This window comes from Gorilla gorilla, chromosome 2, assembly GCF_029281585.2.
Source record: "Gorilla gorilla gorilla isolate KB3781 chromosome 2, NHGRI_mGorGor1-v2.1_pri, whole genome shotgun sequence".
Classification (NCBI taxonomy): Eukaryota; Metazoa; Chordata; class Mammalia; order Primates; family Hominidae; genus Gorilla; species Gorilla gorilla.
Genome location: NC_086017.1, coordinates 161356791 through 161500969, shown reverse-complemented (window position 1 = coordinate 161500969; position 144179 = coordinate 161356791). Strand labels below are relative to the sequence as shown.

Here is a 144179-nt window from a genome sequence, read left to right as displayed (position 1 = left end):
ACAAGCCAGAAGAGAGCCCTCAGAGAAACGACTCTGTTGGATCTTGATCTGATGCTTCTAGCTTCCAGAACTGTGAAAAAGCTTTCTGTTGTTTAAGCCACCCAGTCTATGATATTTTATTTTATTATGGCAGCCTGAGCTGACTAGTATATCCTTGTATAAGGGGTTCTTTGTATTTCTCCTATGGGTTGGTCTTTTGTTTCACTCTCTTTATTAGTATATGTTTCTTATCACTTCTTCCAGCTTATAGGTAGCTTGAAGGCAAGTCTTTCCTTATACTTACGTTAGCATTCCCTGTGGTGCCCTGCACAAGGTTTTGCCCAAAGGAGATGTTCAATAAACATTTGATGACTTCAAGATAATGCAGTAATTTCTGTGAAGAAGGTCACAGATAATAAGCTTACGGCAGGAGACTAGGCAGCATTCAAGACTTGGGCTCAGGTAGAAACGGAGAAGATATAGGATTTCAATGTGAAATTTGGAGATTAGCAAGGACAGAGGTTCTCAACAATGATCAGTGAGAAGAGTGAAATGGCCAACATGTCTCCAAGTAAGGCATATTCTTTTTTGAGTATTTTGCACTATGCAAGCCATTATGTAAAATTATGTTTTGGCTTGGCTGCTTCAAATTAACTTTGAAAAAAAATATTGTTTTTGAGTTACAGTTTGTCTAAAGCAAATGAGTTTAAAGGCTAAAATCGAGAATGGGTCATATCCTTAATAATTTTATGTAGTAAAAGATATTTTTAAAAGAACTACCAATCAACTGAAAAACCCAAAAATCCAACAATGGCAGCCACTGCCCCCCAAAGAAATGAAATGAAACAAAACAAGCAAAACAAAAAATATTTTGTTTATTGCACTTCAAACTCTAGTTTATTGGGAACCACTTAAAATTGACATAATGTTCTTAAGTGGAGATTCAGGGGTGATGCTGTGATTCTGTGTATTTTCTGCGGGATGCCAAGTGTGTTCTGGGGATCATGGTAGAAAACAGAGAGGGACTTTGCCACAAATGTCTCAAGATATCCCTCTGTGAGGATAGAAGAAGTGGGGGAGATTTATTTATTTATTTTCTTTGGAGCATCCTTCATTGGCATCTTGCTAATCTCCTGAGTGCTACTGGAAACAAGGACTTTCTAGTATCATCAGCGCTGAAGCCCAACAGTACATGTGATGAAAATGGAGTAAAGTTGACTCTACCAGCCTATCCACCTAAGGGAAACCAGCACGTGGATGAATGGATGTCACAGCCTGGAGCAAACTCTTAGACTTGTGTTCTCCGATAGGTGAGCCACTAGAGCCACAATTGGCTATGAGCACTCAAAAGTTGGTCAGTCCAAATTGAGATTGAGATGTGAGTGTAAAATATGCACTAGATTTCAAAAACAGTTAAAAGAATGTAAAATAACTCATTAATATTTGCTTATTAATTACATGTTGAAATAATATTTTGTATATATTAAGCTAAAATATGTTATTAAAATATATTTACTTGTTCCTTTTTTAATTTGGTAACTTGAAAATTTAAGATTACATATGTGAGTTATGTTATATTTCTGCTGGACAGAGTCTAAGGCTTAACACCACCAATGGACAGATGTATATCCTGGTCTTGACAGAACGCGGAGCTTACAGGAATTTGTTTCTTTTCGAATGAATCATGCCAAGTGGTGTATAAATGCATTTTTATTGTTTGTGTAATAGCCCTCTGCACATCCAGAGAGTCTTTTTATCTGAAGATCTCAAACATTAATTAATTCTCACTGAATAGCTGAGGAAGGCCACTGTGTGCTCGCGTGGCCTTTCCTTGGTGTATGTGCAAGTAAAGAGAGTAGTGTCTCTTCTTATAAGGGCAGTAATCCCATAGGACCAGGGGCCCCCTCTCAAGACCTCATTTAACCCTCATTACCTCCCAAAGTTCTATTTTACAGATGAGAAAACTGAGGCATTGGGGAGATTTAAATAATTTGCTTAGGGCTAACTAGAGTAGGGTGGCAGAGCTCAGAATAGAGAATATGAGTAATATGAGTCATTGTAAATAATCACACATCTACCAGCAAATAATACCTTTTTTCTCCAATCAGGTGAACTCCATCAAGGTATGAACCATGCTTTTAAAATACTATTAATATTTCCAACTAGTAAAATACTGAATGTGCAGTGAATATTACAAAATAGTACAGTAATAGTCATTGTTATCAGATCTAATACCTTTTGGCATTAACTATTAGATAAAGTACAAAAGTGGTAAATACATGGTCTTTTTAATTGTATGCAATTTTTCAAATGCCGTCTGAGGGAAGAAATCATTATTATCTGTTAGTTTGAAAGCAGACAAGTAAATCCCACCTTTGATTAGTTCACTTGTTTTTAAAATTTCATTTCCTACTCTGAAGAGAAGACATTGCAAGCAAAAGCATGTTGCTCTAGATTTGGATTCCAGACTGGCAGAGGAAGGACGAAGCTTTGAAACTCTGGTGCTCTTAGTAACATTCTTCTGTCATCTTCCACTTGTGATATAGCTCTCCTTTTATAAGCTCGGGCATTAGAGCTTTGGTGAGTGAATTTTCTCAGAAGAGGCCATCTTTATCCAAGTTAAATAGGGGAGGGAAGGCCATAAGAAACACACATCAGGCTTCCTGGACAAAAGCTACATGAAGCAGTTTTTTCCCCAGTCTTCACATTATTTTTTTCTTGCACTGTGTAAGAAAGAAAGGGAGAATAAAATCTACTACTACTATGATTACATTTCCTTTGATTGAGCCTGATTGTCAATGTTACTCTAAAATACTGGGCCACTAAAGTGTACAAGTTTAGGAGTAGAAATGGGGAGTTATAGAAACCATTTATTCATTTACTCAACAATGTGTATGTATCCTGTATTATGTATTCAAAAAATATTGATCACAAATGCATGAGTGAAAGATTTCTACATCTCCCTAATTCTGCTCCTTCTAAAAATCATTTGAATAAAGTATATTTTCCAAGAATGGTTGAAGGATGTTAATTTTTGCCAATACACAATTGTATATACATGGGAGTATGTTCATATAATGCCCTGTTTACTTTCATTGCTGGTACAGTTAAGCCTGATCAGTTCTCAGTGTATCATCTTGTCCTTGTGACAGGAAATATGACTAGAGTGCTGAAAGGTTTTTAATTATACTCAAGGTTACCTCAAATAATGATAGTCTACTTGTGGGCACATGTCTTAGAGGAGAATCATAGTCTGTGCTTTGTGCATGAGACAGATTCCTTCATTTCCTTTGCTTTTTGCTTGAACCGGAAAAATGGTTCAGAGAAATTCATGCATACTTCCCTGCCATCCCCACCCAGCAATGGTGAGGCTGACGCATGACGTATAAGTTAGTGTGAGGAGAGTTTCAATACCTTTGGTATCTTTGATACTCCAGGCTCAGAATGGAATAGGGGTTGGGGAGGCAGGAGTGAGTAAATGACCCCCCAAGGAAAATGCTGCAGACTCCATCTTAGAAAATCCTCTGCAATGCCAGGTGTGGTGGTTCACGCCTGTAATCCCAGGACTTTGGGAGTATCACCTGAGGTCAGGGGTTCGAGACCAACCTGGCCAACATAATGAAACCCTGTCTCTACTAAAAATACAAAAATTAGCTGGGCGTGGTGGCACACACCTGTAATCCCAGCTACTCAGGAGGCTGAGACAGGAGAATCACTTGAACCCAGGAGGCGGAGGTTGCAGTGAGCTGAGTTTGTGCAATTGCACTCCAGCCTGGGTGACAGAGCGAGACTCTGTCTCAAAAAAAAAAAAAAAGGAAATCCTTTGCACTGGATATTTTTATTCCTTCAATTCTACTGAATTCCACTTTTGCGGTGTGAGGGCAGGGGGAATAGGAAGGGTGAGGTAGGGGAGATGATATATGCATGTTGAGTCCTTTAAAAACTTCCCCCCAAGTGGTCTCTGCAAATCTCATTGGTCACCATTTCCTGCCATTCAGTTTGCCCAGATGTTTTTATTTTCTGTTGGTGCAAAGCCATTCAGCACCCCACCACCAGAACAGGGTAATATTGGTTCTAGCACATCTCTGTTGGCAGAGAAATCAGGAAGACTTTGAAAAACAGTGATCGTTTAACTTTGCAGTGTAATGGATGGTTTTGTAGGCCTTTTTAGCTGACTTTGAAGTTGAGATCTTTTACACAATTAAATCTAGTTGTTATGGGTTCATGCCAGTGAGAAAGCACGAAGAGTTGTGTTTTTCAATACCTGGAGGAAAGAGGCAGTCATTGCATGGATTGATGCCTCAGAGCCCTATAGTCTACAAAAAGGTCTATAAAATCCGACTATCTTCATTCTTTCAGTAACTATGCTAAATCTGTAGTAGCTAATCTGCCAGGAAGTATTGTCTGAATGACAAGTGAACAGACAGTGGGGATAATCATTCCAACTTAGATACGTATTTAATAAAGCTTATGCAAAATATAAAAAATTTAAAATGATACATTGAAGTCATGAGAATACAATCGCCTTTGAGCAGAGTTAATGAATTGATGCCATTTCACAGCAGGAGAAGTGGGGAAGGTAGGGGGAAAATAATAGACTAATGGAATTTCAGGGTGTTTGGAATTCAAGAAGCAAATGTTTCCACTTCTGATGAGCCCTCTAAGGACAATTCCTGGAACATGGCCTGCAGAAATTCTGTACAACCACAGCCCTCTCACTTCTCCAGCAGCAAGACACCGCCGGGCAAGACCATGGTGCTTTCTGCCCAGGCTCTAATTCATGCCTGCAGAATACCAATCTGCTCTTGGTGCAGCAAGCACAATGCAAGCCCTCTAAGCTGCCACTCATGCAGAGCCTGCTAACACTCCCGGCCCTTGTTTCTGATTCTTGGCATTGTTGGCGAAGGGAGTGTGGGGAGAGTCACACACTTCCATGCTGGGAAAGGCAGGGCCCCTGGTGGCCCAGCAAGTCATCAGACAGCCTGGGCAAGAGCAGCAGCCAGATGAGCTAGAGGGCAGCTTGAACCTCTTGGCAAACTTGCCAAACATTGAGGAATCTGGGGATTGTGGTTCCAAAAAGTCTGGTTTCTTTTGGAACCAGACTGAAGCATGAATTTGAGTTGGGGACAAGGGATCCCCCAAATCAAAAAAAAAATCCACCTCATTAAAAATTCCTTTGGCATGGCATATTGCTACAGAGTCTGATTGTAGTGCCAATGTCTTTCTAACACCCTTCAAATAACAGTGCTGACAAATTCCCAAGCAGCCGTCAAATTACATGATCTTGACCTGGTTGGATAAAAAGTGATGCTAGCACAAAGGTGATTGATTGAGGATTACGACAGTCAGACAGATGACACAGTGAATATTGGAAGTATTAATAGCAAGCTTATTCCTAATCTTTACACTGTAGGCAAAAGAAGTAACATGTCAAAAACATCACAGAATATTTTTATTATGGGAGGAGGCAAAACGTTCTTAAGCTTATAATGTAGTGGCACCTTACAGGTAAGACTTAAAGCCTCAAAGCTTTGTTTTAAAGCAACGATTGGTGTTGATTCTCAGTCAATTTAAAGGATGAAAAGGGCTGTAAAACTATTTTACGGTAGGAATGATCGCTACCACTTTTTGAGCACTATGTTACAGGGATTTTAAATATATTAGCTAATTTAAGCCTAATGGCAGCCTTATCAGGTAGGTACCTTTGTCCCCAATTTATATACAATTGCAAATTCTGAGACGAAGGATAGTTAGACAGTTCTGCCTGATCCCAAAGCCAGTGCTCTTCAATTCACTGCAGTAAGCCACCTCTCTGGAGCTGAAAGGAGACATGAAACTAGGGACATGAGATAAATTGATTTTTTTTCTCTAAAGAATTGCCATTTTTCTTGATCTTGGATGGAGCTTTATCTTGAGAAATAACCACGGTTGCTCTTCACAGACAAGATACAGCAACATCTAATATTGAGAAAAACTGTGAGCATTTCCACTTCCGATTAATGAATCAAAACTGAACCAATAAAGTCTAGCCTTTGTGACAGTTCTTTGTCTCCTCCTTGGCCAATAATTTCTGCACACACTGACTCAGAGTGTCAGCACTCTCTTAACTTGGCACAAAACTTGACATGAGTCACCAGAAGGATTTGAAACTTAGGGTTGGAAAAAGCCACTGCTGTTAAGTTGGTACAGACAAAAATATTTGGGCGTCAACTCTTGTGTTCCTGGATATAGCTTGTTCGTTCATCTATGTGTTGATTCATTCAATAAATATTCTAATGTACCCAATAAAATACAAAATACTGGGTAAAAAGTTTAATTAGTAAAAAAAAAAAAAAAAAAGAAAAGAAACAGTGAAAAGCAAGTGTCTCACCTCAACCCCTAGTTTCTCTGTTGAGGGACAATCACTGCTAGCAGTTTCTTGGAGGATCCTCCTAGAGATATTCTAGGCATATTATGTGCCTTTCCCTTGGTTTACATAAGTGTTATTGCACCCCTGCAATAGCCTGGGCACTGATTTATGTAAAGTGATGATCAAGACTTGGGCCCTGTCCCTGAGGAGGAAATAGAACATAAACCAACTTCCACTTTATGATTGATAGGTTCCCTGATTGGAGGTACTTATAGGAGTGGTGGTGATCTGAGTTAATCAGGATTGAAATATCAATGTGTCTTATCAGCTGTCACAAGTAAATTGTTGTTATTAATAGTGAAGTGCCAGCATTTGAAAATTATTTTTTAAAATAGGATAACATGTATTCCTGTGATAATTTCAACCTCACTTGCATCCTAATTTGCTTGTGAGACAGAAAGGTGTGGAGATTAAGCTGTTTCACTGAGAATTGTGCGTGACGCTGGACACACCCATGGTAGGTTCTCTTGTGAATGTGATCTGGTGCATATCCCAGGGAGCTGAACATTTCATACAATCAGGGTACAAGAAGAGCATAATTTCTTCATTTTCTGGGGGACAATTAGAAAGTTTTCCCTAAATAGTATATGCTCCCATTTAGTAGGGTATGGTTTTCCTAGTTGCCTGGTTTCAAAACATTCATCCTTACAATGGAAGGGAAGTCAGGAAGTGACAAAACCTCCCATCTGGATTGAATACAGTTTGGGACAGTAGTTTGTGCACGGTGAGGCAGATAACACTTTGCAGATTTAGGAGACAGCTGAATCTGATGCATGTGGATGCAAGCTACTGGTAGAAGGCTTGGAGCAAATCCTTTCAATGCAGCTTGGATTTATGGGAGATTTTCAGGCGCCTGTAGGCTTTGAAGAGGGGTGTACAGTAGTATTTGGTTCACAAAGAGTTCACGTTTACTTCGGTTCACCTGGATTCTCACTCCCAATTGAATTTTATTTCCAGTATGCTTGTAAACCAACTCCAGACTCGGATGCAAACTCGGCTCAATGTCTGATAGGGAGTTAAAGAGAGAAAATAAAAAATGGCATAAATGAGTTTCACATGATTTCCAATCCAAGCTATGAGCTGGCTCTGGCTCGCTCAATCAGCCAGGAGCAGAAAAAGTTTTGCAAACTTCAGTGACCCTTGCAAAAAACCTGGTCTACATCCTGCCTTCAGGAGAAAACCCAGAACCGGTTAGATGTGCCCTGTTTTGGTTTCTATTACAACTTGCCTTGCAGCCGTCCTAGGAGAGACTGTGGCCCAAGTACATTCTCCTCTTGATCTTCTAAATGTGCCCCTCTAAGGGGCAAGAAGGTTTGCTTTTATTATGGCATGTAAGGCAAAAATGTGTCTTGGAATGAAGCACAGCTGAATTGCTGAGGGCAGGACTATAAAATACAATCTTTCCCAAGGATTTTCTTCCTTAGGAGCTCAGATGGCAGCCTAGCTTGACAGCAGGGGCTCTATGCTGACTTAAGTTTTTATATCATGTCAGAAAAATATAAATATAATTATCTTCCTTCGTTAAAGAACCCATAACCCAAATTTGTACAGTTAGTCAAATTTCAGTTTAAAAAATACTGAAATATGTTATTATCCTTTTAAAAGTCATCTGTACAACACTATGATATAGGGCATAAGGTTCGAGAGGGATTTTTTCTTCCTTCCTTCCTTTTTTTCCTTTCTAAGTCATATGAAGCAGAACTAGATCTGAGTGAAATCTTGCCTTTTCACCTAGTTTTTTTCCCTAGCTAAGTTAAATAAAGCACAAAAAGAGTGCATTTCCCAAGTACCTTATGAGATCCTGTCAATTTGTTTCTTCCCCTTGCTTTGAAAACCACCCCTAAAGAGATAAAATTACTTGCATCGATTCTTACAGAAAAGCAGCCAAGGTTTTATTAAAAACATTGTCCTTCGTACTCTTGCATATTTTCTTTTTCTCCCTAACATGGAAGGACATCAAATATAAAAGAAACACAAATGTACACTACTGCCTCTTTCATCTTTGCTCAATTTCCAAAATCTTCCAACCCATCGCTTTACTTTTCTTTATTAAATTTTAAAGCCGAGCAAGTGGAATGCTGCATTTGAATTGTGAGGCTGTGGGGGACGTTGGTGAGAGACTATCTGCATTGTTTCACTCATTCAATTCTCATAAACTCTTCTCACCCTGTATTGGGATTGGCGAAATACTTTTATACCTTGGGGAAGATGTTCAAACTAATTGGTTTCCTATAGAACTCAGGATTCTGGAAGCTCATGATCCTTGATGTGACTGGATTCTTTAGTAATTAAAAAAAAAAAGATGAAAAAGTGTCATTGATACCTGGTTGAATATACAAACTTTAAAAACAAGTTCAGAGTTTTCTCTCAAATGCATACAGTGTATTACAGAGTATTTCTTGGAAGAGCAATCCTCTGAAATACACATGAAAAATAATTTGATGATTAAAAAATAATGAAAAAATGTGTGATGATCTGGATTTCTTGCTTTTTAAAATTTCCAGCTTGATAGTGTTCACTAAAACATGTCCTTTTGAAAAGCGATCTCTAAAAGCCATAGTCGTGAAGCAGACTCTGGCAAAATAAAGGCAAAATATCTGTGATAAGTTAAATGAAAAAAATTCAAAATTTTATCTTTTTTTAAAAAGACTAAAAGGAAACACATCAAAAGAATAGCCTAGAATTACTTGTCATATTTTTCTTTTTTCTATTTTCATTCTTTCTGCAATTTGGAATAATTACCTTTCTAACAACAATAATACAAAGATCAGCTATAGTCCTTATATTTTTAGTGGGTCTGATTTATCCTGGACTGCCCTGTGCTTGGAGATGCAGACCTCTGATTTTTTAAAAATATGTGCTTTAAACACAGAATAGCTTATCAGAAACTGTAATTGTGTTAGATAAAATCTCAGCCCTAAAAGAAAACAGTACTGTACGTGCCAGGATAAGCATTTTGAAACCAAATGAATAACTGAGGTTATTAGTTCAACGATGAGCACACCTGAGTTTTGAGACATATGACCCAATAGCATATGGTGAAATCCTGGATCCACAGAGAGTGTCTCATATTCACTAAACTCATCAGAATGAGCATTTAGTTCCTCTAAAGCAAGGTGCAATAAATCAGGGGAAAGCTGCAGATCCTGTCAGACCTGCTTGCATTCCTTTCCCCTCAGTGATTCCTTAGTTCAAGAGGGTTCATCCTTTGGGAATGTTTTAACACCCTTTGAAAACAGTGCCAAAGTCCAGGGCTTTGATGGCTTGATAAAACCTTATTTTAGGCCAAGTGCGGTGGCTCACGCCTGTAATCCCAACACTTTAGGAGACCGAGGCGGGCGGATCACCCGAGGTCAGGAGTTCGAGACCAGCCTGACCACCATGGTGAAACCCCGTCTCTACTAAAAATACAAAATTAGCCAGGCATGGTGGCGCATGTCTGTAATCCCAGCTACTCGGGAGGCTGAGACAGGAGAATCGCTTGGACCCGGGAGTTGGAGGTTGCAGTCAGCCGAGACTGCGCCATTGTACTCCAGCCTGGGCAACAAGAGCGAAACTCTGTCTCAAAAACAACAACAACAGAAAACAAAAACAACAACAACAACAACAACAACAAAACACCTTATTTTATCCTGAGATGGAGAAAAATCAGCCTCTGGGAGGGGCTAAATTATCAAAGGCAATGCCATGTAGCAGCAGTAAGTTAACTAGCAGATCTTGGAGAGATGAGAGCCCCTTTGAACTTGCTGGGAAGTTTAACAGCGAGAGTGGAGATTCCTGGGAGAAGATCTGTTACCAAAAGACGATAAAGAACTAGTAAGTAGCTTTCCAGCTGGATAAAAGACAGGAGATAGAATCCATCCGGCTGCAGATCCGTGTTTAATTCTTGCACTGGGGGAGGGAGTGAATGCATAGAATTTATGGGATGGCGTTGAAAATATCATAGATGCCCAAACAAGAAGTTGGGCAGATTCATTTTTCTTTTGTATTATGGACCGGAATTTAAAATGTCAGTTTGAACAGGGAATTAATTGGACTTGCTGGGATGACAAGTCATGAGCCCTTAGGGAAACTGGTGATTTACCGATGCCAAGGCCAGCTCTCTTCCTGGGGACTCTCTTTGAAGTCAGGGGATGTTGGGAACACAGGGGGTGAAGGGAGGAATGGAAATTAGGGTGAGAACGGGCTTTGTAGTGGTATCATTTCTCCAAAACAATCTAGTGCTTTTCCCTTCTTCATTCATTCAGCAAATATTTCATGACCTCTCTGTGCCTGGCACTCTGCTGGTATTTGGGATTCAAAGATGAATACAGGAGAATTCATTGCTTAAAGAGTCTGGAGGTAATTTCAAACACTGACAAATTTCCTCTTCCTATTCTTATTAAGAGGAGCAGCCTGGAAGATGCATTGCCCCGTATTTCTATAATCTTATGTCTCTAATTTAAAGACATTTCAAATTTCATATAATTTTACTCTTTTTAGTAAAGGCAATTCATTAAATACATAAGATGTTATTTGAAATGCTTTTTTTTAACCAAATAAACTCATTTATTAAAAAAGAAAATCCCCCAAGTCAGACAGAGTTTTCATTCTGATTTTGTTGTTGTTGTTTTGGTAGAGACAAGTTCTCACTATGTTGCCCTGGTTGGTCTTGAACTCCTCAGCTCAAGCAATCCTCCCACCTCGGCCTGCTGAAGTGCTGGGATTACAGGCATGAGCCACTGTGCCCAGACTAATTGTTGTTTTTTAACAATATAGTTTCTATATTGATTTCACGAGCCTCCTTTTCCATGTGTTGAAATCCATGGATTGTATTAGAAAGACATTTGACCTATTGGGGGAGATGGATTATTATTGTTTTTAAATCAATTAGACATCTAGCTAGGCTGAAAACAACCACTAAAAGGTTTTCGTTTGTTTACTTGTTTTTGCCTGGCAGCCATACCACCAAAGTACAAAGGCTTGTTTAAAAAAAAATCTGTTTTGCCTATCTAAACCTCTCTAAAAGGAAGGAAATAAAATTTTGTAACTTTCCAAGAAGTGAAAACCAATTAACATTTTAAAGTCACATTACACTCATAACCTCTAATATATTATTTTCAGAAGAGCCATTTCTGCTGAGTCAGAATATAAAATAGGATTCAAATACCTATTTCCTTAATAGGTTTAAATGACTGTGACTAACAATCTCAATATTTCTTGTTTTATGGAAAAATTTTAGTTTCTCAAGGATCCCATGGGGATTGGACATGATGGTGTTTAAGGGCCTCTAACGATCCCTGCCTTGGATATGTGTAGTCCCCTCCCACACTGCATCAGGATTGGTCTGTGAATACGGCAGAAATGATGGTATGACTTTTCCTAGGCAAGATCACAAAAGACCTTGTGGCTCCTCTCTCTCTCTTTCTCATACATACACACATCATTCCATCCAGGGGAAGCCAGATGCTGTGTTGTGAGGACAGTCAGGCAGCCCCATGGAGAGGCCCATGTGGCAAGGCATTGAGGACTTCTGCCAATAGCCATATGAATGACCATCTTGGAAGTAGGTGCTCCAGCCCTGGATAAACCTTCAGATGACTGCAGCCCCTGCTCAGAGCTTGACTGCAACCCCATCAGAGACCCTGAGCCTGAGACACTCAGCTAAGTCACTCGGAGGTTTCTAACCTACAGAAACTGTGTGAAATAATAAATGTTTATTGTTTTAAGCTGCCAAGGTTTTGGGGCAATTTGTGATGGAGTAACAGATAACTAATACAAAGACCCTTTCAAAAGTGAGATTAATTGATTCTCTGATTCTCATACCACACTGGTAATAGCTGCCATGTGAAATATTCTTACTGGAAGCCATGGGAAGTTTTAAATCTCTCCAGATTCCTGCACATTGCTTGCATTAATTAATACGTATACCTGTGTATAGCCATATATACAAAGTTAATGCATTTTTTTCTAAACATTTTTTGAAATTCATTTTCAATTTTAAAGACAATATATGCTTATTAAAGAAAATGTGAGGGGAACGTTAAAAAAGATTACCCATAGTTCTAACACCCATAGTTCTAACATCTATAATTAGCACATTTGAGTGTACTTCTCTATATTTTCTTTCAGGATGTTTAAAAAAGTAGTTGTGATCATATGCTGTATAACCATATTTTCACCAAGTCAAATCCACTTCCTTTAATAACAGAGCCCAATAATGTGCTTTGCTCATCCTTGTCATTCAGCTCCCTGCTCCGAGTGACAGGTTCTCAGAGAAATCAGATGCAACTATGTCCTTAGCGTGCAGATGGCTCATGAGGGTGTCATGTGTTTGGAGCCAGGCCCTGGCAGGGAGTGACCAGTGCCCGGGGTGCCAGACACATGGAAGATGATTAACATCAACAGGCAGTTCCCTCTGTGCATATTCTTTTTATTTTCAGTACTAACATCTGTGTGAAGGGCCAACCCCTGTCCCCCACTAACTTATATTTATATCCACAAATTTCTTATGGGAATCAACACTCCCTTATTCTCTGCTCTTCATAGAGGGCTGCAATGCTGGCAAAGTGTAGGCATCAGGACCCTCTCCAAGGCCCTGAGAGGGGTTCTACAAAATGTTCAGATGGTTATACGTTTTTGCAAAATTTGCAAAAATAAAAAAACTTGAATCACAATTGGTTAAGACTGCTACATCTTTCCACTCCGCCCCATCCCTGAACCCAACACACATATACTTTCCTTTATGCAGGGTGGTGCTGAGAGGTCATGTGAGAGCATTTTATTGTTATGATTTTTTTTTAACTGAGCCTGAAAAATTGTGTAAGTTCCAGGACTTAAAAACCTGGATATACCTCTTTGTCTCTGAATTGCAAATATATACATAATATATTTTTAATATAAATATATATCTGTGGTATTTATACATATATTTTAACAGCTTTTTCAATTGCTTTGTACTGTGAACATAATTTATTATTTGCTAGCCTTATTTGTTAAGTCAGAGGAAATTTCAGAGCCATGAGGGTTACAGAATGAGAGGATTTCTAATGAGCTCAATGTGTTCTAAATGGTTTTATGTGATTCCCAGGTTTGCTTCATCAGAATCCATAGGTTCTCAAGTGGCGCTCCTCCTTGTGCTCGCAGAACCCCGCTTATTGACTCTACAGATACTTTTTGCAGAAAATGGCTGCCTCTTTGTTGTCTACTGTGACTCTTCAACTAGGAAAGAACCAAATAGATTTAACCTACTCAGCTCGACACTTCTGAAAAAAAAGAATGCAGAATATATAGCACCAACCAGGTGAGTGTTCAACTCTATAAAAGACTGTGCTGCTCTCTGAATGTTTATTCATTTTACTTGTTGATCAGAGGAATTTATCCTTCTTTTAAAAAAACTTTTGAAATTTTAAAATCAAATCAGTGCCTGCTGTAGCAGCCAGGAAAATATGATCTTCAGATGTCCCTTTAAGAGGACCTGCGGCCGGGCGCGGTGGCTCATGCCTGTAATCCCAGCACTTTGGGAGGCCAAGGCAGGCAGATCATGAGATCAGGAGATCGAGACCATCCTGGCTAACACGGTGAAACCCCATCTCCACTAAAAATACAAAAATAAATAAATAAATTAGCCGGGAGTGGTGGCGGGCGCCTGTAGTCCCAGCTACTCGGGAGGCTGAGGCAGGAGAATGGAGTGAACCTGGGAGGTGGAACTTGTAGTGAGCCGAGATCGCGCCACTGCACTCCAGCCTGGGCAACAGAGCGAGACTCAAAAAGCGAGTCTCCAGGCACTCCAGCCTGGGCGACAGAGCGAGACTCAAAAAGCGAGTCTCAAAAAACAAAAACAAAAACAAAAACAAACCTGCTGTGGGGCACATAGCAGAATGACAGCCCCTAGCTGCCACATCTTTGGATATACTGCGGCATTCATGCTGAGCCATAGCCCTCTGGGCTGTTCCCAGTCAATGACTGAACACTGAAGTGGTGCTAGGATGCGAGCGCAGGCCCATCCTCCCTGACACAGAACTCTGCTAGCGGGCAACTTTTGCTTAGACACTCCCTATCAGCTCGGCAAGTATTTCTCAGAACTGCTCTGGGTTCCCAGGCTTTTCCTATCCAGCCTTTCCTTGCCCTTCTCTCTTCACAGGTGGCAGACCTGATCTCAATCCCAGCTCTCTCCCTGTCTGCTCCTGCTTCCTCCTCCCTTTATCCTTCACAGGCTAAGCATTAAACATCAAGTAAGTAAACATCAGGTCCCATCTAAGCATCGGCTTCTATGAGCATCTGAACGGACATACATACTCACTGTTAAAAATGAGCAAATCCAGAAGGGCATATACGAAGAAACCACAGTTCCTCCCTCCTCTTATTCTCTCCTGCCCTGCATTTCCTCACATGAGGAAACACTTTAAACAGTTTCTCTTATAGCTCTTTAACAGTTAGTTCCATACTCCTAAAATAAGTTTATGCCATGCTTATTATTTATTTGATATATATTTTAGGTATTTGTTATATACACATAAATATATGTAATATATTTGTTATCTTTTTCCATAATATGTTTATGCCATATCTTTCTTTTCTTTTTTAACCATTGAAGTATAATGGACACAAAATAAACTGTTTATTTTTAATGTGAGCAGTCTGATGAATTTTGACATTTATATATGCCACAATCAAGCTATTAAAAAGGGCAAGGGGAAACTTTCCAGGGGTGAGCATATTCATCATCCCTGAAAGTTTCCTCATGCTCCTTTTAATACCCCCACCACCTCTCTCCATACTCTCTGATCTGTTTTCTGTCACTATAAGTTAGTTTTCATTTTTCAATTTTAAATAAAAGGAATCTTATAGTATGTGGTATTTTTTTCTGGCTTCTTTTGCTCAGCATAATTAATTTGAGATTCAACCATGTAGTTGCATGTACCTAATTCATTCTTTTTTGTTACTAAGTAATACATCTCATTGTATAGATACAGCATGATTTGTTTATTCATTCATCTTTTGGTGGACATTTGGGTTGTTTCCAGTATGGGGCTATCACAAATAAAGTTGCTATGAACATTTTTACACAAGTGTTTGTATAGATTTACATTTTCTTTTCTCTTTCCTTTCTCAGAGATCATTATTCTTCATCATGGGGCGTCCAAAGTCCTGAGTGCCATTGTTTCATATATTTTATCTGGTATTTTAGTTGTTTCAGGCAGGACGGTAAATCTAATCCTTCTTACACCATTCGACTGGAAGTGGAATTATCACATACCTCTTTAGCTAATCGTAGTCTCCCTTTGAGTGATCCAATACCACTTCATGTGTAGTGTATGAACCCCCAGTATGCCTATTTTTTCCCTCCCAGCCTTTGTGCTATGATTGTCATACATTTTGCTTTTACTCGTTATAAACTCTTCAATACGTTATTACTTTCCTGTTTCTTTAGTCAACAAGTTTAGACATTATCTGCTGATTTCTATAATGTTGGCTATGGATTTAACTCACTTATCTTTCATCTTCCAAATCTGGCCTTTCTTTCCTCCACTTCCCCATAAATTGCCACTAGTTTTAGACTTTTTCAGCTATTAACAGTTACCTGTGTAACTACAAAAAATACACTCACATCCTTACTTCTAATTCCATCAACCATTTGACAGTACCTCTTAATTCTTTGATTTGTGAGGTGAAAGTATGAAAGCCCTTACCCTTTCCTTCATTTCTTGATTCCTCCTAATCTCAACCAAATGCTTAATTTTAACTTATGTTTTCAAGAAAAAAGAAAACAAAAAACATGAACCTCATTCTGCAACTACCCCTAAGTCTTCCTTTTTAGGCTAACCCCGTGGGTTGATTCTAAGAGTTGAAAATTGATCAGCAGTGATTATATTATGACTATGTAAAGATTGTTCACTGCTTAGCTGCATAAGATACTATGATTTTATATCTTTTTTTCATAGCTTTGTGATTTTCTTGGAATTTCTAATTATTTCCTCCTCTCCATCCCCATCTTTTGCATTACTGTGATTTTTTTTACAACTTGATATTCCAATTTCTTAAAGATAGCATCAAATTTGTGGATTACTTCAGCTCATATAAATTTTTTTTTTCCAGATACCTGCCTTTTAAAGCCCTTGTCCCACCAGCTTCAAGCTGGACTTTTCTTCTCTAGATTTATTGAAAAGCTAAAATGGAAGAGACAATTAAGTCATGTCTTCCTTCCATTTTTCTCCTGTTTGGCTTGTTTCTTTAACTCCCTATTTTTCTCTTTTTTGGTTTACTCTCTTGTTTTATTGGAACACATCCTTGAATCACTTCTATAAGAAAGGTATATGGGAGGTAAACTTACTAAGTGCTTCCATGACTTAGAATAACTTTATTCTACTCTCCAATTATATTGATAATTTGATTGAATGTTGGCTTTTTCATTTAAAATCATTTTTCCTCAGAAGTTTGAAGGCAATGTTTCATTGTCTTCTAGAATTCAGTATTGCTGAAAAGTTAGATGACAATCTGATTTTTTGGAAAAAAAAGGCAATTTGTTTTTTTTGCTTTGAATATTTTTTGGATTAAAAAATGTTTTATATTCTTAAATTTCACCATTCTGTGACTGAATATGGGTCATTTTTCATTCATTTTGTGTAGTATTCTAGTATTTTTTTCCTCCTTTTTTTCTTCAGTCTAGAGACTCATGTCTTTCAGCTCTGATAAATACCCTTTCAAAAATTTGTTTGTATTCTCTCATTTTGTTTGTTTTTTTTGGAGCTTCTACTCACTGGACATTAGCCTCCTGGATTTGTACATCACAATTTAGCCTTTTTTTTTCACATTTTTAAACTACTTGTATTTTCTACTTTCTTGGAGATTTCCTTGATTTTATCTTTTAATCAATTTATTAAAACTTTGCTTAAATCACTATACTTTTAATTTCTAAGAGGTCTTTCTTATTTTGGGTCATTCCTTTTTTATAGTATCCAGTTCTTGAATTAAAATCTTAATATTTTTAAATTCTGTCAGAGATAATTCTTATAGTTAAAATATTATTTTTTAGTATGTATTCTTAAAATATGCAAGTTTGTGTATATCTTGCGTGGGTAATGAGTGTGGACATGTCCATGGACATACATTTCTCAAGGGTTGGTATTTAAAAAATCTACTAAGAGATATTATTTTTCCTTTTGGTAGAATGCAACTTTCTTCAGTGTAAGTTGAGTTTTCAAAATATGGAGTTCACATGTTCAGAATATGTACTTTCTCACTGAACTAGACCAACTGCTGCACTGAATTTGCTTTAGAGAAATTTGTTTTTCTTCTCTCAAAAATTCGGGAGTTTTTTCTTTTTTATTGTATATTTATATCTCGCATGTCAGTTGATGATCTGAAGCCAAGGGACCAATACTGGGTAATGTATGACCAGAGCCAGATGAGAATACTTAGTAGCTGGGACAGAAACTCTCGCAAGTGTTTAGAAACTGATGTCCTCTCAGAGTAGTCCTGGGATGTAGATGCAGTGGGAGGGCAAGGGAGAAAGGTCATTAATCTGGTAACTGACCCTTTCAGCATCTGCTTTCCTCCAGATATACTAGTTGGGTGATCTAATTGCATGGTTGTTCAGAGTTTTAAAAGTATATGCAAATTGATAAACTATGCACCAAAATAGTAGCCATGCTTATTTCTGGGTTTCAGGATATGGGGTGTTATCTTTCCTTTAAAAAAATATATATCCGGCCAGGCGCAGTGACTCACGCCTGTAATCCCTGCACTTTGGGAGGCCAAGGTGGGCGGATCATGAGGTCAGGAGTTTGAGACCAGCCTGGCCAACATAGCGAAACCCCTTCTCTACTGAAAATACAAAAAATTAGCTGAGCATGGTGGTGGTCACCTGTAATCCCAGCTACTCAGGGGGCTAAGACAGGAGAATCTCTTGAACCCAGGAGGCGGAGGTTGCAGTGAGCTGAGATTGCGCCATTGCACTCGAGCCTGGATGACAGTGCAAGACCCCGCCGCAAAAACAAAAACAAAAAATATATCCTTATTTCTAAATTTCCTACAATGAACATAACTTACGTAATAAGAAAATAATTTATTTTTAAAGTGTATGTATGAAGCTTTCTTCTGAATCTCCATTTACTATGTTGAAAGTAGCAAAAAAAAAAAAAAGTAAGTAAAAAAATAAATTTTAACTCTAGAGCTAATGACTATACCTGAGATGAAAAGACTAAACTCCTTCAATGGAGAGGGCCAAGAATGTGATAGAGAAAGGGGAAGGAGAGTGGGTAAAAATATTGGTGGGGAGGATATACAGAAGGAGGTGGGAGCAGAGAGAAGAGGCCTCAGGTATATACTCTTCTGCCCTTCTCAATGCTGACAAATGGTGGAATCATGACTTTGGATATAGTCTGGATTTGCAGATGGAATATAATTGAAATTGGACAGCTGAACTTTCAGTATTACTGTGGTGGAAACTCAGGAGGTAGGTTTCTGCCCTGGTATAATAATTCAGAAATAAGTTACACATGTGGTTGGATGGTATGTGCATCACTGACTGCCCATTTAAACAGGCAATATTCAGATCACCCATACCACCCAGGCAGCCTCTGCTTTGAAGAGGGCTTTTGAGAGAAGGCTGGCTTCTCCCTACTGAGGATCTATTCATTTGTAAAATCAACAAATGCAATGGGACCTGTACTGAGATTTTTACTCAGAGGCCAGAGTTTAAAATGCTGTCAGGATTGAACGGAATGTAAAAACCACATCACCACAGAATTGCATTAATGAATGATCTGGAAGATGGACTGAAAGTAAAATTTTGATGTACTCTCAAGAGAATGAGAGCAAAACACTGGAATGCAAAACTCACTTTTGTATTCTCTCTTTGTTAAAAGGAGGATAAATGTTATCCATTAGAAAGAGTCCATTCTTTTTTGGGAATCCCTATAATTCAGGAATTTGCATTCATGGGCATTATTGAGAAATGCCAGTGTTTAGAAATCTTGTGCCTTGAACGGCTTGTTGGGCTATATTTTAGTATGTTTGAGTCACACAACGACCAACTGGCCTAAAAGACTTATTTTAAAATTCTAAGCCTGGAGTATCTAAGAAAACTTTGAAACCAACCCCTAACTTTAGGGGAGGTCAAATTTAATAATCGCAAAATCAAACTACAATCTTATATTGTATAACTGACTTAAGGATTACTGCTAAAAGTGAATTAACAATACCTAACAATAAATCAAAGGACAAATACTAACTGTGATATGCCTCTCAATATACGACATACCTGTCAAATTGAGTCACTTTCAAGCTTATCATGAGTGCAATGACTTGTTATGTCTTGTCATGCCTTTTTAAAAATATATACTGTCAGTGTCAGGAACTGTGGCTTCTTTTGTTTTTCTGTATTCTGAGAGCAAGGGTTGCAAACCTCCCACTCTCCAGCCACTCCCCCAAAACACACGAATATACTCAAACAGCGTAATTTTTATTGGCTTATTCTTAAGGGTCATATCTTAACATCTTGGTGTAACAAGAGTTTCAGAAACATAATAACACCAGCTAATGTTTTTGTGTGCTTGCAGTGTGTGCCAGACAGTCTTTTAAATGCTTTACTTGTATTAATTTATTTAATCCTCACAGCAACCTGATTAGATAATATGGTCATTATGGATTGAATTATGTCCCTCACACACACAAAAAGATATGCTGGAGTCCTAACCCCTCAATACCTCAGAATATGACCTATCTGGACATAGAGCTTCTACAAGAGTAATCAAGTTAAAATGAGGTCACTAGGGTAGATCAGGCACATGTAGATGGAAGATGACCAGAAGAGACACTGAGAGAAGATGCCATCTACAAGCGAAGGAGAAAGGCCTAGAACAGATTCTTCCTTCACAGCCCCCAGAAGGAACCAACCCTGCCTACATCTTAATTCAGATTTCTAGCCTCCAGAACTGTGAGATAAACTTCTGTGAAGTCATCTAGTTTGTGATACTTTGTTACAGCAGCTCTTGTAAATGAATATAATTGTACTATTATTATTGTCCCCATTTAAAAGTTGAGGAAACTGAGGGCAGAAAGGTTAAGTAACAAGACTGAAGTTTGGCCTGGTGTGGTGGCTCACACCTGTAATCCCAGCACTTTGGGAGGCTGAGGTGGGTGGCTCACCTGTCACCTGATATCAGGAGTTTGAGACCAGCCTGGCCAACATAGTGAAACCCGATCTCTACTAAAAATAGAAAAAAATTAGCCGGGCGTGGTGGTGGGCACATGTAATCCCAGCTACTCGGGAGTCTGAGGCACGAGAATTGCTTGATCCCAGGAGGCGGAGGTTGCAGTGAGCTGAGATCATGCCACTGAACTCCAGCCTGGATGACAGAGCAAGACTCTGTCTCAAAAAACAAAACAAAGACTGAAGTTTATGGCTAGTAAATGGGATGAAAACTCAGTCTGCTTCCAAATTCTGTCTTCCTAAATGGCTAAGGTATTTGACCTCTCTAAATTCAATTATTGTAGACATTGCTCTTGGTTCCAACTCTCCCTACCAACCTCTTTCCACCCAGTGCAGGGCACAGTTATGATGAACCATTGAATAAAGTGAACCTGAAATGAAACAAAACTAAACAACAACAAAATAACATAACAACATCAACAACAAAACATCTAATACATATAGTGAGCCCTAGTATCGGGCACTTATTATGATCAGGAACTGACAATATAAAGATAATATTATTCTGGTCTCTGTTCAAGACCTCACACCTTACAAGGGGTACATGCTCCTTACTTAGGGTGAGGGAGCACCACAGGGGTGCATAGCAGAGAGATGAGTCAATTTCACCTAGAAAGAGGCAAAGACCTCTATGGAAAATACCCCATGTAGGAGATAACCTTGAGTTGGGCCTTGATAAGTGGAAAGAATTTGATAGATGGCTAACTAGAGAAATGTTTGTAAATAGTTTCATTTTGGTGAATGTAGTTGGATACGTAGGATTAGTAGCTCTAATTTTAAGAATATATGAATGAAAAAGCGACACTGGAGCTCTAGGCAATTGCTTGGCAAGGCTACTTTTATCAAATGAGAGAAGAGCTGTAGACAGTAGATAGTTTCTACTTTTCACAGTTATACTCCAATGGCCATTGGCTTAAAGTTTAATAAACCTGCATGACCTAATGGAAGAAAGACTTGGGAACCTTAATTGGATTCTCAGGGGCAGTTGAATCTGTACCAGTTGAAACTGGGACCAGTGAGGGAGGCTGATTAAAGTCTCAGGGTCAGGGTAATATTGAAGCTGGAATATAATCTGGAATATAGTTGTGTTTTGTTTGACCTTCACAGTATTGGCTAACACTGAATGAACAGCTTCCTCATAATATTAAAAATTTCTGTCTTCTCCTAAAAATATAAATCAAAAGACCTGGCAATATTGGGCCTGCATTTCTATAGGGGCTTCCTTTGTGTATTGGTCCAGGTAGGCTATCCTATCTTGTCCTAACAAGAGACCCAAACCTGTAATAAATCATCAGAGGAATACATTGTTTTTTATTCATGTGAAAATCCATGTGTCAATGTAATTTAGGTAGCTTTTCTTTGAGTGATGACCCAGGAACCTAGACTTCTAATCTGTGGCTTTGCTGTATTTGTTGCATTGCTCTCAAGATCTCCTGTGGTATCTGTTTCACTTCAGTAGGGGGAAAAGAAAGAGTGAATAATTGAGTGGGAGATTTTTCATGGACCAGGCCTGGATTGAGCACTCATTCCTACTATATACATTCCATTGGCCAGAATTCAGTCACATGGCCCTAACTAATTATAAGGAAAGCTGGGAAATATAGTCTAGCAGGAAGAAAAGGAAACAGAGTTTGTTAAGCACTTAGCAACCACATATGTATTCTCCAGCTCACCACAGCTCCTACTCAGACTTCTTCACTAATTTATCTACCTAGCTTCTGTAGGCATTTGAGTTTGCAATTCCCAGTTTAGGTATTGAGAATTGTAGTAGAAATTACTCAGATTTGGAGTTAGACAGACCTGTTTGAAAATTAGTTGGCCACAGTATTGCTTAAGATAATAGGGTCTTAAGACAGACCAAAACATAGTTGCTTAAATGAGATAAAAGAAATACTCCCCCACATAGAAGTCCAAGTTGATAGTGATTCTAGAATGGAGGGCAGCTCTACCACTGAGGTCATTCAGAAATCCAAATTCCTTCTATCTTGTTGATCTGCCACCCCTAAAGTGTGGTTCTGGTCCGTGTGATTGGACCAGGTGGTTTACTTTCAACACTAGTGGGAAGAAGGAAACAGGAACTGGAGGGCATGACCTGGAAGTTAATCACATCCTTTCCTTCTGTTCACATTCCATTAACCAAAATACAGTCACCTGTCCCACAAAGCTGCAAGGAGATCTGAAAAATGTGACCATTTGCTGGGTAGGCATGTGCTAAGCTATAATTTGGAAAATTCAGTTACTAAGAGAAGAATGCGGGAAAACTATAAATAGATCACAGTCACGTACTATTTGTGTGGCCTTGAAAAATAATAAAAATAAACAGAGGTTCAGTTTTCTTATATAACAAGAGATCTGAAGGTGGATTGTTGTTTATCAGGCTAATAATGTTTGGGAAAATATTTCACTGAATTTTCTTTTGGCTTTTCTCTCATGATTCCAAGATAGTTGTTCAAGTTTCAATCATCACATCCAAATTCAGGTAAAGAGGAAGATGAAAGATGTACCAGTTGCATCTTTCACATTTATCAGGAAAAGCAAACATCTTCCCAAACTCCCAAGGCATTCAGTGAGTGACAAATACATATTATCTCAAAAGAGTTACTTATTTATTCCTTTTTGTTTTCTTTTCAGTTAACACGTAATTTTACATATTTATGGGCTAGAGAGTGATATTTCAATCCATGTATACAATGTGTAATGATCAAATTATAGTGATTAGCATGTCTATTTTTAATCATTCCGAACCTCAGTTTTCCCATCCATTATATGGGATGCTAAGACCTATCTCATGGAATTGTTGTGAGAGTCAATGAAATAATATTGTTGTCTAGAACACTACCTGACATATGATAGATGCTCAGTGAAGGGAAGAACTTATTATTCCAGGCAGTGAACCTTGACAGTTCTGTATTTGAATCCACATGACCTTGATTAAGTTGCTTACCTTCTTTGAATCTGTTTCCTCATCTTGAAAGATGGGGATAATTGTATCTTCTTTTTACAGAGCTGTTGTGAAGATTAAGTGGAGTTACATATATTAAGCACCTGGCTCACAGGAGTAACTCTTTTAAAGTTTGAGCAGGAGCCATCCTGAATTTACTTGGAGTGAGTAGGAGAGAACAGGAGATGCTGGGTATATGTTGCTGAGATAGCTTTTCCCAGCACACTCATGGAAGGATGGGGTTGTGTAAACATGATGACTACAGCAAAACACCAATAGGGAGGGATGATGGGAAAGCCAAACACAGGTCAGGTCAGTAAAGGAAGCACAAGTCCAGGGGCCAGTTCACTCTTCTACCTGAAGCAGAGACAGCACCAGGTGAGTTTCAACAGGGCTCTGGTTACCTTCCCAGGTGGAAGGCCAGGCCCTTCTCAATTATACAGCAGTGGGGAGCTCTGATGGTCTGGAGATGATCAGCAAACTTTGACAGGGCTCTGTCAGTGTCATCCCAACAGCCAGTTCTTAGGGCAGCAGAGGAGCCAGGACAGGTCTCTGAAGGATGCCTTCTTCATCAGGGTGGCCAAGCAGCTGTGTTGGGGCAGGAGTTCATGGCAAGCAGATATGGGTGAGGTTAGCCTCATGAATTACAAAGAGGCTGAAAATGAAGGCTTCGTTCCTGGGGGCAAATTTGGCCAACACTAGAAGGAGGGCCTTTCCCCTTCATGACTCTTGGGAGGGGTTTGCTGGGGGAAAGAGACATTGAGAGGCAAGATTAAATAGCTCAGTGTTTACCCCAGTCAGTTTACTCCCTATTCTTTGTCTTTCTTTCTCGCTCCCTCCATACTTTCCTTCTTTCTTTTTCTCCCTCCTTCCTTCCCTTCCTTCCCTTCCTCTCCTCTCCTTGCCCCTCCCCTCCTCTCCTCACCTCTTCTCTCCTCTTTTCTCTATTTTCCTTCTTTCTTCTTTCTTTCTTCTCCTTTCTTTCTTTCCTTCCTTCCTTCTTTCTTTTTCCTTACTTCCTTCAGCTTTATTGAGATATGATTTGTGTGCCAACAATATAATTCAGTGGTTTTTAGTATAGTTGTTTGTGCAACTATCACCAATACCCACTTCCAGAACAATTTGATCACTCCAAAAAGAAACCGTGTACCTGATAGCAGTCAAATTCCCTATTCCTCTATCCCCAGCCTCTGGCAATCATTAACTACTTTATATCTCTATGGATTTGCTTATTCTGGACAGTTCATGTACTTTTGTGGCTGGCTTCTTTCACTTTGTTTGAAAACCTTTGTTTTCAAGGTTTATTCATGTTGTAACGTATCACTCCTTCATTCTTTTTTGGTCGATGATTTCCCCTTATATGGCTATACCACATTTTATTTATCAATTTATCAGTTGATGGACAGTTGAGCTCTTTTTATCTTTCGGCTATTATGAATAACACTGCTAGAACATTTGTGTACAAGTTTTTGTGTGGACATGTTTTCATTTCTCTTGGGTATATACCTAGGAGTAGAACTGCTGGGTCACATAGTAACTATATGCTTAACCTCTGAGGAACTGCCAGACTGTTTTCCATAGTGACTGTACCATTTTGCATTCCCACCACTGTGTATGAGAGTTCCAGTTTCTCCACATCCCCTTTTGCTGGTTTGCAAAAGGAACACCAGCTGTCTGAACTTGTTATTGTCTTTTGTATTATACCCATCCTAGTAAGTGTGAGGTGGGACCTCATCGTGGTTTTGATTTGCATTTCTCTGATGACTAATGATGGTGACACCCCCACCTTATTTTTATTTTTATTTTTTTGATACAGAGTCTCACTCTGTTGCCCAGGCTGGAGAGCAGTGGTACAATCTCAGCTCACTGCAACCTCTACCTCCCAGTTTTAAGTGATTCTTCTGCCTCAGCGTCCTTAGTAGCTGGGATTATAGGCATAAGCCACCACGCCCAGCTAATTTTTGTATTTTTAGTAGAGACACGGTTTCACCATGTTGGCCAGGCTGGTCTTGAACTCCTGACCTCAAGGAATCCACCGACCTCGGCCTCCCAAAGTGCTGGGGTTACAGGCGTGAGCCGCCACGCCCAGCCGCCCCCACTTGTTTTAAAGAGCAAGGTGAGTGGCTCCTTCTGTGGCAAATAGCATGAAGATCATACAGCTTTTGGGGAAGGCCCAACATATCCCAGAATGGCTTCTGCAAAGACACAGAGCTTATGCTCAGTTATTTAGAGAAGGGCTAAGAAGAATTGAGAAGAAGTGTTCTGAGGTGGCTGACAATTTGCTTCTGTTCTCCCAACTTGGATTACAGAAATTTTAGTTATCTCTCCCAGGGCTGAAGGATGGTAGTTCCAGCTGTAAGTGGAAAGTTGCTCTAAAAGCCAAGGTGGTTAATATAGTAGAATATTCAATAGTGTTAAGCAGCTTCATTTGACTTTGCTGGAAACAAGGTTTATAAACAAGGTCAGGAATTCATCAAGTGCCCTAGCAAGCCTTAGGCAGAAAAGGACTTAGCATTTAGAACTCTGGTTCCCAGCTGCTTGCTGAGTTCTCCTTTTCTATGAGCACGAACTGGTAATTAAAGACCCCAAATTGCTGAAAGTTAAGTGAGTAAAGAGTTTCGTGACCATCTCCACGGAGCTAGATGAAACTGCTCCCTTCTCCTCTTGTACCTGGACACCAAGGTCATGAAGAGGCTGCATCAAGCCCCAGGGAAAGAGAGGAAATGAGTTACTTCACATTGTGTGCCCTGGTTTTTTAAAGCACTAAATTCACCTCTGCCTTCCTTGCCCACAATTCCCACTTCTTGCCCACAACTGTATAATAAAGCAGTAGACCTGAGATCTTATGAAATCTTGCCTGAAGTGCTCTTCACAAGGAATATTCTTTGAGCTAGTTCAGGGGACTAGGAAGGAAAAAGTCCTCTCCCCCTGCTTGGACAGATTAGAGAAAGATGGGAAAGGCAGGAATGCCTCCATCGATGTCTGGTAGGGAGGAACACCACAGGAAGAAGTAATACTATGTTGATTGTGTTTGAAGTGGGAGAACCTGGTATTTTCTGAAGAGCCACCATTTCAAACAGTGTTCTCATGACCCTCTGATGGTGTTTAAAAGGAGTGAGTTGAGGGGATAGAAGCTGGTTTGCAAAAGGAATACCAGGTGTCTGAATGATCTGCCCCTTTGAAATGTCTGGAATTTTCCTCTTCAAAGAACCGCTAAGTGGAATCTGGCTTTCAGATACTCTGAAAACGTCTCCAGACTTCAACAAGTTTCCCGGATTGTGTGGAGAGCACTTATGTACTTACAGGAATAATCATCTGTAACATCTATTGTACTTGGTGTCTGTTTTGGGTAAATTCCCAGCCATGAAAAGTACAAGCCATGATCTGTGGAGAAGGGAGTTGGTTGTGTCCTTTACTTTGTTGGTCAAGGATGAGGAGTTAAAGTGGAAGGGGTGTTCTTAACAGGGAAGGAAATGGACTCATGCACATGCTGCAATTCAGAACCAAGAGATTTCCTGACGTGCTCGTGTGCGACTTAGGATGAAATGTGCTTGTAGTGGAAATTAAAAAAGACAGGAGATCACGCCCGTAATCCCAGCACTTTGGGAGGCCGAGGTGGGCAGATCACGAGGTCAGGAGATAGAGACCATCCTGGCTAACACGGTGAAACCCTGTCTCTACTAAAAAAAAAAAAAAAAAAAATTAGCCAGGCGTGGTGGGGGGTGCTGGTAGTCCCAACTACTCAGGAGGCTGAGGCAGGAGAATCGCTTGAACCCAGGAGGCAGAGGTTGCAGTGAGCCAAGATTGCGCCACTGCACTCCAGCCTGGGTGACAGAGCGAGACTCTGTCTCAAAAAAAATTAATAAATAAAGACAGGAGAATGTAGTCTTCTGGAGTGTTCTTGGGTAGGTGGGAGGTGAGGTGGAGAAAAAGGAAAAATGGTATTATGAGGATATATCTTGTTCTAATGACTGGTATTCCGATGGAGAAATGAATAGCTCAATCCCCAAACTAGTGCCAGTGCTATAAATTTTCCTAGAATCAAGAATTCATTTTCAATCTAAATTTTTTTTTTTTCCGAAACGTGTTCCCCAAACACCAACAGTTGACTCTTCTTTGGTGGTGAATGCATAAAAGTAGAAGCAGAAGAGGCAGCGGAGAGGCAGTTTGTAATACTAGTATAGTCCAGAATCCAGAAATCAAAGACTTTTCTGGTTATCCCTCTATTATAGTTAATTCTTTTGGATTCTTAGAAGGATTAAGATAATCTATATGAAAAGGTTTCTTTATCAAACTCACCTGGTTAATCTACTTGCTGGAGGGAATCCATAGTCTCATTAAAAGTTAATAAGTTCTTAGGCTAAAAATTGGAGTGTGTGTAACATATTTGTAACATTTAGCAGAATTATGTGGGAGGTTAGAATGCTGTAACCATACTGATTCTTTAAAAATAAAATGATTTACATGCCAAGTTGATATAAAAGCATTCCTCCAAATGGATATGAAAAAAACATGTAGTATTCTGTGTAAGAAGCTCTGTAACTGTTTGGTAAAGCATTTTTTTTCACTGAGGATAGAATCATTAATGTATACATTTTCCACTGAAATCCAAGCTATTTTATTTTGGAGGTGAGTTTTGAAAAATTATACAAATTTATATAGTTAGCAATGTATACTTAGAAATAATAAAAAGGAATATTAAATTGCTTGTATATGTTTATTATAACTATAATCAGTGACCATAGTTTTAAAACCAAAAGCAGGGCACATAGTTTGCCAAACAGTCTTACACAATCATTAATTTTGAATGCATTGCTTGAATGTCTACTGTGTGCCAGATACTGTATTAGTTTCTGAGCATATGACAGTGAACTGGAGTCACACACGGTGATCATAGAGCAGAATATTTCTTATTGAACTACCTCAGAAAATCTAGGTTGACTGATTGCTATAGTTATAAATCATGCCTAGTTGCATATTACTACATCTTTTGGTTGAATTTAATGGGTAATTTCTTCCATGTGACAAAATGTCACTATTTGTACATAAATTTCCACACAAGGTATAAAATAGGGTACATATGCTGTGGTTTATGGGCTTTTGTTAATGCAAAGTCCCTGAAGCCTACAATTTAGAAGTGGTTTACATTCCAGAAGTTTGTTTACAAGTCACTTGTTCAATGGTAGGTTTCCAAAGCCGATCAGCAAAAAACCTATTTAACCTATAAAGCAGCTGAAACCAAGCACTTGTCTTATAATTAAAACTAACCACTAGGTTTAACAATGTTTCTAAGGTTGAGGGCATTCAAAGTTCAATTTCGGTTCTATCCACAAGCACATTTTTCCAGGAAGCAGTATGGAAATGCGAGTGGGAACATTTCCCTAATTCCAAGATAATCAAGGGAGCTACCACCTAAGCAGGGGCAGGTCCAGGCTTTGCGGTGGCCTGAAGATTAGACCACTTGGGGGGCCCTCTTTAAGAAGAATAATACAAAATTAGATATGAGACCTTGCAAAGGGCCCATGCAAGCTAGGACATCCGAAGTTTAAGCTTCATTGGTGTCCTTGGTAAATCTGTCTCTATAGCTATGGCAGGGTCAGGCCAGGGGTAACAATGGATGGATGGGTGGGAGATTTGTGAGAGGAAGTTGAAGCTCTGTTGGGGAGCAGTTAAAGGACTAAGAGAGATAGACACTAGGCCCCTAGCATAGCCAGTGTAGGGGGATGGGACATTCAACAGCTATGATTGTTCCCATGCCAGAGATGGTGTTACCCTGACATTTAACAGTCAGAGTCAAAGGCATGTTGTTAGAGGGACAGGACCTTTGGGGTGGCAGGATGGGGCCATATGTGGGACATTAACAGGATTGGTGAAAGGATGGGTAAGACTGGCTCAAAAGCAAAAAGTAGAGGGATGGGGATGGGGACAGATTCTATAGCTGAGGTTGGATGGGGCGCAGGGTTTAGGTTAGCTCCATATTGCTGTGATTAGCGGTTAGAAGGATCAGGCCAGCATTAGAAAAGGGGATTGTCAAGGAAGAAAGGAGGTGCATTCTCACCTGCAGCAGGTGGACAAAAGAGGCCACAGGTGCAGGGGCAGTAAGAAGGGGTGGAGTCCACTCGAGTTCAGAAAAGCATGATGTAAGGGGCCATGAATAAGTCAGAAGCCATGAGTGAGACACAGCCTGTAATTATGAAGAAGGATAATACTGACCAGGCCAGAGTATGATTCGGATGCATATGAATTGAGAAAACTCAATCATTTCAGATGAATTAGAACAATGTGTTAGCAAACCCCACATGAACCTATAATCTGCAGTAGTTAGGCTTAGGATAAACTCTGGTGAGCACTCTGTGGTGACAAGAGATAAGCCCATGACCTTTAAATAAAGGCCACTGGCTTGGTTGAGAATAATTGTCTTTCCTGAGGAACAAGTGAAATGAGATTTTGATTTCTTACACCAGAAGAGCTTGAGACAAAGCCAGCTGAGAAATGTAGAGTCTGCACGTGAGCACCACTCAGTCATTTTCCCCTAAAACCTCTGTGGGAGAGAGACTCTGAATATGAGCCTTCTCTAATAGCTCAGCTTGGGTGACTTCTGTGGCCCCAGGCAGCTTGGGCAACTCCTCTGGCCCCAGGAGTTTGATCAGAGAAATTTCCACAATTAATGCTGTAAGTGTTCTTGTTTTGAAAAGAATGCAGTGGCCATTATGCCTATGCATGTATCTACAAATAGTGTCCTTTTAAAAGGCATCTATAGCATTAAGCAAAGATAAAGAATGGCAGTTATGAAATATAGGGGCGGGGTGCAAAAAACTAACGTAAAGCTAGTATGTTAGGAGTTCTGCAATGTGAATCTAAGGTCAGATGTTATATGAAAAACTACTGAGCTGTTTTTCTCATGGAGAAGGGTGTTTCAAAGCAAGAAACAGAAAATGTGAAGTATATCAGTCAGGCCCTCTGGCCAGAAAACAAGCCGTTCCAGGTTTTGCTGACAGTAAATTTGACATAAAGAATTGGTTACCTATGAAACAGAAGAGCAGAGAAGCCAAACATGAAATGCAGAGAGAATTCCAGAGATTAGCAACCTTCTCTCACTTTAAGACTGGAAGAATAATAGCAGAAAGTGGCATTATCAGAGCCCAGGGCCATTCTGTGGGGACTAGAACCATAGTAGAGACTTTCCAGTTGGAGCTGAGACCACAGAGGGGACATTACTGGTGCTTGAAATACCACAGGGAACACAGAGAGAAACATACCCTGGCTTCTTTCTTCCTTTTACCCCTCATTCTAGTGCTCATGCCTTCCATTGGCTATAGCTAGCTGGACCAGAGGTCCAAGCAACCTGGGAAATGTAGTTTCTTTCAGCCAAAGCAGAGTACTGGATTCCTAAGAGAGCAAACTGCAGGTGGGCTGCATAGCACAACAAATTTAAGTGTTGTGTAATGAAGGATGTTGCCAAACTGCCTTGGAATTATTAGCCCTTTATGAGATCAACCCTGTAATAATGGTCATAGTGTGTCTGGAATTGGTGGGTTCTTGGTCTCACTGACTTCAAGAATGAAGCCGTGGACCCTCACGGTGAGTACAGCCCTTAAAGGCAGTGTGGACCCAAAGAGTGAGCAGTAGCAAGATTCATTGCAAAGAGCGAAAAAACAAAGCTTCCACAGACTGGAAGGGGACCCAAGCGGATTGCCACTGCTAGCTCAGGCAGCCTGCTTTTATTCTCTTATCTGGCCCCACCCACATCCTGCTGATTGGTAGAGCCCAGTGGTCTGTTTTGACAGGGCGCTGATTGGTGCGTTTACAATCCCTGAGCTAGACATAAAGGTTCTCCACATCCCCACCAGACTCAGGAGCCCAGCTGGCTTCACCCAGTGGATCCCGCACCGGGGTTGCAGGTGGAGCTGCCTGCCAGTCTCGGTGCCGTGTGCCCCCCACTCCTCAGCCCTTGGGCAGTCGATGGGACTGGGCACCTTGGAGCAGGGGGTGGCGCTCGTCGGGGAGGCTTGGGCCGCACAGAAGCCCATGGAGGGGGTGGGAGGCTCAGGCATGGCGGGCTGCAGGTCCCGAGCCCTGCCCCGCAGGAAGGCAGCTAAGGCCCGGTGAGAAATCGAGCGCAGCGCCGGTGGGCTGGCACTGCTGGGGGACCCAGTACACCCTCCGCAGCCGCTGGCCCGGGTGCTACGCCCCTCATTGCCCGGGGCCGGCAGGGCCGGCCGGCTGCTCCGAGTGCGGGGCCGGCCAAGCCCACGCCCACCCGGAACTCCAGCTGGCCCGCAAGCGCCGCGCGCAGCCCGGGTTCCCGCTCGCGCCTCTCCCTCCACACCTCCCTGCGAGCTGAGGGAGCCGGTTCTGGCCTTGGCCAGCCCAGAAAGGGGCTCCCACAGTGCAGCGGTGGGCTGAAGGGCTCCTCAAGTGCCGCCAAAGTGGGAGCCCAGGCAGAGGAGGCGCTGAGAGCGAGCGGGGGGCTGTGAGGACTGCCAGCATGCTGTTACCTCTCAATAAGGTGACTAGAAAATATTACTGTATTATTAGTGAAATTCTTGAACTTGACCTTCACTATTTTTGATATAAAAATTTTAATAAATAGGTAATACAGGCACATGAAACAAAATTCAAAATTATGAAACATAGTTTAATGCCTACAGCTTTGTTTTGGTTTTTTGTTGCTGCTGTTTTTGTTTTTTGCTTTGTTTCATTTTTGCTTAGGATTGCTTTGGCTCTTTGGGCTCTTTTTAGTTCCATATGAATTTTAGAATACTTTTTTCTAATTTTATGAAGAATGATGTTAGTAGTTTGATAGGAATAGCATTGAATCTGTAAATTGATTTGGACAGTATGGCCATTTTTACAATATTTAGATTCTTCTAATCCATGAGTGTGGAATGTTTTTCCATTTATTTGTGTCATCTCTGATTTCTTTCAGCAGTGTGTTGTAGCTCTCCTTGTAGGGATATTTCACTTCCTTGGTTAGCTGTATTCCTAGGTGTTTTATTTTCTTTGTGGCTATTGTGAAAGGGATTGTGTTCTTGATTTCACTCTCAGCCTGGATGTTGTTGATGTATAGAAATGCTACCGATTTTTGTACATTGATTTTGTATCCTGAAACTTTGCTAAAGTCATTCATCAATTTTACGAGCCTTTAGCAGAGTCGTCAGGATTTTCTAGGAATAGAATCATATCATCAGTGAAGAGAGATAGTTTGACTTCTTCCTGTCCTATTCGGATGCCTCATTTCTTTCTCTTGCCTGATTTCTCTAATAATTCCGGTACTATGTTGAATAGGAGTGGTAAGAATGGGCATCCTTGTCTTGTTCCAGTTCTCAAGGGGAATAGTTCCAGCTTTTGCCTATTTGGTGTAATGATGGCTGTCAGTTTTTCATAGATGGCTCTTATAAAGCCACAGTAACCCAACAGCTTGGTACTGGTACAAAAACAACACATAGACCAATGGAACAGACCATAGACCAATGGAACAGAATAGAAAACTCAGAAATAAAGCCACACACCTACAACCATCTGATCTTTGACAAGGCCAAGAAAAACAAACAATGGGGAAAGGACTCCCTATTCAATAAATGGTGCTGGGATAACTGGCTAGCTATATGCAGAAGATCGAAGCTGGACCCTGACTTTTCACCATAATCCAAAAATAACTCAGAATGGATTAAAGGTTTAAATGTAAGGCCTCAAACTATAAAAATCCTGGAAAACAACCCAGGAAATACCCTTCTCAACATCAGCCTTGGCAAGGAATTTTTGGCTAAGTTTCCAAAAGTAGTTGCAACAAAAACAAAAATAGAAAAGTGAGACCTAATTAAACCGAAGAGCTTCTGCTCAGCAAAATAAACTATCAGCAGAGCAAACAGACAACCTGCATAATGGGAGAAGATATTTGCAAAGTATACATCTGACAAAGACCTAATATCCAGAATCTATGGGGAACTTAAACCAACAGGCAATAAACAAATAACTTCATTGGAAAATGGGCAAAGGACCTGAACAGACACTTCTCAAAAGAAGTCATACATGTCACCAAGAAACATGAAAAAATGCTCAGCATCACTAATCACCAGAGAAATGCAAATCAAAACCACAGTGAAATACCATCTCAATCAGAATGGCTGTTATTAAAAAGTCAAAAAACAACAGGTGCTGGAGAGGTTGCAGAGAAAAGGGAAAGCTTATACACTGCTGGTGGGAATGTAAATTAGCCTAGCCACTGTGAAAAGCAGTCTGGAGATTTCTCAAAGAACTTAAAGCAGAGCTACATTTCAACCCAGCAATCCCATTACTGGGTATATACCCAAAAGAAAGTAAATCATTCTACCAAAAAGACACATGCACTCATGTGTTCAGTGCTACGCTGTTCACAATAGCAAAGACATGGAATCAACCCAGGTGCCCATCAATGGTGGATTGGATAAAGAAAATGTGATACATATATACCATGGAATACTATGCAGCCATAAAAAAGAATAAAGTCACGTCCTTTGCAGTAACATGGATGGAGCTGGAGGCCATAATTGTAAGCAAATAAATGCAAGAACAGAAAACTAAATACTGCATGTTCTCACTTATAAGTGAGAACACATGGACATAAGCTTTGAGCATACATGGACATAAATATGGGAACAGTAGAAACTGTGGACTACTAGAGGGCATGGTGAAGTTAAAAAACTACCTATCAAGTACTATGCTCACTACGAGGGTTACAGGATTTGTACTCCAAACCTCAGTATCATGTAATATTCTCATGTAAAAAATCTGCACATATATCCCCATATCTAAAATAGAAGTTGAAATTAAAAATTAAATTTTAAAAAGTTATGAAAGGATAATGAAAAGTCACAGCCAGTCCTCACCCTCCCATATAGCTATATCATATCTATATATCCATATCTTAATCTATATCTATCCTTTTTTCTATATACAGAAGACATATATTTTCTCTTCCACAAGTAATAGCATACCACATGTGCTGCTCTATTGATTCATTTGGGACCTACCAATTTAACTCCAAAGATATTTCTTCTCTGTAGAAATACAATGGGTGTGCCCATTGGGTCAGACTTGTGCCTTTCTATAAATCATCAGGCTTGCAGTCATCCAGTGTTCAACCAGTCAGGCAAAGAATTCTCCAAGGCAGTAATTCAACAGAAGCTTTGTGGATTTGTCAGACTGATTCAAGGGTTTGGAATGACTCACTGGGGCTTGGGTTAAGTAATCTCTGCTTAATCATATCACTTGGAGCAAAGGTAAGTTGAAGATTTAAATCCTGGTGGCTCAGTATCTCATCTGGACACTGGCAGAGTAATTCTCAGCCCAGCAACAGTGTCAGGGTCAGAAAAGCAGCCCCAAATGCCTTGTATTATTGTACAGCAAGACAATGTCTGCGTGGGTTAAAAAGAGTATGTGCATATGTCTGTGTTTATGTGTATATATGCACACATACAAATACATTAATATATTCACATACATATATTCGTACATACTACACATGTATGTACACATGGGAAGAAAACAGATTTGAAAATTTCTCAAGTCTCTGGAACAGAGACATCTTTATAAGCTTAGAAATGATAGAAATAATTACAAAATGAAGAAAAAGCTCAATTGATTATAAGAACATTAATATGTTCTGCATATAAAAACACAAGAACAACAAAAATACAAAACACTGGGAAAATACTTTTGGTAAGTATGACAGGTAAAGGGATGACATCTTAATTATTTAATACACTCATGTACAGCTATATAGTGAGGTGACAGTAAGAGCCTCAGCTTTGATGTTAGACTTCCTATGATATAAACTTATCTGGGTCCCAGTTTCTCCATCTGTAAAATGGCTATTATGGTAATACTTTTTGGAGTTTTGTGAGGTTTAGATGTGATATATATGTAAAATACTTAGAACAGTGCCTGGAACTTGATAAACACTCAATGGGAGTTACCTATTATTGTTATTAGTAAAAGCAAAATTGTTAAATAAATCAAAAATGACCTGAACTGTCAACTGCAGTTGTAACACAAGGGAAATGTTCAAATTTATAATTTATTCAAGAAATATATTGTTGTACTTGGCCAGAGTAGTTAAAAAATTAATACCCAATGCTAGTGAAGATGAAGTAAAACTAATACACTTTTTGTGGCAATAAGGTTAAAACTATACTTTTGAAAAGAAAATTGGCAATGTATATTAAGAGTTATGCAATGTTTAAATTCTTGTTTAATTTGATCGCTTTGCAACTTATAATTTTCCTTAAAGGTATAATCCAAAGAGAAAATACCTTATAAACTATTTTTTTCTGCATTGTTTATGAGAAGAGCATAAAGTCCAAAGCAGCTAACATACTGCTTTGGTTGATTACATTCTGGTACAATAATTGTATGTATATGCATCAATACCAGATGATAGTTATTTGCAACAAAATGGCAATTCATATACTGTAGTTATGTAGTTTATATTAAAAATATAAAATTCAAAGTTATAATGACTATATAGCAACATTCTTATTATGTAATTTTGAAATTTTATATATTTTCCCCATACTTAAACTCATATTAAAAGCTTGGGAGGCAATACATGTAAATGAAAATTGTTGTGTTTGGGTGATGCAGTTATGAGTAATCATTTTTCTTTTTTTATCTTTAAAATTCTTTAAAATTACTTTTAAATTACAAAAGTAATTCATGCTTATTGTTTAAAAAATTGCAAAGGCATATAGAGCAGAAACTAAAAGTCCCTTATGAATCCCCTCTCCCAATTTTCTACCCTCCCATCTCTGTTCCAGCTCCTCAAATCTCACACTCTTCCTCAGCAATGACCACTTAGGAATATGTCCTCCTAAATACCTCTCTCTGCGTTTACACATACATACACACATCTGCACATTTACCACACGCATTTTTCTTACATTAATGGGATTTCTACTATTCTGCTATTTGCCTTTTTTGCTTCATTAGTATATTTTCTTTGGTCTTATTCCTTGTCAGTTCAAATAGAATCGTATGATTATTACATTTACAATATGGGCACACAAAGATTTGTTTTTATCAACCCATTATTGATGAATTTTTGTGCAGTCTTTTTTTTTGCTATTGGAAATATTGTTACAATCCTTGTACTCTTTGTTAATATGTGTATTTCTTTAGGACAGGTATTTAGAATGAAATTGCTGGGCCGAAGATTTGCCCATTCAAATTTCTAAGAGTTGCTTCCAAACCACACTGTGAGAAGACTTTATCAATTTTTATCTCCATAAATTTTTTTTAAAGAAAATAGTCAAAACCAGAAGTCCCATGAAACTAACTTAAGAGATAAGCAAAAGTGTCTATACCCCATTGACTTCCATACCAGAGGTAGGTAGCTTAATTTTGGTTTTACTCTTTCAGTTATCCTTATAAATTTAACTAACTCATGATTCTACCATACCCCTCATTCATTTTTTACTTTGACTTTACTTTGACATTCTGGTCAGTATGCTCATTTCTAGGTTTTGTCCTAGAAGTGTGTTTGAACTGGTTGGATCAACTTAGTAAATAAAGATGAGTAACTTTGTAAATAAAGCTAATTTCGACACTGTTCCTAGAGCCGCTAGGCATGGTTGTGCTGTTGGGCTCTACAAAGGGGACTCAAGGGCACTGACATCCTGTCTGTGCTCCACTCACCAAGCCCTGTACCCTGGGTGCAGGCAGCGGAGGGCAGAGTCTGCTTGGAGGAAATAGTTCCTTTCCAAATTCATGTAAAAAATGGTTTATTGAGGTCTTAGCTGCCCTGATGATTGATTCATGATTAAAATTTTTTTAATTTAACTGATTCTTTACCTCTCAATAAAGTTTGCCATATTAAAAGGATGATGAAAAATTTACAATTAGCCTTAGAATTTAAAGGGTAAGTATAGTTCAAACATAGTTCTGTCAGAATTTGGCTATGATGAAAAAAAGTTTTGGTGAGCTAAGGAATCCAATGAGAATACACATCATTAGGAAAAGAACTATAATTGAAAATTCAGAAGCAATCTAATAATTTCCTTATCATTGATAGATTTTGGAAAATCATAAAATGAACTCATGCATATACTGCCAAATAATGAAATAGAATAGGGCTAGGATACATCTAGTTTATAATTATTATAGTTGTTGAGTATTGTTCCACTGTTAAATATCTTTTTTTTGGAAAGCCCTAACTGAGATATATTCAAGCAGATATAATTATTGCTGTTCCATAGATGCTAAACAAGATATTTCACCTTATCTGTAATGAGGCATGAAGTAATTACAATTTCAATGGTGAACACTCGATAAGTTGTAGATCATCTTCCAATGTAAGAAGACATCCTCACTCCACTTTATAATGTTTAAACTAGAACTCACACAGTGTGCCTGTAAAAGCAGTCAGCAGTGAACAACTTAAATAGAAAATACTGAGCATAGAGTTGATGGACTGATGTGCATGGACTGGGCAAGGATCTCACAAAAATCTTAACATGAGCTGATCCTATGGGCCTAAATAGCATCAGGAAGGGTTGAGGTTACACCCAAAGGTAGGAAGGAAGAAAGGAAAAGGACAGACTTGCCAAGGGAAGTATTGTTACCTGAAGTTTCCAAGGTAACAAAATTATCTTTTGGGGATACCTTTATAATAAGACACATGAGTTTATGAACGTAGGCTTTACACTTTTTTTTTTCTTTTTTTTTTTAGAGATGGGGTCTGGCTAAGTTGACCAGGCTGGTTTCAAATTCCTGGGCTCATGTGATCCTTTCACCTCGGTGTTCAGGGTAGTTGAGACTTACAGGTACACACCACCATGCTTGGCTATGGCTTTTTTTGTGTTTTTCTTTTTTTTTATTTCTGGCGATGGCAGGAATGTAAATTTTAGGAGAGAATGAGAGACTAGCTCTTGTTAGGGATTCTAAAATTCCACTAAATAATTCCTGACTCTGACAGTTGGCAGGTATATTCTGGATGGGCTCTAATAAATTAGATCAGTATTTAACAAGGAGAATTATTTTTGCTTTGCTTTCTGCGACTTTGGATTCACTCAGAAGGAAAGTGAGGGCAGGATGAGTATGGACCACAGTTCTCATGCTCCTTCTGGCAGCTCTAAAACCACCAGAATCTAGGACCATCCCTGCCCTTGACTGCATGGGGAGTTTGGATCTACTAACATGAAGTTGCCAAGCCACAGTAATATCAAATTCAGCCTGGGCCCAGCTGTTGAGTCCCTGAAGTTCTCAGGCAAAATGAGAACTGGTAGGACTGGTAAGAACAGAGCATCAGGTGGGTGGGCAGCATAAGATGTGTGTGCTAGAAAGAGGAGACGGGAGGATAGGCATGTCAGCAACGACTATTCGCCACATTCTCTGAGGCTGGCAGCAGCTCTGGAGCAAGACATTCTGAGTTACTGGGGCAACAAAAACTGGGTTGGTAAAGCAAAGCCACAAGTAGTTCTTAAATTTCATTTAAGCCTCAGAATCAAGCCTCTTTCTCATTAAACTGCTAAACTGGGTCAGTTTGCAAATAACATTGGACTGGTCTCAACCACCTCATTAATTCTCTTCTAGTTTATGTCACAGAAACTAGTCTATGCCTTCTCACCTGTCTGTAGGATGATCCCCTGGTTAACTGAATATAGTCTATGTGTTTTTATCTAGAAGATATATGTCCTGAGGTGAAATCCCAAATGATAAGACACCCATAATTTACCATTATAAGAAAACAAAGAGCTCAATTACAATGACAATAATAATAGTTAACATTCATGGAGTGCTTATGGTTAACTACTGTGCTGAGTGTACACATTGCATAATTCAATACGGAAAACGTCCACTTTGAAATATAGACTAGGAGTTATTATCCTTATTATAAAGTTTAGGAACCTGAGTGATAAAGAAGTTAAGGAGCTTGCCCATGGTCACATCGCTAGTAATGGCAGTAACCAAGATGTTTGGCTCCCATAAGGAAAACCTAACCAAACCTAAGGAAATCCTAACCCTTAATATACTCAAGGAGCAGGCTAGATCCACTTATTTATTGTAGCTTCTTTTTCTTCTCTTTATCCATGAATATAAACTATTTCTGAACATCACCCTGGAAAGATAGCTTTGAGTTGCATGCCTCCTGTGCATATGGTATACACATTAAACTGTGTATACCTAGTAACAGAATAACATGAAAGACTGGACCCAGCAGCCTGCTTGGCATACTGCAGTCTTTGAGCCCCCTTGCGGGACCCCCAAAGCAGATTTAGTGCTTCTGGGAAAGAACTGTCCCCTCTCAATCACAGAGTTCAGTTGAAACACTGTGAGTATGTAATCCGTGACACATAGTGAGGGAGGAAACCAGTATTTATCTATGGGGCTCAGCCCCCAGTGATAAGGGACAATATGAATGGGACTTTTTCTTTCCTCATGGTTGGCAGAGGCCCAGTCAAGCTGCCATCAGCTCCTCCAATGGCCAGAGGCTTAAAGGAACTTCTGAGTCTAAAAAAAAAAAAAAAAAAAAAACAGCAAAGCAAAGGAAAAAAAAAAAAAAAGAAAAAGCTAGGTCACCCAACAGGTAGAGCATGGCAGGTGACAGGTGACAGGCTACACGCCCTGCTGCTGGGACTGTGTTCACAGCCTGGCTCTAGCAGTCCTTTTGCTAGGGCTGTGAATTTTTCTCTGACAGCTTAATACTTTTGGGTGGGACAAAAAAGTGTTAATGTAGTGTAATTTTCAATCCATTTAAAGGGGCTTAATTCAGAATGCTCCCTCCCATTCTTTTGGCTAGGACGCCTGTGGGTCAGCATTTGAGATACAGTTAGATTTGATCCAGCTGAGCAGGGAGTACCTTGCAGCCAGCTAGTGATCTGGAAAATGTTTATGACACCTTGTCAAGTGAAAACAACAGCATATAAAACAGCAGTACACTTGAAATATGCACAGAAAAATATTAGAAGGATAGACACCACCAAGTTAACAGTGGTTACCTCTAGATGGTGGAATATGGGGGGTTTCTCTTTCATTTTATTCTTCATTCAGATATCATTTGAGTGGTTTCCATGACTGAGGCATAACAGATTCTTACAAGTATTTTCTTTTGTGTTTTAAAACTTATGCTGTACGAACATCTGTTTCTTTTGTAATAAGAAAAGAGCTATTTTTCAAAGACTACCTCATATCTCTAACAAAAATTTTTACCTCTTTAGAAGACAACCCAGTGCACAAAAATCCTCAACTTAAAAACAAGTAAACTATGATGTGACCATTCATTTTACAAATAGATTCGCCACGTGGTTATTTTTAATAGAGTGCTCCATATCTGATTCAGTTTTCAATAATTTGCCTCGACAACAAGGGAAATGTAAATTCAAACTTTGTAAATTAGGATAAAATTATTTACACACCCTTTGGTTTAGCTTTTTAATCCAGGTTGGAACCAATAAATGAGAAAAGTAAACTATGGTGATGGAACGCCCTTGCCCACAAAATAGGGATATGCGTGTAGCAGAGACGGCCTCTTGCCCATTGACATCTCTATCAGGCCTGGTGAGCTGGATCTGCTGCAGGGATTCTGCTGCTCCTGCCTCTAACCTCACCCCTTCTCCCTCTCCAACAAGCCTTGCTGCTTTCTGTCATTCATAAGTGCCTTGGCTGTGATGGGGACCAGTGGATGGTGAGGCATGTGAGAAAAGGGGAATGATGCTCTGCAGCTGGGTGCATGGCCTAGTGTTAGTGCTCAAAGAACAGAATGAAAGAGGTTTCATTATTTTCAGAGTTAACCATAGAACTTGAGTATCTATCAGAAGGAGTTTTATGTAATCCAAGAGGCTGAGGGAGCCTTGGGTAGAGTGAGGGATGTAGCTGGTGCTGAGACCCCACATTGCTTCTGTGGGGATTGAAACTGTAAGGGGTTGAGGGACAGAAACAAGGATCCGCCTATAATCAGAAATAGTAGAGAAGGTGAGTTGGGCCAGGACTAGTGTGGCTTTGTATGCCCACTTGAATCCACTCTATTCAGTTCCTATCATGTGCCAGGCTACGCACTAGCATGGAAAATACAAGTGTTGTGACTCAATTGGCTTCCAAGGCAAGGCAAAGTAAGGGTTGCATAGGTCACAACTCCCATAATATTGGAAGAAGTTAGCCGTGGGTTGTGGGAGAAGTGTCTACAGAAAGTCTGAGCATACAGAGGAGACTTACAGGAGGAAAATATTTCCTGGAGTGGGTGGCATTCAAGAGGGTCAAGGACTTTGAGAGGCAGGAAAGGGGAGGGGGATATCAGTGGATGTATTAGCTTAAAAGTGTGGAGCTGGGAGACATTACCTGCTCCTGTCTGGTTGGAGGGTAAGGTAGAGATAGGAGCCCGGCGACACCATCTGTACCTGTGCAGGGAAAGTGCCAGCTACAGAACTAACAGGGTTTGTTTTAACTATAGAAAGAGATATATATCCATGGGTATCTTTTTTTTGAAGTTTGTATTTTAAAAGTGCACAATCAGAGCAACCATCACCACTATCTAGTTCCAGAATATTTTTTATCATCCCCAAAAGAAATTTCGTACTCATTAACAGTCTCTCTTCTCCTAGACCCTGGCAAGCACTAATCTACTTTCTGACTCTACTGATTTGCCTATTCTGGACATTTTATTATAAATGGAATCATACAATATGTGGCCTTTTGTGTCTGGCTTCTTTCACTTAGCATAATGTTTTCAAGGTTCATCCATGTTGTAGCACATATCAGAACTTCGTTCCTTTTGATGGTCAAATTATGTTTCATTGTATGGATATACCACATTTTGTTGATCTGTTCATCAGTTGATGGACATTTGAGTTGTTTCCCCCTTCTGGCTATTATGAATAATGCTGCTAAAAACATTTATTTACCCATAGGCATCTTAAATAAATACACAGGAGTACCCACGTGAGTGAATGAAGTTTCAAATATTTTCTTCTCTACCAATGAATGTGGAAGTCTTTCTAGGGCTTCACTCTGGCTTAGCTCTCAAAAACCTTTTACACTCTTTGAGGACTAGCTTGCTCTTTGGCCAGCTTGCTCTTTTTGCAGGCTCTGAAGTGGATGCATTTCTGGGTTTCTGTTTGGTAGTTTCTTAATCTAAGAGCAGGCATTGCCCACACATTCCCTGTACAAACAAGGTTCAGCTGCCACCTGCATGTGTCAGGTTGGGCAGTTATTTTACAGGGAGGATTCCAGGTCTCACATGTGCACTGCTCTGCTCAGGGCTGTCTTGAAAAAGGCAGGATTTTCACCCTGCCGCAATCAGAAGAGAAAAAACTCTAAACTCTGGGCAATCTTACACAATCAATGCATCAGAATGTTACCTAAATATTTATTTTAAAGAAGGAAACATTCAGATTTATTGTTTAAAAATACTCACTGTATAATATTCAAAACTGTATTTTTGTTCTTTTGGGTACGTTTTTGAAATGTATGTATTTTATATGTGACCTAGAGTCCAAGACAAGTAAATTGTGGCCCGAATCCAGCGATCATTTCTTCAAACTACTTTTCTTTGTTCTAATTTTTCTTTTGATCCCCTTATTCCAAACCACAGCCTTCTTTCTTCTGTTCCCCACTCAATAACTCTAGACTCTCCTCTGAAAAAGTCCCTAAATCATAGCCTCTCTTCTTTAATCTCCCTTTCCAGACCTCACCCCCTGGCCTTTCTAGTTACCTCATCCTCCAAATCACAATTCTCCCTTTCAAAACTTTTAAAACTCATTTCCTAAACCAGCTTCTTTTCCCAAATCCACTTTCCCGAAAACTATAGTTTACTTTTTGAAACTGAAAGACACACATGTCCTACAATCAGTAATGGGGCTGGGACTGCTTCATGGAGAGAAGAGACCAGGAAGCTATGAACTTTGGAGGCTCTGGAGACATGTGGAGAGGCTGCTGGAGGCAGAAATTCAGAAATTCTAGAACCATGACTTCAGGGCCCTCTGGATAAGCCTGGGGCTGTGGGCAGCTGCCCTCATTTTGCTGAACTTTGATTTTCTCATCTGGCATATACTACGCCTCTGGTTCACAGGAGGTCTCAATAATAATATTTGTTGACTTGATTAAGTGGTCGAATGAAGGACTAAGACAAGGTGACCTCTAAGCTGCTTTCAGCTCTATGTAAAACTCTAATATCCATGAAGTCAAGATGAAGAGGATTGGCAGAACTTTTGAAGTTTGAATTATCCAACCAATTATTTTCATTTTGTTCTTCACTTTGCTTGTGTACACGAAGTCTTTTTTTGTCGAGGAGGAAAATCAGTTGAATTTTCCTGGGAATAGATACAAGACAGTTTACTCCCCTCTTTGGACTCCAAACTCCTTGACTATATATCTGTCAGTAGGAGCTAATGAAAGTAACTTTGGTTCCATGGAAATAACTGTGAGGACTATGAAATCCAGGGATGTGAGCTGGGAGTACAGGATGTCCAACCAGGATTGTTCTAAAGTGCTCAGAATATAGTAATGAAAGTGAAATGCCATGGCTAATAAATACTTGTTGATTGATTAAAGAACATCAAATGCTGGATATACCTCTGATAAAAATATCTTGTACCTCTAAGTTTATACACCAAGGACCAAATGTAAATGGGCCTGGTGGTTTCAATTAACAAGTAATCGTCAAAAAGTTTGAAAAAATGTTTTAACTCAAAATGGGTCACAGATCAAAATGTAGAAAGTAAAACTATACAACGTTTAGAAGAAAACATAGGAGAAAATATTCATGAACTTGGGCTAGGCAAAGAGTTCTTAGATAAAACACCAAAAGCATGATCCACAAAAGAAAAAATGGATATACTGGGCTTCATGAAAATTAAAAACTTTGCTCTGTAAAAGACACTAAAGAGAAAGAAAAGACAAGCTATAGACTAAGACAACATTTTCAGAAATCATATATTCATAAAGAGCTTGTATCCAGGATATATAGAGAATTCTTAAAATTCAACAACAACAACAACAACAACAACAACAACAAAAATGGCCAAGTACGGTGGCTCATGCCTGTAATCCCGGCACTTTGTGGGGCTGAGACAGGCGAATCACTTGAGGCCAGGAGCTCGAGATGAGCCTGGACAACATGGTGAAACCCTGTCTCTACTAAAAATACAAAAATTAGCTGGGCGTTGTGGCCTGTAATCCCAGCTACTCGGGAGGCTGAAGCATGAGAATGAACCTGGGAGGCAGAGGTTGCAGTGAGCTGAGATCACACCGCTGCACTCCCGCCTGGGTGACAAGACCCTGTCCCAAAAAAAAAAAAAAAAAAAAAAAGGAAACAAACAACCCAATACAACTGAGCAAAATATTTAAACAGATGCTTCACAAAAAGATGATATATGGACAGCAAATTAGTACATGAAACAGTACTGGAGTATATTAGTCATTAGGGAAATGTAAGTTAAAACCACAATGAGATACTACTACACACTTATTAAAATGGCTAAAAATAAAAACAAAATTGACATTTTCAAGTGCTGACAAGGATATGGAGCAACTGGGTTTTCATACATTGGGAATGTATAGAATGCTAGTAGGAATGCAAAATGGTACAGGCACTCTGAAAAACAGTTTGGCAATTTCCTACGAAATTAAACATACACAAATCAGATGACTCAGCAGTCATACTCCTAGGTGCTTACCCTAGAGAAATGAAAATTCAAGTTCACACAAACATCTGTATCCAAATGTTTATAGCAACATTATTCATAATTGCCAACAACTGAAAACTATTAAGATGGCCTTCAATGGGTGGATGGATAAGCAAACCATGATCCATTCATACAGTGGAATGCTACTCAATAAGGAAGGACTCAACAGTATGTACAACAATATTGATTATTTTCATATGTATTATGCTAAGTGAAAGAAGCCAGACTCAAAAGGTTACATAATATAAAATTAAATTTATATGACATTCTGGAGGAGATAAAACTACAGGATGGAGTTCCCAGGGGTTGGGGGTGGGTGAAGAATTTGACTCCAAAGGGGAAGCATCAGGGACATGGGGTGAGAGAATTGTTCTGTGTCTTAATTGTGGTGATGGTTACATGACTATGCATTTAAGACGTTCACAATTGTACACCCCCCCCAAAAGTTAATTTAATATATGTAAACAAACAAAAAGCTTCTCTAAATAATGGAAGGGAAAAAAATTTAGTCATCAGAGATCTACCATAGGTTAGTTATGAGGCTTTAATTTTTACTCAGAATAATCTTGTTTTTGATGCTTAACTGACTGTACAATGGGTACAAATGAACATTTTCCCGGTCCTATATTTACACAGCAGTTAGAATGACCCTTAAAGACATTCCCAAACACAGGGCAGCTGCATCCCCTAGCTTTCCTAACCAAGCTATCTGACACTCAAGCTCCTGTAATGTCGGAAGAATTATGACTGCCCAGCCAAACAAAGCGTAGATAACACCACACCCTGCACTTTTCACCTGAGCAAATGTCACCAAGATCTCATGCACGTCATCTGCCTTGGTGAGTATGCCGGCCTGAATGCAATCCACGGGAGGCTTCCACGTCCTCCTCACCAAATCCTTGCTGACCTTGCCCCACTGATTAGATCCTACTTTGATGACAGCTGAGATGCAACCTGGGTGCTGCCCCTGGGCGGGACTCAGCTTTGACAAGCCTGATTTAGCGCTCCATTTCTTTCCCTTATAAATCCTATCTTTAACCTCAGACCATTCATTGTTTAGGAATTCAAGGTCTCCTTGGGAGTCTCATGTCCTTGCCAAGCCTTCGCCAGGCTCTCGCCACTGCCGTTCCTCTACCAGCCCAAGTCTACACATTCTGAGGCTCTAGGAACACGAGAGAGAACTCCAGTGCTCACATCCCATATTGACCCTCTTTATGTTCTTCAATTACCACCTACCTGAAAAAGCCTCAAAGTCTCAGGGGAACATTCTGGAGTCCCTGCTGCTGAAGAGGGTTTTTTGAGTTTTGGTCGTCTTCCAAAGTTTATTGTATGAAGTCTTAGTGCTTCACTGGAGTTTGTCATATGTCTGGATAATAAATAAGTTTCAAAAATGTAACTAACATAAGTTCCAGTTGAATTTCCAAGGCTAGCAGAATTGTGTTCTTCTTCCTCTCCCTTTCCCTCCTCCCTGCCTCCACCAACTGCCACAGCGTATATTAAAAGCTGACGTGCCAAACTTTGCCTTCCGGCAGAAATTACCTCGGAAATAAAGCTAAGATTCCAGGGGTCCTGGCCTTGAAGAGAATCTAATCCAAGAAGACAAGCGGAACTGAGAGGCCTAGGAAGACTTAAAGTTGGAAGGAAAGAATTCACAGCTAATTTGGAGGATAAACAGAAAAGTAGTTCAGCATAATGTGAACATTTTTCCATGTGCTACAGCAAAGGAAGGGGATTTGGGATATTTAAGGAGGAGAATTGCCCTTTCCACCTTAGCCTTCTTTTCTCAGAGTTGGCATTCAACCACCAAAACAGCCAGAAACCAGAGGGCTGTTCCCACACCCACAATTTATATAGCTTTACTCCATTCATAGCAGGTAGATATCTAACGACACTAAGGCTTCCTACCAATTTTTTTACAATTTCATTTTATTGCTCATTATTCTCTTTTGCTACTTTCATCAGCTTTGTGTCCTGGAATTTCACTTAGCCTGGCAGGCCTTCCCTCTGCCACAGCTAAAAAAGAACTCAAACAGACTTTGTCTCGGGAGTGGGACATGACCCAGCCATATGGGGTAGCATATATCCCTTCCCGCACTAATTGTTCTGATTTTTTAAATCCTTGCTTTCAAAAGAAATGTAATCCTTATGTTTCTACCTCATTTACACTCAATTTAGGAAAGCCCTCTTTCATAAGAGCTGTGTGATGTCCAAACAGCCTTCTTGACACACATGCCCCTCTTCAAGAGCCTCTAGAAGTCTTCTAAAGTCAGAACCAATGCCTTCTGACTCTAAATTGAAAATCCAATTAAACACGCAATTTAGGTGAATACCAGAAAGTTTACCCTTGAATTTTCAGCTAGCGCCTACTCTCACAAAAGTATTTGAGAGCATCGAAATTCTGGAATCTAGAAAAAGAATCTGTAGTGTGTGCTAACAATTTACTTCTCTAGCATCAATAATTTCTGACCCTGCAGCAAGTCCCAGCACCAGGAAGTGACGCATTTGAATTCCATAGGTCACCTTAGCATCTAGTAGCAATGCCCAAGACATGGGCTCCAGAGCATACTTCCTGCATTTGAATCCTACCTTTACATCATAAGTTATTTGTAAATATCAAATGAGTCAAATCAGGCAAAGCACTTATTGTAGTGCTGGACGTAGTCACTACTCGGTCCCATTACCTGTGATCACTAGGCTTTTGCACACTGCTCTTGGTGCTTATTGGGAACAATATAAGAATTTACTGTATCTACAGGAAGATATTTCTGCAATTTTTGTAAAACTACTTTTAAAGATACTGCTCATTTTTCCTTTTAATGTCTCGTCTAGTAAATAAGCCTTTGTTAAATTAATGTTAGATTACTCAAGCTAGAAAAACAGAAATGTGCCCTCCTGATTAACTAATAGGCTTCCTTTAACTTTAATATCATAAACACAGATGAGTGACTAGTTTTTCATTCTTATTTTATTCTTTGCTTTGGCTGTCAAAAAGTCAGGGTTTATGTTTGGCTATAGTAGCAATCCTGAGTTTAGCAATAATAATAGCTCTCAGTTATTTACGAAAAAAGTGCTAATGTTTAAGAGCATTTTGTAACGTTATTGTCTGATTTTTGCACTCCAAAAATAAAAATTAAAAGAGGGCAAATAAATATACCTGAAATTAATACACAAGAACTTTTTGAGCCACTTGCTTTATTCCTGTCCTGCCTCTGACCTATGTTATATTCTGATATAAACAGGAGAAAAATGTACGTAGTCTAATGTTACAGATTTCAACAGCTGCTAAAATCACACAGTAATTGTTCCTTCACACTGTGTAGAGTTACACCATGGTGAATTTGCTGCTCATACACAAGGAAGGAAATCAGAATCTAGGCATTGATGAGTACTCATTAAATCAGACACACACAAAATGCTTTGATGCACTCTTCTTTCTTTTGTCTTTTACTCTAGTGCCATGTAAAATATACAGCCAAGACTTTCTGGAAGTTTCTGATTCTCCATTGCTTCACGGAAATGCACATGAATATAAAGCATACGAATGACCAGATCTGTGGCTACACCCATCAACTGCTTACTATCTCAGACACCCCAGTCCAGAGGACCACTAAGGGGAGCACAAATTCAAATTACAGTTCTTAGAGGTTCCAGATGGACTTTTCATTTGTGATCTAAACTGAGATCATAAATGAAAAATTGAGAGAAAAAGAAGGCACAATGAATAATTTTGCCAGGACTGTAGGTGTAAATATATACTAGACAAATTAGAATGCATAATCACCATACCTAACAGGCTCAGATTATTTCAAATCTACCACTGCAATTGCTGGTGGACTGGAAAGGATGTTGAGCCAAAATATTTCTGCACCTCCCTTTCCTTACTGATGTCTTAAATTTCACCATTACAGATTCATTCCTTTGGATTAGAAATTGTCAACCAGGGATAATTTTGCCACCAGGGGATATTTGCCTAATAATATTTTTCATTGTCACAACTGGGATGGGGGCTGTCCCTGGCATCTAATGGATAGAGAACAGGGATGCTGCTAAACATGCTACAATGCCCAGAACAGTCCCCCACAACAAAGAAATTATCGAGCCCAAAGTGCCCATAGTGCAGACTGAGGTTTAGAAACCCTGCTTTGGATTAAGCAGTCTCTTCTGTTGCTCCCATTTGAAGATACATGAAGATCAAGAGAATGATAAGACAAGACACAGTCTGGGAGAAAATATTTGCAAAAGACATGTCTGAGAAAAATCTATAACAGTTATCCAAAATATACAAAGAACTCTTAAAACTCAACAATAAGAAAACAATATGAATTAAAAAATGGGTAAAAGACATGGACAGACACCTCACCGAGGAAGAGCTACAGATGGAAAATAAGCATATGAGAAAATGCTCAACATCATATGTCACTAGAGAATTGCAAATAAAAACAACAACAACACTATTACACACCTATCACAACAGCCAAAATCCAGAACACTGACAACACCAAATGCTGGAAAGGATGTGGAACAACAGGAACTCTCATGCATTGCTGCTAGGAATGCAAAATGATACAGCTGCTTTGGACAGTCTGGCAGTTTCTTACAGAACCAAACATTTTTACCATAGATCTAGGAATTGCACCCCTTGGTATTTACCCAAAGAAGTTAAAATTTATACAGGTTTTATTTATAATTGCCCAAACTTGGAAGCCACCAAGATGTCCTTCAGTAGGCAAACAGAAAATTTAACTGTGGTACATCCAGGCAATGAAATAGTATTCAGTACTAAAAGGAAATGAGCTATCAAGCCATGAAAAGACATGGAGGAACATTAGTGCATATTATTAAGTGAAGGAAGCCAATCTGAAAAGTCTACATATTGTACGATTCCATCTATGTCACTTGTTTGAAAAGGCAAAATGATGGAGACAGTAAAATGATCAGTGGTTGCCAGGGGTTAGGAGGAGGAAGTGATGAATAGGCAGAGCACAGAGGGTTTTTAAGGCAGTGAGATTATTCTGTATGATGCTATAACAGTGTATACATACCATTATACACTTGTTAAAACCCATAGACTGTACAGTACCAAGAGTGAACCCTAGTGTAAATGGTAGACTTTGGGTAATAATGATGTGCCAATGGAGGTTCATCGATTATAACAAATGTGCCACCGTGGTGCAGGATTTTGATAGTCGGGGAGGCTGTTCATGTGTGGGGGGCATATGAGAACGCTCTGTATCTTTTGCTGAATATTCCTATGAACTTAAAACTGCTTTAAAAAAAGATACATGAAGGACACACATAAGTCCCTCATACTTCATATAGAATGATTTTATCAAATGATTAGAGAAAGTGATAAATGCAGGAGTAGCAAGTAAAAATATTACTGTCTTTAGATTATTGCCTATGCTGACTCTACTATAGTGGACTGGGGGTGGTCAGGAGATGAGGGAGCTGACTGCAATTAGCTGATGCTTCGAGAGAAGATATAAAAATCATATATTCATTTATTAATTTCACTAGCCAAATTTTATTAAGCCCTGCTGTTGGCCAGAGCCTTAGGGATTTCCCATAAGCCTCCCATTTCCATAGTGGAAAACAACCTAAAGCTTGAACTAGTGAAGCCTAACATCCTGGCCATTCTGCTGCCCCCAGAGGCCACCATTTACCATGCAGTCACAAGACCTATGCTGGCATCATCAAAACTTTGAGTATGAACCTTAAACTGAGGCTACAGCTTCCCCAAATGTGACATGATTGGTTTTACTCAACGATTATGCATTCCAGTTATTCATCTTGTGGGTAGATTTGAACTGCAGCAGTACCCTGCGTTTTAGTGTGTAGAATGGGTGAAGTTGAAATGAGTGGGAGAGAAGGAAGACATTTATCTAAAGAAGCATTTCCCTTAGTGTCCCATGCATGCCAATGATTGCCTTCCGTACTCTTCTGATGTCCTAACCTAAACTATAGAGTTTGTCCTGTCCCACTAGCTTCAGACCTTAGAGACATACAGGGCATATCCAGACAACAACTGGTAATACCAACCCTAGTTACACTGATGACACCAAGACCCTATGCAGATGCCTCAGAGTGAATGTTCCTACAGAAAGACAGACTAACTAAATTGATGGTGGGATTAGCATGTGCTGAACCCTAGTAAAAGCAATTTATTTTTTGGTCTCATTCCAGGCAGCCGTGGTGAGCTTTTTCCCCACCCCACCCCCCAAAATAGAGAATCCTTGGTTTTCCCAAAAGTAGCATAATTTTCCTGATGTAAACAGTAGATACTGCCATAATCTCTTGTCAAAGGTTTCTTCAGGAGGAATAATTTTTCTGTGAAACTTCAATTAAGGAAAGAAGTAGCTCAGTGAGTATGCAAACATATAACAGGTGTAACTCTGAAACTTCCACTGCAAGTATTATTCTATGCAAAATATTATTTTTTCTTTTTATATATGATGGGGAGGTGAGATTAAGAATTATTTTAGACCCCATTGAACCACTCCCCGTCTTTACATTTCTTCTAGTTATCCTTTCATCTTCTAAGTGCCTATATTTTGAAGTTTTCAATTCCCTTTTGTTTCTGACTTCTGTTTCTAGTTTTTTATAATCCTCCTTTCACTGCCTTTCTTTTGGTTCAATCTGATGCCTTTCTTATTTCATTCTCTTTACTACAACATTTTCTATGTGTACTTTTGCACTTATTTCCACTGCCTTTTTGCTCCCAGTTTTAGTGTCTAATCTCCTTTATCTGTTGTGTGTGTATGTTTTGCTTTTTGCCACTAATGATAATTATTTTTACTTCTGAGGATTGTTTCTTCCTTTCAAAAAAAGATTTAGAATGTGAACATTTTATCTGTTCTCATTTGTGGTATCTTTGTTTATTTCTTGAGTCTTCGAGTTTGGAACTCTCTCTCTCTGCCACAAATTCTGCCCTTCAGAAACTCTTTTACAACATGCCATAGTGTGTGGCTCCATCTAATTAAGAGAATGGGAAAAAAAAAACCCAGATGATGAAAAAATTGGGCTGAGATTATCAGCCACCAATATTACGGTTTGTTAGAGGACACTTTCCTTTTGTTTGAGGGGGTGGAGGGGCTGTCCACTGCAAATATACCTCTCTATGCCTTGATAACATGTGCATTGGAGGAGTTTCTGGCACAGACATTTAATAGCCTCCAATGGTCTCTGAAGGAAATTAGTCAGTGTTGCCAAAAATATCAGAGAACTAAGCAGAAGAGTAGAAATATCATGGAGAGTAGGCTAAGGGATTAAGAAGCAAAGAAAGAACTGGAATGTTCAATTGGTTAAGGAAAATCTGAGTATGGATAAGAAACACAAAGCCTATGTCTGTGAATGTCCTAGAAGCTGTGTTATATCATTTCACCTGTTACTTTGATGAATTACTATTTACTGTAGTGAAGCCATGTTACACCATCCACGTGGGTCAAGCTTCCTTTTTAAAAATCTGACCTCAGGTTCCCAACACCTAGTCTCCTAAGGAAGAATAGCAGGAACTTTAACTCGTAATTAGGAATTAACAATTCGAATGTTTCTGTATGTGACTCTGCAGATACATCTTTTAAAAAACACACAGAAATTAGGCAGCTTCTAATATTTTTTAAATAGGTAGGCCACTGGCTTGGGATGGAATTGTTCCTATGTGTATTATTTATTTGGAAGAGAATTTGCCTGAGCTAACTAGATTGCAAATCGGCATGTAATGTAAATTTATTGAGGGTTAGAGGTATGTCTTTTACAACCGTATATCCCTGGAGAACCTACTGCAGAGCTCTGTACATTGTTAGCACTTAACAAATATTTGTTGAAACAATGCACAAAGGAATAAATAGCAAATTTTGGTGAAGTTGGAAGGGACCCCAAGTGATCAGCATGTGCTTCTCCATCCGGAATGAGGTAAATGGACAAGTGCACATGAAGGCTTCCTTCTTTCCTGGATTCGCTTTTAATATAGGAACAACAGGGTCAGTTCTTTGTTCTTGAGGATTCATGGGGATTGGAACTTACAAGCCAAGTTCCCAATTTACAGAGTATGTGGAAACAGTTTGACGGACAAACTCCATAAGGACAAAAGTGTATCACTTATCAATCACCTTCAGCAGCCAAACTGGGCGTTCAGAACAGCCCTTGTTAAGTAACCATATAGGTGAGGCAGCACAGGAGATTCAAACAAAATCAAATACGAAGAGACTGAAATAATGCTTTCTGAGAACTGATATTCCCAAGTTGGCATACAGATCTAGTTAGACACAAAGCCATTCTCTTTCCCATAAATTCAGGGAATACTAGGCTAAACCAAAAGCCTGTCTTATTTTAGTTGATTGGACTAAAATAAAAAGGGGGCTCTCTAAAAGTAAAAGGAGACAAAACGAAAAGACTTCACAAGTATTGTTAGAGAATTTACAGCAGGAAGCAGCAGTTCGTTTTTCCTTCCGACTTTACAGCCTGTGACTGATGACTAGTTAGTGAGTAAGCAAGTATAGAGTAAGTGTAAGGAAATGATAATCATTTCTTATCAATACTGATAATCGTATCAGTTTAATAGTAAGCAAGTGTGCTTTGTGTTGGCAAGACTCTAATTCAAAGTAGTATTTCTACAATATGGACCTTGGGATTACTTTTAGCACATTCACCACCTTGTAAGCAAGACTTTGGCCTTCTTCATGGCACAGATATTTACTGGGCAATACCTTGCTGCACACACTAGGCACTGGAGATAAAAAAATCAAGGAGGTAGCGACTGCCTTGTGGAAGGGCGGTTTCGCCATGCCAACACAACCTAAGGGAAGCTCAGAAATTCCATCCTCAATGGCCTTTTTCCCCTAAAAGCATAATACATACAGTAGTTCCCCCTTATTTGTGGTTTGTTACCTGTCGTCAATTGAGGACCAAAAAAATCAAATGGAGAATTCCAGAAATAAACAATTTATAAATTTTAAATTGCCCATTGTTTTGTGGTGATGAAATCTCTCACCGTTCCACTCAGCCCTGCATGGGACATGAATCATCCCTTTGTCTAGGGTATCCATATCCACACTGGATATGCTACCTGCCTGTGGGTCACTTAGTAGCCATGTTGGTGATCAGATGGACTGTTATGGTATTGCAGTGCTTGTGTTCAAGTAACTCTTATGCTTCTTAATAATGACCTCAAAGTGCAAGAGTAGAGATGCTGGCATATTGTTATAATTGTTCTACTTTATTATTCATTACTGTTGATTTCTTACTGTGGCTAATTTATCAATTAAACTTCATAATAGGTATTAATGTATATGAAAAACATGGTACATATAGAATTTATATCTGCAGTTTCCGGTATCCACTGAGGGTCTTGGAACATATTCCCCACAGATAACAGGAGATTACTGTATATTGGTTGATTTGAATGGATTTCCTTCCCCCACCTTGCCACCTGATTCCACCACAGCCTCTTTGAATAGACCCCATAATTCAGACATGATAATGTCATGGTCTCTAACATGACAGTATTTCTTTTAAAGACTTTTAAATGAGTCTATATGTTGGCAACTGCAATTTCATGTGCATTTTTCTTGATAAATTTTGATTAGCTAATGAAGTATAGCAATACCTAATATTTATAATAAATACCTCCTAATTCAGCCTCACATAAAAATTTAAATTAAATATTTAACATAGCATGTTGTGGTTACTTTGAAATATTATGTGCTGAGGTAGGGCACTGATTTGTTTACTAAGCACTGACAAATATATTATGTTTTATTTACTCTCAGTATCACTTTATTGTTGCCTTCCTTCTACTTCAGTTATGTCTTAAAATAACTGTTCTGTACTTTAGCAATAACACATATAGCAGAAAATTTGGAAAACAAATAAAAACTCAAAAGAAACAGGAAAATAAGTTACCCCAAATCCTGTCTCACGTGGGTGGCTTCCATTATGTTTGGCAAAGCCTTATAATGTTTTTTTCATGTATCTTATATTGCTTGACAAAAATTGTATCACATTATATTTACAGCTTTGAGCCTGTTTTTCTCTTAACAACGTATTGGGGGCTGTTTTCCCATGTCAGCAAAGATTCTGTTAAATGGCTGAATAGCATCAAAGTGTGTTATTCTTAAGCTGCTGCATGCTGCCTTGCCATGGGCCAGCAGAAATACAGCCCCAGAAGCAGTGGTTTTATCCAGACCAAGAAGCCATTCTTTGCATTCTCGGTGGAGGGTCCTCCCCTTAGGAATGTGGAGTTGATGATGCCAAGTGTGTCCTTGACCTTCTGGGCAGGATGGAGAGCTCTTCTATTTTCTCAGGCTTCTGTCTGATAAGGGTGATCAAACAGCAAGATTCAAGATTTATTACTCAGGAATCTAATTTATTTGCAGTTGTTTAGAGCTTTCACTTGTGTCCTGATCCTTTTATCCATTTGCTGCCTTGTTTTAGAAACTCATCAGTTGAAACCAATATCAATCAACAAAACCCCAGTTTGCACCCTATTTACAATTCTGAGTCAGTTTCTTTTCTGTTTTAATGTTTCTCTTCTTATGTGATTGCTCCTATAGTGGTCAATATAATTATATCATATTTGGCTAGTTGTTTAAAAATGTAAATCCAATGGAAAATTTACCTCAAAATTTGACTGCGATGTGTACATGAATGAATGTATTTACCTATATCTATTATATTGTTATATATGTAATTTTTAATAATGCAAGCTCCAATTTTTAAAAACATTTTTCTCTTGAATGTATCAGTTATAAAATTCCTGAAGTTATTAAATCCTGTGACGTGGCATCTTGATGCTTTTTTTTTTTTTGAGATGGAGTCTTGCTCTATCACCCAGGCTAGAGTGCAGCAGTGGCATGATCTTGGGCTCACTGCAACCTCTGCCTCCTGGGTTCAAATAATTCTCCTGCCTCAGCCTCCCAAGTAGCTGGGATTACAGGTGCCCACTACCACCCCTGGCTAATTTTTGTATTTTTAGTAGAGATGGGGTTTCACCATGTTGGCGAGGCTGGTGTCGAACTCCTGACCTCAGGTGATCCACCCACCTCAGCCTCCCAAAGTGCTGGGATTACAGTCATGAGCCACCATGCCCAGCCAATGCATTTTAGATTCTAGGTTTTGGAAGTCCTAGAAAAGCTTATGATAATCAAAAACAATACATTATTTCTAAACCATGACATAAAATAGTAATAAAGAACAGTTCTGATGCTCATGCCAAGTGTGCTCTACTTGAGCACTTTTCATATTTTATTTCAATAAACTTCTTAAAACAACTCAAAAACAGTTACTATTATGGGCCCCATTACTGCAGACGAGGGAAACACAAGTGAGAATTTCTTAAAAGCCTAATTTTTCACTACCTTTTTCCTCTAAGAAGGTCAATATGAATCTCAGTGCCAATTGCTCCCCCACTTAAAGTTAATAATGACACTATTAATAGCAATATGAGTCATCATTCATTGGGTGCATATCATGAGAAGCAGGTACTTTATAAATATTATTCCTAATCCTCACGTGGTAGGTTGTATTTGTAGCTACAATAATCTCTCTCCTTTCCACATGCTCCTTTGCAATGTGACCTAGCCAACCTCCCATCAAGAAGAGATTTTCTCCAACCCCTCCAATCTCCACTCCCTCAATTTCTCCACCCCATCCAATAAGGATGGGCCCTATGACTGCTTTGATCAAGGGAATACAGCAGAAGTGACATTATGCCAGTTTCAAGACTCAGGCCTTATGATTTTACCTCCTTCCACTTCCTGCCTCACAGAATATTTGATATGGGGACCTAGCTACTGTGTAAGAAATGTGACTACTCTGGGACCACCATGTCATGAGAAACCCAAGCTATATGGAAAGGCCCAAGAATAAGGGTCAGTAGACTATAGCCCATGGGCCAAATCTGGCTCATCACATTCTTTCTAGCTAGGAATGGCAGGGAGGGGCAGCCAAAAGAATAACAACAGTCTGCGATATGTAAAAAGTATCTGAAACTTAAATAAAATTTTATTGAAACTGTCACACTCATTTGCTTACTTATTGTCTGTGGCTGCTTTCATGCTACAGTGGCAGAGTTGAATAGCTGTGACAGACATCATAAGACCCTTGAAGCCTAAAATATTCACTATCTGGACCTTTACAGGAAAAGTCTGCAACCCCCACCCTTAGAGGATAAGAGGGAGAGGCCAGGAAGCATCAAGGAGCTAATACGTATAAGTATATAAATATGCCATACATTTCAAATCTTCCACCTCCAGCCAACTCAACTGATGCCACATGGAACAGAGACAAATTACCCAGCTGAGCCCTTCCCAAATTCCTGATCAACAATAGCAAAAGCAAAATAAATGGCTGTTTTAAGGCATTAAGTTTTGAGTAGTTTGTTACATAGCAAGAAATAACTGAAACACCTTACAACCACCCTACAAAGGAAGATGTTGTTATGCAAATATTTGGGTGAGGAAATGGAAGCTCAGAAAGATTAAATAACTTACTCAAGTTCACACAGCTGGCAAATAAGGAGCTCGGATTTCAACCCAGGTCCTTTCAATTCCTTAGCTTTATTTGTGATACAGTAGCCCCATAATATTCAGCCTTTACTCTATTGCAATACATTTTATGCCCATGTCAGTCTTCATTAACTCAATAAATGTGTACTGATAATTGTCACCACAGGAAAGCACTGCACTAAGCTTTGTGGGGAAACAAGAGATGTAATTTAGATGGAATCTGAAAATTTTACTTAACTTTTTACTTAGCTAAGAAGACCAAGGGTTATTATAATGTGATGATGGATGAAATATTATAAATTCAAATTTGACACATTTACTCTGAAGGTGGTGGCCTACAGAATCCCATTCTAGGTAATAAAACTTTCAGAAAAGCTATTTGTTTGATCTTTATGTCACAGTTCTAGGACTTTTTTTTAAGGAGCAAGTTGTCAGCAGTCACTGAAGAGATGGCTTGGAAGCTCATCCTGCCTACCCGCAAAGTCAGTTACACGTTAGTGTTTTACTTTGTTTTTTCATTTCAGATTAACTGTCCTCTTCCATGTTCAAACCATATGTAATTGTAATTGAATGGAAGTTAAACATCTGGAAACCATTAGGATTGAATAGCAATGAAAGGCAGGAAGCACAAGACTATGGAAAGTGATTTTGAACAACCAGGGTGAGGAATGTAAAGAAAACTATTTAAGCATATTCCAAGTTGTCTGCCATTATGATACACTCTAAAGGTCATTACTGGAGATAGTCACTCTGAAGTGAAGGCTGTCAACTAGGAACACAGCTAGATGAAATACAGTATGGTGAAAATGGAGGTAACTATGGGTTTAAAGGTCATTTCCTTGTTTATCAAGGGCCCTAGTTAGGTGTAGGCTGCTTGAGAGCCAAAATATGTAACCTTTACAATATTTGATAGTCAGTGGTTTGTTGAGACCGGTACATACCAGCTTACAATAACTGATTACATTTTTAGGAATTTTTGTGGGCTGATTGTTGAAATTTGCCATGGTAGGAGCACTTATACCATGGAATCTGGCAAATACAGTAAGTCAGAGCTCTTTTTTAAGAGAGCCAGTTTAGCAGCACACCATTAAGACAGAGTCAATTAAAAATGATTAGCCAGTAGTCCAAAATTCTTTAGAGTGTATGATAAACTATAAGGCATTCATTACATTTATGCTCTTCAATAATTTTTAGTGACATGAGAAACGAATCTGGTAGCAAAACTATAGCTCCAGTACAGTCCCCAAAATGCTAAAACATATAGCTATATATAGAAAATTATAAGAAAGAAAATACATCAATGTCTTCACAGTGGTTATCTTTGGGTTGTAGATTTACAGGTAACTGTTGTTTCATGCATTATATCTTTCAAGTATTCTATAAGCATTGCTTTCTTAATTAAAAAACCCAGTAAAAATAACATACCTAAGTATTAACCTTTTTAAATTTTGTGTACAGAAATGACAGAGGAAGGGTTTACAGGAAGAAAGTTTGGAAGAGGAGGACTTTCTCTTCTTAACTCATGCAGTCCTGTGAGAAAAGGATTGAGGAGAAACCATTATGATTAAATTGGAGCTAGGAGTTCAGCTAGGGTCACAGAGGGAATGAGTAGAGAAGCAAAAGACAAATGAATAGAGAGAGGCAGGAAAAGGGAATACTAAAATAGGGACCAGAAATTGTATCCCTAGCAGCTATATTAAGAAGCCATGTCATAGTCATTTCACTTTTTGAGCATCAATTTTTTCATCTCCAATGTGTGCAGGCCACACTAGAAAACAATGCACAAATTTCATTTTAATCAAGATGTTCTAAGTGAACTTCCTCTTAAGGGCAGCCAGCTCTCAGGGTGGGTGTGCAGCAGCATAAGACTCACCTGGCAAAGTGGAGGAATGTTTGCTGGAGAGGAAGGAAGGGAATTTTGCAAGATGAGAGTAGAGGGGTGTCGTTTAGTGAGGGTGCTGGAAGAAAACTGTCCTAATTGTGAAACCTCAATGGTGGTATCAAAGGGATGTTTGGGGACAAAAATATGGTTCCACTTTTGTTTTATTTTATATGTAGATAAAGAATCCTTGCTTCTCACAGACACATTTCTAACTTCTACCAAGGAATTTCTGAATGTAGTCTGTATGATGAGATCCCTGATTGTGCGTTATAATGACAAAATCAGGAATCTTCATTAGAAGATTACTCTGAAACTAAATAAATTTTGTTTAGTAATGTTTTAAACACATCTTTTAAGGTCCAGATTATTTTCTAGGATCACATTATAAAAAAGATCTTAAAAATATAATAGAATTTTTTTTTTTTTTGAGACGGGGTCTCATTTTGTCACCCAGGCTGGAGTGCAGTGGGTGATCCCTGCTCACTGTAGCTTCAACCTCTTCAACCTCAAGCGATCCTCTTGCTTCAACACTCCACGTAGCTGGGATTACAGGCACCCACCACCAAGTCCAGCTAATTTTTGTATTTTTCACAGAGACCTGGTCTTACCATTTTATTCAGGCTGGTCTCGAACTCCTGAGCTCAAGTTGTCCACCCGCCTTGGTTTCCCAGAGTGCTAGGATTACAGGTGTGAGCCACAGCACCCAGCCTAGTAGAATTTTTATTAGTTGTTAACTCTGACACTAACGTAGTTAGAAAGAGGTAGAAACCAATGGCTCAGTATATTACTTTATCTGTGGGTTCCAATTATCTATACAAAGCTGTTGCTTATTTCTACAATAGTTTCATGACTATTATAGTTATTCTCACTCATCTCGAAGAAAAAAAAATCCCCTGATGTGATAAAGTACAGTGGTTCCAACTCACATATTTAAAACGTAATAAAAGTTTAAACTTTAATCGTTTTACAAAACTTGATTTAACGCATGCCATGTGTGCCTTTTTTTCAAGGAGATCTGTATTTTTCAAACGACTTTGTAAGTCAGTGTCATGTACACATATGATGTGGGAGCTAAATGGTTATCTCCATTTTAATTGTATTTTTGAGACATTATAAGAAAAACATCAATGTTGCATTCCACTGGATCCCTCTTCCCAAACAGACCTGGATGAGTCTAGCTTTGCCCAGGACCGTGCACTTCCATGTTATGTGGGGCTGGGTGTTGAGGACATCGACACATCTGTAACCAAACCAGTGAACCTCAGTGGGAGCTGAGAGCCATGTCTCTGGAATGAGGGCCTCTCATTCCTTTGTTCTCGATATTTCCTGGCAACGTATACACAAGCACATGCTATTAACAGATGGTAGAAGGCATAATTGGGATTTTTATCATAACATATCCCTCATGCTTCCACCATGCGCCAAAGAAGAAGAGATGCATGGACTAGCTAGCTTCGTCACAGCAGGACTAAAACCGCCTACTGTACTTCAAACCTCCCAAGACCCGAGTCCCTCCATGACAGATTCAACCACTCAGTTAGATGTGGTTTTCAGTCAGAAGTACAGAGCCAACTTTGGCAGACACGTTCATTCAGATTCCTTTTAAGATAAGTTGTTAATATGAGAGAGACTGGAGCCTAGTTTATCTGGTAAGTTGAGGCATACATCTGTGCTGCAGAGCTGAGGCCTATGGAATTGGCAGAGAGCCCTAAACTTTGTACAGACAACTGCGCCTCATAACCCGCACAGATGAAAAGGTCTCCTTTGCTTAACCCCATAGCTATGTGCTGAGCAAGACAGAAAGAAAGCAGGAACAAGTATGGCAAAGAACTTAGCCAAAGAAGCTTAAGAGGATTATTTTTTATTTTTTGCTGTTGATGTTCAAATCTAGTGTGTGCCTTCTCAGTTCAAAATTGATTACCCAGGTCTGCTTTATAAAACCGTACATACATAGTGCATATTTTTAAGAGAAAATTAATTCTTCATAATTTATAAGTCTCTAAAGAAGTACTGTTCATAATGTTCGTATAACTCTTGTGCATTTATGCAGCTTGCATCATCCAAAGAATTTGAGGGGTTTTGTTAAAAGTATCTGCTGGCTGGGAATATTTTACATTACACCCAGGATGATTAAAATCGCAGGGCTATCCTTTGGGCACATGCCTGAGCATTGTAGTCAGTGAGGTTTATATTTAGTGGTCAGTAGCATAGCTAAAGAAGTACCTCAGAGAGCTTGAAATCTAACATGGTGGTGGTTATAGCTGGTGGTTAGGAGCTGGGAATCAGATGGTTGGGTTCAAATCTGACCCTTTCTCCTACCAGCTAAGTGACTTCGATCAACACACTCAACTTCTCTAAACCTTGATTTCCTTATTTGTAAATAGGCATGAAAATATTATCATGGGGTTAATTATATCATTATAAAATATTTTAAAATATCTAAAAGAGATCATTATAAAATATATAAAATATCATAGGGTTGTGAATTTTAAATGAAGTAACATGTGAAAGTACTTACCGTAATACCTGTTGCATAATATGTGCTAAATAAACATTAGCTATTATTTATACAAAGTGATAAACAGGGCTACATAATTTTCTGGCCCCACAGCAAAATGGAAATGTGGGACCCTTTGTTCAGAAAGCAATGCAAAAAAAAAAAAAAAGTGCTGTTAAAGGTACTTAAAAAAAGCTTTTTATTCTCTTTCGTGCTCTCTCTCGGCTTGTGATGGTGGTGTTGTATTTAATTACTAGACTTTAGTTTTTAGAGCAATTTCAGATTTACAAAAAAAAAAAAAAAAGAAAAGAAAAAATAAGAAAGTGGAAAGTGGAGTTCTCATATTACTCCCTCCAGGTTTCCACTATTATTAACATCTTGCATCAGTGTGGTACATTTGTTATACCTGACAAACCAATATTGACACATAGTTACTAACTAAAATCCATAGTTTATATTAGAGTTCACTCTTAATGTGTATAGTTCTACATGTTTTGAAAAATGCATAATGTCATATATCTACCATTACAGTATCATACAGAATATTTTCACTGATCAAAAATATCCTTTGATAACTGGCTAATCATATGCAGAAAAATGAAACTGGATCCCTATCTTTCACCATATACAAAAATTAACTCAAGATGAATTAAAGACTTAATTGTAAGACCTTAAACTATAAAAATCTTAGAAGAAAACTTTGGAAACACCATTCTGGACATAGCTTTGGGAAAGAATTGATGACTACATCCTCAAAAGCAATTGCAAGAAAAACAAAAATTGACAAGTGGGACCTGGTTAAACTAAAGGGCTTCTGTACAGCAAAAGAAACTATCAACAGAGTAAACAGGCAACCTGCAGAATGAGAGAAAATATTCACACGCTATGCATTCAACAAAGATCTAATACCTGGAGTCTTTAAGGAACTTAAAGAGTTGAACAAACAAAAAACAACTCCATTAAAAAATGGGCAAAAGACATGAACAAACACTTGTCAAAAGATGACATACAAGTCACTAACAAACATGAAAAAATGCTTATCATCACTAATCATCAGAGAAATGCAAATCAAAACCACAATGAGATACCATCTCATACCAGTGGGAATAACTATTATTAAAATGTCAAAAAACAACAGATGTTGGTGAGATTGTAGAGAAAGGGAAAGCTTATAAACTGTTGGTGGGAATGTAAATTAGTTCAGACACTGTGGAAAGCAGTTTGGAGATTTCTCAAAGAACTTAAAACAGAACTACCATTTGATCTAGTAATCCCATTACTGGGTATATATCCAAAAGAACACAAATCATTCTACCAAAGGGACACTTAATACTTGCATGTTCACTGCAGCACTATTCACAATAGCAAAGACATAGAACCAACCTACGTGCACATCAACGAAGGGTTGGATAAAGGAAATGTGGTACATATACACCATGGAATACTACACACTCATAAAATAGAACAAAATTGCCTGGCCAACGTGGTGAAACCCCATCTCAACTAAAAATACAAAAAAAAAAATTAGCTGGGCATGGTGGCAGGTGCCTGTAATCCCAGCTATTCAGGAGGCTGAGGCAGGAAAATCACTTGAACCTGGGAGGCAGAGGTTGCAGTGATCGGAGGTCGTGCCATTGCACTCCAGCCTGGGTGACAAGAGTGAGACTCTGTCTCAAAAAAAAAAAAAAAAACAAAGAAAAAGAAAAAGAAATAAAGGAACAAAATTGTGGTCTTTGCAGCAACATGGATGGAGCTGGAGGCCATTATCCTAAGCAAATTAATGCAGGAACAGAAAACCGAATACCACATGTTCTCACTTATAAGTGAGAGCTAAACATCGAGAACTCATGGACATAAAGGTGGCAACAGTAGACACTGGGGACTATTGGAGAGTTGAGGAGGGGTTGAAAAACTAACAGTTGGGTACTATTCTGTATCTGGGTGACAGGATCATTTGTACCCCCAACTTCAGCATCATGCAATATAACCAGGTAACAAACTTGCACATGTACCTCCTGAGTCTAAAATAAAAGTTGGAGCTGGGCGTGTTGGCTCACGCTTGTAATCCTGCCACTTTGGGAGGCTGAGAGGGTGGATCACTTGAGTCCAGGAGTTTGAGACTAGCCTGGGTAACACTGGCAAAACCCCGTCTCAACAAAAAAGTACAAAAACCTTAGCTGGGCATGGTGGGCACACCTGTAGTCCCAGCTACTACTGAGGCTGAGTTGGGAGGATCACTTGAGCCCAGGAGGTGGAGGTTGCAGTAAGTCAAGATTGCACCACTGCACTGCAGCCTGGGTGACAGAGGGAGACCCTGACTCAAAAAAAAAAAAAAAAAAAGTTGAAAAAAAAGAAGATTCCTTGTGCTTCGCTTCTGCATCCTTTCCCCACTATTTCCCCCAATCCCTGGAAACCACTGATCTTTTCATTGTCTCTATAGTTTTGCCTTTTCAGATGTCATATAGTTGGAATTATATAATATGTAGCTTTTTCAGACTAGCTTCTTTTACTTAGCAATATGAATTTAAGCTTTCTCTTCCATGATTTTTTATGGCTTGATAGCTTATTTTTATTGCCAAATTTCATTGTATGGATATGCCACAGTTTATTCATTCATCTACCAAAAGACATCTTGGTTACTTCCAATTTTTGACAACTGTGAATAAATTTGCTGTAAACATTCATGTGCAGTTCTTTTGTGTGTGGGCATAAGTTTTTAACTCATTTTGATTTTAGCCATTCTAATAGGTATGTGGTGGTATCTCATTTTTGTTTTAATCTGCAAATTTGTAACAGCATATGATGTAGAACATTTTTTCATATGCTTACTTGCCAGCTGTATATCTTCTTTGCAGAGGTGTCTGTTCAAATCTCTTGCTCTCTTTCTAATTAGATTGTTTGTTTTTTGTTGTTGAGTTTTAAGAGTTCTTTGTATATCCTGGGTAACAGTCCTTCCCCAGATATGTCCTTTGCAAATATTTTTTCTTAGTCTGTGCCTTATCTTTTCACCATCTTAATGAAATTTTTCACAGAGCAGACATGTTTTATTGTAATGAAATCCAACATCAATGTTGTCTTCTAGAAGTTGTATAGTTTTACAATTAGGTTTGTCATCCATTCTAAGTTAATTTTTGTGTAGTATAAGGTTAGATTCTATATTCATTTTTTGCATGTGGATGATTAATTGTTCCAGTATCATTTATTGAAAATACTATCCTTTCCCCAGTGAATTAACTTAGCTTTGTCAAAGATCAGTTGACGATACTGTGTAGGTCTTTTTCCAGATTCTCTGTTCTGTTCCTGTGCTCTATTTGTCTATTCTTTCACCAATACCACATTGTCTTACTTACTGCAGTTTGTAGTAACTCTTGAGGAAGTATAGTGTCAGTCCTCTGACTTTATTCTTCTTCAATATTTTGTTGGTTATTCTGGGTCTTTTGCCTCCCTATGTAAACTTCAGAATCAGTTTGTTGGTCACCACAAAGTAACTTTCTGGACTACTTTATTGAAATTGCATTGAATCTGTAGATCAACTTGGGAAGAACTGATATTTTAACAACATTGAGTCTTCTTATCCATGAACATGGAATATCTCTTCATTTATTAGTGATCTACTTTGATTTCTTTCATTAGAGTTTTGTAGTTTTCTTCTTGTACCCATGAGATCTTATAGATATTTTGTTAAATTAATACATAAATATTTTGTCTTTTATTTGCTATTTAATGTTGTTCTGAGCTTAAAAATTAAAATGTAAATTTTACCATTCATCTCATATCATGCAATTCCAGTTTTAAGTGCAAACATAAAACATTTAATTCATATGTAGAATCACCAGAATTACACAGTGGAAAATCTGTACAGAATGTATGTCCGTGAAAACAGCCCAGCTGGTAAATGAGAAGTGGTGGAGATACAGGTAGTACAGCTGATCACAGAAGGATGTTAACTAACTAGAGAACAAAGAATACTTCAGCTGGAAAGGAAATAATCTCTTGATCTCTAGTTTCTTGATCTCTAGTTCAAGAAACAAGGTCCCAAATGAAAAGTGGCCAGGGTCACACAGGTAAAGAGTGATGAGAACCTCTCTTACCATCCAAGCAGCATTGTTGAAATTCACTGTGTGATATTAGTTCAGGTTTCTTATATACTGGATTTCAGTTCTGCTGACATTCAAAATTTTATTGAGCTTGACTAGATACTTCTGGGAATATTCAGATGTACACACTGTGAGTCCAAGTAGAATCCCAAAGCAGTTACAACTGTCACAGATGTAGCAATACCTTTGGCCCCAAAACTTGTTGAAGGAGAGACTGAATTAGAACTAGTCACACTGACATGTTTTTAATATTAGGCATTGATTTCTGCTGGGAAATATAAGAGGCATCTTCCTTCATGGGGGAGAAAAGTGACGGGTGTGTATGTGTTCTTGGCAGGAGTTTTTGCCATCTGAGCCAGGCTCAGATGGGGAGAACATCAGATTCAGAAGAGACCTCAGAGATAAACTCATTCAGTGGCTTTTAAACTGTGTTCTAGGGATCCACACACATTTCATTACATTTATTTTATTATTTGAAAAACTGAGTTAAAAAAGGCTTACTACTCAAATGTGTTACAGATCAAAGCTTGATGTGGTAGAAATCACAGATCATGATAATCTTCAAATGTCTCATGAGGAAGTGCTATACACGGTAACTTATGAAAGAGGTATACTACTTTTATCTGTGCTATGCATTGGGGAGCCATACAAGACTTCATTTTACGAAAGGATTCCCTTGCACAAAGTTAAGTTTGAAAACCACTGATCTATTCGTCCGCCTCCAAATAAGCCTCTAAGAACTGTTGATAGATTCATAATACATGTTTAACAAATTTCAGCCATCATTACTTCCTACAGATAGAGAAATTGAGGCCTAGGTTGACTAAATGACTTGCCCAACACATCCAGATATTTAGCAGCAAAGCCAGAATTTTACCTGTGTCTTAACTCCTAGATCATTTTTCCTTTCACTCTATTGCAACCTCCAGATTCCATCCCCAACAAAACAGCTATGATATTAAGTCTTCCAGGCATAGGCTGTATTTACTGTCCCTTTGATCTATCCTTTTCTTAGTCCTGGGAGCCAAGAGGGGAAAAGAGAGAGAGAGAGAGAGATCTCACCAGAGGACTCACCAAGATGTTCTTATTTTGACATCTTTAACGTTGAAAAGGGACAAAAAAGTGACAATCCTGCTTTTAAATGTGTATCCCATTTTCCTTATAAAAACACTTATATGTGGCAGACCATGGATCCTAAATTTTGATCAGAAATGTGATCTTTCTTTCAGTGGTCCCAAAGATGACCAATTGTTGAGAGCCTAGAGGAAAGGGAAGAACCCACATCTACCATGAATGAAGAAATGGTGAGTTCTGACCATCATCCTCCAACTCTTTTTTTTTTTCCAACTCTACAAACTGTGGCACTACACACAAATTTAAGGTATCCACAAGCCCCACTTTTGAAAACTTTTGTCACTTATGCAGCCTGTTCTGAAGATACTTTCAAACCATTCCTTCTCCCATTCTCTATACATCGACATACCCTTGTCTATGCCTGTCTTTCTAGTCTTTGAACACCTCTAAATTCAGGCTTAGAGCAACAAATGAGTAAATGAGGAAAAAATTAAAGCCCTAAACCTCTTTACAAAGGCTTAAATATATGATTAGAATATTATTGTAATATCTACATGGCAAATAATAGGAACTCAATAAATATTTGAATTAATAAATTTGTTTTACATATTTTTACTGAATATTTCTTATTTTCTGCCTACATGTTAAAGTGATTGTTGAAAAGTACACAGATTGATAAAATGAATAACTCAGTAAGCAAAGCTGCCTTTATAGGGAGGTTCAGCCCATGCCCCGCAACACTAGGCTACTTGCTGGTGGGTTTTAGTGATGGTGATGAGTGAGTTACCTGAATTCAGCCATCTTTAACCTACTCCCCCTTGTGGTTAGTGTGAGACATTTTAAGGTGTCTGGTGTGGCTTTCGCTCCTTTAACACTATGTTCTGACCTAGAGATAAAATAATTCACGGACAAAACCAAACTCAAAACCAAAACATTTTAAGAGCGGACTAGTCTAATGTGAATGCGGAAAGACCTAGAGAGCCAGGCCCTTTTCTCTTGATCTCTTTCTTTCCTAAGCAGCTCCTTCACCTTCATCAAGACTCAGCTCAGGACAAACCCCTTCCAGAAAGTTTGTTCTGGTTTCTTGCTCTGTGAGTTTGGGGCCTCACCTTGTGACTGCCTTTATCAAAGAGCCTATCACTCTGTGTCTCTGCTCACTAGGTAGGTATCCCCAATGGACTGTAAACAACCGGAGGTGGGGGCAGGAACTGTGTCTTGCATTTCTTTATTCCAAAATGTCTTCTTTTGCCAGCTATAGAGTAGATGTTCAGTAAATGTTTGTTGAAATAAATAAGTGGTTCTTGCCACTAAAAACTTTAGACAATTGGCATAATATCTCAGGTTGCAGTTTTCTCATTTATAATCTTAGAGATTTAGGAATTTAAGTCCCTAAAGAGTCTGTGTGTCTGGAATTACATTTATTATCAAAATATTCTGTAAGAATTGGTCCCCTTTTGACTTTCAAGTTCTTTTATTTGGGGTCTTTTGAATATCTTTTTGGCTCTATAGAATTGTATGTCATGGTATGTTAATATTGGAGGTGGGAATGGAAAATAGCCCAGCAGTTACTAGCAAAGATGGCATTGAAGAGATTTCTTCATAAGTAATTGTCTGAATGATTATTTTCCAAAGAAAATCATACATTCCATATAGACCTCAAATAAGTTTTTACTTACATTTTTTATTCCATTTGAAGACATACCAGCTTGTGGAGAGGTCTAGAAGTATTTCTCCTCTTGGCTTGGAATTCCCAACATATCGAGTTTTAATAATATTTGACTCAGGACCACAAAGCATTATTTAGCAAATATATAGTTTGTGTTGAAGACATTTGAGGAAACCAGACCACAGGAAGAAAAATACTGCATGATCTCACTTACATATGAAATCTTTTCAAACACTGAATAAATAGAAATGGAGAGTATAATGGCGATTGGGGTGGGAGGATGGGGGAAATGGGCAGATGTAGGTTAAAGGGGACAAAGTTGCAGTTATATAGGATGAATTAGTGTAGAGATCTAATGAATAACATGAGGAAGACAGCTAAAAATATTACAAACTGGAAATTTGCTAAGAGAGATTTTAGGTGCTTTTACCACACACACAAAAGTAAGTATGTGAGAGGATAGATATGTTAGTTGACTTGACTATAGTAATCACTTTATTGTATGTGTGTATATCAAAACATTGTGCTGTACATCTTAAATATATATAATAAAGAAAGTGTTCAAGCTGCCCAAGATCTAGAAGACATCAGAGAGGATTGTATACAAGTCTGGCAGTGAGGCCAAGTGAGAATTCATTGTCTCATCCCATGTCTCTCTTTTGTTTTTGTGAGAATTTGGGTCCATCTGAGGCAGAGAGTGGTGTGCTCTAAGGATACTGAAAGCTGGAACTTTTGTTCTCCTAAAATAGGAAGCACTCAGAAGTGGGAATGTTTTCAGGAGACAGTCCTTTCAGAAATGAGGTAAAAATTTTTCAAATTAAAAAAAAATTTTGGAGGCCATGGAAAGAAACTGATATTTTTAATGAACCAAGTTAGGACAGGAGGACTCTTCAACTGGTCAGAAAATAGAATTTTAAGTAAAGGGAAGAAAAATAACTGTAGATATCAGGATGTTTGTTGTTAAGCAATAATTTTGGGATGTGTATGTGTGTGTTGTTGTTGTTTTTTGAGCCTTACTGCTAGTTTGTAAAGATGGACTTTTCGATTATAAAGAAAACTGCAGGACAGGCATGGTGGCTCATGCCTGTAATCCCAGTGCTTTGGGAGGCTGAGGCGGGCGAATCACCTGAGGTCAAGAGTTCGAGACAAGCCTGACCAACATGGAGAAATCCCATCTCTACTAAAAAATACAATATTAGCCAGGCGTGGTGGCACATGCTGTAATCCCAGCTACTTGGGAGGTTGAGGCAGGAGAATTGCTTGAACCCGGGAGGCAGAGGTTGAGGTGAGCCGAGATCGCACCATTGCACTCCAGTCTGGGCAACAAGAGCAAAACTCCATCTCAAAAAAAAAAAAAAAGAAAAAGAAAACTGCAGTTTGAAATGTAAAATGACCCTATAATGAGGCCTGAATTTGCCTTTACTGCAGTCTTTTCAGGAATATAGGCACAGGTTAATCTGTGTGTACAGGATTATGTTAGCCTCTGAGAGACTCTGGGAAAGGGTTGTCCTATTAAAGTCATAAAGGCTCTTCTTTTCCTTCAAAGCGTATTTTTTTTCTATGTAGAAAATCTACCAGAAAACCTTACCAAATTTCTCAGGATGGCAAAAAGAGTTATCTTAGATCTTCTATTCATGTTTGGGAATTCTAATAAACTGAATTCATGTTTATTTGTTTGTTTTGTTTTAAATTTTTGTGAGTACATCGTACATCTATATAGTTATAGGGTACATGAAATATTTTGATATAGGCATACAATGCATAATAATCACATCAGGGTAAATAGGATATCCATCATCTCAAGCATTTATCCTTCTTTGTGTTTCAAACAGTCCAATTATAGTCTTTTAGTTATTTTTAGATGTACAATAAATTATTGTTGATAGTAGTCACTCTGTCATGCTATCAAATACTAAGTTTTATTCCTTCTATCTAATTATATTTTTGTACCCATTAACCATCCCCACTTACCCCTCACCCCCACTGCCAAACTATCCTTTTCAGTCTCTGGTAACCATCATTCTTCTATCTCCATGAGTTCAATTGTTTTTATTTTTAAATCCCATATATAAGTGAGAACATGCAAAAGTTTGTCTTTCTGTGCCTGGCTTATTTCACTTAACATAATGACCTCCAGTTCCATCCGTGTTGTTGCAAATGACAGGATATTATTCTTTTTTACGCCTGAATAGTACTCCATTGTGTATATGTACATTTTCTTTATCCCTTCATTTGTTGATGGATGCTTAGGTTGCTTTCAAATTTTAGGTATTGTAAACAGTGCTGCAACAAACGTAGAAGTGCAGACATCTTTTCAATATACTGATTTCCTTTCTTTTGGGTATATACCTAGCAGTGGGATTGCTGGATCATATCGTAGCTCTATTTTTAGTTTTTTGAGAAAACTCCAAACTGTTCTCCACAGTGATTGTACTAATTTACATTCCCACCAACAGTGTACAAGGGTTGCCTTTTCTCCACGTCCTTGCCAGCATTTGTTATTGCCTGTCTTTGGATATAAGCCATTTTAACTTAGGTGAGATGATATCTCATTGTAGTTTTGATTTGCATTTCTCTGTTGATCAATGATGTTGAGCACCATTTCATATATCTGTTTGTCATTTGTATGTCTTCTTTTGAGAAATGTCTATTCAGATCTTTTGCCCATTTTAGAATAGGATTATTGGATTTTTTTCCCTGTAGAGTTGTTTGAGCTCCCTATGTATTCTGGGTGTTAATCCTTTGTCAGATGGGTAGCTTGCAAATATTTTCTCCCATGCTATGGGTTGTCTGTTTACTTTGTTGATTGTTTCCTTTGCTGTGCAGAAGCTTTTTAGCTTGATGCGATTCCATTTGCCCATTTTTGCTTTGGTTGCCTGTGCTCATGGGGCATTACTCAAGAAATCTTTGTCCAGTCCAATGTCCAGGAGAGTTTCTCCAATGTTCTTTTTTTTTTTTCAGTAGTTTCATAGTTTTAGGTCTTATATGTAAGTCTGTAATCCATTTTAATTTGATTTATGTATATTGTGAGAGATAGGGGTCTAGTTTCTGCATCTGGATATTCAGTTTTCCCAGCACTGCTTTTTGGAGAGACTGTCCTTTCCCCAGTGTGTGTTCTTGGCACCTTTGTCAAAAATGAGTTCACTGTAGGTGTATAAATTTGTTTCTGGATTCTCTATTCTGATCCATTGGTCTATGTGTCTGTTTTTGTGCCAGTTAGTACCATGCTGTTTTGGTTTCCATAGCTCTGTAGTATTATTTAAAGTCAGGTACTATGATTGCTCCAGTTTTGTTTGTTTTGCTCAGGATAGCTTTGGCTATTCTGGGTCTTTTGTGGTTGCATATAAATGTTAGGATTATTTTTTTCTATTTCTGTGAAGAATGTCATTGCTATTTTGATAGAGGCTGCATTGAATCTGCAGAATGCTTTGGATATATGGACATTTTAATAATATTGATTCTTGCAATCTATGAACATGAAATATCTTTTCATTTTTTGTGTATTCTCTTCAACTTCTTTTATCAGTGTTTTATAGTTTTCACTGTAGAGATCTTTCACTTCTTTGGTGAAGCTAATTCTCAGTTATTTTTTGTAGTTATTGTAAATGTGGTTACTTTCTTAAATTTTTTTCAGATTGTTTGCTGTTGGCATATAGAAATGCTACTAATTTTTGTATGTCGATTTTTTTATCCTGAAACTTTACCAAATTTATCAGTTTGAATAGTTTTTGTGTGTGCGTGTGGAGTCTTTAGGTTTTTCCAAATATAAGATTATATCATCTGCAAACAAGAATAATTTGACTTCTTCCTTTCCAATTTAGATGCCCTTTATATCTTTCTCATTTGATTGCTCCAGTTAGGACTTCTGGTACTATGCTGAATAACAGTGGTGAAAGTAGGCATCCTTGTCATGTTGCAGATCCTAGAGGAAAAGTTTTCAGTTTTCCTTCATTCAATATGATACTAACTGTGGGTCTGTCCTATTTGGCTTTTATTGGGTTGAAGTATATTCCTTTATACCAATTTTTTGAAGGTTTTATTAATCATGAAAAGATATTAAATTTTATCAAATGCTTTTTCAGTATCAATTGAAATGATCATGTAATTTTTGTCTTTCATTCTGTTGATATGATGTATCATCTTCATTAATTTGTGTAAGTTGAACCATCCTTGCATCCCTGGGATAAATTCAATTTAGTCATGATGAATGATCTTTTTAATGTGTTGTTGAATTCAGTTTGCTAGTATTTTGTTGAGGATTTTTGCATCAATGTTCATCAGGGATTTGGCCTGTGTTTTTCTTTTCTTTTTTTGATGTGTCTTTGTCTGGTTTGGTATCAGGGTAATACTGGCTTCATAGAATGAATTTGGAAGTGTTCTGTCTTCTATTATGCAGAGTAGTTTCAGTAGAATTGGTGTTAGTTCTTTTTTAAATGTTTTATAAGGTTATCATTTTGTTTCTGAGCTCTAACAAATAATATAAGCTTGTTTACTTTGTGACAACAAAAATTTGTTTCTCTAGGAATGCATATGCATTCCCAATTTTTATGTCTGTTCCTAGAAAAATAACTGTGTATTCATATATCAGGGCCATTGGACTTTTTTTAAAAAAATAGAAAAACAGGCATAACTTTATTTTTAATTTGTGGGGCACTATTAATAAACCTAGTACGTTTGTAGCACTACAGTGATGTTGAAGCAGGAAATTTCCCTGACCCCTCTGTGGGCAGGAACTGGAGTGCAGGCACTGGAACTAGTCAGCTGCTTCAGCACCGGCAGGGGCAAGCTCTACTCACTCGAACCCACAGTGCTTAACCCCTTGCTGAAGGGGGCATGCAGGTGAGGAGGTACACAAGCTGGGATGGGCGTTTTGGGGTGCCAGCAGAAACAAACTTTGTGCCGGTCCTGTGGCAGTGTCTTGAGGGTGCCCATGACCCCTGAAGCCCCAGAAGGAGTGTTATAGTCAGTGTTCTTTTAGCTTTGCCATCCATGGACAGCTTAAGTGTTAACAGCTCAGTAGAGGGTCAGTGTGACAGCCTTTTGCACCCACACCTGAGTTCTTTTCTGGCATCCAGGAAGAATGTTGCATACATGAATTAGAAGGATGGTCAATGTGGGGGATTTTATTGCCGATGAAGGTGGCTCTCAGCAGGAAGGGGAGCTGCAAAGGGGACGGATTAGGGGAAGGTAATCTTTCTCTGGAGTCTGGCTGGGGATGGCCAAACCCCTCTCCAAAGCTGTGCCATCAACCTGTCCCTCTGAAGTCAAGCTGCTTCTCTCCAACGGTAGTTTCTGACATCCAGCTGCATCTCCTCTTCTCCTCTCTCTGCCGGCTGAGCCTGGGGTTTTTATGGGCACAGGATGGGGGTAGGGGAGGCCATGCGTGGTTTTGAAAAAGGCAACATTCAAGCGGGAAAACAGGGATGTATGTTCTCACTTTGGGCCATAGTTCCAGGCTTGAAGGTGAAGCCCTCGCTGGGGACCTGCCCGCTTCTGCCCAGAATTTTCCTGTCTCCTGTCCCTATCAATGTGAAAATTGGATTTGATTTAAAATGATTAAATATTAGTTAACAGAATCAAAAGTTTTTTGTCGCTAGAAAGACTTAAAAAATAGACCCCCCATTGATCTATTTTTAGGCTTTGTGGTGACAGAGTCTGGCACTTAAGGGACATTCAATAAATATTTGTTGACTCATGATTGACAAGTGTCAATTATGAGGCTAAAATGAAAAGTCCACTTAGAGTATAAGAAGTTTATATAACTTACCTTAACCACTGTAATGATTTTAGCTGAAGTTTTCATTTTTCTTCCTTCATTTGGATTTCCTGACCTCTGAAAAGTGGAAGACAATTTTATGTTAACAAAAGTATCTCTAGGCCAGGCGTGATGGTTCATGCCTGTAATCCCAGCACTTTGATGCCAAGCCAGGAGGATCACTTGAGCCCAGGAGTTTGAGACCAGCCTGGGCAATATAGCAAGACCGTCTCTCTACAAAATTTTTTTTTTTTAAATTAGCTGGGTATGGTGGCATATTCTTGTAGTCCCACCTATGCAGGAGGCTAAAGTAGGAGGATCACCTGAGCCTGGAAGTCAAGGCTGCAGTGAGCTGTGATCTTTCCACTGCAGTGCAGCCTGAGTGACAGAACAAGACCTTGTCACAAAAAACAAACAAATAAAAAAAATCTGTAAAACCTCTAAAATAATGTGATGTCTGGGATTAGCTTCAAAATAACGAACAAGATGGGCTACGAGTTCATCACTGTTGAAGTTGAATGATTCATACATGGGGGTGCATTATATTATCCTCTCTACTTTTATATATATCTAAAACTTTTCAACACATAAAGTTAAAAAAAGGATTTATAAGATGGAAATGTAGTTCCTGTGTCTTTCCCAGATATTTATTTCTCATTCTGGGTCCCTTACTTAAAAGAAAAATGGGGTTGGGGAAAGCACTTCCAGGCTCCAAAAATTTGATGGTATTGCTTATCTCCCTAATCATAGGCCTCCTCTTTAGAAGCTTCTGGACAGGAATGAAAGCTTTTGGAAGCTTCCCAAGACTTATGGTTGAACAGCCTACTTTAGTTTCCATTACCTTCTTTTCTGGGTGGAGAAAAAAGCCCTTTAGGTTCAACAATTTACAGGGATGTGGCAGGGGAGGTGGTTTTCCATTGAGAACGAGATAATGGCAGCATTCCTTGCCTGAGAAAGGAGCTGTAAGGTGCTGTTGCCTCAGGGCACACTCCGGACAACTGAAAGCAGCTGTTGCGGACTGGGCTGGCTTTTAATTAATTATTTTGGTAATTGTGTTGGCAATTTTCCCTTTTCCTTAGTCTTTGGAAAAAAAAAAAAAAAGCAAACACATCTAACTGTTTATGTAACTACTAGAAGAAACACGAGGTTCTTAGCAACTGACCTAGTGTACCTTGACCGAATTGTATCATGTTTTATGGGCATGGACTGCCATATAATTTGTGAGTCTTTTTTGATCACTTGGGTTTTGCTGGTAATATTTCAACAAAGGGGAGGAGACATTCAGGGCTGTCTTTGCTCTTGCCTGGTGAGATGTTCTCACCCTGCTCCAGTATAATTGACCCAATATGAGTTTTAATCTTTTTCCCCCATTAAGAAATGCTCAAATTTATATATAGAATACTGAAATCCAATATATATTTAAGAAGTTATCTCTAAGCAGTATAAAAGAAACCAAATACATTTGTAACACTACAATGATGTAAAAATTTGTTTTGTTTGACTTAAAATGATTAAATATTGGTTAACAGAGTCAATACTTTTTTATTGCTAGAAAGACAAAAAAACAAACCCTGGAGATTATTCTGTCTGAAAGTTCTTTTTTATACAGTAGAAGTTACTGATGCCCAGAAAAGCAGTGTGACTTGTCCACTATCACAGGTCCCTTTGAGAAAACTCAAGTTGCTTTTGCTCTCTCTGAAAAGCAGTTTTACAGGGCCTGACAAGAAAATTCACTCAGCACAGCCACAGTTCAAAAGTTAGTGAGCCATAGGAGCTATGGCAGAGTAGGAAAATGAATTTGCTGTCATCTGCTGTTTTATTTTATGCAAGACACATACCATGGAACCTCCAGCTTTAGGGTTCTCAGGGAGACAATGTAATGTAATGTTTCTATTACAGAAAAAAATAGAGAAAACTCAGCCATAAAAGATCCAGTTCAAAAATTCAGTTAACGTGCATTTGGGAAATCAAAATATCCTTCTCATATTCAAAGAAAATAATTGCTGTTAAAGTCAATTTGGGGGAAGTCTGCTTTTAATAATACTTTCTTTAGAGAATAGTCACTCAAAAAATTGAGAAAACAGATTCAGCTTCAAGTCAAATATTCTCTATGCACTGTACTGATAAGACAGAAATTGGGGGCAGGGGGAGTCTTTTAGAAAAGAATCAGTAAATGGAAAATATATTACCAAGTGAAATGCATCTAACATTTTATTTCTCCTGAAAGAATATTTATAAGAATTAACTTTACTCTGTGTATGAAGTGTATATTATTTATAGCTATTTAAAGCTACTAAAAGAAAATTGAAAAAGGCAATTTAAAAGTGTTTACATTCTCTTAACCTTTTTCATTTTGACTTATTCCAACCACTGCCACCATACATAGAAACTTTCCCATTCTAAAGGAGACAGAGACCACTTTGTAGAACAAAAGTGGCTTTAAACACTTATCTTGTGGTCTTGGGAGAGTGGAGAAAAGAGCGGGGAAGGGGAGGAAAGTAAGGAGGGTAGAAGAAAGGACTCCTTTCTAACAAACCTTTTAAGAGCAATATTCTTAGAAATGTTTAACTCCTATAAACTTTGCCTCACATATTTGCCAAGTGCTAAAAAAACAAAACAAAACAAAACAAAAAAACAGTAAAGGAGACAGTAATAATAGTGGGCTATGAAGGTGGAAGGAAGACAACAAAGATAACTCCAGGAAAGGAACAATGCCTGTGCACTGACCCTGGGGAAGGAAGCAGGGGCATATACGTCTGGACCCTTGAGTTGCGAAGCACTTGACCTTCAGTTCCTCTGTGGATGATGTAAAATAAAGAGCATCCCCCACTTATTTTAATTCCAGTTAACCTAAGTGCATGAAACTTGAGAACTGGGTCATCTGTTCCCCTTAGTGCTAATGAGAAATTTTGAACTGAGTAATTTCACAGGTATGAGCTGGATTATCTATCAAAATGATTTCCTGAAAAAATTGGATAGTGATATACTGTGAATATTATTTATACATAATACTATTGACATACTGCAGATATTATTTTAAAGGGTCTCAGAACTTTTCTTTGCTCATGATCTACTGTAAGAAATACATTTGATATCACAACACACATATGCAAACATGTAAATCTAAATTGCTGAAATGGAAGTTTCATTTAAAAAATACTTTTCCGGCTGGGTGAGGTGGCTGATGCCTGCAATCCCAGCACTTTGGGAGGCCAAGGTGGGCAGATCACCTGTCGGGAGTTCAAAACCAGCCTGACCAACATGGAGAAACCCAATCTCTACTAAAAATACAAAAATTAGCCGGGCGAGGTGGCATATGCCTGTAATCCCAGCTACTTGGGAGGCTGAGGCAGGAGAATCCCTTGAACCCGGGAGGCAGAGGTTGCAGTGAGCTGAGATCGCGCCATTGCACTCCAGCCTGGGCAACAAGAACGAAACTCCATCTCAAAAAAAAAAAAAAAAAAAAAAAAAAAAATCCCAACAAAAAAATACTTCTCCTTGGTAGGCATGATGCATTCTGATATTTTTCCATTTCACTGTATTATTTTTTTAAAAATTCTGGGTTCTAATCCATTAAATTGATTTTACCGCCTACAAAAGAATTGAGACTCAGAGTATGAGTCAAAATCACAAACATAAACAAATCAGGGTGCTGATTGTACTCGAGAATAATATGAAATTCAAGTATATTTTATTTGAAACAAACAAGTCTGGTAGAATCCAGAAGTTATCAAATTTATGTTTTATTTGTCATAATGTAAAACTTCAAATTTTTCAGAATCAGGTATTTTTCCAGTTAGCATGTGGCTTATGCTGGTAAAAGACGATTTGGCAGCGTAGCTCTTTTAAATATTAGACATTTTGCAATGAGAAGAGTAGTGATTTCTCAGTTCTGGGGGCTCTAGTATAATGTTGGAGCCTTAGATAAGAAAGAAAATCTTCTAAATAGAGAATTGCAAGAAGGAACTGACAACAATCTGGAGATAGAAAAAGGTTCTTAAAAATTGCAAAATACTTACTAACACATTGCACACTTACCATTGAATTTAGCTTTCCACAGGATGATGAATGCTTCCAAGAATTTCACGGTTAAAGTATCTTAAAGTTTTGCATTCCAACGCCCTGCTCAATAAATGCAGGATTCCCTTCTGTGTTATTCCTTCAATCATTAAAAATATACTTATTAAACATCCTAAACATCCACAATATGTCCAGAGATGCAGAAAGCAACAAAATTTAAAAAGCTGTCCTCAGGGTGCCTCCAATTAGAAGAGAGAAAAGATGAGCAAAAATATCCTAAAATGGATGCTTATCCCCAATAAGCAGTGAGCTCCCCTGTTTCTTTTCTCCTGCCACAGTAACTCAGTTCCTTTGATTACTGGCTACTTCTTTATTAGAGAGCTCTGGTTGTTAGAAAGTTTTTTACGTTGAATTGTTCCTTCAGTGACATCAGTCCAAATTCTATTTCTGTCCTTGGTGGCCATACAGTTAAAAAAGAAACAGATTCAGAGTAAACCCCGCTTTACCAGATTGACATCAAGAGGGGAGACACATTCCTAAGACCCCATGAAAATCTGAGCGGGACACACCCACTGGCATCCCAGTTTGAGAAATGATAACTCCTGGACTGAATCCTAAAACAGAATCAGAACCACAGGCTATTTTAGTTGACAGAGACCCCTCAAAGATATTTAGCTAACTTCTATAATTCTTTAAATAGAAAAATGAGTTTGCAACCTAATCCACTGAAATATTTTCTAGGAGACGTGATTCTGATTTTATCAAGGTCATCAGTGGGAAAATAGGATTCACTTTTCAGAAGTTTAATGAAGTCAACTTTGCTGCAACAGATTTTTTTTTTTTTTACCACTGAGGCTGATATTTGATATGGTTTAGCCCCTAAAGTAACCTTAAACATAAGGCTCTGGGCTTTTTGATGAAGAATTTGTGTACATAATATCCCCAAGTGAGCTGAAGTTAAGAAGAACTAGTATGAACAACTAATAAATTGTAGTACGGGCTACAATTTATGTAGTACATAGCTTTTTCAAGCTATGGATTATTACTGTTATTATACTATATTCACAGTTTACAATGCATATTCACAAACCTGCTCTTTTTAAGCCTTGCAGTAATCTTTGAAGTAGGTTTTTTAAACCTTTCTTTCACAAAAGTGACCTAAGAAAGAATTGCTCTTACACTCATAGCAAATGAGAACTGGAGTAGCGTAAAGATTTTCTAGTTTAACTCCTTGATTTCATAGAACCCGAGGCATGTAAGGGTTAAGCAACATGGTAGATTTAGGACTAGAACTCAGGAATAAGACTCTCAGGAGATCTCTTTGCCTGAGGTTCTATACCTATTTGCCAGAATCCTGTGGGGGTAATCTGTAAGTCTCATCAGATTCCTCTAAACATTTATAAATTGGACCATGTTATACCTCGTGTTACACAAATTTGTTTCCTCACTTGGCTGTAACTTGGACATCTTTCTATGTTGATACCTATGTTGTGATCTCATTGTTATTTTTGAAGGGTGAAATAATTGGTACTCAGTAAGTATGCTCCAATGCAGTGATACCTATTATTTGTGCCAGTGTCAGTCTTGACTTTTCTGTGTCTGTGCTGTATTAGTTATTAAATATTTTGAAGAATGATTCCTAGTCCTTTCTCTGTATTCCAAAATAGAGCAGCTGTATCTCTCAATTCTTGAATGTAGCCCACAAGATTTCTCAACAAACCTAGAGCTCAGCAAAGGCTAGAACTATGTGATAAGCGTGCAGATCTTCACAATGCAAGGCAGACAATCTGGTGTTCTGAGAGCAAGACTGAGGTCTTTCTGTAGATGCCCAGGCCATATGTGGAAGTTGACACTTGGCAACAACAGGTAACTTTTGTTATTTTATTTTCCACAAGAATTCTGACTGTTAGAGAACCTTCCATGAGTATTCTAATCATTTCTGCTCTTTTGGGCAAATTTAAAGACATTGTAATCCTTAATGATAGTCTCTGAGAGGTAAGAAAGCAGGATTTCTTCCTCCGTACCATCTTGAGTCACAATTGCACATGCGCAAACAGTTGAGCTGAATATCCTTTGATGGAGTCACCAAAATGGCTGAAAAGGGCAATGATTTGATTGATGGCAAAATCAGATGTTTGCCATTTGGTGGTAGAATTGGATAAGGAAATATTTTGGAATCTCCTCTCAATTTTCTCATCAAGTATAGTTTTGACAGAATGCAGAATGTAAAGTGGTTTGGTGTTTTTTTACTCCTAACTTCAAGATAGAAAACTTTCACCACCCTTGTGAATTCCTAATGAATTCAGTATTATTCAGTTTCATGTGTTGCCAACATTTATGCCTTGCAGAAAAATAAGCAACTCCATAGCGGTTTAAATTAGTCAAAATTTGTGATTTTGACTCATGTGTTTGTCAAAATGACAGTTACAGTGTCACTTTGGACTGTTGGGATTTGCAGCATATTGGAAAATAGAACCTCCTCCTTTGCAGTAAATGTGAAACCATAATTGATGTGAGTTCCTTTTTTTTTTCTCCTGTCATCATCAACTAACCTCCAAAATAATAATAATAATGTAATCATGAGGCGTACAGTGGGAAAGTGTCTGGTCTGGCTGGTTGAGCAATGAATGAAGCTGATAGTGGTGATGGGTGGTGTAGCTGTTTTTTCCAGGGTGTCAAGCTTTTTAGATCTCTGACAAATGGAATTACTCTTTATTTTTCATTTACACATTGGCTCACAGCATAATACCTGGTGCCATTTAATGGAACCTATTACCCAATCTAAACAAATTTACTTTAATAATCCACTTATTTCTGTAATCATGATGTATTCATCTTACGGGCTAGAAGAAATAGAGGAAGAAACAAATACATTTTGAAAGCCTAAAAGCTCCTATTATCATACTCGATAGGGCCTAAAAGCCCTATTTTTGTTTTATCAAGGCAAACTTTAAATTAAAATAAAACTTATACTCATCCTAAAACAGAAAACATTCTGCTCATGGTAAGACACAGAGCAGTGTAAATTACACACACGCATGATGACATCAGAAGTAGCTAACAGACTTGCTCTGACCGGAATTAATGTAGGATCAACTCTCAATGTGTTCTCATTCAAACTTCAGCATACTGCACCAGTCAATATGATTTGGTTTAGGTTTTCTTATTTTAGGTACTTTTATGAAAATGACAGATATTGCTTTTATCCCCTTCCTCTCCTGTCCCTCACCCAACATGCACACAATTAAATTATGTAATTGCGTATTATTGTCAAATGACAGAGAGTCTATTTCTGGAGGTTCTGTTATACTACCCTCAATTTTCTCCTGTACCAACAAGCCTATTGACAACATCTACATATTTGCTCTTAGATATTCCTTCTTTGATCTAAGGAACTGAATCCTGTTTAAATGAAAGCAAACACCCCTAAGAGGGGTAATGTTTAAAGATTGTATCAGTCATTAACACCATAGCATAAATTGTTGAATTCAGGTAATTAGCATTTATTACAGGGCTTTTGAGGGCCTGTGTCAGGTCCAGTGACAGTAAAGACATACCCTTGAGGAGCTTTTGACTTTTGTCATTGTTTCATTTGCTAATGTTGGACAAGTTGATTCACTTTTGGGCTCAAGTTTGTCATCTGTGAATTGAAGGGACTGGATTATAATAATGGCTTTTTAAATATCTGGGGATTTCCAGGCTCTCCCTCTGGAAAGGAAAGGAGCTGTAACCAGTAGCTCTTGGTTCACTTATTTATACCTTATGCCTTTTTGAAACTTTTTTTTTGAAGAAAGGGATTTTCAGCTAAAATATTAAAAATTAACAGTTCTGGAAATAACCCTACTGGATGATTTTCAAGATTTTTTTAAAAATCGTTGCCTCCAGTGGCATTCAACATTCTGTAATTTGACCCTATTTTCTCTATTCACAATAGGATAACCTCCTAAGAGGACATTTTCACAGAGAAGAGAGAAGTCCAGTAGTGTACTCTCTGGGGGTTTCTTGGCATTGGTCAGACAAAGACCTAAAGTGTTTAGTGCTGTGTGTGCCAGTGTGGATGTGCAGGAGGTTGCACCCAAGCTCAGCTTGACCATTTCTCAAATTTACCAAAGGCTAGGCCTGGGGCTCACCGGAGCCTGGGCCACCAACTTTGGGAGAAAAAATTTCCCTCTGAGGAACTTAATTTCCACCAATTCTTCCACTTCAGAAATGTCATTTCTCTCTAAGAAGTGCATTTCCTGCTACTTTTCAGAAAGAAGTTTGGGGCTTCAATAATTCCACTGGCTACATTTCAGCAGGCAAAATGTAGCTTAAAAATATACATAGGAAAAAGGAACTTTCTACACAATAATCTCATCTGATATGGAGATACTTTAAATACAAACCCTATTATGCCTTTGGCTCTTTTCCTCCAGCCCCAACTTGGAATCTTTTCTGGAATTGTTCCAAAAAACTCTCTTAACAGTGTCAAAAGAAAAGTTAGGACACTCTTTCAACAGTCCTTTAAAATATTAGAAAGTGCAAAAATCACTAACTGATTTGAACTGACCAAAACAGAGAAGGGCTTGTTGTTTGGCATGATTTTTATGATGCTCAGATAAAATCTCTTCTTGGACTGAGAGTACAAATGGAAAAGATTGAAAGCTATCTGGAATCCTTTTTATTGGGGGCCATAGGGTTTGAAGGTTGAGAAAAGCCCCACACTTCCTTAACTTCCCGCCATTAAACTCTGAACTTTAGGACTGAAATAAAAATCTACTGGGCAAATTTACAAGGGCCTCAGAGCGGCTATCCTAGTGGGGGAAAACACAAGGGGAGGGAGTTGGACTTGGGAATCTTAGCATCTTCTTGTTGGTCCTGACTGTAATAGCATGTATGGTTGGGGGTCTGAGATACAATCTCTACATTCCAGAGAAAAGAGGAATATCAGTAAAGTAGGAAGATGTCCCAGAGACTGGAGAGATGTAGGCAAGTAAAGTTAAGTAAACAGTGATAGTTAGCTTGAGGACTAAGGTAGAGGTAAAATGGAATTGTCCATGCCCAACCCTCACTGATCTTTGAAACTGCTCAGCCTTTTGAGTGACTTCTGGTCAAGAAGAAGCCTGGATTTTCTGAGTGTGGTAGATGTAGACTTTATTACGTGCCATTGTCCCTGAGACAGCTTTTTATTGAAAGAGGAGGAATTTTAAATATATCAAGTGTATTAGTCCATTTTCACGCTGATGATAAAGACATATCTAAGACTGGGTAATTAATATAGGAAAAACGGATTAATGAACTTACAGTTCCACATGGCTGGGGAGGCCTCACAATCATGGCAGAAGGCAAGGAGAAGCAAGTCACATCTTACCTGGGAGGCAGCAGACAAGAGAGAGCTTGTGCAGGGGAACTCCTCTTTTTAAAACCATCAGATCTCATGAGACTTATTCACTATCACAAGAACAGCACGGGAAAGACCTGCCCCCATGATTCAATTACTTCTCTTCAGGTCCCTCCCACAACACGTGGGAATTCAACATGAGATTTGGGTGGGGACACAGCCAAACCATATCATCAAAAGAATACAGATGTCCAGTGAGTTCTAATGATAAATATTTTCCTCCAAGTAGGAGGATCAGAACAAGTGTGAGGTACTTGACTAGAGCCATGGGTTAGGCACTAAGAAAAAGTCTTGCTTCAGACACCAGACTACCCAGACGAGGACTGGCCTTTCTCTGATCTTTGTAGTCCTTCTTAGAAAGGCATCATTCATAGTGAAGGTATCTAAGTTGGCTCAGACTTGGTCCTCAATGAGGCAGTATTTATAAAATAAGTTTATTGCTAGTTAGTAAAGATGTTCAGAGGATGTATTCTGTGTCAAATGTTGTCTTTTTTTTTTTTTTTGGTAAGTCAAAGGTAGGCATTTGAGTGCCAGTTCTTTCTATCAGTTCTCTTCTTTTTTTTTTTTTTTTTTTTTTTTTTTTTGAGGTGGAGTTTTGCTCTTGTTGCCCAGGCTGGAGTGCAATGGCACAATCTCAGCTTGCGGCAACCTCTGTTCAAGTGATTCTTCTGCCTCGGTCTCTCAACTAGCTGGGATTACAGGCATGCACCACCACACCTGGCTAATTTTGTGTCTTTAGTAGAGACGGGGTTTCTCCATGTTGGTCAGGCTGGTCTTGAACTCCCAACCTCAGGTGATCTGCACGCCTTGGCCTCCCAAAGTGTAGGGATTACAGGCATGAGCCACCATGCCAGGCCAGTTTTCTTTCTTTATGGTTTTTCTGCATATGAAGGCATAGAATGTGATGTTTTCTATATACTTTGAATTTCTAAAAAAAAAAAAAAAGGCTATTTTATTTTTCTATAGAAAAAAGTCAAAACCACAGTATATTGTGTTTTTAAAATAATACAATATTTTGTGTTAAATTGATTATATTGTGTATTGCACAATACTATTTTATAATTCTGCTAACACCTAGTAATGGATCTACAACCCTGTGTTGAAAGAAGACTGTGTTCTCATGAAGAACCAAAACGATAGAATCTCATAAAATGGGCCTGTGCCTCCAAGTACATTATCAGTGACTTCGGACTTCTGTGGTATCTCTAGCCAATGAAACTACAAAGTGAGATCATTTGGAACTTAGGGGAGGCTAGATAAGAGAGAAAGCAAAACTTCAAAATACAAGACTGGTTTAATCAAGACCAGGGGACCATGAACTGTTTGGGACTCAGAAGAAAAAAAGGAGAACTTGAAAGTGACTATAATAAATAGGCCCCAATCTGCTGTTCCAAGATTGCCTTCTACTTGATGGGAAAATTGTGGTTCCCCAAAGTAAAGACAATAAATTTGATTAAGGGATCTGCCTGGAAAAGGGAGTGAACTCTGACCTCTGGGAGAGGGTTTTGCCTCACCACATCCTATGTGTACACTGGATGAGTAATATTTATTATTGAACCATGTGATGGAACGACGAACAAAGGTTGTTCCTGGTCATCCTGTGTCCATCACTGCAATTGCTCCTTTTGTGGAATGTGATATATTGCTGGCCACCCTCAGCTGTTTTTGAAGCAGCAACAAATGCTATTTTGTAAATACAGCTTAGAGCCCCTGGACATGTACTAGGACAGCTTATCAAACATATTGCATGTTCACTCTCATGCTCAGTTGCAGAAGGATCTCCCAGCACTTCCTTTGCCATGGGGCTGTGCTTTAATTGGCTGTGAATGATGTCATCACACTGTTTACTTTTTTTAGTGAAGGCAAAGATCTGAGAGTGATGTGCATGTCCACATTGTGTTAGGTTTTGGAAGTTTCTGTTTGTCTTGGGTGCTTCCTCTTGGACTACCTTTGTAAGTTTAGTATTTGGGTCCTACTGTTAACAAGCTGGGTTTTTTTCTGCAAACATAGGGCAATCTGTACAATTTGAAATGAAATTGACAGGTAAAATTCTGCCTTGACAAAATTTTAAGACAAGTAGGCTTTGTTTATCATTGAGAGTTGAATTGGCAGGTCTTTGCAGCTCATTTCCACAAAGCAGAACCTGTCTGGGAAAAAAGATATTTGACTAGGTGATATAAGAAAAATATTAATGCATTTCTAGAGCTTACAGAAGATTGGATTCCTCTCTGGCTTTTCTAGAGAGGCAGGAAAATGCTCAGTGTTAAGTTAAAAAATAACTGATTAAACCGTAGAATTGAACATATGCAACACTGGTCAGCAGATGTCATGCAATAGACCAACAGATTTTCAGGAGGGATGAATCCTACCAAAATGTCTTCAAAGTTTTGGTTTGTTTTTTTCTAAGTATGATTTCACCCTGCTCTATGCCAGGTATATTCCAGAAATTTGGGTTGCACAATTAAAATAAGAATAATAATATTTTTACAATTAATTTTATTATAATTTGAAGGTACAATGTCCAATAAAAAGCTGAGGACTCTAGTTAAATAAAAACTAGGCTTAAGAACCCAAGAGGGCATCCTGAGGCAATGTCAGTTTTGGACACTTAAGGCTTTCATATCCTCATTAATCCATCCACATGATAAGCCTAACAAATATTTGTTGATGCTGATGAGGGCTGTTTCACATGATTTCAGCATATTCATTAGAAGCATCTACATACCAAAACATTCCTCAAAGTTGATTTTTGATTCATTGACAACTTTGGCTGATGCCATGGGATTTCCAGAAGTTGCATTATTCTTTCAGAGCATTCAACGTAACTCACTCACTTGAAACTGCTTTCCTGGACAAAATGTGTTTCTAGGTCTAAGGTGAGAGAAAAATCAATCAATGAATAAAAGAACAAAATGCGTTATGCTTTTATTATAGCACACTGATTTTCTAAAAGGCTAAATTATATTATATAGATAAATATAATTTTGGGTTCTCATTAGAATGTATATTTGTCTAGAACCTATTAAACTTCTTTAAAAGATTTGTAGGCATTATCCAAAAATTCTCTAAAATATTTAAAATTTTGAACTTAGATAAAATTGCTGTAAAATTTATTTAAAGTTAGGAAGTTCTGCAAGGGATTGTAAATTGCCAACCTGCTCCGTGCTTTGCAGAATCACAGCTTGAACAGGGCCACGAGGACCTCAGGATGATCTATGACCCATAGCATCTACTCTGTTGTCAGACACTGCCTATGATGCGGAACTTACCTTTCATGATAAGCCTTCCAACCTTATGTGGCTTTCAGAGGAAATTTATTTGGTTGGCCTTGGGCAACAGGTTTAACTTTTCTGGGTCTCAGTTTTTTCACTTGTCAAGGTGTTCAGTCATTTTTGAGTTTCTACTATGGGTCAAGCAGTCCCAAATCCCAGATACTTTCTTGTGGGGGCTGGAGGAGGACCAAGGCAGGGTATAAATAAGCAGAAAAATGAAATGAAATAATGTGCACAGAAGTTTTAGGCATTAGGAAAAAAAGTTTAGCTTTCCCAGGGGAAAGGCTGGGACATTAACAGTTATGAAGACACTATGGTGAGCAATTTAATAAGGTTCAAGGAATTCTGAGAACACTGAAGAGCACTGGGAACATCACTATTTGATTCTTTAGCAGCTCCTTCCCCTCCAAGCTCATGAAACTGATTTTCCTTAAAAACAGGTTAGTGGCTCTGTTCTCTGGATCAGGACTTCACTCTAGGTACTCTCATCCACTCCCTCTAGAGTCCCCTAGAATGTACATGCCCGTGAAGGCAGGGACCCCATCTATTTAGTTCATCTTTCATCCATATCACCAAACCCAAATCTGACATGGAGATCCCAATAAGTATTTGCCGAATAAAAAAATACTTGGACCGTATCCAGAAGCTAAAGGGGAGCTACTACAGGAAGTTACATAAAATAGTGACATGCTTTTCTCTTCCCTCATTAGGCGACCTGGAAGCATACTTCTGGTAGCAATGGGGACATGGGTCAAAGGGGACTTGAGGTAAGGAGGCCTTGTAGGATGGTATTGCAATAATTCAAGTAAGGAGTGATGAGCAGGTGAAATAGGGTGATTCCAAGGATACTGGGGTTAGCCTTGATGGCTTACTGGCCACCTGTATCATTTGGATAAGGGTCTTGTTATTGACAATTGAAAATATCCTAACAGAAACAGCTGGAGCTATATATTTAGTAGTCACCAGCCAATGGGTGACTGCTAAAGCCAGGGATGTTACAGAGACTGCCTGGGAAAAGTAGGTTGAGGATGGAGTTCTGTGCACCTTATGTTTGTGATTGCATTCAATTCTGAATTCTAGCCTATGACCCAAGAGGCCGTAAAGCATCAAGGTACATCTTCTTCTGCTTAATTTCAAGGTTATTGTGTGGAATGAGTGAGATAATGTAATGTGCTTAGCACATAGTATTCAATAAAGGTTACCTGGCATGATTATAAATAATTTAATATATAATTTATATCTAATGATGAAAATACACTTCCACCTATGTGCTTATTTAATTTTTCTTTTGCTTGCTTTAATTTGCCCGTCATTTCCAAGCAGAACATTCCTCCTCCCTCCCTCTCTTTCTATCTGCCAGGGATGACTTAACCATTAGACACAGTGGGCCCAGTGCTTAGGCCCACAGAACTTTTGGGAGCACACAAAAATGTTTTTATTTCTTTCAAAATCAGAAGAAAAAGATGAACTTTCAGGTTGAAGAAAATATTTTTATACATAAGTGTATTAATCTTCATTCCAATGCAGTAGTAAAATAGAAATGTAATTTTTTTTTGTGGAGGAAGAAGCCCACGAAAGTCAGGATGCAGCCCTGTTGCCTTTCCCCTTTGAGCTGCTGTTTTTCTCTTTTTGTTATTCTCTCCATCTTCATCTCCTCCTTGCCTTCACCCCACTCTTTACTGTTGTAATTCCTAGTATTCTTCTACTTCTAGCATTATTTGGCCTATATCCATATGACTCCTTCATATTAAGTGAAAAAATAAAATAACATAAAAACTAGCATTTTCCTTGCATTGGTTTTCCTTTCCCGTGTCAGCTCTTTAATTCCTCAGGTTATCAGCTTTCAGAATGAAGACACATAATCCCTATTAGAGTGGAAGACTTAAAATCGAGTTTGAGACCCACCTTCTGAAACTGCAGGCTCTTGGGAGCCTGATTTCCAGTGAAGAGTGTTGCTGCTTTGCATTTTTCACACTTGAACACAGTGAAGAAGATGAACATTAATTAGGATTATAGTGCCATGGAGGCTTACTGTGTTGTGAGAACTCACAAGAAAGAAAATGCCATTTCTTTTTTTGGATGCAATTCTGAGTGTCATGTATGTATTAGTTCTTGGGCCCAAGCCAAGTTACTTTAGGGGTGATATACAATCTGTTATTTTTAGATCATATTGAGTAAGGGTGTAGGCTATTATTTTAGGATAGTAAGAGAAGATAGGTTTGTCTAATTTTAGATGATCAAGTTTCCTAATATGAATCTTCCTTTAAAAAGTATTTTTGAAATGTTATCATTTATAGTTCAAGCTTATGGAGAACTTAATGTTGGAAGCATTCCTTAGTTCAAGGGGATTTCATGCCTGGGTAATTTTCGAGTTTGATTGTTTTCTAGCTTACTTGCCTGACTTAGGATCCGTACTGCTTCTTAAATTTCATAAATAATGAGTTAAAGAAGAAAAGCAAACACACCAAAAACAAACCAATACTAAACTCCCTTCTCCAACAACCAGACTGTCCCAGGGAGATGTATGTAAAGTAAAAAATAAAGTGGCAGGATTCCTGTTTTGCAAATAACTTGAATTCTAATTATTTTTTAAAGACAGATTTAAAACAAAGCATTTTATGAACAATGTACAGATCATTAAGACTATAATCACTAAACTCTAGCATATAATATAAGCCTCTATTTCACCACAAAAATTCACACTGATTACCCAGGATGATTTCCAGATGTTTACTCTCTGCGTGTAATAAAATGTTGGTAAAAATTGTAACTTAGCTGCTATTAAAAAAAAAAAAAAAAAAAAAAACCTCAACTCTCAACAGACATGTGAAATTTTCACCGAAACTTTTTCCCCATAGAGTCATCCCTCTCATGACAGAAATCTTCTTCAAAAATCTCTGGCTTACTTAAACCCACTTTTAATTTTAACCAGGGAAGAGAAAGTTGAACTATGAAATGTGATGAATTGATCACTTCACATGTATCAGCTGGGTGGAAATTTCCACAGAATTCGCATAACTAGAAAATTGGTACAAGTGAATTATTGGGTCTATATTCACAGAGTGAAAGGGAATAGGAAAAATATTAAAATTGCAATAAAATTAAATCTTCAGGGAGAACCAAAATATCATGGTAAAACAGGGTATGAATATTGTCTTTTTATGTGTCAGGAATTTGAAATTTGTGAAAATATGCAATGGATCAATTTGGAGCATGACAGTATCATGTACAGCAGCTGAAGAAGAGACAGGTGCCACATAAGGAAAAAGGGAACAGAGAGTCAGGTAGTTCAAAGACACAGGAAAGTAGTTCAAAGATGTATATTATGTAGAAGTCATTAAAATATACTAAAGAAGGAGATGGTAAAATAATCAAATACAGGATAATAAAGTGGAAGGGGAACACAGTGAGGGAAGGGGGAGGAGGTGAGATAATTTGAAAACAGAGAAGAGATGAAGAGGTAGAATGAGAGCACGCATGGGTGCAATGGTTGGTACTGTAATGACCTGTTTCTCATGAAAAATGCATTATCCTAGAAAGGAATGATTTTTCTCCTCCCTCACACTACTTTGATTTGTGTGTTTACAACACACTAAGCCCACTGGGATGCAACTGAGGATTCAGAGCCTTTAGAATGATCAACCAGACACTGCTATTCCAAAAGACACCAAAAGCACTGTAAATAATTAAATATCAATACAAGTCAACTAACATTTATTGAATGTGCACTCTCAGAATGATGCAGGCATCAGCCTTCTGATAGACCTTAGGGTCTTGACAGAAAGCAAAAACCCAGATGAATAAAATGGTGATTTGGGAGACAGGGACTCAAAAAAGGCAAATGTAACTTAGCCCAGTAGGTCATAACTTTTTTGGGATAATAGACTTCTTTGTGAATCTGATGAAAGCCTCAGAGCTTCACCCAGGAAACTACTCATTTGTGTGTAAAATAAAAATTTTGCTTACGTCATGGAGTTTATAGATTTCCTCAAGTTCAATTGTGGGCCCCCTAGTTTAAGATCCTATAGTAAGTGCTGAATTTAATAGATGCATAATTTTTAATAGGCCACTGTTTAAACTACATACAAATTCACTTCAGTTAAAACCTTAGGAATGGTTTGAATTCGTGAATTGAACTAAAGAGTGGGACCCAGATGTCATCCTCCTGTGAAACTTTAATAAACCAACTACTTTCTCAATCCTCCAGTGGAGTTAAATTTTGGGGGGTTTGTTTATAAGTTTATTTACACCTTGCCATCCTCTAGAAAAATTTTGACATATAAAAGTACATATAATACAAAAAAACAAAATAAATATTTTAGGAAAATAAACATCAACCCATGTTTAGGATTGAGGAAGTTGAACTAGCAGAACTTATAGTGTCATGGTAGACATAGGGTACAATTTTGTAACTTCCTGGTGGCTAAAGTTAAGATGAAGTAGGCTTAATTGCAAGACTAATAACAATCCATAAAATAAAAACTAATCTGGTTGTTAGATTATTGGTTAGGATACATTAGGTTGCAAGTAACAGAACACCTAACTAGGAGTGGCTTACAGGCGTTGTTAGGATTTTTTTCTAACATAGCAAGAAGCCCAGAGATAATTCAGTCATATTATCAATGATGCGGGTTTTTTCTATGTGTCATCTCTGCTATCCTTAGGATGTTGGTTTCCGTCATACTTGTAGCTTCATTGTCTCAAGTGAACTGCTAACTTGTGGCATCATATCCATGACCAAGGCAGGGAGAAGACTAGAGAGCTCTTCTCCATCTGTAGCTTTCATCAGGAAGCAATTGCCACCTTAAAAGCCCCCTCGTAGACTTCCTTTTATGTTTCATGGCCAGAACTGGATCATATGAACACCCTGGCTACAAGAGAGACTGCTAAATTAGTGTCTGCCATTTTGGCCTTTTTAGAGCAAGGAGGGCAAAGGAGGGTCTTGGGGATGGCATTAGGTTAGTATCTTTTACAAAGGATATGAACAGTTTTTCCTGATATTGAGCAGCTTCATTCCTGGGTGTCATCAAATGAAGATACTGTGTGATACATCAGACCATACCCTAATGTCAATCTATACAGTAAATATAGCAGTGAGTTCTATCATGTATCATGGAGTTTCATGGTTCTCTCTGTAGGCTGATGGCTTAGACCAAGGCACAAATTGGGAGAAGGCAGGTCTACAGGAAATCAAAACAATGTATTCAAGTACAAAGCCTTGTTATGATCTAGTTTAATCCAACGGTAACATTTAGCTTATCTAGAGTCATGTATGAACAGCAATGCCCTTGAACCACCTTTCCATAAATATTATTTCTCACAGCTGGACATTGAATAAGAATGGGACCACAGGGAGTTAAAGGCTGTAATCTCTAACACAATCTTACCTGGAGCACAAAAGCCTGCATTGTTGATAAGGACAGATACACAGGCTTTGACAACCAACCAGGGAGAGAGTAGGGTTAAGGCTCCTTATAAAAATTCAGAAGCATAACCAAGACATATGCCTGTTAGACAAATGATCACTGGTGGTTAGACTGGTGGAGGTGAGCCCCAAGAAGAGGTAATTATTCTTTCCACTATCTTCCCTTAGAGTTTGTCTTTATCTCTATGATGGTATGTACAGCCCATATTTATGTAGTTTGCTGGCTATCAGCCTACTCATTTTGTAGCCCCTGATCATGTTGTCTTTTATATAACAGACTTGGGTCTAAATTTAGAAATATTTAGAAAAAAATCCTTTTATTGAACAGTGAATAGTAGTTGCTTAGGTAATATTTGGAGGGACAACTTTGAACAAAGAAATCAATGACAACTTATTTCATTCTATTTTCAGTACTAATTATTTGACATCAAAATATTGGCCAAAAAACGCAATTACTTTTGCACCAACCTAATATCAAGCATTACTTAAACTTTCACTGCTTGAAGACCAGAATACTTGGTGTAATGGACTAGACACTAGAGGTTAAAAGCTCAAGCTCAAGGGAAGAAACATATGTGCCTTCCCTTGAAGAAGCTATGTACTAGTTGAACTGGAGGAGCATAGAAAACATATCTGAGAAAGGAAACCAGAACATTTATAAACACCGTTGCTTTAATAAAGGGTAATTCTATGTTTGGAAGAAAAAGGTACAATTTAATTATAATGCTTTTATGTCCAATTCTATGTTTAAGGTATTTGCTTGGTTACAAAGAACTAAGGTTTATGACTTGCTTTATAGTTGGAGGTGTTAATAAATGAAGAGAGTTGGTGAATGGAGTTTCCCTATGTGAAATTTTTAAATACATCTGTGAATATGTTCTTCATCATTTATACTCAAGCTACATCATTTGCACTAATTGTTGGTTTACATTAGAAACACAGAAACACACTTTGAGAATAGTTTTTATTGCTATAGACATAAGGAGACATTTTCATCTTATTGGTGGTTTAGTAACAAATGGAAAATTACATGACACAAATTACACTTAATTGAAAGAATAACAGGAAATGAAAGATGATTGACACGTGGCAATAACAAAAAAGCTTATTTATTCTCACAGAAAATTAAAGAATTAAGAACTGGGATGTCAGTTATCTGGGAAGAGTGAAATTCTGGACAAAGAATTTTAGATACTATTCAGAGAGTGATTGGTGCTTTTTATATTTTTGCTATTAGATTATAAATTATTTGAGAGCAAAGCCTGTCCTCTGGTTTTACATTTATTCATTCAATAAGCACCATGGCACTATGTGGGGGATCAAAAATAAATAAGAAATAATTTCCTTTCCTCTGTGGACCAGGGTCTACTTTGGAAGAAATAATGTTTATACAAAAAAAAACCCAAAAAACCGTAATTGAGGATAGACCGTTCTAAATCTCACACAGGAGATTAAAACAAGTTCCCAAGATTCTGGGAAGAAAAGAATATCGCCAGCTGTCCTGCGTCAGGAAAGGCTTCACAGTGGATGTGACATCTGAGCTGGACATTAAGGGGCCAGCAGTACTTTACCATAGGGAGATGGAAAGAAGGACATTCTGGGGAGGAAAAACATTGTAACTAAAGTGCTGATGGCAGAAAAGAGGCTCATGTATAAAGAATAGAAAATCATCCAGTTTTCCTGGTCCACAAGAGCTCAGTAAGCAGAGAAATGAGAGATAAGGTTTAAAACATGAGTTGAGGTCATGAAAACATGGAGAGTCTGTTAGGTTTAAATTAAGGCCCTTGGACTTTGTTTGATAGATAACGAGGAGCTATTGATGGTTTTCTGAGTACCTGATAGACATTAAACATAAGTTTTTTGAGTGGATGAGGTGTCAGGTGATCCAAACCATGCTATCATTCTGTACATTCTGAAGTGCCTAACACAGTGTTAGCACATAATAACTGTACAACAATAGTTTTTAATTGGCTATAGAAAAATACATAAGCAGGAGAGCCATCAAAAAAGGTATTGAGAATGTCTGACAGCTTAGAGATAAGCCAGACATGCTCTTTTGGCACTCACTGTTCACATCTACCCCCTTCTACACACTCTTGTGTCATAGGGGCTGGAAGGCTAACAACTACATTTCTCAGGCTCCCTTGCTGCCAGGGTTTGAGGTGAAGTCCAGGAAATAAGATCCTTCCCATGAGATTTGGAAAGTGAAATGCTGGTGGAGCCCGTTTTTATTTCTATGGCAGTGGTAAGCCCTGGCAGAAATGCATTTTGTAGTGGACAGACTTCACAATCACCCTATAGTGACCAGCTTCATGAATGTGAAGCAACTGTGAAACTGGCAGCAGTTTCTTGACCTATGCATGTTGACAATGATTTCCTGACCTCTGGTTCATAGCTTCAGGGTTATAACCTTATAACCTAGCATCAGCATGATCTGTAAGTCTAATAGGACCTCTTCACATGCATTTCTACAGCTCTTCCAACGATTTTGCGGCACCCCATTCCCTGTATTAAATTCCTTTCTACTCAGGATACCTAAACCCTTTTCTATTTCCTGCACCAAATCTTTACAGGAACAAAAGATGAGGAAACTTGCATGGCAGAAGGTGAAAGCCATTCAAAGGCAAGTCAATGTGGGACTGAAGAAAAATACTTCAAGTCCAAAGCTCTTTTATACTACAAAGGGCGTCAAAGTGCCTTTCAGTCTGTGTCAATGCAGGCCTTGTCCTCCAGCCTATCCCTTACTTACCTAAAAAAAGAAACCATTGTTTTTTTGCCAATTTACAAATATATATATATATATATATATATATATATATATATATATATATATATATATTCATTGTAGAAAACTTAGGAAATACAGAAAATTATAAAGAAGGAAATAAAAAGCATCTGTAATTTTACTAGTGGGGATAACTTCTTGAATCAGTAAAGATGAGGTTAAGCTGTAAGAGATAGAAAACTCAACATACAAGCAACTTAAATTAAGTAGACATTTCCCAGAATGAGCAACATTGCAAGACCCTGTCTCTACAACAAACAAGCAAACCCCACAAAAATTAGCCAGACATGGCAGCATGTGCCTGTAGTCCCAGCTACTGGGAAGGCTGACGTGGGAGGATCATCTGAGCCTGGGAGACCGAGGCTGCAGTGAGCCATGATCATGCCACTGCACTCCAGCCTGGGCAACAAAACAAGATCCTGTCTCGAAAAAAAAAAATTTTTTTTTAAAGTAAACATTTCATTCTTTGTTTCTCACATAAAAAAGTTCAGGAGTAAGTAGTCCAGGGATAGTGGCTCTAAGACCATCAGGAATCCAGGCCCCTTCTCTTTTACAGTTCTGCTATTCTTGACACACACTTACACTTCATTGCCCAAGATGACTGCTCTAGCTCACTCTCTTATACTACATTCCGGCCAGGAGAAAGCGAGAAAGAAAAGTAAGAACATATCCCCCTCTCTTTAAGGAAGTCACATGTGAAATTTTGTTATGTCCCTTTGTTCCCTGTGGTCATACCTATTTGAAGAGAAAACTGAGAAATGCAATCTTTATTCTGAGCAGCTGTGTACTTAGGGGAAAACTGGGGGTTCCCTCCTGAAGAAGAAGGTGCGAATGGGTATTGGAGGACAGTTAGCACTCTCAGTCACATAACTGTAACTAGCCAGTCCTCCTTCATACAGAAGCATGCAGTTTTCTCTTTCTTGGCATCTCAGGTCCCAAAGCCACCCTCATTCCAGGTATTAATGCTTCTGCTGATATCACATTTTGTCACTTTGGCCTGTTGTCCTTTCCTGAAGCATTTTGCCTGGACTACTTCTATTCACATTAGTTACTTTTATTTTTTATTTTTATTTTTAGAGATGAGGTCTTGCTCTGTTGTCCAGGCTGGAGTGCAGTGGTGTGATCATAGCTCACGGCAGCCTTGAAATCCCAGGCTCAAGCAATTCGCTTGCTTCAGCCTCCCAAGTAGCTAGGACTGCAGATGTGCTACACCATACCTGGCTCATTTATGATTATTACTGTTTTAGAGATGGACTCTCGCTATGTTGCCCAGGCTGATCTACAACTCGTGGTCTCAAACCATCCTCCTGCTTTAGCATCCCAAAGTGCTGGGATTACAGGTGTGAGTCACCATACCCGGCCAGCATTAGTTATTTTAAAAATTCTTTCTCTTATCAGTCCACCTCAGGCCACCTGACTTTTCTCTTCTCAACTTACCTGAAAATGTAACACCCCACTGAGTCCCTCAGATCAAACTTTTTTTTTTTGAGACAGAGTTTCACTCTTGTTGCCTAGGCTGAAGTGCAATGGCGCAATCTTGGCTCACTGCAACCCCTGCCTCCCGGATTCAAGTGATTCTCCTGCCTCAGCCTCCTGAATCGCTGGGATTACAGGTGCCTGCCACCACTCCTGGCTAATTGTTTGTATTTTCAGTAGAGATGGGGTTTCACCATGTTGGCTAGGCTGGTCTCAAACTCCTGGCCTCAAGTGATCCACCCACCTCGGCCTCCCAAAGAACTGGGATTACAAGTGTCAGTCACCATGCCTGGTTTACAAATGGTCATTATAGAAGTTTGATCTGGCCAGGTGCAGTGGCTCACACTTGTAATCCCAGCACTTTGGGAGGCCGAGACAGGCAGATCACTTGAGGTCAGGAGTTCGAGACCAGCCTGGCCAACATGGTGAAACCCCATCTCTACTAAAAATACAAAAATTAGCTAGGTGTGGTGACGCCCACCTGTAGTCCCAGCTACTGGGGAGGCTGAGGCATGAGAATTGCTTAAACCCAGGAGGCAGAGGCTGCAGTGAGCCAAGATCATGCCACTGCATTCCAGCCTGGGTGACAAAGTGAGACTGTGCCTCAAAACAAACAAACAAACAAACAAAAAAACCATTTGTAAAGCCACCTTGACCTGTATCTGAGTCCTTTTCCAGGAAGGGCTGCAGGCTGTATTGCCTGTCCTTCTTCTGACCCATCATTCTATCTTTCCCTCTAAATGTCAAGTCGTTCTTTAAAACAACACCTCCCTGAAGCATTTCCGGATTAATTGCAGCTCTCACGCTCCTCACAGGAAGCGCCAATCAATGTCCGTTCTTCTGTGCCTTACCAGGGCTGCAGATTATTTTCTGTTCAGTACAAACTGTGTTTCTTCTGATTTTTAGCCAGTATTCTTTCTAGGTCCTTTAGAGTCTGAGTTTTCTCTAACCATATTCTTCTTTTTTCACTTTTTCCACTCTTACATTAAAAGCTGCTTAGGGACTATAACCTCTGACCACAGAAATATATGCAAATAGACACTTAACGCAGTCTGTTGGTGAATTTCTCTCATGGCTTCTTTTAGGCTAAGCAAGACTCAACGAGCATCTTCTGGCTTCTTTCTTGGGACCTATTATGGCTCTTATCTACAACATCTTGGGCTTCCCAAAGCTTGAGGTTTTGAGAATCAACCATAGACAGTTGACTTCCAGTGTTACTCCCTAGGAGAAATTCCCTGGCTGTGAGAGTTCCTTGCTTAAATAAGGCAGGAGTGCTTTCTCAAAGAAGTCAAGGATCATTTCACTATCTAATCTCTGTGAGTGCAATTGGATAAGGAAAGGAGTCTTTGGGGCCTGCAGCAGTTAACAATGATCTAGGTTATGCTGCTATAATGAACAACAGTCAAATCTCAGTGGCTTTAAACCAAAAATGTTGATTTCTTGCTTATGTTACTTCTCCCATGGGGGTTGGCAGGAGGACTTTGACATAATAGAGTCCCCATACCAGTGACCCTCATTCCAGAGAGGAAGAGTTCTGGAGCGTCTTGCATCAATAATTCAATATTCCAGCCAGGAAGAGACCCACATCACTTCTGCTCATTGGCTAGAACTAGTCACATGGTTCTGACCAAAGAGACCAGGAATTACACACAATCTACCTTGCGTTTGAGAGGAAGGGGAACTGGAAATATTTAGAGAACAGCACTAATGATGTCCACAGACCCAACTGTAATGATTAACATTCACAGGCTAGTATTTGACCCAGACTAACTTGAGGCAATTGCAGGCAGCATTTCTAAACCTCTTTGTATTTCAATCAAAAGAAATCACTTTCAACATTTTGCTCCTAATTACTCTGTATCCCTCTCAAATTGTTCCTACTTCAAGGTGAAATCAGTGAAATGTTTTGAGAGCCCTGGTGCAGAGTTTCAGGCCTGTCACAGCTTCTTTGCTAACATCTTCACCTTGGCACTTGGGTTCTCCTTGAGTGTCCTCCCCACCCCCTGCACCAGCCTCAACCTCACTCTGCCTACCTCATCACCCTGGGAACTGCTTGCACGCATCACTGTTTTGGTGGATGGCAGCAATACACAAGGGCACCTCATTGTTGGAAAGGAACTGCCTTCCGCCTGCCAAGGACAAATGCAGACACACAAAGCAATATCAAGCAAGACTTCACATCAAAGGGAACCCTGCCTGGGCTTGCCAAGAGCAGGCTGCCTCTGTGTCTTTCTCCTCAGCCTTGTCAGTATTCTTAGGGTCCAACAGGCCTATGGTGTCCCTGCCAGGCCGCCTCATTCACCCAGCACTCCTGTTCACTCTGACACCAAAAGCTCAGGGCTCTCCCTGAATCTGGGCTCGACAACTTGAACGGAGCACAATGCCAAGTGTTTAAAAATGCTGCGTGATTAGGAAGGAAAATCTCTGAGAAATATTTACTCTGTGAACTCTATGTGAGTAGGAGAACAGAATACTTTACCTTGTTCAGTGAAGCAACACATAGAAAGTTAAGAAATCCCTGCCTAAGACCTAGGAAATCTTACCTAATGAGGAAGGAAGAATGCTCTATGAGCGGAGATTTGGGAACATTGAAACCAACACTGAAATTGACATTGGCTGGCCTGGGCATTCAGACTTGACTGGGGAAGTCGTGTGACAAACAGAAGATCCAGAGAAACTTTAAGTTCTGCTTTAGAACCAACAGAAGAATTCAGGTTCTGTTGCTTTAAGGAAAAGAACACGTTTGTTTTACAAAGAGGATGAGGGAAAAATGGAAAAGAGAGACTGGCAGGGACAAAAAAGGGGATTGAAACTTTATTTTAGACAACAGGTAAGCCTATCTGTCTTAGCATCTGTCTGTTCTGGATGCTAAAGAACTCTTCTGGAAGGATACACTCATCATCAAAATACAATGGAAGTTACAAAGTTTTAAAGTCAAATATTGTGAGAACTTGAAACGGGAGATGGTCTTTTCCAGTTTTTTTTTTTTTTAGTTATGAAAATCTGAGGCTCAGGAATGTCAAGGGGCCTTTTCGCAGTCACACAGCTGCTTAGTGACAAAGCTGTAGCTAGAACCCTGAGCTTCTGACTCTCAGACATGGGTTGTTAAATCACAGCGTGGTATAATGGTGCTACGTGTGGCACGTGATCAGAGAGCACAGGTCTGCAACTTCATCAAGTAAGGTATTTTTAACATGGTGACTTCAACACTTTGACTAAGCTCTTCCACTGTAGCCAACCCTACTGCACTGTTCCAACAGCTTCCCAGAATGGTAGTAATTAGAGCAAAGAAAAAAAAATAGGACCCAGAGAAAATGTAACATTTCTTAGTAGTAGGAGGAGGTGGAAATAAATGCATTTACATAACTTTCTACTTTCAGAATACTTCATGTGACTACGGGTTACTAACCTAGGGTCCATGGAGAGAACTCAGGCATTCTAGGACAGGAAAAAAAAATTACATCTTTTACTGAACTCTCACTGAAATGCATCATTACCTTCATTATGAATGTAGGCAACAAACCACAACAGTGTTTGCAGTCTTTGGACTTTGTCACTAATAGAAATAAACATTTTCACGTTATATTAGCTGTTGCAGGTATCTTGAAATATCTTTCTTTACCTTTTTTATCACTTTGCTGTGGTGGTAGTTTTTAGATCTGCTGCTAGATTTTGTTAAATAGTGCTTAATAAGCACCTATATTACTATACCACAGATTTTTATAAATGTTTTGATAATCATATTTCAATATAATTGGATTCTTTTATAATTCTATGTATGTATTTATTGTAAGCTGTTAAAGACATTATTCTAAGAAGGGATCTGTAGACCTCACCTGTCAGAGGGGTCCTTGGCATGAAAGTTAGGAACTCTGACATGTGAGGGGTCAACGAGTGTCAGGTTGCCAATGGATACCCATGTCACTAGGTCCCCTGTCCCTGCACCATCATCCTGTGGGCTCAGAATGAAGGGATGCTTGCTTGTCATTCTGGGCTGGAGAGCTGCCAATATCTCTTGCCACAGACTGTGTTTGTAATTCCAGGGTGTACCAGCCTTTGAAAACTGACATGATTATATTGCAAAACGTGACAGAAAAGAATCCATTGTTTGGCGTTATTATTAAAATTAAGACTGATATGGAGTTGGTAATATTTATATTAAGAGGGCTGTGTTCACACGTCCATGGAAGTTGACTTTTCTGCGGGAACTGGCACTTTAAAGTCCAGTCAAAAGGAAGTCAATGTTTTCAAAGATGACAAAAACTGATTTGGCATGGTCAGTACATGTTCAGACTATTATTAAGTAAGAAAAATAAAAATTTTAAATATTAAGACACCATTTCCACCTCTCAAATAGGCCAAGAGTTTTAAAGGTGGTAATTCTCAGGATCGATAGGGTGTAGTAAAATAGATATTTTCCTAAACTACTCACAAGACCAAGGCTTGACATAACTTTTCTAGATGGCAGATTGGGCTTTATGTTTTAAGTGAGTGCTTTTCACCCAGTAATTTCACTTCTAGGAATTTATTCTGCAGGCAGAATTACAAAGATATTCTTCAAAATATTATTCATAACAGTAAAAAAATTGGAAACAGCATGAATGCCAACAACAAGAGCTTGGTCAAATTATGCTACATCTGTAGGATGAACTATTACGTAGCTAATTTAAAAAATAGCCATTCTGACAATATGTAATGATATAAGGAAATGTATAAAAATAATGTAGACTTAAAATACAACACATAAAACTGCAAGTATAAAATAATTCTGTTTTTTAGTTTTAAAATATCCTTCGTATTTCTTTGCAATCTTACTTATGTACATATACCTATAGAATATGTGTGTGTAAAAAACTAGAAGGAAATATATCACAGTGTTAGGGTAGTGGCATTTAATTATTGGGTAGAGGCATTTTAATTATTTTTATGTACTTCTTTATGTTTTTGGAACTGCTGACATTAGGAGAAGCAGTAAGACACTGTTTTTAAGAAGATGAGCTGGTGCCACATGGGCTGATGTGTTTTCTGTGCCTTCTTGTTGCTCCAGACAAAAGTTTGTTTTGCTGGTTGCTACTGAGTGTTATTTTTCTTGTAACCTTTGCTCTCTTTCCCCACCATTGGCTTCCAGATGTCTGATTTCACCAAGTTCAGGGCACTTGACGCATGTGCATTTTCCCCTCTAACTTGAACAGGAAATTCAGAAACTGCCTTAAGCCTGCCAGCCTGATAGAGCCAGCACCAACATGAATATCAACCCAAAACCTCTTGGCCTAATAAAAAATAGCTCGATGGGGGAATTTCAAGCTTTTGTAAAAACTGGTGACTGAGTTTGAGATAGGGAAAGAATTTTAGGAGGCATCTGCCCCTCTTTCCTCTTGGTCAATGATGGCTTCTGCCTAGTTGTGCTTTCTGCATGTTGTGGATGAAGAATGGAGATAAAAAGTAATTATTCTACAGCAACTTAACCTTTTGCTGATATTTGGTAGAAAGTGATAAACTTTCAACTTTCTGTCATTATTTAGCATGTAGTGTATAAATTAGCTGGAAAAAATTCTGTTTGAATAGATGAAGACATATTTTCTACGGATTTTACCTTGAAAGTGAGAAATACAAAGGTAATTTTCTGTTTGTGAATGTTTGTTTTAGGGTTCTATTATTTGCAGTGCCATTTAGAATTTTGGAAACATTAGAGTCTATATTCCATTCCTCCTCTCTTTCTTAAACTTGGATCAGTTTTCTCCGGGTGAAGTTTAAAATAATAAAAACTGGGAAACCATTTACTCAATGCCTCCTGTTGCATAGCAATCTAAACAAACAGGCCCCTTTCCTCTGTTAAGAACTTCCAATAAGACAAATCACAAAGCTTGTGTTTAAAAAAATGATTTCCAAGTTCCCCACCCCCAACCCCATTTGAAAGCTTCCTTTAAAAAAAACAGAGGCAAAAGATTGTAGACAAGAAACTTAATTGACTTTTTAGTGAGTCACTTCTCATGCTACTACAGGGATTAGAAAACTCTTTTGTTTGCGGTGAGGCCAGAGGATCTGAGCTGGACACATAAATACCAAGCCAACCAAAGCAGGACAAATAATAAGAAATAATAGTAACCATCAGGTGGTCAGTATCTTCTGTGTAGCAGACACAGTGCCATGTAAGTTATCTAATCTTATAACAAACTTCCTGTGTTGGATATCTTACATTTGCACCCCCAGGTCCTCTCTCTACTCTTTTCCATCCTGTTCTCTGCCCAGGGAGGATGACCTATTTAGACAGCAGCAAAGGGCTTGCTTACCCAAGAGTATTGGCAGGAGAGAGGAAGGAGGAGGTAAGATCAGAGTATGTTCCTGGCCCCTTCTCTGCTGGTTCCTGCAGGTTGGCTGTGTCCCTCCGCCCAGAGATACAGCTCCTGCCAGGCAGCCCTTTCCATTCCACTCCCCTCCCTGGCTTCCAAGAATGGCTCCTCGATGCTTCATTCAGGTCTAGTGGTGGGAAGAGCTCCCTGCGGTTGCCAGCTCCGTATCGAAGTGAACTCTTAGGCAATGTCTTCTCATGCAATTTATTGGGAAATCAATCAGAGATTGACCTTTGCTAGACAACCTCTAGTGTCTTGTAAACATTATTTAAATTTTAAATTATTTGTCTTTTCAAAATCTTGGGCTTTGGCACTAAGTAGTTTTGGCCTTGACTGTAAGCTTTGTCAACATTGAACACCTGGACAAAGTATTAACCTAGCAGAGCCTCAATTTACTAAAAATTAAAGAGTAACAGTAATATCTACCTTACATGGTATTGTGAGAATTCAGTGAACATATATAAAATTTTATTACAAGATACAGCACATAAATATAATTTTATTCCTCTTTTTTCCCTCTTTCTTTCCTCCAAGTAGGGGCCAAATTTAGCTAACATTTACTGAGTGATTATTATGTGTCATGTACTGGTTTAAGCATTTTATACATATTAATTGATTTACATCAATCCTATATACTATTATCCTTTCTTTTACAGATGGAGAAATCAAGGTGCAAAGAGGTTAAGAAACTTGTCCAAGGTTTGCCAGGACATAGATGGGAGTACTAATTCACAACTAGATGGTAAACTTTTCAAGGCAAAACCAACTGTATACCAAATTTCTTTCTTTCTTTCACAGGGCCTAGCATGATGTCTTCCATATGCAGGTGTTCAATAAGTGCTGATTTTATTCCAGGAGCAGAGGCAATTAAGCTAGGGTTGCAATAGTTAGGGAGCCAGGAGATCCACATGGTCAAAGTAGCAGCTGCTTTCACGAAGCGGCAGTAATGCGTGCCGCTCGAATTTGGATGCAAGGTCCTGGTAACTGAGGAATGGGCTGTTGCCGGAAGATAGAGCAGAGAGCAGCCAGTTATCTTGCGGAGGGGTGAGGAAGGAAAGAGAACTTGAGCTGGGAAGCCAGCAACAGTGGAAAGCTCCCCAAGTGAAGCTTGAGCTCCTCTCTCAGCAATCCTCCTGGCCTTGAGGAGACAGTAAATCTCACTCCATCCTGTGGTTATACCACTGAAGCATCTTTAAAAACACTTAGTCCCAAACAATGGGCCCTTTCCTGCTGCTTTTCTTACCTGAGCCAGCAACCTCAGAGCTTTCTGGGATTTCTGTTAAAAACACCGAGATCCCAGGACTCCTTCTCTATCAACACAACTGTCGCTCACGCCAAGCATGGGACATATGGCCGAGCATCTGGGAGGGAGAAGATGGGCCAGGAGTGCTGGCAAGCGGCACATGCTTTCATTATAATGGATGTGTCACAGTAAATCATTTTGTAAAGGTCCCCTCCCCCTGTGCTGCATAGCAAAACATAAAGGAAGACGAATTACCCACAGCACCACAATGCTGGTTGAATATGCCAAAACTTGTGCCTGAGACACTTAGTGACATTTCCTTAAATATCTTTTTAATATCTTGGCCAGGTTGGGCATACCAATGGCATTACAGAGCTTGCAAATCAATACCCCAGCTGTTTTGGTTTTTTTAATAAAACTGAATGTGATCTATTTTAAATGATTGCCTTCCGCCCCTCTAATTTTCTACAGGGCTTTCAGAGAGCAAGACTGTGGGCAGCCCTGAAGTCAGGACTTGGCTCTGAAAGGGTAGTTGTTCCTTTTGGGGGTGGGGGTAGAAATTAAACATTTGCTGGATTACTGTCATCATTTTTTCCTAGTCCTCTAGTCTCCCAAATCTAGTGATCTACATGATTTACAGGACCAACTTGTGGTTTGCTGCTGTTTTTAAAAAATGAGTTTACCAAAATGTTGCAGAAGAATCTAAAGGGCTTAGCTTCTAAAAATCAAATTGATTTCTCCATTTGGGATCAGTCCAAGTGATTTATTCATAATTTTATTAGAGATCTTTTCCAAAGGAAATTCTTTGTCTCTGATTATCACCATAAAGAAAATTGAAAGAGCTTCTACCAAGAATTCAGTCATATGCATGTGACTTTTGCCCCTCGGAAAAATGGAATATGTAAAACTGTCATCAACAGCAACCATCTTGGTTACTGGACATCCACAGTCCTCAATAACAACAAGAATTCCTCACGCAAATAGGGAGGTGGTCCTGCCACATTTGGGGTCCCAGTAAGCAGAAAAGCCCAATCAAAGTACCTATAAATCAGAGTTTTATAAAGATATTAGTTGACTGCTACTTATGTGGGTCATAAATGTGACACCACAATAAACAATCAAGTTTCTTTGAGGATGTATTTGAGGACTTTTTTATTGGCTTTGAGAAATCACAGTACTTCCATCAGGAAAGTCTCATCTGCTTGTGCAGTTTATTGCTTTTATTTTCTGTAGTTTATACAAAGTGTCTAAGCTTTTTTCCTTCCAATATTTTTCCTGGGCTACATTAGTGCAAGTCCGTGCTTTCCCTGGGCCAGCAGGACCACAAACCAGATTAAAACAAAAAGGGAGCTGGAGCCTCGGCTGGGCCCCTGGAGAGGCCTCCTCCCTCTGCCTTCCCCACCCCTGACCTCTCACAAACCAGCTTTGAAGCAACTGAAATTTCTCTCTTTCTTTCTTTCTTTCTTTTTTTTTTTTTTCCTGACCACAGCAAAATCCTGTCTCCTTGGTTCTCTGAAAGTTATCCATTCCTGAATTTTACCCTTAACCACAGCGGAGGAAAGGGAATAGCTGAGGTCAGGAAATATGGAAAGAATGTTAACAATTTACCACTAAAATATACATTAAGATTATTTTCAGCAAGTGTAATCCCCACGTTGAACTTCTAAATCTAGAATTCTCCTGTCATGTGACTATATTCACATTTATGTGTGCCCCTTTCAGCCTCAATTCATCCCTTCCTGAATGAGCTCTCTGTGAAAGGTAGGACTGAGTGAAAATAGGCAAGTGAAATCTCCAAGTTTCCCTCCCTAGTTAACACTGATTACAAATGTTGAAGTGGTTAGATGAAAGTAGTTGTCTTTTACCTGAGCTAGTGCACGAATATCATCAGAGATTTTAACAGGCATAAAAACGGAAGTGAAAATAGACACACAGGTCATACTTTCAATCAAACAGCTAGTTCTGTATAGAAATCCAAAATTATAAATGTTTAGATGCTGTTAAGAGCAAAAGGAATGAACCAGGGATGTCTCATCTCAGGTACTTTTAAGATAATCACAGAATGTTAGCATTAGAAAGAAACAAAGAGAGTCTTTCATTGAACTTCTTCATTTTATATAGGACACAATTAACAATAATTACTATTGCCAGTATATACGTATTTTCCCATTTAATTATTACAACAATCCTAGAATGGGTCACATCTATTTTGCGGAGAAGAAAAAGAAAGGTGAAGGAACCTGCCCAAGGTGAAGTGGTAGAGGTAGGATTCAAACTTGAGCACTCTGGTTCCCATTCAAACATCAAATTAGAGGCCCTCCAAGGACTTGAACTCATTTCTCTCGGAAACCGAGGAGTCTTTGCCCTACTCTGGGGCAAGTAGTTGGCTGCTAACTGCCTGGCTTTATCCACCCCTTCTTTGCGCCACATCTCACCCTCATGCTGGCCTCAGGTTGGTTTGGAGTGGCTGTCATGATCCAAGATGGATCTGCCTTTCCCCAAGGGCTGGGGCCAGTGCCTCCCCAGACACGCATGCTGCGCTGCATCTGTCGCTAATGGGATTTCCAGATTTCTGCCTCTTCATGAGTCCCATTTGGCAGCCCTGCATATCTGTGAATCTAATGTCTGTGTGTAGTCGTGCTCCTCAGCTGTTCCAGTTTGGCAAATAAGCGATGATGGCTGTGGCCAGGTTAAATCTGAGGGCAGACTTACTGTGAGTTTAGTTTTCTGAGTCCATCTTTGCAGGGACTGAAGCTACCTTGACAATGTGATGTGTGATGTGATCATGATGGCCCTGGACATGTCCTAGACTCATCTTCAGTTACTAAGCACTTCATGTATTGTTTCTTTGTAGGTGAACTTTCCTTAGAGGGTGTGCCTTTTTTCCCTTTTTTTCTTAAGTGACATAGTACCTGGGAGTTCACTGTCTTGTTTAATTTTGTCTCTCCTATATATTACCTAGCTTAGGGCATTAAACTTTGGAAATCAACAAATGATTATTACATATAAGAAGGAATAGGCTGGGCATGGTGGCTCACCCCTGTAATCTCAGCACTTTCAGAAGCTGAGGTGGATAGATCACTTGAGGTCAGGAGTTCAAGACCAGCCTGACCAACATGGCGAAACCCCATCTCTATTAAAAAATACAGAAAGTAGGTGGGTGTGGTAGTGCACGCCTGTAGTCCCAGCTACTCAGGAGGCTGAGGCAGGAGAATCACTTGAACCCAGGAGGCAGAGGTTGCAGTGAGCTGAGATCACGCCACTGTACTCCAGCCTGGGCAACAAAGCAAGACTCTGTCTCCAAAAAAAAAAAAAAAAAAGGACTAGATTGTAGTAAAGTCCTCTGACCCTCTGTGTAGTAGACATTTGTTATTTCATGGCTACTCACAATCCATTCTATATCCCAGTAAACCCTGCTTCCTGTTAGAGCATGATCTCCTATCATGGCATGAGCTCTTAGTAGTCAAAAAGTCCGAGTACACTACCCATTTCCCACTTCAAAAGCTGAAGGGAAAAGTTTCTGTTTCATAGGGTTGTTATGAGTATATTTGATGAGTTAATTTAGAAATAACACATAAAACGTGGCAACTGCTAATATTAGCTCTTCTACTTGTTCTTCTTCATCCTCTTCTTGTTTGCCTTCTCATTTTTGTTGTTATTAGTAGTAGTAGTATCCTCTGCAGAGCCAGGACAAGGGTACTTGACCTAAACTTTGCCACTCAGATTCCTTGGAATATTAAATATCGTATAGTTGACACAAGGACAGAAGATACAGTTAGTTTTTTTAAAATTGTGAAATATCACACAATTAAAGAAAAATGCAAAAGTGACATGAAAGATTTGCAAATAACCGAAAGCAAATGCCTATGTAGCAGCATTGTCCAGTTTATTAACCCACCAAAGCCTTCTGTATGCTCTTCTCCAGTCAAAGCCGTCTTCTTCCCTCATGGATAGCTTCATGGGTTTGGGACCTGTGCAATCATACAGGGCTCCATGCTCAGAAGAGTCCCATGCTTGGTTTGATGTCTGCAGTTGCCTTCTTGAAATTTTTTATAATTTTTGAGCAAGTGGCCCTGCATTTTAAGTTTTCTCTGAGTCCCTCAAATTAATGTAGCTAGTTCTGCCTTCACTCTTAAGGTGACCATTATCCTGACTGTTGTGAGGATGATTTTCTTGCTTTTCTTTATAATTCTACCACCTATATGCATCTGGAGCTCTTTCATCCTCAAGGTATGCTCTGACATACTATTCCTGCTTTAAAGTCAGTCACTTCTATGATTCCTGCTTCAGAGACTGCAGATGTTCCAGTGACTGACTCCTTCAATATTCTCCCAGTACATTCTACTTTGCTTAGGTTTGCCAGTGTTGACTTCTGTTGCTTGCAACCAAAGGAATATATCTGGTATCATTGTTTTTCTAAAAGACTCTTGATAGAGAAAAAGATAGCGTGTAATAATTTGTCTTTGTTTTATTCCTTTTTGCACAAAGTCTAATGAATGTTCCATAGATGTAAGATTTCTTTTAAAACTAACATCCTGACAAACTTATATTCCAGCAGAGAAAGTTAAAACTTGAAGTTGTTAACATAGTTACCTATATTTAGAAGAATGTTACCTTCGGGACAAGCCATGAGGCCCAAAATGCCTGCCAATGGCAATTTTTTTCTTCTCAGAAAAGTTGCCAGAGGTTGCTAGTGGATCACCACTTTCTTGGAGAACTCTTCCCCATGACATGTGGTTGAGATGAGATCCCCAAATTGCTGGGTACACATGTATCCTCAGCCTCCTGGCCTCAGTGATTAGAGCAGGGATAGGTGAATAACCCAAACAAAACCAATAACGATTCTCCCAAGGAGTTTTCTGCCTTGAGCTATCAGGGAAGATAATTTCAGGTCTTTGGGTTGGGGCTCAGGGTGTCAAGGTATGGGGAAACCCTCCTACAGCAATAGAGACAGTAGAGACTAAAACTGAACAGCACACACACACATGGTGGTAAGCAGAAGCCATGAGGCAGTAGAAGCTATGAGGTGTCCAGGGAGTTGGTAGTTGAGATGCTGGCACAAAAGCAGAGGCAGAGAAATGCTGGCTGCCAGACTTCTCTTGAGTCCCTGGGGTTACTGTGATGCCTTAAGGGACATTTCAGTGCTCTATGAAGCTTGGCTTGGCCACTGTTAAGATGGCTTCTTCTGCTTTCTTACTTCCCTGCACATCCTAAAATAAACTTCCTACATCTGTCTCAGCCCTGATCATCATAATTGGTGTCTATAATGAAACATATGTACAAACCTTGGAACTTGTTAACTGGACTTGAGACCTAAAATGAACCCTTCTTCATGCTTAGTCAACCATTGTTTTTTCCTACAGTGGAGCTCATTTATGCTTAGTCCCTGCAACTCAGGGGTAAGTGAAACAGCTTAAAGCCAGAAACATCAAACGGTAATCCAATGAAGAGGACCTAGCAATAATTACCTGCCACACTGGAATGCTGACCTGGTGATTCTGGAATTCTTTTTTCTCCATCTTTACTCTCTCCATTATATTTCAGGCTTCCAGAAAGCTTCCCCTGGATTGAAGTGGGCCTCTCTGCTTGCAATATTGCTCCTCTTAATTCCATTCTCCAAAGAGCAATCAAAGCAATCATGATCAAATTAATAGTAAAGTGACTACCTATTGCTCTCAGAATGTGGCCCCAAATTCTTAGTTCACATGTGAGGTTGTTTATGATTTGGCTCTTGTTTACCTTCCCAGCCATATTCTTCCCACCTCTCCCCACCTCTATACCATCCCTTACATTCTCTGCTCTAGACTTGAACTCACTCTTTTGCCTACTTACCTTTTGCACAAGTTTTCTTCTGCCTCAAATGCCTTCTTTCACTCCTTCCCCTTGCTTTCTCCTACTCTTCTTTAAGGTCTTAGTTTAAATGTCCCTTCCTCCAGAAAATTTCCCCTGAATTCCAAAGACCAGCGTTCACAAACATGCACTCCATAGAGTTCTCTTTTTTAATATAAAATTGCCCTTTAACTTGTCTGTCTTTAACTTGGCTGTAAGTTTCTTTAGGATGACTGGCACATAGTTGATGCACAAATGAACATACAGGATTAGAGGAAACAACAGAATGTTTCTACTCTTGCAGCCAGAGTCCAGGGCTGTGGTGTGGGTGAACAGAGATCAGAGAATTGGACTAGTAGCTGGGGCAAAATATGAGGCCAGGAATCCCACCCACTGATCTAACAAGACCGCTAGGAACCATGAATTACTTAGGAATTACCATCTTGATTAGTTTAGTTTAAGGCAAGTCCCCAAACCCATCCATCTCCTTTTCTTGCATATTTTAACTGAAGGCAAATAACAGCTTTTCCCAAATGGTCAATACTTACATGTAAGACAACTTGCCTATTTCATAATTTCTCAAAACAAAAACAAAATCAGTCCAACTAGGATGCCTGGTGAGCTGTAGTTAGAAGCTTGGCTTGGGAATCCATTGATTGAAATTGTTTGGACTGGCAGTAGAACAAAGTACAAATGGTTAAGCAGATTCCTCAAATTCTGCTAAAACAAGAGGAAAGATAAGAAAACCAGAAATGTCGCCTCCATCCTGGCCAATGTAGAAGAGCTAATAGGTGAATGACAGCATATTTTTAATCCATTATGGAATGTTGGTTTGTTTTCTTGTTTAATGGCTTCCTTTCTTTAGGAGAACCTGATACGAGCAAGCAGAATTCTGGAAGGCAACATCTTGAGAGCCCTGAAGTGACAATGGGATTCTGGGAAAGTCAATTCCTGGAGCCCCAGTCTCTTCATCTGCAAAATAGAAATAATGATTACAATGGACACTCTCCTGCCTGCTGGGTGGCATCACAGGAGACAGTGTTTTAGAAAGTCCTCTGTATGTTCAGGGTAGCATTAACACCACCTCCCACTGCCTCCCGCCAATAAGAGCCTACAAAAGAAACACAGCCAGGTAAACTGAGTCAGTAAGCACTGGATTTGGGAGTTTGAGTATTTCCAAGCAGAAGTCATGAGGCCAAACTTTGTAATACTAATAGGAAGAAGCACAGGAATCCCATTTCTTTGGTCAATTTATTAATTTTTTAGTAAATTCTCTCTCATCAATTGTGCTATAATGTTTTTGCATCCCAGACAGTTTTATACAACATCATGTGTTTCATGCTCCTTGTTCATCAATATAATGCAGTTAGTTGGCAAAATAGTTACAGGAACTGAGGTTACCCTTTCTATTCAGCACAGAGTGGAGATATGGAAGGAACGTTCAGGAATATATTTCTACCTGGGTTTCAAGTAAAGGTGGCCATTGGCACCAGTTAGGGCTGGACTCTGGGTAATTACGGGGCATGCAGACAGCTCCATCCCTTTACCATAGCAGACATCAGTGATCTACCACAGCACCTTTCCCCTTCTTAGACCTGGAGATGGCCTCAGAGCCCTTCCCAACACAGTGGTAACTGGATCAGATCACAGTAAAATGCATTCGTCACGCCATGTCTAGGCACTGATCAGAAGCCATGACTCTTCATTATCAAGCTGTTAAGCAGCTATTAGGTGATGCCCTAATGCCCTACTGAGAAAATTAAACTAGTAACTTACAGGTTTATGACTTATTCTTTCATTTTTTGAGCTCTTATTGGTTGCACTTAATTCAAACAAAGAAAACAGGGTAGCAGAGTTAAACCAAATGCTTGGGTTGTAATTCCCAAGTTCTTTTCTCTTCTTCCAGCCACACAGGATATTTGATCCTTCTAATGCCTTTAACTGTTGGCTTCAAACAACTGTGAAGAAGAGAAGGAAACCTGACACTTTAGCTGGATGATGTTTATACAGATGAAGCTTCTTCCTTCACATATTTGGTTAGGAGGAGCTCAGTGAGCTGGAGGCTGAATCTCAGGAATGTTTAAATAAAGTGACATTGACACAGACCCTGAGCAACATTTGCAAACCCCATTCTAACCTCACTTAGAGCTGAGGTTCTTAATCTTTATTGGACATGGATTCCTTTGGCAGACTGGTGAGGTTTATGCATCCCGCTCTGAATACTATCTTTATATAAAACAGTAAAAGAAAATAAATTGGGTTATAAAAAGAAAATACATTGGGCTAAAAATGCATCTGGGCATACTGAAATACAGTTATTAAAATATTTTTTAAAGTCTATGATAAAGATTTTTATATGTTCTTATTTATTAAACATTATACAAAAAGATCTAATGGCAAGTTAAGTAACTTCCAAAATTTTGCAATAGTGATCAGGGCAAATATTTTGAGATATCTGGGGTAACTATGTTATATGAAATTATCATGACATTAGATCTGACATTATGAAATGTTATATGAAATTATCTTGATTTCTATTGGTGACTAAGCCACAGGTACCAATAAGACTACTGTAGTTTGTTACCATATTTAAACTGGTAAGAACAGATACTACACTTGATCTTAGCTAAAAGGCCGAGAAGCGATGTTACCATATTTAAAATAGAAAACTTGCTAAATTTCAGAGAGAGGTTGGTGGAAATAGTGATTCCTCCCCCAATCCAACTAGTCTGTGAACCCTTTGGATTATGTCCAGGGACCCCAGTAATAAACCTTGGACAAATTTGAATGTAGAGACCTCTGAGCTATCAGGTGTAATATTCCCACCACTAATTCTCCACTTAGAGAATTCCTGAGGCGGCCGGGCACAGTGTAATCCCAACACTTTGGGTGGCCGAGGCGGGTGGATTGCTTGAGCTCAGGAGTTCGAGACTGGCCTGGGCAACATGGCGAAACCCCGTCCCCACTAAAAAAAATAAAAATACAAATACAAAAATTAGCTGGGCATGGTGGTGCCTGTAATCCCAGCTACTTGGGAGGCTGAGGCAGGAGAATCCCTTGAACGCAGGAGGTAGAGGTTGCAGTGGGCTAAGATCGTGCCACTGCACTCCAGCCTGGGAGACAGAGCGAGACTCTGTCCCCCACCCCCACCCCCCACCAAAAAAAAAGGAAAAGAAAAGAAAGAATTCCTGAGGCAGAAGAAAAGGGTCTTATATGGATTGCTTTGTTTGGTGTGAGACTGCCTTGCCCTTCTCTTCAAACAGAGGATCTTCTTTACTATTAGAGCTTTTTCCTCAAGGGTCACATGGGGTTTAAACACATTCTCTGGTCTAGAAACTGCGCACCCCTGCGGATGTGAGGAAATGGGAGCCTACCCAGGTTAAGCGACCTGACCCACATAAATAAACAGTGGGAAAGGCCATCCACATTTTCTATCCCTGGCAAGTTGAAAAGTTAAGGTGGCCCCAAACTCTTGCTAGATCTGACATGAACCAGAGGTTGAATCTGGGACATACAATCTGGGACTCTGTTGTCTAGTGGGGTTGAACTCAGCTCCCACCGGCACCAGGTAAGCTTAGAAATTTTCCGCAGGCCTCGGTAGGGGAGATGCTAAAGAGCAAAATGACCCCTAAGCCTATCTGGTGTTAGTGGGAGCTGCTTTAACAGTGTATCATCTAAATATTTGCTGGTGCTAGATGTTCTGCTTTGTTGTTGGCTCAGTACTAGATAACAAAATAACAGATGTGTGAGAGGCATGTGTGCTTGGAGGTGGAAGCTGGGTAAGAAGAGACATTTTAGGCTGGGAGCGGTGGCTCACAGCCGTAATCCCAGCACTGTGGGAGGCCGAGGCAGGCAGATCACCTGAGGTCAGGAGTTTGAGACCAGCCTGGCCAATATGGTGAAACCTCATCTCTACTAAAAATACAAAAATTAGCTGGGCATGGCAGCGGATGCCTGTAATCCCAGCTACTTGGGAGGCTGAGGCAGGAGAATCACTTGAACCTGGGTGGAGGTTGCAGTGAGCCAAGATCAAGCCATTGCACTCCAGCCTGGGGGACAAGAGCAAAACTCCGTCTCAAAAGAAAAAAAAAAAAAAAAAGAAGAGACATTTTAGAAAATATTGCCATTGGGATAATGTGCCTCTGACATATTACAATTTAAATTCACATTGTAATTTGGCTTATATTCTCTATGAGAGCATTAAAGTTGATTCATTATGTGAATTGCAATTTCACTTCTTTATTTACTCAGAGATGATCACAGAAGGGTTCCCTAGAATTACTTAATGCTAGAAAAATAGCTCCCGAGAGTCAATCAAATTAACCATCCCTTCCTAACAATATAGAATCCAGCATACTTTGGTTCTCTCATTTGACATTTTGCATGATGACAGTTGCAGAATTTGACTTCTGGGCATTTTGGTTTCTCCCCAATTTAGGAGAATGCCCAGAATGCAGAAAAATGAGAAGAATGAACAAAACAAAGATGACTTTATAGGTCTCCTTTGAAGAGCTTTGCATTTCTTCCAATTGCTTTCTCCCCGACTAAAAAAAAAAAAAAAAAAATTACCTCAGTAATACATTCTCGGGTAAAAATATAAACAATATAGAAGCGAATTGAGCAGAAAGTGAAAGTCCTTCTTTGCCATCCTCCAATCCCACTTCCCTCCCTAGAAGTTAAGAATCTTTCCAGACCTTTTTTCTATGTGTTTATATATGTGCATGTATATAGATGCACAAAAATACATGACCGCAAGTAAGATGCATATATTTCTTTACATAAATGGGAACGTATACACTATATATATTTTCCTATGACTTGCTTTTTTATTTACTAATATTTCTTGGATATCTCTCTACATATAAAGCTATCTTATTTTTTTTAAAAAAAACTACATATTATTCCATAATATATATGAATGTACTGGGTTTGTTTAAGCAATGTCTATGGATAGACATTCAGGTTGTGTGCAGCTTGGGTTTTCTGATTTGTTTGTTTTGTTGCTATTAGAAACAGTAATCCAAATTTATTCTACCTCTTTTAAGCTGATAAAAACCATCCCTAGATGTGGATTTTCTCTCTCTATTTCTGCAGCAATAAGAGTGCAGATGGGTAGGAAAGGGAGAGAATGCAATTCCTTTTCTTCCTTCTGACCACCTTCTTCCCACCTTCCACCTCCCACTTCCTTCCTGTCTACAATATACAAAAAGAGAGCTCCCTCTACTGGGAATGCCATTGCCTTCCTCCCGCTTACCTGGGTAACTCCTTTCTTCCTGCAAATTGCACCTCACTCCATCTCCCCAAGGTCTCCAGCTCACCACCTGGGAGGTCAAGGGCCTTCCTTCATGCTCTTTTGGCCCTCTCTGTATCCGACATCATATTAAAGTTACCCATCCAGACACCGGCCCCTGAGGGGAGAGAAGGAACTCACCGTGTATCCTCAGCACCTAGCACCCGATCAGCTGCGGCAGGAGCCCAGGGGCATACCTGGTGACCTGAAATGAAGGACCTCCAAGTGAATAGATCTTCACATAGTGTGCACTTGGTTTAATTACCATTAAATCCATGTTGAAGCCAACAGCATTAAATGATGAATCACCTGGATAACATCGGAGCCTCGGACAAGGTGTGCAGACTAAGAACAGGATTTCAGAAATGTTAAAATAACACACATCAACGCCAGCATTCGCCAGTCCTTTCTATGGCCTTCCCCACACTCATCACACTGGTAGGGATCACTCTGATATTGGCAGCAGGCTTCTGCCAACTGAAAAAGAGCAATACCTGTTCTGCAGGTTCTATTTTTAATTTTTATTAACATTTTTACCTGTGCTCTGCTTGATCTCTCTCAGGCAGGCTGTTCTGATAAAAACAGTTTCGTTATGTCCTTTCCCTGGTGCATTTCTGCCCAGAGGGAAGGCTAAGCACACAGAAGAGCCCGGAGACAGGTCCATCTGGAGTAGCCAGCGGGTCAGACCACAGGGCTAATCCTGAAACTAGACCATCAGGTATCTTGGAGATCAGCTAGTCAGTACTGGAGAAAAGGGTGGCTTGGAAGAGATGGATCTCATGTTATGGAAAGCACAACAAACACTGGTTCCTCCCTGCCACCAGCTTGCTGCTCCCTAACTCAACCTGTAGAGAAATTCTGAAGAAAACTGGCAATCAGCCAAAACTTCCCACTCTGGCTTGTACAGCTGAACTCTGATATCCACACAGCCGCCCCAACAGTGAAAGAGAAGGAAGAGGAATGAGGAAAGGAGGTGGTGGAAGGAGTGGTGTGGACTGGTTCTTCTTCCTACCCTTCAATCTACAGAGAAGCACACTGACACCCACAGAGATGAAGGGTCTGAGCCCCTCACTGTTGAGTTGGTGGCAGCCCTCTGAGAATTCAGCCCTCCTCCGTGCCGGTCTCCATGCTGTTCCTATGCCCTGCATGTTGAATAGGTACAGTAGTTATCGACCACACTTCTGGTATAATCTATGGCTAGGTGAGGGATCTACTAGGCCTTAAATGCCTCCTCCACTTGATTTGCCAATTTCCCATATAAAATAATGGTTTTATTCATTGGTTCTTTTATAAATGCAAATACCCCTGGGAGAGGCAACATAGCCTTAAAGGATTCATTAAATCTTTTCTGCAAAGTAGATGAACCATAGTTCATGACCTGGTCTGGCTGCTCCTACAGCTGTAAACTCCCACTGACCCAGATTCTTCCTGGCAGCCCACAGGAAGATGAGTGTGCGATGACTGGCAGATTAGCTCTTTCAGGTGGAAGACTGCCAGAGAGATGTGCCAGCACTCTCCTTGGCGGCAGAGGGTGGGAGAGCTTGCCTGGGAGTGAGGTGTATCCTCAGGCTCCTAAATCACCTGTGTGTGTCCATGCCCCCTCCTTCTCTCCTTGCGGTGGATTCCTTAGGTCTTTGCCAGTTCCAAAAGCAGGGGTGCCTTCAAACCCTGACAGCTGCACTGATCTGGTGGCTCTACCTTTAATAGCTATTTTAGATTCCTTCTAAACCTTGTCGAGTCTCCACACTTCTACTTAGTTGGAGGCACCTAGAGTGAAAAACAATGTATATACAGTAGCCCCCATTATCTGCAGGGGTATGCCTGCAACTGCAGAGAGTACAGAACTTTATACAGACTATATATTTTCCTATACATACCTATGATAAAGTTTAATTTAAACACTAGGCACAGTAAGAGATTGGCAGCAATAACTAAAAATAAAATAGAACGATTATAACAATATACTCTAATAAAATTTATGTGTATGTGGTCTCTCTGTGTTTCTTAAAGTATCTTATAATACTGTCCTGCAGGTAACTGAAACCACAGAAAGCAAAACTGTGGGTTACGGTGGGGGAACTATTGTACCACGTATACTACAGCAGCTACAAATGCTAGGAAGATTGTTTAAAGAAGCCTGGCCCCCCTCTTCCTCTTCGAGTTCCCTTGTGAGGATGAATAAAGGAAAGTAATGCATCCAAAGCTCACTGAGCTCCTTGGGGAGAGGGGGTATGAATGCCCAGATTCCGTGGTTTTACACCGGGCATTTAATAATACCACTGACAGCTAGACTTTCTCCTCCCTAACAGAATTTGATTGCGTGAATCACCCAAAGGTCTTCTTTGCAAGATAATTTTTTAAAAGTCAGTGAAAGTGGAAAACGTCATAGTCTTCCAATAATGACTGACAACAGGCAAGGTTCTGCTAAAACTGGGGGAGGGGGTACATTTCCTATGGGACATGGAGAATTATTCCTCTCTGGAAAGTCTCAAAGACCAGAGAGGTAATGGGAAACACAAAAGCGAGTTTGACTACTGAAATTTAATAAGGCCTGACATTTCTGTGCCTAATCCTCATATATATTCCATTATGGTGATTTTCAAGACAGGCCACCAGAATGAGGCTGTCTTATGCATACAAAAGGGAGGCAGAAGGCAAGGGGAAGGAGGGGCTGTACTTACTATAAAAATAAGAGCAATCACAAATAATCCCAACAAAACTTTTGGAAAAACCAGTACTGATTTCCATTTCTCAAGAAATTCTCCCTTTAAATTATTCTGCCAGGCTCCAGTGAAATCCTAAATCAAGTTTTTTATAGGCTTAAAACACAAAATCCAATGTAAAACTAAACATTTTAAAAATAGGTACATGAAATGACATTATGGAAAACCAGAAAGAAAGTTTGGTAAGTCAACTCTTTCTAAAATATTTCAGCCTGCCTGGATCTCTAGACAAGGAAGGAATTCAGAACCCAGCTGCATAGCTTCTCTCTGTGGCTGGTCAGGCATTCTTCAGTGGCTCTGGTGGCAAAAAAGCTTAAAACTTGCTTCAAAAAAACAAGCAGCTCCCATCCGGGACTGTTAGAACTCTGAAAACCAGGCCTGTGTTCACACTGGCCCAATCAGTGAAAGATTACATGTCTCTTATAAGGCTGCAGTACCATCTACCCTTGAATAGAATGAGTAATTTTGTGCTATTTTTGGATGGTGCAGTGCTTTAAAACAAAGTGATAAATTAAAATGGCCTCAGTAATGCAGCAAAAATGTTAAACTGTTTGAAGGCAAATGGAAAATGTGGCCTTAGTATACAAAGAAGGAGCCAGCAGATGGAAAGGTTTGGAATCTCTCAACTGAGTTAGGAAGAATGGCAGCCAATCAGTCTGGTATTGAATTTTGGAAACTATGCTGTCCCCAGTATTGTGCCTGGGCATGAGGAATTATTAAAGAGAAATTATTATTATTTTTTGTTTCTAAGTCCCCAGTTAGATAATTCCTTGAGGGCAGGCACATCATTTGTTTTTCCATAATAAGACCTAGACTTGTGTAGCCAAGTTAACATCCCACCTTCTACACATCAACGGCCTATTTTGGTCACTGCTGGCATCCATCAACTCTTCCCATCCCTCTTCAACTCCAAGCCCAATTTCTCCACTTTACACTTAGCCAAATCCTACATCCCACACATCCTCCAAGGTCCAGCTTACACCTCCTTTCATTTCTTCATGATTTCAGCCTGTGCTGGTTGCTCCTTTCTCTCCTTTCCTATTGCATTCATACCACACAGGGGTTTATATGAGCAGTGGGGAGCAAGGGACACCCCAGAAACAGCATGGGCAAAGGCAGATTGGGGGCACCTCAGTGATGCTGAGAAAGGAGAAGAAAGGGACAAAACGGAGGGAGCAAGGAGGAATGTGATAGATTCAGATCTCTCCACTCGTGAGCTCCGTAATATTGGGCAAATGATTTTCAAGTCCTGGAGCCTCAGATTTCTCCACACCCAAAGACTTCCCACAAAGGGTTTTCATGACTGATCGCCTGTAACATCTGAACCATAAATAAATGAATTTGTGTTAGACTCATCTAACTTAAGTCAAAATGGCACACTGGGATGAAAAGGGTAAGACCATGAGACAGTAATGATCTTCATCACGTTTGGCCCAAAAGGGTGCATCTTAATAGCAAGATTTAATGAGTCCTTACTATGTGCTAGGCACAGTCCAAAGACATGCTAATCCAATTACTCCTCATAACCATCCTATGAGGTTGGTAGCACTATTATACTCATTAGTTGGGGAAGCCAGGATTCCAGCCAGTCTGACTTCAGAACCACTAGGCTTGACCAGTACAGTATACGACACTGCTCCATCCCTCGCCCTTTGAAAGGAATCCTATGACTTGCCTTTGCATTTGCAAGTGATTTTTATTTTATTTTATTGAATAGATGATGTAGCAATGTTAAACCCAATTTTTTAAAGACAGTTTATGTATCTTTACTGTTAGTTTCTGGTCCTTACTCATTTTTGCACATCATTTCAAAAAGGACCCTGGTTTGCCTCAACTGTATACGCAAACTTAGAAGTGACGATGGCATGAAGAGCATTACCTTAATCTGGCCCTGGCTCACCACTCAGTAATAATGACATGTAGTTATAAATTAATTTTATTAAATTATAATTATTTTTGTGAATTTTTTATGTATCCCAGTTCTGGTTTGTGATTTACTTTCCTAACATGAGAGAAAAAAAGTACATTTACTACTTATGAAGGAAAACATTTATGTCAAATTATCTTTGTATCCAGGAAATACAAGGTGTCAAATGTTGGATCTGAATGATAAGAATATAGGTAATTTTCTTCTGATTACTTTTTGCTGCCCTTTTTAACATGTCACAGTGGAAAGTATATAATTCACTATATGTTTTTAAAATCCCATAAAATTACAGCATTAATTAAAATAAGACCAAACTGCACCAAACTGCCCCTGAGAAGCACTTTCTGTGGCTACAGGATCACCAGGGCTTGTCCGTATACCACGCCCACTTGCAAAGACCCTTCAGTGCCTTCCTTACCATGCCTCAGGCCATAACAGAGCCAGAATGTAGGGATGCCAACATGTTGTTGGTTTGTCCAAGATTCTTATCCAATGATGGTCCGAAGAACAGAATTCAGGCATCCCGATTTGCTGCTCTCTTACTTGTTAATTATATCCTAAATAAGCCTACTTCCTGAAATTTTCTTTATAGAGATTTCATCACATGCAATTTCCTACTTTGCATTAGGTTCATGGGTTCATGGCTATAGGAACCTAAATGTGGTAACTGGGTGCAGAAGTAGCAAAAATCTGGTGTACTCTTACCTTGTTCCAGCTCCCTTACCTGTAGCAGACATTATTAATGGATCACAGAACTCCTTTGAGCTTAGGTTTAGCTCAAATCCTTTCCAACACAGTACTCCAGGCAGCCACCACAATAGTTGGCTTCAAGGATGAATCTATTTGTTCTCCCTGGAGATGGCATGTCAGTGTCGACTTTTTTCTTTGTTAGTATCTGGCCTCAGTTCTATGCCAATCATAGCTATGACCTTGCACTTCTTTCTCACTCTGCTTCAGAGAATATATTCTGAAAATGGGTACTCAGGCCAAAAGCTACTTTCATTCCAAAACAATTTCCCTAGACACAAGGGCTGAGGGAATCACAGCTAGCCCATTTACCTTGCATGTTCAGAAAACCTCAAATGACTGGCTCAAGCTCACACAGCTCGGTTCGTGATGGAACCAAGACCAAACCCCAGGCTGGCTGACTGCTTGCCCAGAGCTCTTTTCACCACTCTGCCTATCTGACTCTGGGCTTTGTCAGACGGAACAAAGAAAATGTTCCTGGGATCTGACACTTGTAAACACTTCTCCATCACCCTTGCCACGGCAGCCTGCCAAGACAGGAATCAGGCCAAATTTAGTGGGTCCTTCAGCCCAGTGACTGCAGTTGAAACAATCCCCTGATATAGAAGAGGGGAGGCCAGAGGAAAATGCACTGTTCTACAAAGAACAAAGCCTGGGATGATTCATTTTCCTGATTCCGGTGGTGGATGATTGCTGATGCCTGTCACTCATACATGACTGTCAGCAACTTTGCAGGAATTCTCATGTAGATGCTTGTCTTGAACACATAAATCCCTAGTTACTTTTTCATAGTTCTCAGACTTTCAGAGGTCCCCGGACATACTCTTCTGGCTGTCCCTTTTGGTATTTAGCAAGATACCTTTTATATTTTTTATTTTTTGTTATTTTTCTTTTTTTGAGACAGAGTCTCGCTCTGTCGCCCAGGCTGGAGTGCAGTGGCACGATCTTGGCTCACTGCAAGCTCCACCTCCCGGGTCCACGCCATTCTCCTGCCTCAGCCTCCCGAGTAGCTGGGACTACAGGTGCCCACCACCATGCCCAGCTAATTTTTTTTTTTTTTTTTTTTTTGTATTTTTAGTAGAGACAGGGTTTCACCGTGTTGGCCAGGATGGTCTCAATCTCCTGACCTCATGATCCACCCACCTCGGCTTCCCAAAGTGCTGGGATTACAGGTGTAAGCCACCATGCCTGGCCAAGAGACCTTTAAAAAAAAAATGCCAAATAGTCTGGGGGCCTTGGAAAACTAGCTTCTCTGGACCTCAACTTTAGCTTCCTTAAAAGTCAGCAATTGGACCAATTGGCCTCTAAAATCCTTCTGGCCCTACAATCTGATGGCAAGAAGCATTTGAGGAAACACTCCCTCCTTTTTCTGAGAAAATCCTTTTAAATATTTGAGGCTTTCATATCTTAAATCTTGTCTGGTTACCAGTATACTAACAAGGCCAGGCTGGTCAGGTCAGGTAGGGACCTCAGTTCATCACAGCTGGCCTTCTGCCATGCTTTGGAAACTGTTCTTGGACAGATTACTAATGATTTATTTGTTACAAAATTCAGTAAACACAAAGTAAAAGAAAATTATACAAGCAGTATGAATATATTCTTATGAAAAATAAAGCAGAATTACATAGTGTATGGTATATGTATAGACACACAAAATTATGTATACATATTACAAATATCTCATTTTTAGAGGGGTTTATTCTACATGTTTTAGTTTAGTTTTATTTTTACAGAAAAGGGATCAAACAGAACATATTACTCTGCAACATGCTTTTTCCACAGAACAATATCTTGGATTCTTTACCACGTTGGCCCGCATAGTTTCTTTTTAACTGCTGCAAAAGATCCATTGTGTGAATACACCATGTTTTGTTTACTTCTTTTTGTGAACCACTCCTCCATTGATGGATATTTAGTTTGCCTGTAAAGTTTCACTACTCTAAAAAATGCTGCAATAAGCTCATATTTTTGTCTACATATTTGACAGTTTCTCTAATACAGGTATCTAGAAGCTAAACTGTTGGGTTTAGGAAAATGCAAATTTTACCTTTTGAAAAATTTTTGTCAAATTGTCCATCAATGGCCAGGTGCGGTGGCTCACGCCTGTAATCCCAGCACTTTGGGAGGCCGAGGTGGGTGGATCACAAGGTCAGGAGATCAAGACCATCCTGGCTAACACGGTGAAACCCCGTCTCTACTAAAAAATACAAAAAAGTAGCTGGGCGTGGTGGCAGGCGCCTGTAGTCCAAGCTACTCGGGAGGCTGAGGCAGGAGAATGGTGTGAACTTGGGAGGCGGAGCTTGCAGTGAGCTGAGATTGCACCACTGCACTCCAGCCTGGACGACACAGTGAGACTCCGTCTCAAAAAAAAAAAAAATTGTCCATCAATTTGGTAGTACCAGAGGGAATACCTGTTTCTCCACATTCTTACTGATCTTTCATTGTTTTTTCATTGCTAGCTAGGTTGAGCACTTTTTTACACATGTGTTTTGAATTACCTATTTATGCCCTTTGCTCATTTTTCAGTTAGGTTGCTTTTTTTTTTTTTTTTTAGTCAATTTGTAAGAGCATCAAAATTTTAAAAAAAAATCCATGTATTCACCATCTGGCTTCAATATATCTACTCATGGCCAATATATTCTCCCACCTACTTCTATCCCAGGCAAGGATTATTTTGAAGCAAATCCCTATTACATTATTTCATTTGTTAATATTTTACTAAGTAAATGTAAAAGACTAAAACTCTTAAAAATATCTACAATCTTATCATCACTTAGAAAGATAACTCTCAATGTAAATATTCAGTGTTCATATTTTCTCCATTAGCTCTTACATTTTTAAAAATAATTGCCTTGATATCACCAAATATTTAGCCAGTGTTTACATTTTTTCCATTGCCTCATAAATCTTTTTTAAAAAATTTGTTTGAATCAAGATCTAAGGACCATAAATTTTATTCATTTGTTATTGATATGTAACAACAGTACATATTCACAGGCTACATGTGACATTTTGATACGTGCATATAACGTGTAATGATCAAATCAGGTTATTTAGAATATTCATCATCTCAAATATTTATCACTTCTTTGTGTTGGGAACATTGCAAATCTTCTCTTCTAGTTATTTTGAAATATACAATAAATGATTGTTAACTATAGTCATCCTGCTGTGATATCAAAAACTAGTACTTATTCCTTCTAACTGTATTTTTTTCACCCATTAACCAACCTCTCTTCATCCCCTGCTCCCCCAGTCTTTCAAGCCTCTGATAATCTTTCTACACTCTACCTCCATAAGAACCACCTGATTAGCTCCTTGACTGGCTTATTTCACTTAACATAATGACTTTCAGCTCCATCTATGTTGTTTCAAGTGACAGGATTTTATTCTTTTATTTATTTATTTATTTATTTTGAGACACAGTCTTGCTCTGTCACCCAGACTGGAGTGCAGTGGCACAATCTTGGCTCACTGCAACCTTTGCCTCCAGGGTCAAGCAATTCTCCTGCCTCGGCCTCCTGAGTAGCTGGGATTACAGGTGTGAGCCATTGCACCCAGCCAGGATTTTATTCTTTTTATGGCCAAATAGTATTCCATAACAGTATTCCTGTTATCAAAAAGCTGTTATCTTTTTGATAACAGCTATTTTAACTGAAGTGAAACGATATCCCGTTGTGGTTTTGATTTGCATTTTCCTGATGATTAGTGATGTTGAGCATTTTTTTCATATACTTGTTTGCCATTTGTATTTTTTTTTGAGAAGTATCTATTCGGATGATTCACTCATTTTTAAAATAATATATATATCTTTGCTATTAAGTTGTTTGAGCTCCTTATATATTCTGGTTATTAACCCCTTGTCAAATGAATAGTTTGCAAATATTTTCTCTCATTCTATAGGTTGTGTCTTCACTCCATTGGTTGTTTTCTTGCTCTGCAAAAGCTTTTAGCTTGATGTAATCCCATTTGTCTATTTTTGCTTTGGTTGCTTCTGCTTTGAGATCTTACCCAAGAAAATCTTTGGCCAGAACAATGTCCTGTAGAGTTTCCCCAATGTTTTCTTCTAGCAGTTTCATAGTTTCAAGTCTTACATTTAAGTCTTTAATCCATTTTGATTTGAATTTTGTCTGTTGAGAGATCGAGGTCTAGTTTCATTTTTTGGCATATGGATCTCCGGTTTTCCCCAGCACCATTTATTGAAGCAGTTGTTCTTTCCCCAGTAAATGTTTGGTGCCTTGTTGAAAGTCAGTTAGCTGAAAATATGTGAATTTATTCCTGGGTTCTCTATTCTGTTCCAGCGGTCTGCGTGTCTGTCTTCATGCCAGTACTATGCCATTTTGGTTTTGTAGTATGTTTTAAATTCAGGTAGTGTGATGCCTTTAGCAAGGTCCATAGATTTTAATTAGTGCCTTTTAAGTCTCTGAATTTATAGATTATTTCCCTCATTTGTTGAAGAATTCTGGTTATTTTCCCTATGGAGTTTCCCACAGGCTGGACTTTCTGATTATACTCATGGTGTCATTTAACATGTTTCCATGCCCTGTGTATTTCTTGCATACTTTTAGTTAGATCTAAGGCTTGATCAGACTCAGGGCTGATGTCTTGACAAGAATACTTGAAAGATTGTGTTGTACATTTCCAACAAGGCCACATAGTTCTGGCTGTCTCTTTGTGAAGTTAGCAGCCATTCGTGATTGTGTTGTTGTGGATCCACTCAAGAAACAGAAGCCATTCGTTAATTCAAATACTGGAAGTTTCATAAAAAGAACGATTAAGATAAGTGATACGATTTAGCTGTGTCCCCACCCAAAATCTCGTCTTGAATTGTAATCCCCATAATATCCACGTGTCAAGGCAGTGACCAAGTGGAGGTAATTGGATCATGGGGGTGGTTTCCCCCATGCTGTTCTTGTGATAGTGAGTTATCTTGAGATCTGATGGTTTTATAAGCGTCTGGCATCTCCCCTGCTTGCACTCACTCTGTCCTGCCACCCCATGAAGAAGGTGCCTGCTTCTCTTTTGCCTTCCACTGTGATTGTAAGCATCCTGAGGCCTCCCCAGCAATGCGGAACTGTGAGTCAATTAAACCTCTTTCATTTATAAATTACCCAGCCTCAGGTATGTCTTTATTAGCAGTGTGAGAATGAACTAATACCATAAGATAAGAGAGTACCTACGAAGACATAAAGAGACTTCTGAAGAGTACCCTATGTCTAGGGGAGAGTACTCAAGGAAAAGCAAACCTGGAAGGGGTGGGCTCTTCCCCAAGGCTGCGGTTCCAACATTATTGGAGTAGGCAAGCGTGTGGCCTACTAGATAGCAGTTAAGTTCACTGGGCTGTCCAGCCAGAGCCGGTCCACAGCCTCCAGGCCAGCAGGAAAGAAACCAATGGGTGCAGGTGCGTTAAGTCTGGGAGGTAAGGCCTCATGTGTGCAATGGGTGGAGGGTCTGGTGTGCAATGCTTATGTTGGGTGGGCCCAGGGAAACAACATCCTGGGGTGCAGGCCAGCTGACGCTGGAAAGCAGTGCCCAGGAAGAGTTGAGACTCCACTGCGGATGTTAATCCACATCCCAAGGACTGAGGTGAGGTTCACTGGGCCGAGTCTGGGGCTCTGAGGTCACTGAGGGACTGTACATTCTGGGTATGTGGCTGGGGCAGAGTACCACTGGGTGACTCACACACGCACTGTTGACAGACCATGCAGCTGGAGCAACAAAAAACAAAGGTCAGTACCCTGGAACCAGGAAGAAAAGCCCCCTTCTCCTACAGTGTCCCTCCAGCGCCCTCTACCGACAAAGCTTCACATCGATCTCACTGTAAAGGGGAAATGCTTGAAGAGTCCATTCCATTATCCCAGAGCAGTTACTGAAGGGTGGATGTGGGGCTGAGAGGCAATAAATTAATAACTGGCATAATGATCAGTGGCTAGGTTCATTATTCATTAGGGGTTGCAAAATGGTGATAATCTAATTCTATCCATCTTCATACATTAGGTTGGAAGGCTTCTAGTGGGAGAAACTTCCCACATCCCCTCTTTGGTGAGGCCCCAAGGCAAAATGTGCACAAAAACCTGGCTCCCACCCCACTGCCACCACTTTCCCTCTTCTTACCTAGTGTAGATCCTTAGGGTCTTAGTAATTTTAAAATTCATCTTATCTTTAATTCCAGGTGTGATCTGAACTCTACTTCTGGCCTCTTGGCATCTCCTTTTCGCTCTGGTCCAATGCCTAACTTCAGGTCGAAACTATTTTCTTGCCACCTCCTGAATCTTGACTCTGCCCATAAATTCCCTGAAGAGAATGTATGGGAAGTGGAACTTCTCATTTACATCTCCTGTAATCCTCGCAAACACCTTATGAGATGGGTGTTATTGTCTGGGTTTTACAGATGGGAAACCCAACTAAGGCTTAGAGAGGTGAAGCAAGGAATGAAGAGCTGGGGTTAGAGCCTGAGGCTGCTCACCTCTGAATTGTGAGAGTTGGAGGCCCAGAAGGACATGCTGCCTTCTGCAGATTCCTCTTCAGGTAACATCAAACTCACATGCCTCCTGGATTCTCACCAGTTCTCTGTTTTTTCCTGAATTTCCAGGTCATTAGAAATGTTCTTCATATTGTCTCCTGCTAGCTTCACCATTGAAAACTCCCCATCTCTCTTACAGGATCACTGCCTCCAGTATCCAATCCAGGTCTTTATTTTCAGGCCTGGATTTCTTCTGAAACAGTTGCCTAATACTATTTAACTGCATTTACTTCCCCACAACTTAATTGCATTTTATTTTCTCTTGTCTCAGATTACTGGGACAGACACCTAAATCCTCTCTAGTTCTGAAGATACTGTTTTTACCTCCTCCGTCATCCACTCTCCTGCACTCTCCCTACACAGAGAAGGGAATGAGAATAGAGGTGAGAACTTCTCTTCCCAGAGGTAGGTATGCTACTGGGGGTGGGGGTGGGGGTGGGGCATGGGGTGTAAAGAAGGAAATAAACAACTGCCAGACCTGGCACTGACATTGAAACTCTCTTCATTCTCCACTTCAGAAAACCATGACCCAGCTATGAGGTCCCTATCATTCCAGCTATGTAGAGACAGCTAAAAATCATGGTGAAACGTCCGCTCTCCTTTCTTTCTTCTCCAGTTCATCTTTCCTCATTCAACAACTCACCTGCTACTTTTCCTCTTCTCTCGAGTCATCCCCTCCACCCCACAGTTATGGCTCCCACGTCCCGATCATCCTGAGCCCCTTCCCCTCCATTCCTTCCTCTTGGTCTGTGGCCCCTCTCTTCCTCTTTCCTTCCTCTTACCCAAGCTTCACTGGCAAAATCAAACAACATAACAAAAGAATGGGGAATAAGCAAACAGCTGCCTACCCTTGCTTGGAAGTCCCTGGGAAGCAGCTTCCTTCACCTCCATTGATTCTGAGTCTCTGCGCTTCGGAGTGTTTGGCCCTCGTTCAAGGCTACGGTGGCCATGGACTCATTGTGTTGAGATGAAGGTAAATCCAGGCAGTTTCTTTTTTTAGATGCAATTGTGTTTCTGGAAAAGGCTGCACATCACATAATAGGAAATCCTGAGAGGGTGAAGACTGTTTCCTGCCAGTTGAAGCATTGTTGTCTTTGGCTGTTCTGACAATAGCAGAAACCTTCGAGTAAGGTGGAGGGGCCGGGAGGGAAGAGCTGGCTGCGTTGGGGTAGATGAGGAGTGAACTGCGGAGTCGGGGAAAGTGGAGATTGCCAGGGAGAGTGATATAAACTAAGTGAAAGCAAATAAGTTGTAGAACCCTGCCAAAGGATGAAAAACCAGCCAAGAAAAAAAAAAAAGAAAAAAAAGAACTCTGATTACTTTGAAAAAATATCTGTCAAAATGCTCTCAGCTAGGGGAAGACATTGTCAGGTTATTATGGGCTTTTTTTTTTTTTTAAATATAAAAAATGGTCCATGAAACAAGTAGGTATCTAATGGATCCTGCTCGGGGATGGTAATGATGACAGTCAGTGGTGATGACAATGATGGGGATAGTGATAACTATATTGGAGAAAGTCACAGCTTCATTCATTTAAAATAGAAATGCTCTCTGCTGTAGAATCTTTAGACCTAAAAAAATAGAGGCTCTTTGGGGATCTATGGATAGTTCTGGAGCAGGGGCTTCTCATCTTTTAAGTGCATATGAATTTCCTGGGATCTTGTTAAAATGCAGGTTCTGATTCATACCCTGGGATGAGCCCAAGATTCTGCATTTCTGACCAACTCCCAAGTGAGTTCTGCTGGTCGTTTAATAGATCCATCCTCTTTCTACACTCGGGACTAAAGCCGCTTTTTCCTACTTCAGGTTCAACGACTTCATGTTGGGGACTTGAAATTGGCCAGTGCTATATGTGAAAATCAGGCTTTTTTCTTCCCCCTACTTTTTTTTTTTCCTCTTTCTTTTTGGAGAGCTGGTTTACCAGCATACTTTTGGAGTGGGAGAATGACCACTGTGTGGTCCATGGACCCATGAGGCCCATTTTGAGACTGATGTGGGCCATTTATCACAAGGTTCTGTATGTTCCACTCTAACAGGGAGCCATGGTGGTGCTTGGGTCAACTGTCATTCGTGTCCACTCAGATCCTATGTCTAATAGTCCTTGAAAGATCTAGGGGTTCTCCTTTCTCCGGTGTAGAATTACTCAGGTAAATGGCTAAGGGAGTCTCTGGAGAGGATTGGGGGAAGAGCTACAACAGATATTTGGTGTGGTTTGTTGCAGCATCCTTCCTCAAAGGGACCTGGCCTCCCCTTCAATCAATGAGTCCTGGATCTTAGAGCTGACTCACATGCAGAAACTGGGTGAGGGATTGTGATTTTTATTATAGCAGCTGACACCAGCCTTCTGCCCACTTGCTCTTGATCTTTTCAGTGACATAAGTCAAGCCAGGCCCTCACTGGCTGCCCGTGATCTCACCTGCAGACACGCCATGGTCTATCAGCCACCCCGAGGGGTCCCCGCAGGTCAAGGCTCAGGGTTGTCTTTCTGCTGTGCTTCTCATTATGACAATTACTTCCACCTTGCCTCTGATGGTTCAGTGCCTCCACCTGGACTTTGGTATTCCAGCGTGGTATCATTCCCATTGACTATGAAGCCCAATTCTAAGGCAGCATCTCCTGCAAAAGAACCACTGCAGAGCTTCTCAGGGACACTGATGCCTCCCTAACTAGTGGACGCCTCATTACTGTAGTAAAGGGAGAATTCTCTTTGCTTTTTACCAGGATATTAATCCTCAGTCACTAAGCTCTTCCTTATCCAGCCTTATTTTCTGTCCCTGCCAACCCTGACTCAACACTGTCAAGATCCATTCCCATTCATGTTCTCCCAGTCCCTGCCAGTATTTATTACCCAGGTCCTGTGGCTTTCCTCCCTTGCAGGGATGCTGCTTCCCTGCCTGAACCTTACTGAGACTTGACCATAATTGATCTACAGCAAAGGGGAGAGGCAGGAGCAGATCTTCAGGACAGCAAACATTGTCTGGGAAGGTACCTGACTCAGGGGAGGTCTTTGTCTAATCATCTCCTCTAGCAATTAAGAGGGGCTAACTTCTGCCAGTCCAGTGGTTCCTGGGAATCTGGGGGTTCATGTTCTCAGGAACATCACCCCAGGCTCCCCATCTTGGGTATCAGGGCCCTATATCTTTCTTATCAGGGACCTCACTTCCCATAGGAGATACACCAGGGCTGTGAATTCAACTTCCTTTGTTACTAGAACACTCTGAAAAAGAGGGCCTGAACCTGTTTTTTTTTCCTGATCTGCCTTCCAGCTGCAGGAGATGGAGGTTTTTAAAATGCTTCCCTGGAAGCCTTCTGGCATCCACACTATGTTCTAAGTTGATGGTTGGCTGATCTGAACCTGTCATTTTCTTCTTTCGCGGTTCCAATTACAGCTAAAGACAACTAACCATCTCTACAGACTTTTGCTACCATATTGCTCAAGTGCCAGAGCTATTGCATAAGCTGATGTGTCTCCTTCCAGAGGACTCCATCTCAGTTCACTGCATATGAGGATCTTACAGAACTCAACCGCAAAATGAGTATGATGAGAATCTTACAGAATCTTTCAAAACTCCACTCAACACCAGCTATGGGGTCTTGTGACCATTGGGCTGATAAATGATCCAATTCCACAATCCCATCCCGAGGGTCTGCTTCCCAGGACCACTTCTAGCCCCAGCTGTCTGAGACTGGGTTATCATCTCCAATTAGATCACAATGCAAGGATTTGAATGCAAGCAGTTTATTTGCAAGGGGACCCAGGAAGCATTAGTAGAGACAGAGAAGGTAGGAAGCCAATAAACAGCATGTTTTCAGGCAAGTGGGGCACCCGGGCTTAGACCCACTGGGGAACTGGGCAGCCTTCCTCAGTCAATCACTGCCCTGAGGGATGAGGAAGTTGGTGTATTTATCCAGCTGCACCTCATCTGTCATTGCTTAAGGGCTGCTCATGGGGGCATTAATTTGCTGGAAGCCCAAAACAGCCCTCAGCAGAGAAAAAGTATGTGTTCACTTAAGGAACCATTGGTATTCAGAGGTGAGTGCCAAGGAGATATGGACCTGGCATTGTCAGCCTCCACTACGATCTTGTACCATACAAGATACAAGGATAATCTTGTATCATCCTTAGAGTGAGCTAAGGATCATCTTCCCTGAAAGCCCCACCCCCGCCGAGTGGTAGTAGCTGTGAAAAAAAAACAATCCAGAGCACACCCAGCCCAAATGGGGACAGCGCTTGGAAAATCTCTTAGGGAAAGAGAGACAGGGTAGAGGCCGTGCGATATTGCTGCTGGAGCTGTTAGGCAAGCGCAATGTTCAGGAAGCAGGGTTTCAGCTGGAGAGCTAGGAGACTCCCCTGCCCAGGAGGAGTGGCCTATGGAGGGCTTAATCCGCAAACTACCTTCTGTGGATTAACACTGTGCTCTCCAGGTAACAACGCCTTATCCCAGTTAAGAAGATTCCTCACCGAGTGACTCTTTGGGTGAGAACTGCAGTCACACGCTGTAAGAGAGTCATTTTGAGGTATGTTTTTTTTTGGTAGGATCCCTCAAATTATATTGAAAATACAGCATCAGTTTGCATTTGCATGTGATTTTCAGAGCACTTTCACATGTATCAGACTAGCTGACCCTCCTAACAGCCCAGTGAAGACAGATGAGGGTGAGTATTTTTGTCTTCATTTTACAGATGAGAAAATTGGACTAAGGAAGGTGAAGTGTCCTGCTCAAAGGTCACCATACTGGGTAGCGGTGGAGGAATTCACTCTCAGAGCTTCTGATACTCTGTCATTCAGCGCTGCTTCCTAGGCCAGCATTTCTAAACGCTCTCCTTCCATTAATTATAAAAGGAGCACCTTAGTAGCAGGAGCATATCTGGTTCATTCTGGCATCGCCAGTGCTGGCGTATTCTGGATGCTTCATGTCTGTTTGTTAAGCAAATGAATTGTTAAATCCCCCCAGAGGACTTGGGAAGCCGTGAGGCAGCCGCTATCAACTCTTCTTTCTTGTCTCTCTTCCCAAGTACACTTGCACACAACACACACCAACACAGATGCACACACACACACTACACACACACACACACTGTCTCACACATTCTCTCTCTCACACACACTCACACACATAGTCACTCTGCCCATCTCTCTATCACACACACATTCCCCATCTCTTTCTCACACACTCTCCCCATCTCTCTGTGTCTCTTACACACACTGTCCCCATCTCTTTCTCACACACACATACACACTCACACACGCACTCTCCCCATCTCTCTCTCTCATACACACTGTCCCATCTCTCTCTCACACACTCTTCCATCTCTCTCTTGTACACACACGCGCTCTCCCCATCTCTCTCTCTCTCACACACACACACACACTCCTATCTCTCTCTCACACGCACACCTATCTCTCTCACACACAATCTCCCATCTCTCTCGTACACACAGGCACTCTCCCCATCTCTCTCTCTCACACACACACACACATGCACTCTCCCCATCTGTCTCTCTCACACACACACTCTCCCCATCTCTCTCTCTCACACATACACTCTCCCCATCTCGCACACTCACTCACACACGCAGTCTCCCCATCTCTCTCTCACACACACTCTCCCCATCTCTTTCTCACACACACTCTCCCCATCTCTTTCTCACACACATTCTCCCCATCTCTTTCTCACACACTCTCCCCATCTCTTTCTCACACACACATACTGACACACACACACTGTCCCCAACACACACACTCTCCCCATCTTTCTCACACACACACACACTCACACACTCTCCCCATCTCTCTCTCTCTCACACACACACACACTCTCCCCATCTCTTTCTCACACACACACACTCTCCCAATCTCTCACACACACTCACACACGCACTCTCCCTATCTCTCTCTCTCACACACACACTCTCCCATCTCTCTCTCACACACAGTCTCCCCTCTGTCTCATACACACACACACACTCTCCCCATCTCTCTGTCTCTGTCTCACACACACTCTCCCCATCTCTCTCTCACACACATACACACACTCTCCCATATCTCTCTCACACATACTCTCCCATCTCTCTCTCGTACACACACACACACTCTCCCCATCTCTCTCACACACACACACACTCTCCCATCTCTCTCACACACACTCACACACACTCTCCCATCTCTCTCGCGTACACACACACAGTCTTCCCATCTCTCTCTAACACACATACACACACACACTCTCCCATCTCTCTCTCTCTCTCTCACACACACACACACACTTTCTCCGTCCCTCTCTCTCTCTCTCACACACACACACACACACACTTTCTCCGTCCCTCTCTTTCTCACACACACACACACACACACACACTTTCTCCGTGCCTCTCGCCCCCGCTCCCTGGACCCTGAAGGCTGCACTCTTGATGCTTCTTGAAAATCCTCACGCAAGGGAACACCTGAGAAATCTAAGGAACGACAGGGGTCAGAGGAGCCCTAACATGTATGAAGAGACCCGAAATGCTCCCTGGGGCCGGCTTCTGAGTTAGAGGGAGAATCTTTACTGACTGCTGGCAGCGTTAGGATTGTCCCTCTCGCTGTCCCCGGATTTGCTCTCCCCAGGCCAGGGCCCGCTGGAAGAGACTGCCGTTCAGCGGGTGTGCAGTGACCGCAGAGAGCCACAAGAGGGAGCCAGTGCCGCGGGGAGCCGCCGGCCGTCGAGACCCCGGGGCTCAACTGAACCCACAAAAGAAATCTGGGCTGAGAGCCCGAGTGCACAACCAGGAGGCTTCGGGGAGCAGGACAGACAGAGAGCATGAGGAAAACCAGAAATATGGAGTAAAACAGAGGGGAGACCAAATTTTAATTAACTTTAATATTAAAAAATAAATGGGTGGAGGACTTTCCTCGTTTACTTTACACTGCTCCGATTTGGGGGGGAACAAGCATATGTTTTTTTCATAATTAAGAATGAATAAACATATATTTTAAACAAACTGGAAAAAACAAACAAGGAGCTAGCAAAGAAGTAAGAAAATCTTGACGTTTCCCTGGAGTTCTGGGAAGAGGCAGCGCGTTCCCAGCCTTGCCTTTGCCGTGGGGCCCTGCCCCCATTGTTCCTTCTTTACTGTTTCTCCTAAGAATTTTGCAGGCCTGCTGAGGGTTGAGCACACTACCTTTAGCTTGAAATGGAATAGAAGTGAATTAATAGCAGGGAGTGTCGATATTTTGTGATGACTCTTGGCTGACACCATTAAGATACCATTTTTACTCCCTTATGAAGATAATCCCTTAAGTGACTGATGCCATTAATGAACCATAAGCTTCATTGTTAGAACTTCATGAGAAACAATAGTAAAACTGATTTAGTTGCCTCTTGGAAGCCTCTATTGAGAGAACTTGTTTTGTGTATCTGAGGAGGCACAGCTATAAAGCAATGAGAATGTTTTTAATTAAGCATCTTAGTTCTCATAAATCTAATTGACACTTTTCCTATAAACCACGGGGACCAACAGGACTATTATAAGCAAACCCAAAGCATTTGGCTGAGGAAATTTGCCCCCAGAGTCCATTTAGGAAAAATAATAATAATAATAATAAATCAATTTATGTCATGCCTCTTCGGGATTCCAAATGTTATTAGCTATATTAAAATGTGTTTTATTCATTTGAATTTAGCTGTGAGTGATGCAAAGCTCTTCTGGAAATTAATCCACCCTCAGAGGATGAAGTATCCCCACCTCCATTGGAGGCTGTGGTGCCGGGAGAAGCAGTGAGGGACAAACGGCAAATGGCCTTGGCGTTAGGGGCTGGAGCTGTCCTTTTGGTGGGAGAAGAGGTGGAACGCCCCAGCTGCCTGTTGGATGCCCTCTTAGCTACCCTGGGCCCAGGCAGCTGATGTGGTTAGAGATGCCTGGGGCAGCCTGGGGAAGTGAAACTTTTATACCTTCCCATTCCTTCCCAACATTTTGCATATCATAATTACATAGAAAGGGCCACTATTTGTGTAAAAAGCTAGAACTGAAAGATATTTGGAGGCATCTGTAGGGGAGTTGGAGAAATATTTCATTATATTTTCCTATATAATGGTGACTATTGAATTTGTATGAAACTTCCAAAGAAAATCTTCTACGACTTTTAATGAGAAGCTTGAGTTTGCTTCCATGGACATAATTTGTATGTCACCATCACTGACTTTGTATCAGAAGGGGATATGAATTTTAAGACAAGTTTTACAACTGTAAAACTGTAACGATTTGTAACAATTCCTCAAGACCCTTAAATGATAAGTTCTTCAAAGTTTTGATAGTCACCATCACTGACTTTGTATCGGAAGGGGATACGAATTTTAAGACCAGTTTCACAACCATTCAAAAAGTTACATTTGAAATTGTAACAAAAGAGAATTCAACTTTTCTTCTTGTTTCATTGACAAAGGGAATGTTGACATTTCCTGTGATAAGGGATTGGATTTTGAATCCAATGGAATATTTTCAGGTTAAGCATTTCAAAATAAGGGACTCTAATTTGCAGAAAGAGCATGTACCATCAGAGTGCTTGCCTTGCAGCAAATAGCCAGAAGTATCCCAGGAATACAAGACAGAGATGAGGAAGCCTGGACGTTTTCTGTCCTCTCATTCTTTGTTGGTCACACCTTGGGTCCCTGGAGCCAGACTCCTCTGGCAACTGCCTAGATCCCTGATCTAGACAGGCAGTACTGTACTCTACAGCTATGAAGCTGCTCAGGTTGAGGGTTGGGGGACACCTCCTTCACTGCCTTTAACTCACCAGTATGCAACAACCAACTCCAGCATGTAATGCCCCAGGCTTTCGAATTTGGAAATCAGGGTATTGGGGGTACACTAGTAACCTATTGGAACACCCCATGTGTACTGCTGCATACAGTCTATAGCTGGGAAACTCTCTTCTAGTTTGGGCCCAAGGAGTCTTCTCCACTCACACACACTCAACTAGCTCCTCAGGGAGTAGAGCAGAAGGTGATCCGAAGCTACAGCTCCATAGGTATCAGATGCCCTCCGCTGACTTTGTACCTGGGGCCACACTCTCTCGGAGCTCACTGGGGTTAGCCGCAGCTACAGAAAGTGGATGTCTTAGGCCAGGTGCGGTGGCTTATGCCTGTAACCCCAGCTCTTTGGCAGGCTGAGGCAGGAGGATCACTTGAGGTCAGGAGTTTGAGAGCAGCCTGGCCAACATGGTGAAACCCTGTCTCTTCTTCAAATACAAAAATCAGCTGGATTTAGTGGTGTGTGCCTGTAATCCCAGCTACTCGGGAGGCTGAGGCAGGAGAATCGCTTGAACCCAGTGGGTGGAAGGCTGCAGTGAGCCGAGATCATGCCACTGCACTCCAGCCTGGGCAACAGAGTGAGACTCCATCAAAAAAAAGGAAAAGAGAGAGAGAAAGAGAAAGAAAGAAAGGAAGGAAGGAAGGAAGGAAGAAACAAAGAAAGAAAGAGAAAGAAAGAAAGAAAAAAGAAAGATGTCTTAGCGTTCCTGTTTTACAGTATCTGTTACTATTGAATTGTTGCCAATGACCTCTTTGCTACTTACACTGGAATATCTAAGAGTCGTTCTAGTTGTGGTTGGAACAATAGTGTTACTAGAATAAATGTACTCTCAGCCAAGGTGACCACTTTGAAAGGAATGACACTCATGTGGATTTTAAAGCTCTCATGTTGAAATAACCTGCATCTTTCCATCCTTATGTGTTCCTCTATATTTGCAGGTGGAGAATTCTGCAGAATTTCAGAAGCACTGGCTTAGTGCGTTGGTGAGTCAGCATGAAATTCGTTTTGTGAGTGGCCTGCTTCCATGTTCAATCAGCTGTAGCTTCATACCTCTCATTTGTTTATAAACCCCTACTGTGTAAATATTACCCCAGAATTTAGCATCTCAAAATTAGCAGATATTTACCATCTCATAGTTTCTATGGGTCAGGAATCAAGTGTGACCCAGCTGGGTGTCTCTGGCTTAAGACCTCTCAAGAGATTGCAGTCAAGCTGTGGTCAGTGGGGCTGCTGTCTCATCTGAAGACTTGATTGGGAGAGGACTGTCTTCTAGGCTCACTCCTGTGGCTGTTGGTAGGATTTAGTTCCTTGTGGGCTGTTGGACTGGGGACCTCAGGCCCTGGCTGGCTTTGGCCGGAGCCTTCCCTTAGTCTCTTCCCACAGGAGTCTTTCCATAGGGCAGCTTATCACATGGCAGCTGGCTTCCCTCAGAGTGAGCAAGTAAGAGAGAAGAAAAAGTCCCCAAGGTGAAAGCTGCTACATGTGTAACTTAATCTTTTGTGTGATATCTCATTACTTCTCTCACACTCCGTTTCTTACAAACGGGCCGGTAAGTTCAGACCATATTCAAAGGGAGGAGATTCCCCAAGGGCATGAATGTAAGAAGGCGACGGTCACTGCTAGCCATCACAGAAGCCACCTCCCCACCTCCCCAAACACCTGCACTTGTTCCCTTTCTCTGAGGCTGTATCTGGATCCTGAGCTGGTTTCCCCATCCCTCTAGGAGAGGATCATTGCTTGATTCTTGCTAGCATCTCCTTCATATTTGCTCAGTCACTCCTCCATTAAACACATCTACATTGAGGCCTACTATGCCAGATTCCATGCTGGGCACTGGGAAATCAGCAGAAAACAGGCACCATCTGTATGCACAGAGGTTCTCTCCTTCTGGCCTCTTGCCTGGAACCCTGTGGCTACTGTAATCCTCCTAGAGGACAGCTAGTGCCTGGGTAACCCACAGGATTACCAGGGCAGAAACACTGTGCCTCTGTCTGTGGCCTCCCTCCTGTGGCCTCTTGCTGGGCCTCCTCCCAATACTGCCTCCCTCATGGGCGTGTGCTTCCCCACCAGCCTGACCACCACCCTCTCTTCAGCAGTGAAACCCTGTTTCTCCGTCCTGAGAGTCTCCAGTTTAGCACATCCCACTGTCTTCTGAGTGACGGACCCGTTCCTCACGGGGTAATGACTTGTGTAGTGAACCCGAGACAGTACAGGAATCATTCTCATTATTATTATTCTACACACCTGTCCAGGCAGCTACAAAATTAGTCACATTACCACAGCATCATCCCCATGGGGCTGCATAAATGGGAACATCGATATAAGGGTTATATCGATATAAGGGTTATGCTTGTTTTCTTTAACTTAATCTTCACGTCGAAGCTCTTTTACTAAAAGGACATCTGATTTCATTATAGAAACCTAAGCTTTTTCTCATCAACACTGGTTCTTTTCTTTAAAAGCTCCTGTTTTACTGCCATCAGAGAAAAGGCTGTTAGGTGACCAGGATGGTCGGGAGCCAGTCTGCTGTCCCCAGCTCCCTCACACTGCCTGGCTGTAGCCCATTTTCATTCTCTGTGATGGCAGAGACACCCCTTTCACCACAGGGTGCTGCAGGCTGGAGGATCTGGGCCAAGATTTCATTTTCAGTCTCAGCGGGGTAGCCTGTCTATAATGCCACATGGTAAATTGCACAACAGCTGTTTGGAAAAGACTGCTCAAAAGCCAGTGACTATGTTGATGTTGGAGTCTGTCCTTGAGTTTTGGTGGGATTTAAGGAAATAAGAGGTCTCTGGAAAGGCTTGTTGAGGCCTGCCCCAAGCCCCTCCCACATCCCTGAGTGTTGGCAGAGGTCACACAGGCAGCTAAACTTAGCTCAACGCCACGCCACTATCAGCCCTGCTTCCCCTCCACAAGGCAGGTGTTGCATGGATCTCGCTAAACTTGCCCTCTCTCTGTCACTGCTATTCCGGTGTGTCCCTAACTGCTGAGAATTAGGGTCAGGCCTCCTGGCTCCCCCTTTTTTTGTGGTACAAATAAGTGTTTGTGTTCTCCTCTTAGCCTCCTATCTGTAGCCTGATGAATAGACAATGAAGGAAGAATGCTTATTGCTGACCACAAGCCAGAGAGGAGGGGGAGTGTGAGAGATGGCCTGGGGCAAAGTGAGATTGTGACTCATTAAAATAGAGGTCTGCAGCTCTCTCCTTAGTATGGGGGCACCAGGAAGCCTTTCTCCCCTGATCTGGCTACAGCTGCCTGCCGCTTTCTGATATTCACCCCCTCATCCTTTCCTGATTTTTTTCTCACCCAACCCTCCCATCCTCCCTCCTTCCCCCTCCCATCTCCCACTCCCCGCGTCACTGTCATTTCTCCTATAAGCTGTCTCTTCCTTGCAGGCTTTGCCTCCTCACCCGTGGAGCTTGTCTGAGAGGAAACATCCTCTCCTAGTGCAGGTCCTCTTCCCTTCCTTCTCCCACACCACATGCTCCTCCTTCCTTGAATTCCTGCCACTCTGCTGCAGCTGTGGTTGGGGATGAAGGTCAGTGGCCTCCATGCCTGTGGTGGGTAGGTTAACAGAGCTTCTGTGGATAAGAGTAATGAGCATCCGCAAGCAGAATGTGGGTTTTTCTTCAATGGAAGAGGGTACCTGGATTTAGGGCAGGGGTAGGTGAGTGTTAGATGCCTTTCCGTTCCCTCCTCATCTACCACCATCTTCTGCATCCAGCCTCCTGGCTCCTACAAAAGGACTGTTGGTCTCCACCTGGATCTTTAAGACTTCCTGACAGGTGTGTGGTTGGGGATTGGAAATTACCAGTCAAGAAACCCCCAGGATATGGAACTCCTGCATTTCAACAACAAAAAGATAAACAACCCAATCAAAAAATGAGAAAAGGACTTGAATAGACATTTCTCCAAAGAAGATATACAAATGGCGATTAAGCACATGGAAAGATGCTCAACATCATTAGTCATTAAGAAATTGTAGGCCGGGTGCAGTGGCTCATGCTTGTAATCCCAGCATTTTGGGAGGCCAAGGTGGGTGGATCACTTGAGGTCAGGAGTTCGAGACCAGCCTGGCCAACGTGGTGAAACCCCGTCTCTACTAAGAATACAAAAAAATTAGCAGGACATGGCAGCATGCACCTGTAATCCCACCTATTTGGGAGGCTGAGGCAGAAGAATTGCTTGGACCTGGGAGGTGGAGGTTGCAGTGAGCCAAGATCCAGCCATTCAACTCTAGCCTGAGCAACAGAGGGAGACTCCATCTCAAAAAAAAAAAAAACAAAAAACAAAAAAAAAAAAAAGGAAGAAAATGTAAATGGAAACTGCAATGAGATGGTGTTTCATATCCATTAAGATGGCTGTTATCAGTAAGTCAAAGAAAAACACGTTGTCAAGGATGTGGAGAAATCTGAACTCTTGTAATTGCTGGTGGGAATGTAAAGTGGTACAGCCACTGTGGGAAGCCAGGAGTTCAAGACCAGCCTGGGCAACATGGCGAAACCCAATCTCTACTAAATATACAAAAAAAAATTAGCGAGGCATGTGGTGCATGCCTTTAATCCCAGCTACTTGGGAAGCTGAGGCACGAGAATGGCTTGAACCTGGGAAGCAGAGGTTGCAGTGAGTTGGGATCGTGCCACTGTACTCCAGCCTGGGCGACAGAGGGAGACTCTCATTAAAAAAAAAAAAAAAAAGAAAGAAAGAAAGAAAGAAAGAAAAATAATTTTTATATAACCCAGCAATTCCATGTCTAGGTATATACCCCAAAGAATTGAAAATAGAAACCCAAACAGGCAGGGCACAGTGGCTCATGCCTGTAATTCCAACACTTTGGAAGGCCGAGGCAGGAGCATTTCTTGAGCCCAGGAGTTTGCGACCAGCCTGGGCAGCATAACAAGACCTCATCTCTACGAAAAAACTAAAAAACAAAAAATTAGCACAGCGTGGTGTTGTGTACCTGAAGACCTAGCTACTCGGAAGGCTGAGGTAGCAGAATTGCTTAAGAGGAGGTTGAGGCTACAGTGAGATATGATAGGGCCACTACACTCCAGCCCCGGTGACAGAGCAAGACCCTGTCTTGCAGCAAAGCAAGCAAGCAAGCAAGCAAGAAAAAGAAAAGAAAAGAAAAGAAAAGAAAAGAAAAGAAAAGGAAAGAAAAGACAGACTCAAACAGATACTTGTGTGCCAACGTTCATTGCAGCATTATTTGCAATAGCCAAAAAGTGGAAGGAAACAACCTGTGTCCATCAACAGATAAATGGATAAACAAAATGTGATATACCATACAATGGAATATTATTCAGCCATAAAACAAATAAAGTTCTGATAGATGCTACCATATGAGTAAACTTTGAAGACATTATACTAGGTGAAATAAGTCAGCCACAAAAGGACAAATATTATATGATTCTACTTATATGAAATACCTAGAACAGGCAAATTCACAGAGACAGAAAGTAGATTAGTGGTTACCAGGGGTTGAAGAAGGTAGGAATGGAGAATTACTGCTTAATGGGTACAGCATTTCTGCTTGTGTTGATGAAACATTTTTTGGAAATGGATAGTGGTAATGATTGCACAACACTGTGAATGTAATTAACACCACTGAATAGACACTTAAAATGGTTAAAATGGCCAAAATTCAAGTTGTGTATATTTGACTATAATTTTAAAAATTGAAACGTAAAGAATAACAAGAAAGAAAGCTCCAAAAGGAAGACATACAGACACAGGCTCTGGAGGTAGAGGAGCCGGAGGTGGAGTTTAGTGGGTCATTGGCCAAGAGGGTGGCTGTGGGCAAGTCATGACACCTTGGACAAAGCTGCAGCCCTCCTGGAGTCTTGGTTTTTTATTCAGGATAGCGAAGTGAAGTGTGTACGAGCATGAGCTCTGGACTATCTGGGTCCAGCTCCTGCTTTGACTCTGTGACTCGGGCGAGTTACTGAGCCCACTCACTTTGTCTTCCTCACCTGCAAAGTGGGAACAATACAACTTACCCCACTGGGTTTTTGTTAGGATTGGATTATTTTGTGTAAAATTCTTAAAATAATGCCAGGCACATAGTAATTGCTAAATGAATATTAGCTGTAAAATGGAAGGGTGGGGTGAATTAATTTAGAGGCGATAAGCAATGAGGAGATTTTTTAAAATTAAAAATGCTAAAATATTAAAACCAAAAATGTCCACACACTCTAGCATTATAATAGCTTTATTCCCCTTAAATCTTTAGATTTTGCAAATTCCAGATGAGTTTATTGAAACAGACTTTCTCTTTTTCTTTTTTGGTGCTCCTGCTGTGCTGGTGCCCTAAGCATTTTTTAAGTTTGCGTAAGCGGTAATCCACACTGGCTTCGGGGAAGGTAGATAAAAAATTAATTACCTACCTTAAGAGGTGGCTTTGTAGCTTAAGTAAGATTAATGTATGTGAAAAACTCCTTTGGTAGCATGCAATGTTCCTCAGTTCTGTGAGATTCAGTGCCCCCGTTGATAATAGATGTTTGTTTGCAGCTTATGGTGGGCAGGATCCTAAGATGGCCCTTAAGATTCTGACCCCACCCCAGGTACTCGCCCCGTATAATCCCCTAATCCCCTCCCCTTGAGTGTAGGCAGGAACGTGAATATGACAGCCACGGTACCACTCCCATGATTAGGTTACTAATCAATTGACTGTGAGTTAATGAAAAAGGACATGATCTTGAGTGGGCCTGACCTTTGTAAGAAAGTGAAGTATTAGATGCTTTCATCTGGCTGGGACAAAACAAACTGCCATGTTGCGGGAGTGTCTACAGAAGGAGCCCCCTGGAAGGACATGCAGGCAGGCAGCTCCCAGATGCTGAGAGCAGCCCCTGATGACAGCCAGTAAGGAGTCAGGACCCTCAGTCCTACAACCATAGGGAAGTAAACGTTGCCAATAACCTGAGTGAGCTTGGAAGAAGATCTTTTCCTAGTTAATCTCCAGATGAGGACACAGCCAGTGAACATCTTAACTAATTTAGCCTTGTGAGTCCTGAGCAGAGGACTCAGCTAAAGCTGTGTTGGATGCTGGACCCCAGGAACTGGAGATAATGAATTTGTGTGGTTTTTAAACCACTAAATTTGCAGTGGTTTGTTCTATACAATAGAAAATGGATAACCTCTTTTCTATCTCAAGATAAAATTCAAGATTAAGTTTGCTTAATCGGTAATTCAGTTCCTGGTGTGGATTGTTCTGGAAGGTTTGCAATATATTTGAGCTCTGTGCTGGTTCCCATTCATCATGAATCACCTCTGGCTCTCTTATTTCGAGACTTGTTCTTTTGTAGCTACTTATAAGGGAGCATTTCTGCTTCAATCTACTTCTACACATACTTTTAAAATACCAATGTAGTGTCTTAACTATATTATAAGAAGTAAAAGGGAAGTAGTTTCTGAAATATATATATTTTATATATATATATATTAATATATATTTCAACATGTAAGTGCCCAGGCACAATCACACTAGAAGACATGAAGGAGTCAGATGTTTGTAGCTGCACACTGAACAACAGGGAAGGTCACAGGTACACAAACCGACTGTCTCAGGATCTGAAACTCGTTGTGTGATTTTTCCAAAATAGTGAACACCCCCTGGTAAAATTCTGTACAAAACAAAGTATAACCTTCTGTGCATTTACATGCTAGCTGTATTTCCCAAAAAGTTAAAAACTTGCAAAAAAATATTTTGTGCTCAAGCTGGGTTTTGTGTACATATAAAGGCCTGTC

The 144179-nt window shown here is 39.9% G+C and overlaps 2 long non-coding RNA genes and 1 pseudogene across 4 annotated transcripts; 1 reads left to right on the top strand and 2 right to left on the bottom strand.

Annotated features, from left to right (window-relative positions):
• Window positions 1-31056: 31056 nt before the first annotated feature.
• LOC109026163 (uncharacterized) lies at window positions 31057-104991 on the top strand. Of its 2 annotated transcripts, none has more exons than XR_008678452.1 (5): window positions 31057-31104; window positions 67388-67462; window positions 88036-88092; window positions 104018-104060; window positions 104160-104991. It is a non-coding gene; the product is annotated as an uncharacterized lncRNA (long non-coding RNA). The 2 variants fall into 2 exon arrangements; XR_008678453.1 differs by lacking the exon at window positions 31057-31104 and adding an exon at window positions 31782-32032.
• A 7949-nt stretch (window positions 104992-112940) lies between these two features.
• Window positions 112941-113079, bottom strand: LOC115934259 (uncharacterized; annotated as a pseudogene).
• A 1573-nt stretch (window positions 113080-114652) lies between these two features.
• LOC109026165 (uncharacterized) lies at window positions 114653-116344 on the bottom strand. Of its 2 annotated transcripts, none has more exons than XR_010132703.1 (3): window positions 116261-116344; window positions 115865-115928; window positions 114653-114977 (listed from the first exon to the last, which is right to left on the bottom strand). It is a non-coding gene; the product is annotated as an uncharacterized lncRNA (long non-coding RNA). The 2 variants fall into 2 exon arrangements; XR_002005122.3 differs by lacking the exon at window positions 116261-116344 and adding an exon at window positions 116033-116163.
• Window positions 116345-144179: the final 27835 nt, after the last annotated feature.